This window comes from Mytilus edulis, chromosome 1, assembly GCF_963676685.1.
Source record: "Mytilus edulis chromosome 1, xbMytEdul2.2, whole genome shotgun sequence".
NCBI lineage: Eukaryota > Metazoa > Mollusca > Bivalvia > Mytilida > Mytilidae > Mytilus > Mytilus edulis.
In genome coordinates, this window is record NC_092344.1 from 46,583,197 (window position 1) to 46,708,558 (window position 125,362).

At 31.1% G+C, this 125,362-nt stretch overlaps 5 protein-coding genes and 1 long non-coding RNA gene across 7 annotated transcripts in view; 3 read left to right on the forward strand and 3 right to left on the reverse strand.

Annotated features, from left to right (window-relative positions):
* Positions 1–476: 476 nt before the first annotated feature.
* On the reverse strand, positions 477–33,020 carry LOC139513173 (enolase-phosphatase E1-like). Its single transcript, XM_071301456.1, has 5 exons — positions 32,937–33,020; positions 24,952–25,060; positions 19,649–19,723; positions 13,075–13,883; positions 477–3,677 (listed from the first exon to the last, which is right to left on the reverse strand). Exons 4-5 carry the CDS (start codon positions 13,625–13,627, stop codon positions 2,620–2,622), a joined length of 1,611 nt encoding a protein of 536 aa, XP_071157557.1. The 5' UTR covers positions 13,628–13,883; positions 19,649–19,723; positions 24,952–25,060; positions 32,937–33,020; the 3' UTR covers positions 477–2,619.
* A 9,719-nt stretch (positions 33,021–42,739) lies between these two features.
* Positions 42,740–58,141, reverse strand: LOC139513184 (ribonuclease P protein subunit p14-like). The gene is made up of 6 exons (XM_071301466.1): positions 58,035–58,141; positions 52,577–52,643; positions 52,270–52,360; positions 49,036–49,112; positions 48,105–48,183; positions 42,740–43,419 (listed from the first exon to the last, which is right to left on the reverse strand). Exons 2-6 carry the CDS (start codon positions 52,633–52,635, stop codon positions 43,363–43,365), a joined length of 363 nt encoding a protein of 120 aa, XP_071157567.1. The 5' UTR covers positions 52,636–52,643; positions 58,035–58,141; the 3' UTR covers positions 42,740–43,362.
* Positions 58,142–63,308: 5,167 nt separating this feature from the next.
* Positions 63,309–65,184, forward strand: LOC139483452 (uncharacterized). The gene is made up of 3 exons (XR_011655014.1): positions 63,309–63,443; positions 63,980–64,084; positions 64,829–65,184. It is a non-coding gene; the product is annotated as an uncharacterized lncRNA (long non-coding RNA).
* A 3,872-nt stretch (positions 65,185–69,056) lies between these two features.
* LOC139483461 (uncharacterized) lies at positions 69,057–83,802 on the reverse strand. Of its 2 annotated transcripts, none has more exons than XM_071267484.1 (7): positions 83,575–83,802; positions 77,605–78,613; positions 73,007–73,375; positions 72,302–72,711; positions 71,156–71,255; positions 70,409–70,494; positions 69,057–69,747 (listed from the first exon to the last, which is right to left on the reverse strand). In XM_071267484.1, the coding sequence occupies exons 2-7, from the start codon at positions 78,608–78,610 to the stop codon at positions 69,700–69,702; spliced, it is 2,019 nt and encodes a 672-aa protein (XP_071123585.1). In that variant the 5' UTR covers positions 78,611–78,613; positions 83,575–83,802; the 3' UTR covers positions 69,057–69,699. The 2 variants fall into 2 exon arrangements, with proteins under 2 accessions (XP_071123585.1, XP_071123591.1); XM_071267490.1 differs by lacking the exon at positions 83,575–83,802 and adding an exon at positions 81,852–81,909.
* Positions 83,803–90,934: 7,132 nt separating this feature from the next.
* LOC139483474 (uncharacterized) lies at positions 90,935–107,569 on the forward strand. Its single transcript, XM_071267499.1, has 5 exons — positions 90,935–91,540; positions 102,471–102,597; positions 103,728–103,827; positions 104,125–104,280; positions 105,721–107,569. The coding sequence occupies exons 1-5, from the start codon at positions 91,428–91,430 to the stop codon at positions 105,738–105,740; spliced, it is 516 nt and encodes a 171-aa protein (XP_071123600.1). The 5' UTR covers positions 90,935–91,427; the 3' UTR covers positions 105,741–107,569.
* Positions 107,570–109,710: 2,141 nt separating this feature from the next.
* The window catches only part of LOC139483483 (uncharacterized), a 47,313-nt gene continuing 31,661 nt past the window's right edge, over positions 109,711–125,362 (forward strand). Inside the window, exons 1-5 of the mRNA XM_071267506.1 lie at positions 109,711–110,149; positions 115,178–115,301; positions 115,579–115,630; positions 117,049–117,174; positions 122,325–123,972. Coding sequence (XP_071123607.1) covers positions 110,031–110,149; positions 115,178–115,301; positions 115,579–115,630; positions 117,049–117,174; positions 122,325–122,344 — 441 coding nt within the window. The 5' untranslated portion in view covers positions 109,711–110,030 and the 3' untranslated portion in view covers positions 122,345–123,972. The remainder of the gene's footprint in view (positions 110,150–115,177; positions 115,302–115,578; positions 115,631–117,048; positions 117,175–122,324; positions 123,973–125,362) is intronic.

Here is a 125,362-nt window from a genome sequence, read left to right on the forward strand (position 1 = left end):
GTGTTCAATTGGACCAAATGTAGCAATGCCCTGTAAACCCATTCCATTGACAGGAAATAATAGTAGTTTTTGAAAAAATGCGATTAAAATATTTGTTGGAGGAATCGACTGACAAACAAGGTGATGGCAATATGGCTGTCACTCCTCATCATTTACTTTTCCGTTCCACCTTGCTTTTTTATGTAATAAATTATATGGTAAGTTATAAAGCTATCTTCTCATATTTTGTTTCGAAATTCTTTCTCATAGATGTCTTTTAATTTTCAAAAAAGATTTTTTTCATGAACAACAAATACAAATTTGGGCAATATTGCATGACTTGGATCAATCAAAAATAGCCTGGTGACCCATGCTTTTTATCATATTTTTGAAAAAAGCATAGTAAAATCTTCATTTCAGCAAAGTATAAGAAAATTCTATCTGAGGAAATACACTTATGATCCACCGTAATCAGACCAGTAACAAGTCAAACAAAATGACAATAACAAGTTTTATAAAGCTACATGTACTTTGTAACAATTACAGATAAATCATTTATAAATTTCAAAACCTGAAACTTAATCTAGAAAAAATAGTTATATTCAACATACATATTATTGTTATAAATGTTGTTCTAATACTAATTTTGGCATTATGTGTAAATTATATTCAAATTTATTATAAATGATTTAAAACAAAAATGTCCTTGGACGGATTCATAAAATCATACTGATATATTGAGAAGAAAAATCTTCTTATGTTCTTTGGGTGGACAACACAGTAATAATCAAACTTTACAATATCATAAAAAATTAGACTAAAATAATTTATGTATCAAAATTTCTTGTGAAAGATTGAAAATAAGGTTATGGGAATTTAAATTATACATCACAATTTTCATTCCAAAAAAAGTACAGATGCATTATTTTGACTGTTTGACTAGAAAAAGAAAATGCTTTATGTATAAATATGAACATGTCAAAAGAACAAAAGGTGCATTTTTTCAAATAAAAAGTCTTATTTTTCATAATCAGCTAATTTAAAAGCTTTAGAGAGAACATTACTATTGATTATAAAAACATGATATGGTTCCCTAGAACTTTGACTCTCTTCTTTTGCTAAGATTTAATCTAAGAAATGCACATTACAATTCCTTCATATTTGGTCTTTTGGGCTTATCTTGCACCAAAAATAAATTCATGATTATTTAGAGTTATTCCCCTTCCCCTAATCTAAATTGCACATGATAAGTCAATAATAATTTATGCAGTACAAATAAACTACCTCTGTGACTAAATAGAATGTTATCAATAAATTACATAACAGTCAATAAATAGAACTAAAAAATTCAATCAGGACATTTAACTTTGGTATTGACTGAAAATCCTTAAAATAAATTATAAAGTTTGATATAAGATAAAATAATTTTTACACTTTCTTATCACGACTTTCATACATATAATCAAAGTAGATTAAAGGCTATCAGATTAATTAAATGTCCATTCTTATAAAGGTAAAAGTAAACTATTATAAACACTGGGTGCTTAGCAGCTACAAACAAACTTCTGGTATCATCCAGCAAGGGTCTCAACTACTGGGGTCATCAAAGTATGAATGATTCAAAAATGTGATTTTACTAACATCACTACATATTTTGCCTTAGTACAAATTCTATATTAGTGGAAAATATTTTTTTAGACCTTAAGTCTGATGAAAATTTCTAGTCAGGGTCTTAAAGGTACATACATTATACAAAAGTTCTTTATTAGTGGAAAATATTTTTTTAGACCTTAAGTCTAATGAGAATTTCTAGTCAGGGCCTTAAGGGTACATACATTATACAAAAGTTCTTGTACGAATCCCCCTTTTTCACCATATCCATATTTTACTTAAAATGTATAGTTCCATTTCCTCACTGATGAAATTGACCCTATCACAATTAACTTATTATAATAGGCTTAGATCCAGGAGTCAAATAATCTATTCTTTTCTGGACATTTATAATTGAATGTATTTAAAATATATGTTCTTTACTTAGTAAAGTTTATCAAGAGTAGCTGATATATAAGGGAAATATTCATACTAAGAGAAAACTGCTTTCTAAATCATATTCTAGTATAGACCCTCATATTCAATTAAATTGGTTAGTAAATGAATTTTAGAATTAATATGTATAAACATGTAAAGTCAAGATTTTTTTTTACAAATTAGGGGTAATTTACATATCTATACATAAATTAGTTTGGTTTATCAGTTTGATTGCACTTAAAAGGAATCTACATTCTTCTATAAAAATAAATAAAAATAATTTACATATTAAACAATTTCACAAATAAATCTCACAAAGTTTTTAGTACCCTTTACTTTTAAATCAAATAAATCATGAAAAATGAATAATAGATTTTATTGAAACTAAGTCTGAAAATAAATTCTTGTAAATTTAATCCATTTACAACGAAAATGGAAAAAAAATAAAATATTGAGAGTACAATAATTTAAATGGTAATTTACATTTATACAATATACACTTACTTTGAGATAAATATGCACCAAAGACTCAGTTGGTTTCACAAACTTAACCTATCACAGAATATGTTTCAGAAAATATCATTCATGGTTCTATTTATCCTAAATATGGATTTACAAAATAACACAAGATTTTGATTTGGGATTATCAGCTGCATTTCTATCATTAGAGTGTCCAGCACTTTTCTGACGTAATTCTACTTTAAGTTGATGAAGTTCTTTACTTAATTCTTGTATTTTCTTTTCCTTTTCTTCATCTTCATGAGCAATCTGTTTTAATTTCAATTGCAAGTCTCTTATTTGGGCATCATTATCTTCATTCTCTGTCGTACCTGGAGTTTGCTTTTTTAATTTCTCGAGTTCTTCATGTAAATTTTTCACTTGAACCTTATTTTCATCATTTTCTTTCCTTAATTCACTTAACTCCATCTCTACACCTTTGTGCTTCTCTGTGACTTGTTGAAGTTCCTCTTTAGCGGTCTTAGCATCATCAGCCAATCTTGTGTTGTCGTCAATCAATTGTTGCATGGCATCTTTAGATTCCTGCTGATTCAGTAATGCATTTTTCCTCTGCTCTTCCTCTTCAGCTTGTTTTCTTGCTTCCTCCTCAGCCTGAAGTTTTGCCTCCTCTTCTGCATGACGCTTTGTCTCCTCTTCTTCTTCAGCCTTCTTTTTAGAGGCTTCCTCCTCAGCCAATTTAGCATCTAAAAGACGCCTCTCTTCCTCCTCTGCTAATTTCTTTCTTTCCTCTTCTTTTTTCTCTTCTTCCAGTCTTTTTTGCTCCTCCTCAGCAGTTGTATCTTTTTCTGGTTCTTTTGTTTCTTCCTGCTTTGTTACTTCTTCCTCCTTCTGTCCATCATTTGTTACATTCTTTGTCTCATTTTCCTCTGTCTTTGGTTCTACATCATCTGTCTTTCGTTCTACATCATCTGTCTTTGGTTCTACATCATCTGTCTTCTGTGTTTCAGCGACAGTTTCAACAGGCTCAACAGTTTTCTCCTCTGAACTCATTTTGTTTGTTGGACTGGTTTCTTGTTTCTCTATAGTATCCTCCTGGTTTTCTTGGCTTTGCTCAACCTTTTGTTCTTCACTTATATTACCTAATCCCTGGTTGTTGTCTTGAGGACTACTAGTTGCTAACTGGTCATCACTTCCTTCAACAATCTGTTTACCTGTAAATAGTTTAATTTGCGTAATTGTATTAGTCCTGACAAGTGAACACTGAATATCTCTGCAATGTAAACTCAATGTGTCGTAAACAACTATTACACTCTGTTATAAACAATTTTATCTCTTTCATTATGCCAATAAAAGTAAATTAAAATGATAAGATTTTGATATTGAGGCTAAGAATAACAAAACATTTACATTTAGTTAAGTAAAGTATTACCTTTTTCTGATTTTTTTCATATAATATGTATATATCTATTGATGTTTTTCCTTACCTATCTTCAATGCTAAACATAAAATTTTATAATTAATTTTATTTAAAAATTTTGTTTTTTCTAATCAAATTAGTGTCATAACTATAAATCATGTGAAAACAAATAAAATCATGTGAAAACCAATAATTGAGCAACTCTAATTAAAAGATCTTTAAAATTCAAATTAATTGATGTATGAAATTAACAGTTTTATAGAACTTGCCTTGATCACTTGACACTCACTTTTAAGTCACAATAAAAATATGATGTATAACTACACAATCTGACTTTTAATACTCTAAATACAAGTATTTGCAAATATTTTGAACAAACCCCCAAATCTAACTAATTTAAGTTACAAGTTCAGGACACCATATGTACATAATGCATATTTGCTAGGTCAAATTTTAAATACAAAATTAAATAAAAATCTTCAAATTTGCATTGTAAACATTCTAGAATCATAGATACAGCTATGTATAGACATGATAGATATGTGTCAGGATTTCTGTCCTAGAGTAAGTCAAGTTGAAGAAGTGGAATAAAATGTATTACAAAGAAAATGTACAATGATTTTGACATTTGTAACCCTGAATCAGGGTTCACACAAAAAAACGCTCACCAGATTGATAAATTGGTATAAGATGGCTTTGTTGTAAAATTGATTATTTCTTCCCAACCTATAACTTTCAAATAATATAACTTTATTATAGAAAGGATTTTGTAGTTTTCGACACTTTAAAAGCCTAATCCAACCTTAGTTTATTTTACATTTATTATTATCATGAAAACATGCCTTGGGTAAATTGATGACCAGGGGCAGTTCAAAGTCACTTTAAATCAATTTAAGCTTTTATTTTATACCTGTATACACATAAAGAGTATAGACTCAAATTATTAATTTTAAAATAAATTTCAAGTGTTATAATATTGCTGCAATGTTGGGAAAACGTTATATTTTCTGGTTTTCATGCATCTTTCAATTTTTATTACAGGTAATGTATACTAAAATAAATTGATCCAAATTGAGTACTTTTCTCATGTATGCCTTTTCAAAAAGGCCAGTACATCATAATTTAAGAATTTACAAGACCTCATATATACTTTTGCCTTAGACCTCAGTAAAGAACAGGAGGTTTGACTTTTTGCCACATATTTACTCTGCAGTTTTTTTCTTCTTCAAATTACAGATTTACACTGTGGTTCATCTTTCTGACAGCAATGTCTCACACTGTATAGATAATGGTCCTAATATTAAGATTAACATGCTGCCAATAGTCCATTTGCTAATTACCTTTAAATACAAATTGCTTCTATTTGTCAATCATAGCTAGATTGGTTCTATAAAGGACAAAAAATTGTCTTTTAATCATGAAAAGTTGAAAGTAATATATCAGTTTTTTTAACCAATTTCTAGTGAAAATTAACTGCTGGTATGAATAGTTTATAGCTAAATGAACAAAAATATTAAATGTAATTTAAGGATCTGAAGGTTACACAAGAAAAATTTGCTCCTTACGCTATCTATTCGTTGTCAATGAAAATGTATGTCCCTATTATGGGAGACAACTGACGAATGAATCCTAAACTACAGATGATGAGGGAAGTTTGTAACGACCTTGACTGGCTATACAGCCTTTGCATGGTCCGTTACTTAACTAAAGTGTCAATTACTGACTATTGATGAAACAAGAGGCTCCTTAGAGCCTGAATTGGTCACCTATCAAATATAAATGTTTTGATCAACTGATTAGTTTTTCTGTTTACAGTTTCTACATATATCTATTATATTTTTTCAAAATATTAAACAAAACACACCAAAATTACGTCATTTTAGGGTAACAACTCCTATTTATAAGTTATCCTTTGGTTTCAGCCATTTATCATTTTAGTAGATCTAATATGTATTGCTGATATTTTTTGCTATTAGAGTCTCTACTTATTAATTTCAGTTTTTGAATAGCCCATTTTACCCTATGTTCTTCTTTATCATTGATGAGTAATTTTCTAAAAAAGTTATGACAATATTTGTTGATAGACATAATGGATGGCGATTAGCCCCATAGAGCCAGATGAGCTAAATAGAGTAATATCATTTACAGTCAATAATAGTCTTATTCTTTGAATAAACATCACATTGCTGTACTTTTATTACTTAATAATAAAAGTGCAAATTTCCATACACAATTAGTAAATTGGCTATAAGAAAATCATTATTTATTAATTTGCTTTGTAGTCCTACAACATTATTGCTTTTATTTATTTTCATATACAGTTATTTTAACATGTACTGACTGAAGTTATTCTAAAGAAACAGCAGTGATGTTTCAACAAATTGAGAAGTCAGGTTTAAAGAACAGTAGTTGATCATTAGATGATTACTGGAGAGATTGAAATAGTATTTCAAAGAATCTAAAATTTACACATGTATGAATAATACGTTTTTACCCTACCGCATAATCACCACTCAAGGTGTTGGTTCACTTATATTTTTACTATGTATGAATAAAAGTAGATTAAGGAAATACATCAATGAGACAACAACCAAATGACAAAATTTAAAAACTAGATGTGTCAAAGCGACACAAATGGCCCCGTCTCAAAAGGTTGAAAAATCTGCAATTTCAATAACACATGTGGATCACAAACATGATGGTAGTCTCACATTGATATGTTTATAATTATAAATTAACTGTTAACAAAACTCAGCTCAAAATGTGGAGGCCTATAGAAAAAAAGTCTGTATAACTGTGATTTTCAACAATTTTCAAAGTTGTAAACCCTTAATTATGGCAAAAATTAATGGAGAGGAACCAAACTTAAACTTGATCTGTAACTCATCATGAGTAACTAACATACCAAAAACCAGCCCAATATCTGAAAGTGTTTAAAAAAAAGTCTATATAACTGTTATTTTCAACAATTTATCAAAGTCCAAAGCCCGTAATTTCGGCAAAAATTAGCGAAGCGGAACAAAACTTAAACTAAACCTGTAATTCGTCATGGTTACCTCACATACCAAAAACCAGCCCAATATCTGAAAGCGTTTAGAAAAAAAGTCTGTATAACTGTTATTTTCAACAATTTATCAAAGTCCAAAGCCCGTAATTTTGGCAAAAATTAGCGAAGCGTAACAAAACTTAAACTCAACCTGTATCTCGTCATGGTTACCTCACATACCAAAAATCAGCCCAATATCTGAAAGCGTTTAGAAAAAAAGTCTGTATAACTGTTATTTTCAACAATTTATCAAAGTCCAAAGCTCGTAATTTCAGCAAAAATTAGAGGAGCGGAACAAAACTTAAACTCAACCTGTATCTCGTCATGGTTAACTCACACACCAAAAATCAGCCCAATATCTAAAGGGGTTTAGAAAAAAACTCCTTATAATGGTTTGTTGCAGAATGACGGAATGATGGAATTTCGGAATGACGGAATTTCGGAATTTGGGACAAGGGTACAACTATATGGCACCGACAACTTTGTTGCTAGGCCATAAAAAAATCATTGGACAGAAGTAAATGACTAGAAAATGCCAAGACTCTGACAACAAATCTAAGTCTAACTGGGTCTGCCATACTATGTATGTGACTGTTCCAAGTCAGGAACCTGTTATTCAGTTGTTGTCGTTTGTTACTGTTTATCATACTGTAAACAGGGAAATTTTCGCGCTGTCTTTATTTCGCGATTTATTAACACAATCTAAATTCGCGCCGTTTTGAATTCGCGATTTCTCTGTGACCTTTTATAAATAGAGTTTCCCTTAACCTTTCGCGGTCGTTTTATTTTCGCGTTTCACTCATAACCGCGAAAATAGCGAAAATAAAACTGCCGCGAACATTTCCCTGTTTACAGTATTTGTTTTTTGTTTGTTGTTTTGTACATAGATCAGGCCATTGGTCTAATTTAATTGTTTTTCTAGTTCTTATGTCAGGGTCATCAGACTCATCACTAGCTTGCTTGTTCATTGTTGAAGGCCATACACCACATATAGTTGCTAACAATTACATCATTTGGTCTCTGGGGGATAGTTTTCTCACTGGCAATCATACCAAATCTCCTTACTTTATAATGAAATGACTTAGAAACTTCTTAAAGAGAAAATAATTTCGCCAACATCTGAAATGAACCTTCAGGCATTTAGATCTTTCAAAATATTCATATCCAAATAGATGAGCTGAAGTTTATTTGATTAATGAAAAATAGTGCAAGATCCTTCAAGGGTTGCTGGTAAATTGGTTTTGCTGAAATCAATATTAATTAATTCAAGATTGCAATTTCTTAAGTTCACTCAGGTTCATATGCGTTCTGGATATTTTAATATGTCTATATGTGGAAACTATAAGAAGGAGTGGTCATATATATAACAAAAAAGAAAAGAATAACTAAGGACAGTTGAAAGTCCTGTGTTGAACTATGAAGATATTACACAGCAGAGAATATTTGGTATTGAGAGAACCTCTGGGGACATGTGGAATGAAGTCTTTAATTTTGATTGAATTTAAAATTCTGTTATTTAGTCTGCTAGCACTAAATCAAGACTGCATACTTATATTTCTAGTTATAAATGGAAAGCACTGCTGTATATCTTATATATAATACAAAGGGGAAAGTAGAAGATGCAGGCATTGTTATGCTTTCAGTGGTGGATCCAGAACTTTTTATAAGGGGGGGTGTGCTGACTGAACCTAGGGGGCCTGCTCCAGTCATTCACTGTATTACCAATCAAATTTTTCCCACAACAGGGGGGTCCAGGCCCGCCTGAAACCGCCTATAGCTTTAATATACCCCACTGCGTTAAAAGCATCATGTTCAATTGGTGTAATAAAAATCATAATATTGTCAAACCATCTGAAAGTCCCTTATACAGTATAACTCAACATAATAAAATTCCATAATGATAATATTTAACATATCAGACAGATGAACATGAAAGGGACAATGTGAGATGAAGACGGTATACTACCCACATTGTGAGTAAGTGGTCAAATAAATCTTTAATAAAACACTCCTAAAATTGATAACTTTGGCCAAGTTGAAATATGTTTCTTTAGAAAGCACTTATATAATAAAGACCTAGGAACATCTAAGCATACTTTATAAAACTTTGATTGCAAAATACATGTTGTAACTTTTTAAATAAACTGCACAAACTGAAAAGAAATCATTCATAAATAGTTACTGTTTTATATTTTTTCTTATGTCTATAAAAATTTAACAATGAAAAAAGTTCAATTTTTGTGTTGTTAAGAAAGCTGATAATAGAAGCATATCTGAACTGATTAAAAATCAAAATTATGTATGCCAAATATTATCATTTTTTAAGTACAGAAAGGAAAAATAAGTATATATATAGTATTTTAGTTGAATGAAAAACTAAGCAGGTAAAAATCAGAACATGTAGTAGAAATCATGCAGGACATAAAACGGACATTGAATAAAAACTAAGCAAAGGAAAATACACCATTAAATTAAAATTGAGCAGGGTTTATAATGCAGGAAGAGCAATTATTAGAGGATATGGCTTACAATAAAAAAAAAAATACCAACAAATCCTTTATAATTATCATTTAATTTACTAAAATAATTTACAGATATTTTCATTATAGCATTAAGAAAACAATTAAATCAATTAAATTAACTTTACCTTTATATTTGTAATAACTTGTAGTTGATCCAAGTGTAATATGTCTACTGAGTTTAAGTGACTTATGTGACCATAAAAAGATTTATCATCTATGGATTCCCTTTTGTAATATTTATCTATAAATTACGGAGATTTCATACAAATACCTGGATTTGTACCTGCACAGGTGATTAAAAGTAGAAATTAATTCTGTGTCTCTTATCAAATAGATAAGGCAGTAATTAAGCATTGATTATAAACGTATTGATTAACTAGTCAGTTTCCATATAACGGCAAATTAGTTTACATATAAAGCTCAATTAGGCCCCAGAAAACAATACCACAATACATTTCGTGACGCTGTGCGAATATTGACATTTCTTTTTACACAGATGCAAAAAAAGTTTAGTAAACATTCAAAAGTACAAATCTAGGTGTTCTATTGTGCTTTAATTCAGGGATGATAATATGAAGGAGTATGAACAATAAGACCCTGTAATGGACCAGAGTTATCAGTTTAATAACCCCAATGTCAGGAACATGCTTATCAATTATTGAACAACATTTTCCAAAAATAATTGTCTTCATTTTCTCTTCAAAGAATTAGTTAATGTGAAAACAGAAACAACCAATCTTCTACAACTTTTTTTACAGCCCATTATAAGATCATTATTTAATTTTTTTTTATGAATTATATCTTATCTAAACAATTGATATACATGTACCGATAAATGTTTATATATCTGACAGCAAGGCATTGGAAGGGAAAGTAAATAACAAGAGTACCGAACTCCTAAGAAAATTCTAAAGGGAAAAAATAATCAGAAATGTACAATATCAAGGTTTCGTTAAAATTATCGAGAATAACAGTGTCAATGGAGCCAAACAAATAACATAATGATAAATAGTATAAAAAAGAAGATGTGGCATGATTGCCAAGGAGACAACTCTCCACAAGATACTAAAATGACACAGAAAATAACAATAATAGGTCACCGTAAAGTTTATTATTTTTAACTTTCACAACAAACATTTGTATTAAATAGCCTGTAACAGCATTATTTGGTATCGGTCTTCACCGTGTATCATCGTACAGCGGATACAGGTACTAACCAAGCCGGGATGATCGATTTTGAACTGACACGGTAACGAAAATCTTTGTTTTGTTTTATCAACACTCAGTGTACATTTCTCAACATCTGAAATTCCTGCTCCAAAATAATTTTCGCATCGATTGTTTCCTATTTATAAGACAAATTTTATATTCTAATAAGAACAATTAACTTGTAAATGCGAAAATAGTTGTGAATGTCAACACTAACTTTCAATTTCGATACAATTGTTGAGACATTTACATGTTTTACCTGAAAGACAGCTAATACAGGGCAAAAGTAATAGTTACTAATCATAAACCTATCTGTGATTACTCATTTCTTGAAACTTTTTGGGTAATACACAGTATGAAAATTTAGTTTTTGTGTACGGTGTACAGCAACTTAACTATGCACCATACAGAAGGATTTATGTGGTCAGCTAAACACTGTACACAACACTTCTTTTCGGAATAAAGTATGGAAAAAAACATATGCATGAAAGATTTCAATGCCAATTATTGATACAACTATACTTATTACACACGCACAGTGGCCTTCTATCAGAAAAAGAGTTGCAATGAATATAGAATTATATCGGATGAGATGAGTGCTAACTTCTTTGACAAGTATTTGCACATGTTTTTAGTAATCGTTCATGTTTTGAGAAAATAATGAGACATCTCTCATCATCAACCTACGACCAAATCATTTCATTAAACCAAAAATTATGTTTAGATTGATGTACACATTGATATAATGTGAACAAAACAAAGATTTTCGTTACCGTGTGAGGTCAAAATCGATCACGGTCTCTTGGTTAGTACCTATATCCGCTGTACTGATGATACACAGTGGTCTTACTCTGATTCAAACAGACACAATAATGTATATATACTGATCTTGTAACATAGATTTGTATTTTTTGTACAATTATACAGAACCATGCTGCTAATGAATTAAAATGCCTACCTCTTTAATGCTGACATTGTCATATTATAACCAAGTTATGAACAAATGTGCAAATTACTTGAAAGAAATCTTTTTAAATCAGTTAAATACACAATGACAGCGTTTATCTTATATTATTGGACTTTTAAGAAAATATCATATTTAAACTTTAAATGGTCAATTATCTCAAGGCTTCTAGTGACGTCTCAATACATTTGTTTTGTAACATTTTACTGTGACGTCTAAATAAATTTGTTTAGTCACATTTTACTGATATTGATTATGGAAATTATATTACATGTACATGTATATATCTTAGATTTCATAGAGAGTTACTAATAAAAAACATTTATCAGTACATTTGTCAAAATTTATTAATGAACTTAAAGCATTGAATTGATTTATCAAATAACACTAAATTAAGAAGTCTAATTTAAATATCTTATTCATTCCTGGTCAGTTGTTTACCTGAATAGATAATGTACCTGTATTACAAATGTATTTAAATGTTATTGATTTTCAAATGTGACATGAAGACAATTGCAATCAAAACCAAGGAGTAAACAAAGACTCACAAAACCAAAGGACATTTACATCAACAGTTATAAATAATAAATAAAAAACAACACAAACTCCACTAAAAACCGGGAGTGAAATCAGGTGGTCCGGAAGGGTAAGCATTTCCTGCACCGTATACAGCACCCGTCCTGTTATTTCTTTGTTCAGTTCGGTAATGATGGAAAGTAATTATGATTGAGGAAGAATATCAGATATGATTTCTGACAAATTTTTGTCATAAGGCCAATCAGCTCATGATGGTGACCGTAAAATTTCTCGAGTGATGACCTTAATTTGATTGATTCATAATAGCTCTGTCTTTGCAACTTTTGAGAAAGCAGTATTCCTCGTTCAACAAAATCTACGTACTATGAGCTAGCTCTAGAGTAACGTATCAATTGAGACACATATACTCCATATGCTGGTGCTGCTGGGATGTTGCTACACAGAAATGGAAAGTTGACTAAAGGAATATTAAAATCATTGCGTTTGTCATAAATTTTGGTATTTAACCTACCATCAGTAGTCATTTTGAGAAAAGGATCTAAATATGAAGCAGATTTATCTGTGTCAGTAGTATCTTTAATTTCAAGAGTTGGATATATTAAATATAAGTGATCACTGAATCTATTATTATTAAGAGACAGTACATCATCAATATACCGAAAGGTGAAATTAAAAGAACTGGGCTAATTTCTTTTCTCCTTTCTGTACAAGCCCTTGGATAAATTCTGCTTCATAGGAATACAAAAACAAATCTGAAAGTAGAGGAGCGCAATTGGTATCCATGTGGATTCCAATAGTCTGATGAAATGTGATGTAATATTGATAAGAGTGTTTCCAATCAGATTAATGTACAAATTGAATTACTGAATTATATTTTCTTCCCCGACCTAGTCTATGTCACCTTTGATCTTACCTTCCTTAGTCTGAGCTTCTGATTCCTTGTCTGACTTGTTACTTGATGAGCTTGATATCCATGAACCTGTTTCTTCACTTGACGAGGAGTCTGGTCTATCAGGATCTTCAGATTTCGTGACAGGAGCAGGAACTTGGCTATCACTTCCTGACCTTGACCTCTGACCTGATATTTCATTGGTGTCATCTGCTGTGTTGGTTGGCCTTGTAACTTTTTCACTAGTAGTTGGTCTTACTGGATCTTCATCTGTTCCATTTGTATCCTTTGTTGTTTGGTCTTCAGATGGATCATTTTCTAACCTCTTATTATCTTCAACATCATTTGCATCTGTTGAAAACGAAGCATCAGCTGATTGTGGAGGAGTGTAGTCTGGGATGGAAACCATATCTTCCCCATTTATCTCCCCTTTTTTGTCATCATCTTCTTCAGCAGTATTTTGTCCATTTTTACCATCAGTTGCATCCCCTGTTTTAACACTGCCTTCATCAGACACTTTCAGGTTTTCAGTTTTATCATTATCTGGTGTCTGTTCGTCGTGGATACCATTTTCCATCTTGACAGAATATATTTCTGAATTCTCTGTATAACCTTTTTAAAGAATTTTATTTTCACCTTGCTTCTCTGTTGAAATATTGTTTGAGGTTGTATAATTCTACTGCATCTATAACTGATTTGCCTTCTTATTCTTTAAGATTTATTTCCTTTTAGGTTTGATCTCTTTTTTACTAGCTTCTTTGATTCTAATACTTTAGTTCCATTAGACATTAACAACAATATCCATTCTCAAGGCAATACTGTCAATACTGATCCTGAAAGACAATGTATTGTAGAGACATTAAACCGCTATCTTTAATCATTCTGTTTTCAATATATTTTTATTTGTGTTCTAATTTAAGAACAAATAAGTTTTTTTATGTTATTTATACTTATTTTTGTATGTAAAAGTTAATAGGAATTGTTTAATATAATATTGCAAACACCAGCAACTGAACAATCCACCACCTACCCGACAAGCAATAGAAAGAACCACATATACAAACAATAGACTAATATGGGCTAGTTATTTTGATTGATAATGTGGTTCATGAGTGTTTTTTCGTTTCTTGTTTTTTTTATATAGATTAGATTGTTGGTTTTCCCGTTTTAATGGTTTTACACTTGTCAAATGTACAGACCAAGACCAGTAACCATGATGCACCTGTTTTATTGTGGACAGGCAGAAAAGTGTGTGTTTTTGTACAATTGTAGTCATGTATTTAGTTATAAATAAGAATTGCACATAAGTCTTCTTTTATCTGTAGATGGGTTAAATGTGTCAAGGACATCTGAATATCCTTCACATTTTTTTTTTTTTTTTTGGATTTGTTTTCTAACCAGATATTTTTGTGCTTATAAATAAGTTGTACACTTCAAAACACTTAAATGCTTGGCAATATCATAATTTGTTTTTAAAACCACAGTGTCCAGAATTGGCATATCACTTAGCATTTCCAAAGTGCCAATATGCCTAAGAATCAGGTAGTACATGTAGTGAAAACATGACAAACAAAAACCCGCTAAAGTTTACATTAATTTATGTCCAAAATGTTCAATGGCGCATGAATACAACATTCGTTTCCTTTCCAGTTCTGAAATTTCCAAATTTAATTTGGTTGAGATGCACCAGAAATTCATTGAGGGGAACTAACTCTATTATTTGCAATCCTTCTAACCAAAATATATCTAGAGATTTCTTAAATTACCAGAAAATTAGAAATGAAAGACCTAACATTTTTAACTGAAGATGAGGAAACTTTAAAAGAGAATGGTTAGGGTGTGGATCATTTCCTGACATGTTTTAAAGTTCTTCTAAATTGCCATGATTCTGACAAAGAATGGCACTAGTCCCTAAGAATCATGCAAAAAAATCTACAAATTACTATTTTTAATATTCTATTTAGAATGCTAATTAAGTTCTATAAAAATTTCACTATAATTTTTACTTTAGTCTAACCTGTGTTCATAAGAAATATAAATTACCTGCAGTGCATTGTTTGGTATTTTTTTCCAGTATTTTTTTCGTCCATGCTAATTTTCCATTTCATAACTTGTTATAAATATTTTGTATAATCAAAGGTCATCAAATTAAAAAAAAATGTAGGATTTATTCATGTTAATCTCTTTTCTTGAAAGTTGCATCCTTTTTACATGGTCTGATACTTAAATTCATGGTTTTCCAATATCCTGGAATCTGTAACAGTTTATCCCATAAAAATAATAAGTATTAGTATGTTAATGTTACCTGGCGATTTTCCAATATGTGCATGTCTTCGGTAAAATAAAAGTTCAATTGACAGGGCTTTTATTTAGGGAGACACTAATATCAGAATGTGCAAAATATTGTAAAACTAGTGATTTCAGATTTTTCCCCATAAAAAAAATAATCTTAAATTAATTTTTTTTTTTTATTGGGGGCAGGTACTAACAAATCCATGCTTGTTATAACGATATAACATCTTTAAGAATCAATCATTATCTTATAACTGTTGATTAAGAAGACTTATAGCCAAATGGAGTAGGTATAATAGTCTGATTTTTTGCCCACTGACATTAATGCGGTATGGGCCTTGCTCATTGTTGAAGGTTGTACGGTGACCTATAGTTGTTATTTTCTGAGTCATTTTGGTCTCTTGTGGAGAGATGTCTCATTGGCAATCATACCACATCTTCTTTTTTATATTATATATATAAGTAGGAAAAAGATCATAATTCTCAGACTATTTCTGGCATCTTTGTAAAAATAAAGAGGTATGTGTACCGCCTTCAACAATGAAAAAAACCCATACCGAATAGTCATCTATATAAGCCAATAGGTCCTGACTTAAAAAATATGAATCAATTCAATAGAGAAAACTAACAGCCTAATTCATATAAAGAAAATAATTATCCAATATAACAAAAATGACAACATGAACAAATTACAACCACTGAACACCGGCTCTTGACTTGGGACAGACACAGAAAGAATGTGGCGGGGTTAAATATGTTTGAAGGCGTCATCCCTGCCCTTATCTGGAACAGTGGTATAACAATACAACATAAGAATAAACTACTAAAATCTTTGCACTTAATCTGTTGGTGACAGTTTCAGTAACTGTGAGTACTCTAGATCATTACTCTGTGTCCTTTGTCTTTAAGCAAGTGTTGTTTGTGCTTCTTTAGAATTGTTTGAGATTCTGTCATGTCAGGACCTTATGTATATAACTATACAGTATGGGTTATGCTCATGGTTGAAGGCTATAAATTGATGCCAGATGGTATACATTTCTACGTTATTTTGAAATTTAGGGGATAATTGTGCCATAGCAATGACACCAGATCTCATTATTTTTGTATTTTAGGTTAAATATGTTAATTTCAACATGTTTAAGACATAATAATGACATCATAAGTAGCCTTTTTCACTTTATTTTCATATCATTGAATTATTGAATAATTTTATAATTTCTTTTTCAATTTGAGGGGTCAAGGAAACAAAATTGGTTTACTAGTGTAATGACAATATTTGCTTTTCTAAAACTTTTTTGAAGATAACGTAAAGCATTTTTGAAAGGAAGTAGACAATCAGTCTAAACAGACCCAGTACTGAAACAAATAAATATCTGATAGTTAATCCCTGGAAATTAAAGATTCCTTATACATGTAGTAACAAAATCAATGAAATAGATAGGGAAGACAATATTGTTCAACCTTATCTGATGTTTGAGATAATCTGAATGGCCGTTCAGGGATAAAATCTTATTACAGACATGTCTTAACATTTGTTCTGTTTCAACGATTATCCAATAAAGATATGTGAATTGCTCCTTCATCAAATAGACAGCTTTTAATGAAGTAAATATATCTTTGCTCCTTCAGATGATTTCTGTACTAAGTCTTTAAGAAATGGCCTAATCCTTGACATTCTCACTACAATATAATTTACTACTGCTCTTAGACCTAAATGATCTTTGTATATTATGATTTACAGTTCAGCTCAGTTCCACAATCAATAAAGAATCAGAAGATATATATGTTTTGTTGCTGATTTTTAAGCATAAATTCTTAAAGATTTAATCAGAAAGCTAATGTCATTCCACATTTTTTATTATCTTTATACATATATGCTATAATGCTGATTTATATGCTATGTTTCTGAGTATTTAGCATAAATTTTTCAATCCAAACTGAAGATATATAATGTGCAATGTTTCTGTTTTTTTAGCATACTTTTTTTTATGCAATCAGTTGAAGGAAGAACACTTATAAATACATAAACAATATTGCAGGCAAGACAAAACAGAAGCTCCAAAGAGCATGTGTTGCTCACTGGATATTTTTATTTACAATTGATGCATGAAATAATACTTTAATTTGCTTTAGTTAAAAAAATATAAGCCAAAAATTTTATTTTACGCCTATATTCTATTTTTAGCCATGTCTGCCATGTTGGTTGGCAGGCAGGGTCATCAAACACATTTTTTTTTAAACAAGATACCCTAATGATGTTTGTGGCCATGTTTGGTAAAATTTGTCTCAGTTGTGTCAGGAGAAGACTTTAGTTAAAAATTACATAAATTTGTCAAAAATTGTTAAAAATTGACTTTAAAGGGCAATAACTGCTTATGGGGTCAATTGAACATTTTGCACATGTTGACTTATTTGTAGATCTGACTCTGCTGAACACTATTGCTGTTTACAGTTTATATCTATCTATAACAATATTCAAGATAATATTAAAAACTGCAAAATTTCCTTAAAATTACCAATTCAGGGGCAGCAACACAACAACAGCTCGTCGAATTCATCTGAAAATTTCAGGACAGAAAAATCTTAACCTGTTGAATATTTTTAACAATGGTCAAATTTGCTCTAAATGCTTTCGTTTCAGAGATATAAGCCAAATACTGCATTTTACCCTATGTTCTATTTTAGCCGTGTCAGCCATGATGGTTGGAAGGTAGGGTCATCAAATACATTTCTTAAACTAGATATCCTAATGATGATTGTGACTAAGTTTAGTTAAATTTGTTTCAGTAGTTTCAGAGAAGAAGACTTTTGTATGATTACAAAATTTAGGAAAATTTGTCAAAAATTTACTTTAAAGAACAATAACTCCTTAAGGGGTCAATTGAACATTTTAGTCATGCTGACTTATTTGTAGATTTTACTTTGATGAACATAATGGCTGCTTACAGTTTATCTCTATCTATAATAATATTCAAGACAATATCCAAAAACTGCAAAATTTCCTTAAAATTACCAATTCAGGGCCGCAACCCACCAAAAGGTTGTCAGATTTGTCTAAAAATTTCAGGGCAGATAGATCTTGACTGATAAACAATTTTTGTCAGATTTGCTTTATATGCTTTGGTTTCAACTATTCAATTTTTGGCCATGGTAGCCATCTTGTATGGTTGGCTGGGTGATCAGACACTTTAAAAAAATGAAATCCCCAAATGAAGATTGTGGCCAAGTTGGGCCAGGTGAGCTAAAAAAGAGTATCAGTATGGATATCACCATTAAACTTAAGTTTTCCATAATTTTACAATAAAATAAAAGTTTGTTAGGTATTTTATGTATAATCTTTATTAATTAATTCTACTTAAAACCTGCATCATTATATAAGAGCATGCATGGAATATTAATTGGTTCTTACAAAATATTATTGGAAAATCCTTAATCTCAAAGCCACAGATGCATTTAAGTACATGTTTGTTTTATTATTTCAATTAAATGTGGGGTAAACATCAATAAAACTAGAACCAAGCAACACCTTGATATCTTCAATCTTTTTTTTATCACAATATCCTACGGATGTTTAAGCTTGAAGTAAAATTCAGTTATTACTTTCTGAGCATTAGAATTTATATAGTAAGCTGTAGAAGATGGGGTACACATGCCCTAAGTTTGTTCAGTTTTTAAAAAGAAAAGAATGTCAACATTGAAAAGTGAGACAATGGAGCCCCCTTAAAAAACCCAAATTATAACAGATGTGCAAAAAATGTAATTACACAACTCCATGTGCTTCTTAGACATACATTTGTATTTATGTTTGAATTTGGTAGAATGACTATCAGCAGTCTTTGCTGATTTATTATATCAAGTCCATGCATAGCTAATTGTTTCTTATGACTTTTTGTTATTGGGATTTACATTTTAGAATCAAATATAACTTTAAAGCCAAATCAAATCAGTGATCATAAATTTGACAACAAATGCCCCTTTGATACACTCAATATAAAACTTAGAAGAAACACCCCCCCCCCCCCCCCCCCCCACCAACCCCCCAACAAAATAAATAATAAAATGTCAGACATTATTTTCAAAAATTACAACATATGAAATCCCATGATAATACATAATTTATGCAAGCTGACACTATAAATATATCAAAATAGTAATGAAAACAGTATTTTACAGTATGATTGTACACATTGATTTAATGATTTTTTTTCTTTTTTGAAAAAGTTAAGCTATTATTTACAGAATTAACAGCTCTGCATGTACAAACCCCCTCTGAATTAAAAAAAATAATGCTACATTATTAACTTACCCTCCATTTTTGGCATGTCTGTGTTCCATGACATTTCTCCTACATAACATGCTATAAACAGAAGTCTGCTTTTCACTGTGGAAAATAAAAGGTCAAATCTGATTAGTCCTAAATAGTACGTACATAATTAGATTTAGTTTTAATACCATTGTGCGACTAAATATTATATAGGGTTAAAAATTAAACGTAACATTTAATAAAGATTAAAATAAATGGGCCATTTTTATGCAATATTTCATAAAAAATGTCTACGAAATCAAGCAGGGAAATGATTTAAAATTTATAGACCTGAAATAAAGATCATGATAATTAGTTCAAAATTGTTAAAGAAGAAAATTTGTAATATAATAATTTACATTCATGTCTGCACTTACAAAATGAACTCAATATTATGTCCTCATTTACTACAAAGTTCATCAAATTCTGGCTGTTAGTCCAAGACCACAATTATTTCGTAGTGCATTTCTTTCAGAACATAAATGAAAATAAAAAAAATACCACCTGTGCTTTCTCAAAGAAACTTTTACAGTGTGTTGTACTACTTTTGGGACAAATTATATAAAAATTATAGAAAACTTCATCGGCTCAAATTTATATGAGCCTGCGCCTAAAAATTGAGGTTTTTCAATGAAGGGGGGCCTTACATGAAGATGTAATATTTTCCAGCAATTTTAAATTTGTGAAGCTTTTTGGTTATAAATAATCCTTACATATGTATTGAAAGTACTTTAAATGGAAAGAAAAGTTACAAATAACATATGATATTAGTTTAAAAGGGTCTTAGGCCAAGTAAGACTGGAAAAAATTTAGGGTCAATTTAGGCCGTGCCACATATTTACATTAAAAAATGCATATTGAGGCTATAAGAAATAAAAATTTGTGTCTTTTTTATCATTTCTATACTTATGTGATATGATACAAAAAATCTGAGCACAAAAAGACTCTTGCAATTAACTTTTCTTACAAACAGAATGGTCTGATACAAAGATTTTTGCCTTTTTAGGGAAAAACTTGCATGCAATTTATTCTCAACAGGCTTATATTTAAACCACTTGCTATCCTACAGAAGAAAAGAAAGATATTATGTGAAATGAAACAGGTACAATAGACATTGTAAAGTGCTTTTGATACAAATTTAGTGAGGTCTTTATTATGGACTTCAAATTTTATGTACCAAGCTCCCCACTTTTGACTTCACCCAAACAGGGCGTTAGACAATTAAGGGTCATTTATACAACACATTTTGCACATTTTGTCTGAGCTTCTTTTCTGTAGATTCTGAGTTCATAAATAAGTAAAAGAACTAGATAAAGGCATAGAAACACAAATATTGGCACATGAAAACCTGTCAGATAGAAAGTCAGGATGCCATTTATGCATCAATATTGAAAAAGCTATAAAATGCCTATTTTGATCATAAAATACCAAAATTGGTCATTTTTGCTGAAAATCTATAAAATAAAAATTTAAATCCTTTAGTTTCATGCTATTTGACAAATGGACACCATCAAATCATTTAGGGAAGTTGCCCAAGTACAGATTATATATTTACAGATTTCACCTCTTAGGTCCGAGACCACAATTATTTCGTAGTGCATTTCTTTTAAAACATAAATGAAAATAAAAAAAATACCACCTGCCCTTTCTCAAAGAAACTTTTACAGTGTGTTGTACTACTTTTGGGACAAATTATTTCAAAATTATAGAATACTTCATCGGCTCTAACTCAAAATATGGACAATTTTATGTTTAGGGCGTCTTGAAATCTTTTGACAGCTTCCGAAGTGCTAATTTTAAACCTTTTTCAGCTGGACCAAATCACTACTTTCCTTAAAAATTCTGGACCCAAATTTTTTTACAGCGTAAGTTCACCCCCTACTTGCAATTTGAAGCATTAAACATGGAGAAATAAATTTGGAAGGGGTATAAAAATTCATGGCAAGTAACCCACTGTCAACACTAGGGACTATATTTGTGAACATCGAAAATCAAGGGAAGACAATTGTGGTCTCGGACCTAATAGTGTAGTTTTGAGGAGTTACACTAACAAACTCTTGTTGTAGTAAAATATGGTCATAATTCTAAATTCAAAGGGTGATAACTTTTAGAACAAGAGTGCACACACTGGAATGTCTCGCCTTCTTTACTAATCATTGATATTATGTTGATAATCCTAAATACAAAGCTTTATTACAACAGTCACATAAACTTAACATGAACCATGAAAATGAGGTCAAGGTCAGTTGAACCATATGCCAGGCAGACATGTACAGCTAACAATGCTTCCATACAACAAATATAGTTGACCTATTGCTTATAGTTTAAGAAAATAGACCAAAACACAAAAACTTAACACTGAGCAATGAACCGTGAAAACCAGGTCAAGGTCAAATAAAACCTGCACGACTGACATATAGATCATAAAATATTTCCCTACACCAAATATAGTTGACCTATGACATATAGTATTAGATAAAAAGACCAAAACTCAAAAACTTAACTTTGACCACTGAACCATGAAAATGAGGTCAAGGTCAGAGGACATCTGCCCGCTAGACATGTACACCTTACAATCATTCCATACAACAAATATAGTAAACCTATTGCATAAAGTATGAGAAAAACAGACCAAAACACAAAAACTTAACTATAACCACTGAACCATGAAAATGAGGTCAAGGTCAGATGACACCTGCCAGTTGGACATGTACACCTTACAGTCCTTCCATACACCGAATATACTAGACCTATTGCTTATAGCATCTGAGATATGGACTTGACCACCAAAACTTAACCTTGTTCACTGATCCATGAAATGAGGTCGAGGTCAAGTGAAAACTGTCTGACGGGCATGAGGACCTTGCAAGGTACGCACATACTAAATATAGTTATCCTATTAATTACAGTAAGAGAGAATTTAACATTACAAAAAATCTGAACTTTTTTTTCAAGTGGTCACTGAACCATGAAAATCAGGTCAAGGACAATGGACATGTGACTGACGGAAACTTTGTAACATGAGGCATCTATATACAAAATATGAAGCATCCAGGTCTTCCACCTTCTAAAATATATCGCTTTTTTAAGAAGTGAGCTAACACCGCCACCGCCGCCGCCGCCGCCGGATCACTATCCCTATGTCGAGCTTTCTGCAACAAAAGTTGCAGGCTCGACAAAAAACAATAAATCATAATTTCCTGTCATTATGCACATCTACAAAGTATGTCCTTATAATCTAAGAAAATTTCATGAAACTCTGTGATGTTGTTTTTAGAAGAGTTGCAATGAAAAACTGTTGCAGCAGTATATTAAGACCAAAACTTCAAAGGGACATAACTCCTGGGAAAAAAATGAATGAAAATGAACATAACCAACAGATTGATAGACTGGTCAAAAACAGTATACTCTACCCATCTTTCTTAAATGGGTTATACTTATAAAGATATATCAATAGTACATCCAGAAAGAGTAATGATTAAAAATATCCCTAACTTTAATTGCCTTTAATTTTTTTTACATTAACGCTAGTCTTGCTTATACTCTTTTTATAGCTCTGAAATCAATTCTGAAAATGTGCGAAAGACCAAAACCCAGTGTCAAACAGAGGTTCATTTATCTAGAAAACTGGAAATTTATATGTTACAGAAACAACTAATTGGTTATTTACCTAATCTGATTAGAAAACATCAGGTGGCAAAAATAGTCATTAAATGAGCTTTATGAAACTTATGGCTATCTATATTCAGATACAATGCCAGTAGTTTAATTACATATCAGCAACAACAACAACTCCCCATTAGCCTTCTTGGCCATTGAAAAAAAGTACTGTTACATTGATTAATGGCGGCTTTTTCATCCTTCATACAAAATATGGCTATTTTATTATTAAATGTAATGTAGTTCTTTAGGTCCAGATATTACATTTTATCATTAGACAAGCAAATAGGGAAAAGGATTGGAAAAACAGAATAAATTATCCCTTTACTTAAATTTAGTTACTTGACAATGTATGATAATTGACTTGTGGAATAATGTCATTCAAAGGCCTTCAAACTGTCTTGACAGAGAACAAAGTGATTTGTATTGCAATTGACACTAAAAGTTATTCAACCTAACTGAATCCATATTCATGTGATCTGCAATTTAACCCCTTAGCTAGAGGAAGGTTACACATGTTACAAATGTGACATAAAAAATCATTCTTATACCATATATAAGAATATTGAAGTAAGAACATTACAATTATCTCCCTTTTAACATATTAGGCAGGCATTATATTCCTTTTAAATACACCTCTTCAGGTTGTGTTCTACAAGTGTATACAGTTTCATCATTAATGTTCAGCTGTTTTGGAGTTTTTGCATCTACATTAGACTTTTACCACATATTGAAGTATTGAGAATTATCTCCCCTTTAACAAGTAGGAGTGGGATTATATTCCTGTATGCTCATTGTTATTAAGTATTTTACAACTGTGTAAAGTGTCATCAGTATCCATCCTGACTGTCAGCAGTTGCCTTTACATTACAGATGGAAAGTAGACAGTCCGAAAACTTTATAACCCTCAAAAATTTGTATGGGTTCAGCGGAAGCTAGTGTCTCAGCTACAATTGCTGTGAGTCAACTAAAATGGGGAAAAAATTAATAAAAATTTTCACATCGTGATACTATCTTTTGATTGTTAGAAGCTTCTTTCCAAGTTTGGTAAAAATCCAGGATAGTTTAATGAATCTAATAAATGTTTTTAAAACTTTAACCACAGAGTGAATGTAATTTTAACTGGCAGAAAGTCCATTTATAAGTTTTAAATACAAATAAGCAGGATTTTTTTTTACGAAATTTACTTCTGGATACTTTTTTATGATCATAAACAAACTTCTGTCCAAGGTCCAAGTTTGGTAGAAATCCAAGATAGAATAAAAAAGTTATTAAAATTTCAAAAACTTTCACCACAGACTGAATATTTCAAGACACTGCAGTCGCCAGAAAGTAGATTGCTATGTCTTGCTATTGCGACAAAAGTTGCAGGCCCGTCAAAAATCACAAAAGTACCGTTTAACCAATATATAGTTTAAATAACTTCTATAATTCAGAAGAAAAGATCCCTGGTAGTGCTATACTCTCACAGTCTACCCTTAAAGTAGCAGCTATTCATATTATTTAGACAGGATTGCTAAATAGGTACTTTTCAGAATGAATGCATTGCATTAAAAGTCAATTTAATCCAACGTTTCAGATAAGTGATTTATTTTCAAATAAACAATAATGGAAGACAACCTTTGCCAAATTTGTGAGCTACTTACTTTGATCTTCTGTACAAAATCTTCATATTATGACCAAAATTTGGCATCTGCAAATCACCAAGAGCAGTCAATCTCCTTGGCATTATTGTCAGTCTTATTGAAACCACACCTGAAAGAGAAAACTTGTAAGTTATTTTAAACATTCTCTATAGAACATATGGCTACATGTACATTATGAAAAATGAAATTCATATGAATATAGTTTATTGCAAATTAATGCAGTCTTATATCAGATCCATAAATTCAATGTTCAAATGATGCCCCAGAAACAGAGTAGACTAAGATATATCATTGTTGAATAATTGTTTTGAGTAACCAAGTTCCATTTATCAGGGAACTCAATAAAGGTTGTTTTTAAACTTTCATTTTTTAGTTTTGATATTTACTCCATCTCTTAATACCCATCTTAATACCCCTCTTAATACCCCCAGTCTCTATATTTGTAGTATGATCGGATTTAAGTAGTAGAAAGGCATTTTGCATTTTGAAATTAATAAAACTATGTACTCTGATGAAGTTCAAAAAATTGAAATTACTATAACAATTGTTCAGGAATTAATTTAGATTATTCAATTTCAACATTCCAAACAAAATGATTAAAAAAAATCTCTAAATTCTAAATTAAGGCCATACCATACAGCAGCAGGGGCAGATAATACCATTTAAAAGATAAATGCTTTTTCCACACAAGGAGGCACATATATTTTTGTTTCAAAAACTAACTGAAATTGAATAATGAATCCTTGTTGCTGTGTAAAGAGGATTAATCAAGTATAGTGCTGACATATAGTTTCTTCCATAAAAATAAATAATAACTCCATTAACAAAGCATACATTAACATAGTTACTTTTGCTGTTTTGTGCTGGGGCAGTGTACAGTAGAGCAAGCACAAATTAATCAATCAAAAACACACACAGTTATTGTTTATTTCAGCAGGTATTTTTCTATCATCAAATCTAATTTATGACAGAGATTCTGATAAATTTCTGATGTATTGCTAGAATAGCTCAAGGAGGTTATATTAGATATTATATCTAATATAACCTCCTTGAATAGCTGCACATTGATGATAACACCTTAAAGAGGATGACGTCAGTATTTAAATCATTACATTTTTTATAATTCAGATATAGAATTTAAAAAGAAAAATCATAAAGTCATTTTTGTTTGCATACTAAATGTTATCCACTAAATCATGACTAACATTTGTTTGTAATTTAAGTGTAAATAAACAAAGGTGTGAGTGACAAGATATTAACATCCCTCTGTCATTAAATCATTCACATGCAAACAAAATGCCCACATAAAATATTCTTAATCTAATAAGTCAATAACAATGATGTTAGTTTATTCACTTCATGTTAAAGATAGAATCTAATACAAATAATGAATTATCTCCCTTTATATTAAACTTTTGTATTTAAAATTGTTGCACAATCACTTGTAGAAAAAGTTAAAACTGATATAAAAGTCTGACTGACTCCAAAAAAGAGCTAATTGACCAAAAGATTGACTCGGGTACCTCCAGTCCTCTAAAAAAGTTTGACATATGCCCTTAATCACACATAACTTTGTATTGATTGATTGATTGGTGTTAACTTAACTGTTTCCACATCTCAGCACAAAAAGGCTACATCATGGCAAAAGTAACTATGGAAAACAATTGTCTGATGTATGCTTTGTTAATGCAGCTATTATCTATTTCTATGGGAGAAAATACATGCCAGCACTTTTCTTAATTAATCCTCTTTACATAGCATCAATGTTTTATTATTCCATTTAAAACAACAACAAAAATAGTTTGCCTTCTTCCTCCCAGTCTAAGTAAAAAATAATTACTAAATCATATGGTCAATACAAATGTTGAAGGAATTATTTAAGAAATTTTTCTTTCATGTCATGCTCAAATGATGCTCTTTAATGCTAATTTAAACATGGGTAGGCATTAATTTGTCAACATTCTAAACCTCGCCTTTGTTTCAAAGCAAAAGATCGCCATATTAGAATATGCAAAATTACAAATGAAAATAAGGAAATGAGAAGGGGGGTGTGGGAAGAAGTCTTATACTCAGACTTCTCTTGAACTGAATTTTAATGTGCGTATTGTTATGCGTTTACTTTTCTACATTGGCTAGAGGTATAGGGGGAGGGTTGAGATCTCATAAACATGTTTAACCCCGCAGTATTTTTGCGCCTGTCCCAATTCAGGAGCCTCTGTTAGTCTTGTATTATTTTTAATTTTATTTTCTTGTGTACAATTTGGAGTTTGGTATGGCGTTCATTATCACTGAACTAGTATATATATTTGTTTAGGGGCCAGCTGAAGGATGCCTCCGGGTGCGGGAATTTATCGCTGTATTGAAGACCTGTTGGTGACATTCTGCTGTTGTCTGTTCTATGGTCGAGTTGTTGTCTCTTTGACTCATTCCCCATTTCCATTCTCAATTTTACATCAATGAGACAGCATCTGAAACGAGACATCTAGATATAAATACATAATTTTGAGCCAGCTGGAATTTTCTATCTATAATGGTTTTCAAAACTTGCATTTTACCCTTATGTTCTTTTTCTAGCATTGTCAGCCATGGATGTTGGAAGGTTGAATTATCAGATAATTTTTTTGAAACAAGATACCTCAAGGATGAATGTTGCCAAGTTTTATTGTAATTGGTCGAGTAGTTTAAAAGATTTTTGTAAAAGTGAATAGAGAAGACAGATGTCAATTGATGGCAATAGCTCACATCCTCAGGTCCTATGAGAAAAAAAGAAAACACAAAGTATTGAAATTTCTTCTTAATTTTCAATTTTAAGCAAAAGCGGTGTTTCAAGGTCATCAACCAAAAATTTAAGACGATCAATTATGTATTACACAATTTATGTTTGGTAGAGAAAAAAAATGATTTAAAGATGGACACTTGATGATGACGGACCACAGATGACAGTCATAAGTGGCTAACTGAGGGTTAAAATCAAACTTAGTAATTGGAATAGTGTGAGCCAAAAATAAAATGGTTCTGATTTAATACAACTACGTAATACATTGTCCAATGTCTGATTCTCACAACAAAATGTCAGCTCATTAGGAGCAAATCAATACGTATATTGGAAGGACTATAACATCAATAAAATGTCTTTTTACAATGCAAGAGAATTCTATAATATAGATCCATACATTGAAAACAAATAGCAGTCAAGTTGAAATGTAAAGCCATTCACATCAAGCATCAAATAGTAAAGTTTTCAAAATTTAAGGATGAATTAAAAAAAATCATTAAATCCAGATATATTTTCAATATATTTGAAAGATTACAAACCATACAAAGACATATGAACAAGATAAATATTTTTATCATAGATATTTGAATTCAACCATTCAATGAACAAATACAACTGACGCAACTGAAATTTCAATATTAAATTTCTATGCAGAAGTACGTTTTCCATTTAAATCCTTGGTGATGTCTCACGTTGAATCTCTGGAGAAATAAATTCAATTAATGTTTTGTCAGCCTTGAGTAGGCTTAGCTACGTCACATTAATTGACATGCTGATGATCTGGCTTCGTACAATTTCATAACAACCACTATAAACGTTAGAAAGAAATAAAGTTGACGGAATAATTCAGGACCGAAACAATACGTAATGATTTTGCTGAGGGTCTACCGATCATGAATCAATACTATGGTATCAGTATTCATTGCAGATTCTTCAGATTAGCATTCACCTCAGACTCACAGATGCAATATTTCTGTTGCATGACGTTAAAATTGATGACAGTCAAATCAACGATTATGGATATATTAACAAGTATTCTTTGTGCTGTGATAAAGTCAGAAATATTTGTATAATGTTTGTCACTATGGAATTATTGTAATATCTGTCAATATGGCAATCGTAAATTAAATGCTGATATTAACAATGGGATGCAGACCTGGTAGACATTCTCAATCAAAGTTTAGGATTTTTCCGAGGAAATTTTACAAATCTAAGAAAACATTTTCTGACATTTCTCTGTTAAATAAAGGATTTCAAAAAGAAGAGATGGAATTTAATAAATTTTCAACAACATCTAAAATATATAATCATGGACATCACCATGAAATGATTACACTTAGGCTTTCGACTGATGGATCCATGCTTCAGATTGAGAAAAATGATGCAGATAGTTCGTCAAATTGTACCAGTAAAAATGACATAATAGATGAAAGTTTTGAACAAGAAACTGAAAGTTTAGATTCATATTCTTCAAAATGTAAAAGTGAACCATTGCTAAGTCATAAAAAGAAGACTCGTCATAGAAAACATGTTTGGAGTGATTACGACATAACCCAACATAGTTGTGCAGGACAATCATCAGATGATGAATGTGAATGGTTTACTGCCGAGGTTTATGATGACAGCGAAGATTCTTCAACCGCTACAGCTACTATTCATCATGATGGAGGGCAAAGGAAACATTCAAGTATGCCAGAAGAAAAGTTCAATGATGTAACACTCACACCAAATTTGTCTAAACTGTCAGCAGAATATATTACTCATTTATCTGAACAAATTTTAGCTACTGCCTCAAATCAGTTTGCATTACAGAATAATGGATTGTCTAAATATAAAAAGTTGACTCCTCCAGGATCCCCAAAGAAAATAAGAAAACTTGCAAATCAGCGTTTACAGATTCCAACTACACGGAAATTTTTTGCACGTTTTAGTGCATCTGGAGATATATCTTTTTTATCATCAGACGATTTATCTAACGAATATCAAAACACAGTTAAACTGTAATGTGCATTATCATTTCTCACATATTGAAAAAGGAATTAGTTAAATATTGATTTAAAACCAACCTTAAAATATTAAAGAAAATTTACGCCTACAGTTGCAGAATAATTGTGAGAAGTGGAAATTCTAACACCAGGAAATTGTTGTAACTTTAATCAGATTCCAATCTTAGATGTGATCAAAAGCTTTCTGTAATATTCTGTTAGAAAACGAAGGAAACTATTACCATGGAAACCCTAGCTATTCAACAACTCTTACAAGTATTTCAGGAAAATATCAAGTATTCTGTATAATTCCCATATCAAGTATTCTGTATAATTCCCATAGCTATTTAAATGCCAAAAAAGATTTAACCAAAAACACGAACTTGATGTTTATCTTGTATGGTGATTGTTATTTTACCAATATTTTTGTTATGTTATGACGATGGCATATTTGATTTCTCAATAGATTTCTCAGTAATCAGGAATGTCTGCTACAAACAATTCTTCAATTTAGACTCTATTTCCTGACTTTCAATCTGATCTCAGTTGCAACAAACCCTATCTACATGTTGAGGAACATTAATTATTTTTCTGAAAATAGAAATTTTTTAGATGATTTTCTTAATTCTTAGATAAGGAATGGTTGTCAATTGATTGGATATTTTCTTCATCCTTAATACTGATAGTACGGCAAAATATTTAAATGCTTTTGAGTTTATCTACATGATCTTTCACCAATGAAGGAATAATAATGGGTAAACCCTCTTTGTTATTATTATTAAGTAGCCTTCTTGTTAGCGTAAAAGTAACAACTAAAAAATTTCATATCATTGAGACCAAAAGAGATCTCAATCGGTATCCTGCCTACAAATGACCATCTTGAAACAAAAACCATGGCAGATGTTTTGTTAATTTTTATATGACAGAAAAATATGCATGGTAAATCATTCTATATTTTAAGACTAAAAGATAACTATGAAGCAGTAATTTATATAACTTTAAATAGCATCCTAAAAACACTGGGACAGTAGAATTATACTCAATTAGCAAAATAGAATGCAGTTGAAGTCATTACACTAAGTTTCAAGTATATATTGACAACATTGTTAAGCAATAAAGCAATAGGGATATTTCCCCACCTTTTTGTAAATGGGATATAAAAATGTTTGTATAATATAGAGTTGTACAACAGGAACATAGGTTACATAAATATAGTTTTTTAGAGCTTTTGTTTTTGTTTTTGTTGTTGTTATTTAACAGACACAACCTAAAATTGGTCCAATTTCTCAAATAAAAAAGGTGGAATCTAAAAGAAATTACAACAGTGTCAACTACATTTGATGGGAAACAATCCTAGTTAGTATTAGAGCTTTTTGTCAAAAGTTTCAATGAAGTTGTGTATCATAGCCCCAAAGGTTCAAATCCCATAACACCTGCTATTAAAATGGCAAATCAAAATTGACAGTATCATATGGTCAACAACACAAGAATATAAGGTTATTATAACACAATCTCAGAATATGATAAGAGGGTGTCATTGTTACAATAACTCTAGTGAAAAAGCTTAATTTAAACTGACAATATTATAGAGTAGTGATTTTCCTAGTTTTTAGGGGAAGGGGCCCATTGGGCTCATGCAATTGGGAATAAAAGTTTCGTCAAAGGAGTAGGTTCAGTAAGACCCCTTTTTGGCCCCAAAATATAGCAGTTTTTCAAAATTGTTAAAATGTAAACTTTTAGTTATTTATTGGACAGTAGAATGCTTCTGCTACATAAATATGGGCTGTTTTTGACAATACAATGTACATATATCGGGTACTAGCACCATTAAGTCATGCTAAATAAGTCATGCTAAATTACTGAAATCTTCACAATTCTAGCATTTTAGTTACATTTTAGACAGTTTTGTGTGAAACGAAAGTGGCCGCATTCGTGTTCATCCTTAATATTGAAATGTAAGTTGTATTTTATGATAATACATAACATATATAAAGGTTGCGGATGAACACGGATGCGGCCACTTTCATTTTTGACAAAAATCATCTGAAAAGTGACATTTTCTGCATATTTGGTAGATTTTTCATATTAGAGCTTGAATCGGGTTGTTTTTAATGACTATATCAGTTAAAATCTTTCACATAAATTAATTGATTCAAATGAAATAGACACTTAAGTGTTTAAAAAGTGGTCAAAATCTTTCATAAGATAAACTCGAAATTTGAGGCCAAAATCGGTCCTTACCGGACCTACTCCTTTTGGCTTCGGGGAAGATATATTAGTGTGATTATACAGAGGGCAAATGGCAAATGCTGTGTACAACAATATTCAAGAGATTTGTGAACAAAAAAACATATATTTCAGAGCATATTTCTCTTTGGGTCTGTACAAAATTTGCCCAAATTCTGACCAAAATGAGGGTTGAAAAATCCATGAAGTATGATCAAGAGAATCAGACTACAAATAATCCATCCATGCATGCAAGCTTCTGAGTCTCTGAGTATTGATGTGTTTTGAGGGACAGATTGATGGAGACCATTACATTATCCCCTGTGGCACAAGCCTTGCAGTGAACAAAACATTCAAACAGAGTTCAGATGAATTGATCTTGATCATGAATATTTAGTTTTGGACATATGGGTTGAATCCACTTGATGATCAATATTAATGCATTTTACCAATAATAATGATCTATTAAATAATGGAATCTATTTCAGTAGGTTGTCAAAGCAATTATGATGTAATTTGGAAATTAAAACCAGCGTAGGATAATCGTTGCAAAATTTGGCTCCTAAAAAATATCACAACACCTTTAAATCTATAGGAATTTAAATCTATTTTCTACAATTATGGTATGTAGCGGTCAATTATTAGGGTAATCAAAATGAATTATCTATTACTGTGACTTGATTGTAAGTGTTGCTTTCCTTCTTTCAAATACTGACTGTCACCAAATTGTAATGGTTAGAAATTATAACCAATTGATGCAAAACACAATTATCAATTCATCATAGTGCAAGGTTATGAAAATGATGGTGAAAATTTTTATACACATCATTGTTATTTTTTAAAAAGAGTATTGGAATTTGTCTGTTTAATTTATTTACATTTTTTTTTTAGACTTTGGACTATTTAGAGCTTTCAAAATCTTTATTAAATCAATATTAAGATTTTGTTTTTATTTTGCAATTAAAGATTGCACATTATATTCAAGAACATGGGATTACCATTATATTGATGTTGAAATAACATCTTCTGTTCTTGATCTCAAGTCTTTAGTCTCCAAACAATAGTCCAAAAATATTGTCTGCACATGGCATTTCTTTGATTCATATCTAAAAAAAAATATAAGATATAAAAAATGTGTGTGATGTATTATCTGTTTATACAAATTGCAAAATCAATAATTTTTTAACAGCTTATCAAAACTTTTCAAATTCTATGCCCATTTATCTTTTTCCTGCCAGTTGATTTTATTTTAAACCAACGTGTGGTTGTTTTGATCTCAGTTATTCATTGGTAAAGGTATTATTATGACCAGCTTTCCTCTGAATTTCTTCTGATTGTGAAGTAATGAAAAATGCAACCATGCCTGATTACATCTCACAGAAATAGCACACCTTTTTGCTGAAAACTGACAAAAACAAATAAAAGTCAACTAAAAATCATTACAACATGTATTACTGTGGATTTGATTATTAGGTTCAGCCTTTTTTTCTTCAGAAGTGTCTTAACCATGAAAATGGGGTCAACTGTTAATAATATGGAAGCAGAGGCAGAATTAAGGGGGGAGGTTGTGGTGAAGTTGTGGACCGTAACCCATCCCCTCTAAAACTTGAGGAGTTGGTTGACCGTATGTAATTAATATCTGTTCCACTGATAACAAACAATATTTTCCAACTGTCATAACCACAATCTTGTCCTCTCTCACTGGAATGTGACTTACCCAATCAGACTTATCATCAGACTTATACTTACATGAGCAATAAGATGGGTGCCACAAGTGGGGCAGTATCTACTTACCCTTCCTGTCAACCTAATATTACTCAGATTTTTGGTGGGGTTCATTTTGAAGCCGGAGTGCCAGAAGTAACCACTGACCTTGATAGGAAAACTGACAACCCTAGTCAAATAAGATTGGAGTAAAGTGCACCTGCACAAGTGGGGTTCAAACACACAACCTCAGTGTTGACTGGCCAGTGATTACAGTAGTAATTTTTTAGACCACTTGTGAGGCCCCTTTAACCATTTGTGTGTAAGTGATAAATAACTGTCACAAATTGAGTTCACAATATTGTTGACAGAAAATTAAATATATAATGCTTTCTGTAATCCTAATTATAACAGAGTTCAAATTAACATTCTGTTCATCACTGAAATTCAGCAATTGTTCAATCCATCAATTAGACATGTACAATGTAAAGTGGAATTGCCACTAAGGCATTTCAGTTGATTAGATAGCTAGTTGGCTTTAAATGCATCTAGGAAAGCAATACAGAAAGGATTTATCGTATATGTGTGTACTGTATTTGAATATCTTTGAAAGTTGCAAATTGAAGATATTAGAAAAAATATTGATATAAATTTATTTAAAAAAGGATGCAATAAATTTGGTTTATAAATAAAATTTGTGGTCAATGCCTCAGTGGTGAAATCATTAGTTTGATTGTGACCCACATTCCAAGGAAGACAGCAGGCCTTCAACCTTTTTTATGTCTTTGAATTCTAGAATTCAGCTTCACCAGACAATGAAGTTCATATGTGCAAGTATATCAACCTACACAAATAATATCTGCTAAAGGTAACAGACATTCACAGAAACATTGGTCGTTGTTGTTTCACCACCAGACGACAATGAACTACTAAGAACAATACATCCTTCATCTCATTCAAACAATACCACTGATCTAAACAAACTTGGAACTGGTATTGACACATTAAAAGGTTTTCAACCAGTCATAGTCTCCCATAATTCAATGAAACTGTTGGAAAATCAATTCATTTACGTTTATTTATAAAGAAATTTGTCTGAATTAGTTTCTGCACTGTCTTTCTATAAAAATATAACTATATAGCTAATCAAAGATGAGTAAATACTTGGCTAATACCATAATTCAGATACCAAAAGATTTACTTTCAAACATTTAATTTTTATGTGACATTTTATGTTACTGAATTTTTTACAACTGAATGGGATGATTTTCAAAACTATGATATAAGCTTCTACAAGGCTGCTCATATAAAGGAGTAGGTTCAGTAAGACCCCTTTTTGGCCCCAAAATATAGCAGTTTTACAAAATTGTGAAAATGTTATCTTTTAGCTATGTATTGGAAAGTAGAATGCTTCTGCTACACTCATATGGGCTATATTTGACAATACAATGCACATATATCGGGTACTAACATCATAAAGTCATGCTAAATTACTTAAATCTTCACAATTTTAGCATTTTAGTTAAATTCTAGACAGTTTCCGTCTTAAATGAAAGTGGCCGCATTCGTGTTCATTCATAATATTGAAATGTAAGTTGTATTTGATGATAATAGATAACATATATAAAGGTTGAGGATGATCACGGATGCGGCCACTTTCATTTTTGACAAAAACCATCTGAAAAGTGACGTTTTTTGGCATATTTGATAGATTTTTCATATTTAAGCTAGAATTGGAGCGATTTTAATGACTAAATCAGTTAAAATCGTCCACATAAACTGATTGAATCAATTAAAATAGACACTTAAGTGTTTAAAAAGTGTCCCAAATATTTCGTTAGATGAACCTGAAATTTGAGGCCAAAATCAGCCCTTACCGGACCTACTCCTTTGAAAATACAAATGTCATGCTGTTGTTTTCTTAGTTTTAAAATAATTATATGAACCATTTTCTATTATTTATAAAATTATAATCATCTCTTGGTCTTACTCAGCCTTCAGTAAAATGTTTGCCAAACTGATGCATCCTGGCTGTGATGGAAGTCTAAATAAGCAGAAACATCCAGTTTAAAATACATCTGTCCCTCTCCAACATACCCTCATGTTCAAGTGACAATCCAAATTTGACTACCTTCGTCCAAGTCAACACCCCACCCCTCCCTATCTTTTAGAACCTACCCATTGTATTCAGTGTTAATTTGTTCTTTTTTTTAACATTCATGAAATATTTAAAATTAAAGAACCTTAGTTAGCATGCTCACATATCCACGTCCCCACATTGTCACTGGAGAAATAAAATAACTGTAAGAAAAAAAAATGTATAAGAAGATAATTGAATCATAATTTCCTGTCGATATGCACATCTACATAGTATGTCCTTATCATCTTTAAAGTTTCATGAAATTTTGTTGTGTGGAATCAGAGGAGTTGCAATGACAAACTGTTGCAGAGGTATATTGAAGCAAATAAGTTCAAAAGGGCATAACTCCTAGATAAAAAATTGAATCATAATTTCCTGTTGATATGCACATCTATGTAGTATGTCCTTATTATCTACAAAGTTTCATGAAATTCTGTTGTGGGGTTTGAGAGGAGTTCGATGACAAGAAACAGGACTGACGGAGGGACATACAGACAGACGGGTCAAAAACATTATTTCGTTGCGTGGGGTATAATTAAGCAAACAACAATCATTGAACAATTTGGAACCAAAATTTGTTTAAATATCTTGTATTGATTAGTAAGAAATTTTATGCCAGTATCTGATTATTCATCAAATTATTTGAAAAATCATAAGGAAATGATCAAAACCACAGCTGTAGCGATGTTACATTCATTGTTATAATTCAAGTTAGAATTATTAGTGTTACAGCAAATCCTGTTCAAGCCTGACAGATCTGCCCTACTTGGTAAGTCTTAAAACTGGTAGAACTCTTCTTATTCTTATTGGATTCCTGTCCATATCAAGATATGAATGTCAAATATACCTTCCTAATAAAATAGATTGATGTATTGGTCTAGAAGCATCTCCTATCTCAATACAATGTACAAAGTTAGGAAATACTTAAAAGAAAATTCCTTCTCTCTAAAATAATATTAAATGGTAATTGATTAAACGATTGACTGATGGCTGCTTGATGTCCAGTCACAAATATATCATGCGTATTCAGCATATTACACATGTTATTGAATATACCCTACTTTTGACCAGAAAACCCTGACAAGTTAGTTCACATGATAAAAGTTCCCATATATAAAATTGAGAATGGAAATGGGGAATGTGTCAAAGAGACAACAACCCGACCAAATAAAAAACAACAGCAGAGGGTCACCAACAGGTCTTCAATGTAGCGAGAAATTCCCGCACCCGGAGGCGTCCCTCAGCTGACCCATAAACAAATATATACTAGTCCAGTGATAATGAACGCCATACTAATTTCCAAATTGTACACAAGAAACTAAAATTAAAATAATACAAGACTAACAAAGGCCAGAGGCTCCTGACTTGGGACAGGCGCATAAATGCGGCGGGGTTAAACATGTTTGTGAGATCTCAACCCTCCCCCTATACCTCTAACCAATGTAGTAAAGTAAACGCATAACAAAACGCACATTAAAATTCAGTTCAAGAGAAATCCGAGTCTGATGTCAGAAGATGTAACCAAAGAAAATAAACAAAATGACAATAATACATAAATAACAACAGACTACTAGCAGTTAACTGACATGCCAGCTCCAGACTTCAATTAAACTGACTGAAAGATTATGATTTCATCATATGAACATCAGGCACAATCCTTCCCGTTAGGGGTTTAGTATCATACCATCATAACATATATGAAAAGAACATAACCCGTGTCATAATAGGTCAGTTTAATATGATGTCAACTTGTATCAAACAAAATCAATCTCACTATACAATACATCATTGTACAGAAAATAAACAAGATATGTACCAATTATGAATTTCATAACATGAATCAAGACTGAAAATAATTGCAAGAACTTTCATACTCATTAGTTTTAACACATCTTAATTTTACCATTCCTATAATTGGTTGAGAGTCCTCTCATTTTCCTTTCTTCTTTAAATGCAGTAGTATTTTTTTACAAAGGATGTAGGATTTGTATAACCATATCTGGACTCAAATGAGAGCTCATTATTAGATTTATTAACATAACATAGATTGATTGAATACAAATGCTGATAAAGACATAAAATGTATGATTGGTATGAAATGAGTATTTAGATCATTAGGTCCAAGACCACAATTGTCGTCCCTTGATTTTCGTTGTTCGATTTTCGTTGTTCACGAATATAGTCCCTAGTGTTGACAGTGGATTACTTGCCATTAATTTTTATACCCCTTCCAAATTTATTTCTCTGTTTAATACCTGAAATTGCAAGTAGGGGGGTGAACTTACACTGTAAAAAAAGTTTGGGTCCAGACTTTTAAAGGAAAGTAGTGATTTGGTCCAGCTGAAAAAGGTTAAAAATTAGCACTTCGGAAGCTGTCAAAAGATTTCAAGACGCCCTAAACATAAAATTGTCCATATTTTGAGTTAGAGCCGATGAAGTTTTCTATAATTTTGATATAATTTGTCCCAAAAGTAGAACAACACACTGTAAAAATTTCATTGAGAAAGTGCAGGTGGGATTTTTTAAATTTTCATTTATGTTCTAAAAGAAATGCACTACGAAATAATTGTGGTCTCGGACCATTAGCTTAGTGTAGAACACTAATAAAATGAATGGAACACCAGTAATATATTAAAAGTTCCAATTGTGGATTGGAGTTTTAAGTTACAAATGCAGTTACAATGCCAACTCAGAACAGGGCCAGTGAAACAGATATTTGCAACTTTCAAATTCTTTAGGATCATTCTCATTTTAATTCAATATGTATTATGTTCAAATCAAAACTTTTGAAATGTCTCAGATAGCCTAACTGTCATTGCACAGGGTTTTTGTCAAAGACTGATGGAATTCTGTAGAATTGATAGCAGATGTCATCCAATTAAAAGTGGCATTGCACATCACATTGATCAGAATCAAATAATGGTTGAACTGCATTGTGTATTGTCTTGGGATTTTTCACTGATTAATTGATCACCAAATTAAATTGAAGTCCCCATATGATTCGTTAGTGTCTACTTTGAGTAATGTATTGCAGGGAAAAACTATTAAAACATAATTGACAGGTTAAAACTCAAATTATTTATTAAATTACTATTAGAACCATAGTGGAACCATTCTGATATTTCAGATGCTTTCAAAATTATATGACTGCATGATTAATGTGCTATCGCACTTTCAAAAAAATAATCTAGATCAAGGTCTTACTACATGATTATATGGAGGTAAAATTTTCGTTCGGGTTTTAATTTCGTTAATATATTCTTTTAGAAATAAACAAAATTAAATCCTCCACGAAAATTTCTGCTTTTACAGTATTCATATAGGAAACTTTAACTCAATAAAATGAGGTCAAGGTCAACAGAATCATGTCTGATGGCCATATACACATTCTAAACAGATACTTTTTTGAAGTATAAGTTGCAAACATTTGGATATACTGATCAATATATATCCTATATGTCTTTCATTGAGAATCATATGTACAAAATGTATTAAGGATGTTCTTAGCAAGTCAGGGATGTCTGCATCAATGTCTCATGGCTAAGTCTATTATTTATATTAATATTTGATAAGATAATTCAAAAAACTACATATACATGGTCTTGAATACAAAGTAAGTCTATCTACTATCTATTTAAATTACTTACATCCTAGGGTCATTTAAGGAAATACAATATACCAGATCTTTATTCTTTTTATTCATATCATTTATAAATGAACAACCAATTTTTTTTCTTTCTTTGTATAATTTCATAGTATTTCATTAAATTTCAAAATTGTAAAACTAGAAAATTACAATGAAAAAAAAACAGAGTTCCTTTTCAATGCCCATAAGACATATATATTTGAATAAATATTTGATAGATTGCTTACTTTATATTCAAGATCATTTATCAGATTAAGTCAAATACCAGATAATGAAATTAGCAATAAAGATGCAGGCAGCTTAATCATATATCCTTTTATTGTAAATCTTTTCATTTAATGGCTGAAGGTTACAGTTTCGTAATTTTTTGTTAGAAAAAGATGTTTGAGCACTATATGGCCAGTGTAGGTTACTTTGATTTAAATTCATAATCCTTGTCAATTAAGTTTGGAGTTAAGCATACCTTGCCACAAGTAGGATTCAAACTCAGGACCTCAGTGAAGATAGACTAGTTATCAACCTAGGTGAAGTACTAAGACTACTCTGCGAGTACCAAGGCCTTCTAAAATATTAAGAACATAAAAACCCAAAGGAAGCCTTAACAAGCTTATTCTGTCAGTGCATTCTAAAATAAATTGCTTCGCCAAGCTCAGCTTGATACGACCACAGAGGTCCAACCCTGAACAGTTGGGGCAAAAATGAACACAATATTGGCGCTTGATACAGGTCTGAATTTTGATTGTTATTAAATATTTGACACATAATAGGTTTCTGACACAGAATAACTGTAGTCAAAGAACTTAGAATTGCTTATATGATTTGAATTTATAAACTTTTTGCTTTTGTGCAATTCACTATGCTGTTGTGAATTGAACCCCCCAAACCACCACCACCACCAGAAAAGAAAGTTAACCACCCCTTCATACTCTTAAACACAAGTTATTATCTGGAAACTACAAAAATGCTAATTTTGGCCCCTAATTCCTTAACTGTTGGGACCATAACCCCCACAATCAATCCCAACCTTCCTTTAGTGGTATTAAACCTTTAGGTAAAAAATTATAGAGATCCTATCACTTAATCTTAAGTTATTGTCCGGACACTAAATGTGTCTTAGGACGACGACGCAGACGACAACATGATAGCATTATACGACGCCAAATTTTTTTTGTGGTCATATAAAAAATGTCTGGTATTGACTTTTTACTGTTCTGAAGGTCTAATATAAAACAGGCTTAATTCTATTACTTATGACTTATTTAGTACAATTATACTAATACATTTTGTCTTTTGGGAATTACTGCCCTTGATTGTTAGTTATTTCTTTTTAAGTAATTGAATACAAAAATGTTGATTCATTGGTTATGGTGAGACTACTTAAATCTCATTAACAGATATTACAAAAATATTATTTGTAGAATAGACTATGTTGAAATATGGATTTGTGACTCAGAATTTAAAAAATAAATCAACTGATAATCAAACACAATGAAACTCCAATAAAATTGAGAAAGGAAATGGGGAATGTGTCAAAGAGACAACAACCCGACCATAGAGCAGACAACAGCAGAAGGTCACCAACAGGTCTTCAATGCAGCGAGAAATTCCCGCACCCGGAAGCGTCATTCAGCTTTTCTTGGATAGAAATATGAACAATTAAAAAATCATTTCCATTAGTTATCTGTTTTAAGGGGCATTCCCCACAACATTAAAAATATATTTAACAAACATATTCTATAAAGTTATTCTGTCAATACAGTAACCCCAAGTTCAACTTGATTTTTAGTTTAGACAGGTTGTAGGAATATATTTTTCAATATCTGTGTTGATACTATTTTGAATTTCCTTCTTTATCTGATGTGACAACTTCTTGGTAAATTATTGTATACAAAACTTTGACTTACCCTAAACCTATCATTTTATCTAATTAAATTGTAAACCAGGAAATCTGTGGAGAACCCTTTATTTATCAGGAAACAGTCAAAACCCCTAATCTGACATAAAGTTCCCTCCATACTGAACACATGTGCTGAGAATGAAGCTGATATTACTTCTTTTCTGCTTTTTATTGATCTGATGAGTTAAGCCCTTTTCATCTGATTTTTAGTTTGTAATATGTAATACAGTCACACCAATGTCCTAGGTTAGGGGAGGGTTGGGCTCCAACAAATATGTTAAATACTGCTATATTCTTTAAGAGCCTGTCTCAACCCAGGAGCCTGTTATTCAGCGGTTGTTGTTTGTTGCTGTATATCTTATTTGTTTTCCATTCATTGTTTTGCACAAAATTCAGGGCATCAGTTTTCTTGTTTAACATTTAATAGCCTTTTGTAGCAGACTATGCAGTATGGGTTTTGCTTGTTGTTGAAGGCCTCACAGTGACCTTTAGTTGTAAATATTTTACATCATTTTGTGTCTCTGGTGGAGTTGTCTCATTGTCAATCATACCACATCTTCTTTTTTATATTGAGGGATATTATAATGAATTTTCCATTTCACAATTATTTCTAAGGATACTATTTTCACACAAAAATAGTTGATTGGCACCACTTTTAAACTTATTTGAGAGACATTTCATAAATATTTTGCAAAAACTTGCAAAAATTGAGAGTGGTAATAACAGCAGAACAGAAGCACAATATTTCTGTATGTCCCTCAAAGAATCAATCTTAAGACGACAAACTCTGTTCCTTTGGTACTGAGGATTCCTTATTATTCATGGGATACCAATTCTTGTGGATTTATGGATGTAGGTAAACCACAAAGTTAAATGTTCAACAAAGTTCTAATTTTCTATTGGTTTGTATGCATATTTTGGCATAATCAAGAAATAAAATATCCAAACTACAATTGTTCCTCAATTCATGATAATTGGTAACTAAGAAAATATATGAATCCATAGCATACTTACTGGCAGGCCTGGGGTAATGGTAATTTGTAATTGTAATGCATTGTAATATTACATTTTTTGGATGTAATGCAAAGTGATTTGTAATGCACATTTTCTGCATTACAATTACATGTAATGTAATGATTACTTTAGTTAAAAATTGATGTAATGCCTCATTCTTAGTTTTTGTAGAATTTTGTCTCTTGTTCTTCAATCATATTATTTTCTTTTCCTAGTTATTTTCATAAGTGTGTGATTATAAAATGTTTTGTTCTTCAAAGCATGAAAAATCCAATAAGATAATTATTGGAAGAATTAACATAACAGTTTTCTCAATGCAGATGAAACACTGGGAAAAGATCTTAACAATTCTGATTAATGATCAAACAACTTCATATTGGCATAAGAAATATTCTTGCACTATTAACATTAAATGTTTTATTAAACCATTTCATGTAAATAACAAATAACTTCATTTGATAATTGTAACTACAAACAATATTAGTTAAAAAAAAATTAACAAGATTAATAACTAACAAATTAAAACCATGCATGGTATAGAAAATGCATTCAACAGAGTAATAATGTCTTCATGCGATGTTATAATATCTTTTTGTCTTTTTGCTGATGTGTAATTTGTTTGAATATATCTAAACAATATCAAATTTCTAGATGTAAAGGTGAAAGTTATTAAAAAAATCTATATAAAAATAGTTAACTAAAAAATTTCAATAATGTTTATCATTTCTTTAAAAAAGGAAGACATTGCAGGCGATATAATCCATGTCCTGCAACATGAAATTCATCAAAATCACCAATTAAGTTTCTGTACTACATGTAATTACATCTTCTCCACCAATTTAATTTGAATTTCAACTATTACCCCTTATTTGCATGAATGCTTTTCTCTTTTGCTTTATATCTTGTGTCTTTCTTTACACTTTAAACCATTGCATCAATGTTTCTCTGCGTTACAATTCCTTACTGGTCAACATATTCCATTCATGCCACTGCATAACCAGGATGTTCACTCATTAATGTCACTCAAGAAACACTTAGTTCCCTACTGTTTGAAGATAAAGCCATTAAATGAGATGATACCTAAGAAACAAAATTGAAAAATATTTAAATACATTGTAATCTGATTTACAAAGATGCAACATATGCCTAATTTTTTTTTGTAAATTACTATTTTTCTGAAACTCAACTGACAGAAACCTGGATCATGTGATACTACCATATATGGACACAAACAAAACTGAATGTACACAATCAAAAAACATCTTGTCACTTAAATTTAGAATCTTTCCTATTGCAGCATGCTCACAAAGGATAATTAGTTATAACAAGAGTGCACACACTGAAATGTCTCGCCTTCTTTACTAATCATTGATATTATGTTGATAGGCCTAAGTATAAAGCGTTATTACAACTGTCACATAAACTTAACATTAAACAAGATAGTTAAACAAAGACCAATGAACCATGAAAATGAGGTCAAGGTCAGATGAACCATGCCAGGCAGACATGTACAGCTAACAATGCTTCCATACAACAAATATAGTTGACCTATTACTTATAGTTTAAGAAAAATAGACCAAAACACAAAAACTTAACACTGTCCAATGAACCGTGCAATTGAGGTCATGGTCAAATAAAACCTGCGGGACTGACATATAGATCATAATATATTTCCATACACCAAATATAGTTGACCTTTGGCATATAATATTAGATAAAAAGATCAAAACCTAAAAACTTAACTTTGACCACTGAACCATGAAAATGAGGTCAAGGTCAGATGACATCTGCTGGCTAGACATGTACACCTTACAATCATTCCATACAACAAATATAGTAGACCTATTGCATAAAGTATGAGAAAAACAGACCAAAACACAAAAACTTAACTATAACCACTGAACCATGAAAATGAGGTCAAGGTCAGATGACACCTGCCAGTTGGACATGTACACCTTCCAGTCCTTCCATACACCAAATATACTAGCCCTATTGCTTATAGTATCTGAGATATGGACTTGACCACCAAAACTTAACCTTGTTCACTGATCCATGAAATGAGGTCGAGGTCAAGTGAAAACTGTCTGACGGGAATGAGGACCTTGCAAGGTACGCACATACCAAATATAGTTATCCTATTACTTATAATAAGAGAGAATTCAACGTTACAAAAATTCTGAACTTTTTTTTCAAGTGGTCACTGAACCATGAAAATGAGGTCAAGGACATTGGACATGTGGCTGACGGAAACTTCGTAACATGAGGCATCTATATACAAAATATGAAGCATCCAGGTCTTCCACCTTCTACCGGTAAAATATATAGCTTTTAAGAAGTGAGCTAACACCGCCGCCGCCGCCGTAGCCGCCGCCGGATCACTATCCCTATGTCGAGCTTTCTGCAACAAAAGTTGCAGGCTCGACAATAAATCAGAGGCAATCTGTTCAGTAATTGTCTTAAAGATATAACAAACAAAATTTTGAAATACCTTATAGTAAGTACCATATCAACAAGATTAAGCCATTTAAGTAGTGTTCTCAAATCGTACACTATTGCCTAACCGGTTACTCTGATAATCGTTCGACCGATTAACCGGTTAACCGGTAGTTTAAGTTGGTGTTTGAAAGTCTTATATCTTTAGTACCCTACACATAGCTATAAGATGTGGTATGAGTGTCAATGTGACAACCTTCCATCCAAGTCATAAATTTATGCTTTTTGAATTGAAGTTTGTCCTTAAGCATTATAAGGCTTGTCTGTGAGGATTCCTTGCGAAGTTTGACTTTTAATATTCAGATACACGGTATAAACTATGGCTTTTGTATCAACTTCAGATTGAAAAATAAAAAAAAACAAGAATGTGTCCATAGTACACGGATGCCCCACTCGCACTATCATTTTCTATGTTCAGTGGACCGTGAAACTGGGGTAAAAATTATAATTTGGAATTATAATTTCGAAAGATCATATCATAGGGAACATGTGTACTAAGTTTCAAGTTGATGTAACTTTAACTTCATCAAAAACTACCTTGACCAAAAACTTTAACCTGAACTTCGCACTATCATTTTCTATGTTCAGTGGACCATGAAATTGGGATCAAAACTATAATTTGGCATTAAAATTAGAAAGATCATATCATGGGGAACATGTGTACTAAGTTTCAAGTTGATTGGACTTCAACTTCTTCAAAAACTCCCTTGACCAAAAACTTTAACCTGAAGCGAACGGACGAACTGACGCACAGACGGACGGAGGCACAGACCAGAAAACATAATGCCCCTCTACTATTGTAGGTGGGGCATAAAAACTTCTAGTTCTCGTAGAAGCGAATATGTCTGAAACCGATTATTTTTTCCGTTTCTCTCGTCTCCGAAATTAATGTGGAGTGTTTCAATTTGAAATGATTAAGCATGTTACTTGTACTATCACGTATACATTTAGTACATTCACATGGGTCTGCATTTCACAATATTTAAGTTAACATTTCGTCTACAGTATATCAAAGCCTTACACGACAGAGGTTGCACACTTAGCAATCTAGTTAAAAACCGATCTCTCATCCCATGTGAGTGACCTCGTAGGTGTGTCTTTTTCGACTAATGAAAATGAGTCTTCGACGATCTTGAAAGTTTATCATAAGGTAAACATGGTAAAGGGATGTAAATCATTTTATTTACGAAGAAATCGTCAGTCCAAAGAATTCATAAACTTTTTTGATTGGCTTATTGATAGGTCATCAACTCATTTGCATATCATTATAAATTCATAACTTCTAGTTCACTCACATGTGACCTCAAAGTGGGTTTCGTTAGATCTCCCAAGCAACATATTAGAAAACGGGAGTGATGACAGATCTGTTTTTAATTAGATTGAACATTTAGAAGTAGGTCTACACTCTATTGGATCAAAAATAAAATAATGAAGTAAATCGTATAATTTAATTGTATTACTGATTTAAAGTTACTGTTAAAATAACATGTATACTAATTATTTTTCATTAAGATCTTGCCCCAAGATGAGCGACAAGTTCTAATTAATTTTATGATTTTCGGATTAACAATAGCAATCAATAGACTGGACAATTGATCTGTCAAATTAATTACAGTGACGACAATTTTTAAATAAAACATAACTATTTAATGATTTCGACACAAATTTATATCAAATCTATTAAAATTGAATAAAATGTCCGGTTAACCGGTTAGTGTTTTTGGCATTCGGTCGTTAGAATGGTTAACCAGTTCACTGTTGACAACACTACATTTAAGCCTCTGATGTCATAATTTAGCACTTTGATAATGTAATAATAATTCAACCTTTTTTGCAATGAAAACACTCTCTACACAATTTACTGTAGATTTGGTTTATTATACCAAATCTATTTTCGTTAACTAAAGAAAAAGTCATTCAGTAAATAATCTTAATATGTGGATTGCAACTTCAAAATTATTTCAAATTGATTGACTGGTTGATGTCTGTTTAATGCCAATGGCAAATGTACGCATAATCAGGATGATAACATACATGTAAAAGAGATTTTTAAAATATAGGATGCAATGTACTTGATCATCCCAAGAATCAGATTATTAATGTGCTAATGCACAAGACAATAATTCGTACAAAAACATATCCCAAACATAAGAGATATCATTCTGACAAGTCTTTTTTCCACTGACACTGGAAAACAACCAATCAATCAATTACAGAAAATTTCACAAATTTGAATTCCTTATTATCGTAATGAAAATATATATAAGATACATCAATGTTTATCAATTTTTGAATTTTACTTTTCATCACACTCCATCACAATACAGAGATCAGTAAATGGTGATATTTAGTATTAGATTGGTCAAAGGGAGACAACTATAGTATGTTCAGCACTACTTAAGATATAGTGATAGTGTCTCTTTGGATTTATTTTGTTACTTACATGGTATAGAAATTACAAAATCATTGGCAATCAAAATATATGATTTTTTTCCCTGACTGCTAAGATAGCAAACAAGTAGTGAGGGGGATATTGGAATGTGGGATATAGGGGGTAAAATAAACTGGAGATGTATGTGCATAGAAGTAGCAAATATCAGTTTGAAAGTCTTTGGTTTTACCTGGCCGGTGTTTGAACTCACAACCTTCCTCACTCAAGACAAGTACACTACCACAAGACCATTGATGCAGTTAAGAAGCACTCATTTGACCCTGTTGTATTCCTGCCAACATCAGAAACCTTCAAAGAGGGAGATTTACCCTCAGCTATGACAGCTGAGTGGGAGATTTTGAGCGAACGACATTTTCAAGTGAAATATATGACCTGTTTATTTATTCATCTACAAAACACATATAAGAGTTAATAGATATACTTTATTTCTTTGAATATGGTTATATCCAATACAAGGTGTGTTGTTTGTTAAATCTTTACTTTTTCATCATCTTTGATATTTGCATCCCATCAGGACATATCTCTATTTCAAGTGTTCAACCATATTGTAGTGTATTATAGGTTGTCTCCTGCTCAAAACAGGAGGGTTGGCAGATATGGCTGTTGATTTTATGATAAAGGGCCAGAAATTGGAAGCTTAAAATTACCATGTATGTAATGAAGACTATGCATAAAGTGATTTACTGATGTTCCTTTCTTTTTAAACAGTTTTTATGGGTAGCTGCCTAATACTCAAATACTCAAATTTCTTACTTTAAAAAAAATTAAATATTACCATAAAAGTTTAATTCTTCATAATCTTATAAAAACATTGTCATACCTGTAGAACTCTAAATGCACAGACTTGGCCCTTATAGTTTCCAACTAAGGTCAGAGAACTCCATAATTTGGACAGAAAACTGAAACAGAGAAAAAATATTTTTAATTTTGAATAAATTGTGCATGATATTTAATATTCTAATATGACGTGCTTCTTTCGCTTTGTATATCTATACTTAGCGCAGACTCAGAGATAAACATAATAATGGCTGTTACAATATACTTCCCACGTAAATCTACATGTATTGGAACCTATTTGCAGACCCTTTGTCGACTTTATTGTTTTTAAAAGTGCAATTAAAAAAAGACAAAATAACTGTTATTCTTATTCGAATGCATAATAAAAAGAAGTAATGCACAAGAGTTGGTAATATCAACAAAATAAAAATAAAATAAAATTCCGCGAAAGTCTATTAATTTTTTTGGTGCATTTAAGTAATTTCAAAACATGACGTCATACAAATGAAACCGCTAAAGTTGAAAGTTTTCTGTTACGTGAATTCGTTAATTTTATCCCTCGCTAACGCTCAGGATAAAATTCGAATATCATGGCCCAGGCCATGTGTAAATTTCCAACAATCTATGGCTTCCATGAATTATTTCTTAAACTACACAAATATTTAAAAATTGTTTCTCATACTATTAATTGCAACTAATGTGTAAAATATTGTGTATCTTCATTTGTGCATGGTTACTTTTCAATACATGTATTCCCTTCATCTGCAGAAAAAAACTAAATGGATTATAACAATTTGAAATAACAAGAGTTGACACTAAAATGTTTCAATGCTCTTGTAAAGCTTAAATTTATATTCAGAGTTTTTGACTCAAATTCTTTAAAGCATTTTAATAGCAGGTATATAACTTATAAAAAAGTCAAATGACAAATGACACTTGCTGATCTATTTGACAACAATAAACCATACATGTACCTGCAAGATACTCTAAGGATAGCTTCTAAATGCCTCTTTCTAAATTTTAGCACATCTACACTGTGACTTGCTCCGATCTGAGAAACAAAAATTATACAAAGTATCTGAATTTAATATAGTTACAAAGCATCACATAAAACTAAAATAAATGATTAAAAAATTAAAGAAACCTAAATTGTTTATGCTTCATTTACTGTGAGCTACCATATGTTCATCACAATTATAAAACTGCAAGAGGAAGGATCATCCAATCTCTGCTCACTTAATTGTTAATAATCAAAGTTTCTGGCAATTCACATACAGGAAATGGCATAAAGCAAAAAATCTGTTCATTTAGATAGTTTATAAGCTGGATGTAATTACAGGAAAAGTCAACAATGCAAAGCTCACTTTTATACACTTTAAACACAAACCAGATGCTCCGCAGGGTGCAGCTTTATACGACCGTAGAGGTTGAACCCTGAACGGTTGGGGCAATTATGGACACAACATTCAAGCTAGCTACAGCTTTGAATTTGGATTGTGATTAAATAGTTGACACAGCATAGGTTTCTGACACAGAATGAATGTGGTCTAATGAACTTAAAATATTTTTTTGCTTTTGAGCAATTTACTTGAATATTAATCCTCTCAAAGAAAAAAATATTTGAAGAAATTTTCTTTTTAAATTCTGAAATCTGAAATGAGAAAAAAAATTTACCCCCACCCCAATATTTTTTTCACTTCCCCCTTTCCCTTATTCCAAAAATGATCTCAATTCAAATTTCTAATGGAGTTTGCAACAATAACTACTCATTTAAATACATCATAAAATATTAATATAAAATGTCATACAGTCAGGGGCGTAGCTAGAAAGAAACGATGTGGAAGCAACTACCGCCGAGCGTAGCGAGGCGAAAAAATTTTGGGACCCTGTTATGCAGAATTGTTATTTTTTCGGTTTTCGGTCATAGGACGGTTAAAAGAGGAGCTATATGTAGATAAAAATTTATGAATGTAAAACTATTAATAAATCTTCTGAATATAGTAATACATAAACAACAAATATTTGTGATACAGAATTTACTCAAAATTGTCCAAAATCTGCTCTTCGGGTCTGGGCAGAAACAAACTTCTCTATTACTTTGTCAACATTCACACTGAAATGCCGATGAACATGCAGTAATCATGGTAATGCTATGTAACTTTCGTTGTTCATTGTTGATCGTATATTTGTACATTTGATCTCAGGGCCATCATGGCATGGTAGCACTCGCGAGATGTTATAAACCAGCGTACGTGTTCGGCATCGAGCGACCTCCCAATTGAATTCGTCAAAATTACATGCTAGGTCAGTTTCGTATGTTTCAGACAATATTGATCAATATTGAGATTTGTTCGTTTGTGATATTTCCTACAACACGATGAAGCCGTGAGATACAGCACAAAGAAACGATTTTCTGATAACTTGACGCGACTCCACTCTCCAGTTGCCATATCATATGGTCTATGAACGCAAAAAATAATGACTTTCCAATACTGTTTTGGCGTGGTTGCAGGGTGATTGGCTCGGCCTATTTTCAACGATATCGAAGGGATCTGATAATTCTAATGCCGATTGGTACATCTCATTCCAAACTGATAAACTGTACACTGTAAAATGTGCTCCAAAACTACATATCTTAGAATAGACTGAGTATTACAAATTCAAAAGTAAAAATCTTGTAAAAGATACAAGTAACCTTCCGATTTTGTCATAATCTCCACAAAAAAAAATATTTTGAAACCAAATGTCGTTATCTAATGATATTTCATCAATTAAAAAAAGTGACAACATAGGTGTTTCCTTTAACATTCAATTTATAATTTTTTATTTTGCCATTTCTTTTTTTGCATGCCGAATCAATGTGCACGCAACTTCGGAGCTACGATCTTTTTCTGAATAAACAGCTTCATCAACACTTGTAACTAGGTTGTCAAACTAATATCCGGGATAGACGGAAAAGACACCAACAGTCTCCGATTCCGATTGACAAACTCATCTCTCTCTCTTCTGCTTTTTTTTTTCTTTCGTTCTTTCTTTCTTTTTTCTTTCTTTTTTTTTTTTTTTTTTTGTTGTGAAAACGACGTGGATGCACGTGCTGTCGTGCCTCCGGGTAGCTACGCCCCTGACAGTCATGGTTAAAATTAATATTAAATAATAGTAACTTCTTAAAAAATAAATGGGGAATGTGTCCAAACAGACACAGATGATGCCCCCGCTAGCATATAACGTTATAAAGGGACATAACTCAAGAACTGTAAAAGTGAAGCTGCCTAAAATTGAACTAAAACTGAGTTTAGAGGTAATAAGCATTATATACACAGTTCATTAAATTTAGTTGAGACAAACTTAAGTTAAGAGAACAGAAACTAAAAAATTCTTCAGTTTTTCCACTTGTAAAGGGGCATAACCCTAGAATGGTAATCAAAGTGCTTGTAATCAAAGAATGGTAAAGATTTAATTTATCAGTTGGTAATAAAGTGAATATTGCATTGTATATTATTGTATATAGCATTGATTTAAGCTGATTCAACTTTTATTCTGGACAAAGAAAGATAACTCCAATTTTCAAAGAAGATTACATAAAGCATTCAACAACCAATCTGGACAAAAAAAGATAACTCCAATTTATTGACTTGAAACTACAAAATTGCTTGTTTTTGGCCCCTTATTCCCATATCCCTTAAAATATATTTTAACCTTCTACTTATGGTATTAAACATTGTGGTACAATTTCAGAACAATTGAAATACTTATACACAACTTATTGTTCTGACACTAGATAAATGCTATATTTGGACCCTTTGGGCCCCTAATTCCTAAACCTTAGGGACCTTAACCCCCAAAATCAATCCCAAGCTTCCTTTTGTGGTTATCAACATTGTGGTAAAATTTTATTGATTTCTGTTTACTTATACTAAAGTTATCATCCAAAAATTATCTGTCTTTGGACGACGCTTACAACCGCAAATTTTTTTGCAGTCGTATAAAAACAGCTCAATATCTTCATGTATATTGCAAATGTCCAGACAACTGCTAAATTTGAGAATGACAACAGAACTGTATCATGGAATGATACAAATTTTATTAATGTGAAAACATTACATGTATATTTTGCCATACATGTAAATCAATTGGTTAGAACTTTCTATAAATTCCATGTTCAAAGGAATCAATTGTTATGTTTATAATATAAACCCCATTTTCCTTACCTCACCATGCAGTGACTGAATAGCCTGTGTAATAAAATACTTAAACATGGCTGCTTCTATTTCTGGCTCTCTTGCTTCATCTTCAAATTCTCTACAATAAAAGTCAATATCAAACAGAATACATGTACAGCCATTCTAAAGATATTTAAGAAAGTTTATATAATAAAATTATTTTAAACAATGGTCAGCCAGTTTTATTGTAAAATACGCACATTTTTTCACTTCACTATACTGAAAATCAGAAACTTTGCATTGATTTTTTTCAAAACTGGATAGATTTTGTAAAAAAAAAAACTTTTGTACTTACAATTTTATTTTCAGGTAGGCATATGGTAGATGACCTTTACCCACAATCCTTTTGTACATTTCACTTTCTAAAAGAAGACCAGATTAAAAGCTATAAGATAAGATAAGATAAGAATTTTTTATTTTTTTTTATAGTTCCAAAATTTTTGATAGTTTTTTGATATGGGATACAAGTCAAAATATACAAAATATATAAGATATCTACTTTAGTTGTATATAGTGCTTTCTTTTTCATGTTAAATTCTTAATAGTGCTTATTAATACCAGAGGTAAGAGACAGTGAAATTTTCATTGCAGAGGTTGAAGAAGTCATATCACATAACTTTTTCTTGATATCAGCAAAGTTTTTCTCACAGGTGAATTAAGAAATGAAATGATCAAAACAGATTTTAACTTAAAATAAAACATTTATCAAAGCACTCTTATTTTTTCTATTAAAAAAAAATCACATGCATGTACATGTATACATGGGGAAGATTAGTAGCATTATAACCCTGAGGAACATATATGAGGGTTTGGATGGGGTTAAATGATTTAAGAATAATGCCCTTAAAAATGAAGATTAGAGAATAACGGGCAAAAAAAATGAAGATTAGAGAAAAAAGGGGTTAATTTTTTGAAGATTAGAGAAAAAAGGGGTTAATTATTTGAAGATTAGAAAAAAGGGATCTCCATGGCCTGTTTAACGATGGCGGGGCGCCCCGCCATCGTTCAAATGTCTTGCGCCATCGTCAAATGACTCGCCCCATCGTTAAATTGTCTTGCGCCATTGTTAAATTGTCTTCCGCCATCGTTCAAAACTTCATCTTTTTTTTGTAGCCCGACGCTATTTTTTTTTATCAATTATAATCAAATGCATGTAATTGCATAACCCTTAGGCTTTTTATGTTATAATCCAACACAGTTCTAACGCCTGAGGGATATCCGGATTAAGATCGCTAATCACTTGTACCTGAGCTTGTACAGGTAGATCAACAAATCAGACAGGAGAATACTATCTGAGGATAGACGATCCATTTGTCGAATTAATCAACTAAGTTTCAGCAAATGATTATGATAATTTAGATTAAATAAATTAATTAATAATCCAGTTACAAAGAAAACAGTTTAACAAGTCTAACACGTGCTTTATTTTGACTTACGCAATCAGTAATACAGTGGGAAATCTGGTGACAAAATATTACCTCCCCCTGTTAACACTGAGAACATGATATTCTCAATGTTTGCCTTGTTTTAGGACAATGTAGGAAGGAAACATTCAATTATAAATTCATGAGAAAAATTTCTAGTAAATAGTAAAATAAACATATCACAACTATATAAGTTGCAATAAAATCAAAATTTCCATTTCATGGTATTATTCCCCTCATTAAATAGGAAACAACTAGTACAGCAGGTCATTGGAGCTTGGTGTAAAATTGATTTAAAATGTTGCTACATGTATGTGAAAAAAAATACAGGAGTAGATATTATAAGATACTCTTAGTTAATTTTTCCTACTGGCTCAATAATGAATACCTTTCTGGAAGGCAGTGTCTGCGCGTACCCGCATGTGAGTACGAATAGCCAAATTGCCTTCTAGGCTGCACGTACCCACATCCGGTTTTATAATAAAATGTCGTCGGATCGGGAATGAAACGTGAAATATATACGGAATTTGTTGCAATTAGTGAATAAATTGATTAAAACTACTCAGAATTTTTATAAATATACACACATATATATAGGCAAGTGAACAGTTTTTTCTCAGTTGGTAAATATTCTTAAAATGGAAGAGAGTGATATTATAACTGTAGGGAAGACATTTCAGACTTATAATGAATTAGAAATATTTGTACAGAACTATCAGGCGTTAAATTTCAAACAATTGATGAAAACGTAAACCTCCAGCGCATTGAAAAATATTTTACCACTGAAGCTTTGAAACAACTAAAAGTTAAGATCACGGAAAGAAGGGAAACATGCGACTGGATATGTATAAAGTGTAAAAAAAAAAAAAAACCTACACGATCAGGACTCGTTGGCATGTGATTGCTGTTTAGACTGGCAACGTTTGAAATGTGCAGGGTTGAAATCTGTGCCAAAACAATCATATTGGATACGTAAAATTTGTTCGAAATCTTAACTAGTCAGTTACATGAATCTTTTATAATTGGTTTAAATTGATTTATCACTTGCTTCTTTAATTTTTATAAACTCAAGCTTTAATTTTAGTAGTTTTATATATTTTAAAATTTCAGTTTCTGTTTTACATTTTACTAAAAGATTGTTTTAAAATATCATATGGGTATATTTTTAAATTATTAAAATGTTATTCTTTAAATTTTCATTTAAATTTTATAATCGTATTAATTTCTATCATGTTTTTCTTTTACAGGGACTGTACAGTTTCATTTTACATCATTGTGTTTTTAATTTTGCAATGTTTATTATGTATCATTATTTAATAAATACAATTTGAAAATATTATTTTTCATACTATTCACTCTTTCTACACGAAATCCCAATATTATCGATAATTTCCGTATATATTTCACGTTTCATTCTCGATCCGATGGCATTTTAATAGAAAACCGGATGTGGGTACGTGCAGCCTAGAACGGCAATTTGACTATTCGTACCCACATGCGGTTACGCGCAGACACTGCCTTTCTGGAACATGCTGATTATTCATATACAATGTATGTATGCAGATATATCAAAAGAAATTCAAGGGAAAATATTACAAAGGAATCTATTGATATGTAGCAAAGATTAACAATTTTGAAATTAAGTTACTATGCAAATCAAAGGGACCTTACTCCGATATAAACATAGAATGAGAATAGATTGAGTAGATCCAGAAGCGGTCATATTTGCCAGTCTTGTCCTAAACTGAAAGTGTTTGTCCTAAACATGGAATTGGGATTTAGGACAAATTTTATTTTTTAACAGAAATAATTTCTGTCATTGAGTTGAGATTGAGTTTCTAAATTGCCATTTTGAACTTGTTTTTGTTTTATTATCCCTTTCCGGTAATAAACTGCCCCTCCAGGAAGTACACCACTAATTCATGGTCCCATTGCTTTCTATGTTAAATTCCTCCGTTTCAAGCAGGCACACCTCTTTTGTTTTAAGTTCAAATAAAGTGGCAATCATTGCATTGCAAAGCAACACTTTATGGTGTACGTCTTGTACTGAAAAAATCAACATACCTTTAATTGCAAATAAGAAAGAACTGGTTCCCAGATCTTCGGATGTACCCAAACAGGTACATCAGATCTGACAAACAGACAAAATGTACCCTCTTTTTAAAATTTGATGCAGTTTTTTTAATATTCAAAATTGTCCAAAAGTGTTCTACAATGATCACCAGTCCTTCAGCTTTTATTTGATACCAAAAATACCTAAATATTCTACATATTTTGAAAGTTACACTCATGCGTAGGAACTATTTTGTGTTAAATATGCACTACTTTCTGGTATGTGTTTACTGGCCGGGCCCGAATTAGTGGTGTTACACCTCCAGTATAGTGTTTTAATCCTGAATGCCCTCCTAATAACTATATAAATGCCTGGGGGAAGTATTGGCTTATGATCACTAATCTCTTCACCAAGGATCCGGAAATTTTTTCACCTAATTTCGGTCATTTTGGGATAACTTAAAAGTTGGTGCCCTTTTTCAAACAAAGATTGTGTGTATGCTCATACAGTCATACTCGTAGCATTAACAAACTTGTTTAACTGTTGCATCGCATTTATTTCAGAAATTTCCCTACCATTTTCCTTAAAATCGATCTTGAGCAATAAAAGGAAGGCAACAGTTTAAAAATGAAATGATTTTAATGACTCAAAACGATAAATTTCTCAAACTTCGCTTACGTTTCTTTCGATTTTGAAGCCAAAATTATAACTGGATGTTTTACGACAATAGTAAAACGACCAATTCCGGACTCATTTCCGGGATTAGTTTTGTTAATCAAATTCACAGGAAATCGTCGGCTTTTTAACTGTTTTACCTTTAATAGTGTTTGAATATTAATTATAATAGTTGGACTTGTTTAATTTAGCATGAAATCATTTTGAATTTACGATTTAGTGTCTAATTTGCGGAATAGAATTTCAAGCATGCGTATTAGTAAACAAAGCATGTGTGTTTGTAGTGAAACAACATTTTGTTCTACGTAAATTAATTTAATTTTAATTTAATTTTAAATCAGAATTGACAATTGTCTAAGCTGAGAAAAGTAATAAAATAATGCAGACAGTTGTTATGAACTTTTAATTTCTTTAAAATATTAGTTCTGAGCTCGTGATCAATAAAAAAAATTAATTAAAAACGTACACAGTTAAAGAGATTAGCGATCATTAGCCAATATTTCCCAGAGGCATTACTATAGTTATTAGGAGGGCCCTCAGGATTATAACACTTTACTGGAGTGGCAGTTTTATTACAGGAAAAGGATAACAAACAAAAAATAAGTTCAAAATGGCGATTTAGACAATGTTAGAAACTCAATCTCAACAAAAAGACATTGGATGACCGAAATTATTTCTGTAAAAAAATAAAATTTGTCCTAAATCCCAGTTACTCATTTAGGACAAAATACTTTCAGTTTAGGTCAAGACTGGCATATATGACCGTTTCCGGACCCTTGCTCTTCACCTATATTTTTAATTCAAACCTGGCTATTGATCACAAGCCTAGAACTAAATTGAAAATAAATTAAAATTCCATAACAACTGTCTTTCAGCTAATTGTCAAATATGATTTTAAAATTAGATCAAAACTTGATTTAATTTCTGAACAAAAAAGTCACTACTAACACATATGCTTTGTTTATTATGTAATATGCATGTCAAAATCCTCTTCCCTAGATCAAGGATAAATTTGTATAGTGACACTATACAAATCCTTGCGCAGATTAGACACTAAATCGTAAATTCAAAATGATTTCATGCTAAATAAAGCAAGTGCACTTACTACAATTTGTATTCAAACACTATCAAAGGTACAAAAATTAAATATGCCGATGATTTCCTGTGAATTTGATAAAAAAAAGACTAAACCTGGAAATGAGTGCCGAATTGCTCTTTATATAAAATTTTGCAGAACATCCAGTTTCAAATTTTGTCTTCAAAACAGATGACTACACGATACGCATATTATGTGTTTACATAAATTCCAAGAATATATATCATATTAATATCTGAATAAGTTTATCAAATTTGATGCCCTAACTATTCAAATCCTTGCCTTTACTATGTTCATTGATAGTTCTTTTTTAAAAGTAGGGCGAACGAACTTAGGGCGAACAGAGCCAGGGCGAACATGTTATTAGGGCGAACGGACCCGATACCCCGAAACGGTGACCGCCAATTCTGTTTTAGATTACGATATCTCCACCTAATTCCGTCCCTATCAAAATAACTGAGTTATATATTTTCAATCACTCCAGAATCTGTAGAATGTCACGAACCTGTTGTGTTTGTCTTTACTCGTCAATATTTATCTGATCATTTTTCATTTCACGTGTCGTCCTATTTATTCCATTCGGAACAATCCTTAGATTGATTCCGAAAGGTAAAATATTTTTGGCGTTGCTAGTAAAGAACACAGTACCCATATATATATTTAAGCGAACGGTTAATACCCGGTCATTACAAGATAAAACGAGTTTTGTCTGTTAACATCTCAAAGTTAAAGGAGGGTTGTATGGGGTTTACAAAATAGAAGACCACATGTATGCAATTTTATCTCAGAATCTCCCCCCCCCCCCCTAAATATCTAATATAACATTATATAATGTAATATTAAGGTATTTAGTAGGAATATTTTTTTCTGAGATCTGAGTGCCTGTGTAGGGGGTTAAAGAATATACGCGACAAAAAATAGGAATAGCGGCAAAGAATCAATAAGCAACAACAAAGGAATAAACAAAAATGCTTATAAATCTTGACCTAATCAAGGATTTGTATACTATACAAATCCTTGACCTAATAAACAATTTTATCCTCGTCAGATTTGCTCTAAATGTTTTGGTTTCAGAGATATTAACCCATATTATCCCAGTGACTGACTATATAATATAGTTCTTATTTTCTGTGTCATGTTGGTCTCTTGTGGACAGCTGTCTCATTGGCAATCATATCACATCTTCTTTTTATATATATATAATACACGGATATATGTTTATATTAACGGATGTTGACCATCATGGCATACCGTGAGCACCTACCCTGGTTAAAATGGGGTAGACCATTTTCAGTTAGCTTCTTCAATCGTGTTGCTCAGTCTTTAGTATGAATTTTGTATACTGTAACGTTGTCTTTTGGTTGTTTCTCTTGCCATGGTGTTGTCTTCTGCTCTTGAATGTCCAAGTTTGCCACAGTATCTTTCGTCTCCATTTAAACAACAAATGTCACGCATTTCATATACTTTTAAAGAAACTCTTTAATTCTGAACATATATATATCTGTTAATATTGACTTTAAACTAGCAATTACTCTGAGAGCAATTAATTTATAAGATATTACAAGAGACATGTAAGACGATTTATCCGGACTTATAATATTGTAGTATTTTGAATGCGTCTTTGATTGATTATATCGTAACAAGTTCATTTTACTCAGGGCAGTGAGTTTTCTGGTTTTGTGTGTACATATACCCTTTTATAAACTCGTTTTTTCATGCAGCTAGCTTCTTCAATGGTGTTACTAGTTCATTAATCGTTGCCTTTTGGTTTATTGTTACTTCGGCAGTTTTTAAATATAAGGATTCTTACATAGTTACTCGTGGATTATCGGATTTATCCAATCTTGATAGTTAAATTATCAATTTAACAGTCCGAGCCTCGGCGAGGACTTAAAATTGATAATTTAACTATCAAGATGGGATAAATCCGATAATCCACGAGTAACTATGTAATAATCTGTTTCTCTAATTATTAAAAAAATACATTTTCTTTTTTGTTAACCGAAAATCCCCTTCGACATTTCACATTGCACGAAGTTGTCAATTTTACTAACACCTGTCTGATTCATCCAGTTAGCTAAAAAGGTCACGACCCTCATCCTCCCACGTAAATCCACATGTATTTGAATCTACTTTGCAAACGCTTTGCCAATTTTGTTGTATTAGAAATTGTAATAAAACAAAAGACAAAAGAACTTTTATTCTTATTCGGATGCATAATAAAAAGAATTAATATAATGCAACTAGTTTTGTTTATTTCCTAAATATAGTAACACAGCTATGTTGTGCAATGTCAATTTCATCATGGAACACTTTCTCTACAATCAGGGGTTCATTAAGGGATGAAAATAAGCTTGATATTTATGTTACGATTTTAAAAGCTATTAATATACTAATTTAAGTTGCAGTATAAAAACAATATTTAGACAATGTCACAAAAATATTATTTTTTTTGTAACCATCGAAGTTCGTATAATATTGTATTAAAATGGAATTCTGAGGTAGGTTTTGTTTTCTTTTCTTTGATTTCATCGAGTCAACATGGCAGCTCTTTCGTTACAAAATGTCAATTTTGGATTTGACGGTAGCTAGCTTACGAGAAAATATGTAAATTAAAAATCGGAAATATTGGGTTTGAGAATTAAACATATTTTTTCCAGCGATATTAACGAAATAATCAATGCAAGCTAAATATTTATGAGAATATTTGAGCTTTATCTAACAAGGAGTAAAAAAGAACAGCTTCACACACGGCATTACCACTCTCGCTTCAGTATTTGAATGAACTTATTTGTCCTATTAGAATCGAAATAATTCATGGAAGCCATAGATTTGTTGTAAATTTACACATGGCCTGGACCGTGATATTCGTTAATTTTTTCCCTCGCTAACGCTCAGGATAAAATTCGAATATCACGGCCCAGGCCATGTGTAAATTTCCAACAAATCTATGGCTTCCATGAATTATTTCTTAAATCACTGTCGACTGAGATTAAAGATTCTTACAACATTCAATCAAAATAGATATTAATATATGAACACATAGGTTATTTCTAGCATAACATCTTTTGCGCTACTACATCTGTTGTTCAACGTTCAAACAATTCACAAATCCCGGCCACCAATTTTTGGCCCCTATTATACTTCGTATCTCTTGAATCATTTGATTCCACCTGGCCACCAATTTTTGACCCTCATAACAAAATCCCGGTCACATTTTTTTTTTTTTTTTTTTTTTTGACTACAAATTTTGAAGTTATTTAATTTAACACATAGAATTATTATTTTATGAGAACTTATGATTTTTTTTTCAAGTTTTAAATGTGTGTATATTAAAGTACAATTAGTATTTTCTTAGAGATTGTTTCAATTTTTTTTTAATTTTTATTATTATTATTCATAATTTTTATATAAATAGATTTCATTTACCAGTAAGAAATTTTTAGAAATTTCTAATTTGTGGGCGGGGGATGTTATGTTTATCTTTTTACAGTGAGTTGACTGTTAGTGTTGCTCTCCACCAATTGCAACTCATTCACAATTTTGACCAAATTGCAATTTGTTTTTTAAATTCAAATTGTTCAACTGGTCAGAAATTTGAACCAACTGCTGTAGAAAACCACAGCCAAGTGATGAAAGTGCAAGGTGATAAAATAAAACATACTTATAATCCTATAAGACTTTAACTCCACTTTAATGATGTGGTGACAAAATTAGTTTATCAGTTTGTATAGTTATATTATATTCATTTCCATGCTGAAGGGGAACTGTTTATTTTGAATTGCTATTAAATTGTCCAAACTAAGCTTTCATATAGTTTTTCTTTCTAAAAGTCTTCTATATTTATAAGAATCAGATATCATTTTAAATAAAACATCATATATTCAGTAAAATATGTGTGAAATAACAATATGCTATTGATAAATTTTCAGGGGAGATAACCTAATAATATTATTCTTTTGAATAAAGACTTTTTGAAAGAAAAGTTATTATCTCCCCCATGAAAACTTCCTACAAACATATATTGCAATTTTACACATATTTTACTAAATATGAAATGTTTTAATTCACATAATGTCTGATTCTTATAAATACTAGAACACACCCGTGATATCGCAGGTCCGTGACTGAATTAAAGTATATAACTATGCGCAAGCCTTATTTTAGTATTAGTATTGTCATTTGATAAAGTCATGCCGATTATAAGATACACAGTTTTCTCCGCTTTCAAATCTTTCTGTTTGAACCCGTCGAACTGGAACTTATCAATTATTGATAATATTAATTATTTGGAAAACAAAAGGTCCTGGAATGGAGTACTTTTTAATCAACAGCATTGTCCTATATTAGTCATAAATAAAGTTGAATTTTTTTATTCGTCGTTTTTACGTGATGACGGCTGACAAATTGGACCTCGTAATTTTAGTATTATAGATAGAATACTTTTAGAAAGAAAAACTATATGAAAGCTTAGTTTGGACAATTTAATAGCAATTCAAAAAAGTATTCTATATTTATAAGAATCAGACATTATGTGAATTAAAACATTTCATATTCAGTAAAATATGTGTAAAATTGCAATATATGTTTGTAGGAAGTTTCCATGGGGGAGATAATAACTTTTCTTTCAAAAAGTCTTTATTCAAAAGAATAATATTTTAGGTTATCTCCCCTGAAAATTTATCAATAGCATATTGTTATTTCACACATATTTTACTGAATATATGATGTTTTATTTAAAATGATATCTGATTCTTATAAATATAGAAGACTTTTAGAAAGAAAAACTATATGAAAGCTTAGTTTGAACAATTTAATAGCAATTCAAAATAAACAGTTCCCCTTCAGCATGGAAATGAATATAATATAACTATACAAACTGATAAACTAATTTTTGTCACAACATCATGAAAGTGGAGTTAAAGTCTTATAGGATTGTAAGTATATTTTATTTTATCACCTTGCACTTTCACATTTTGACTGAACAATTTGTTCATTTTTCTGACCAGTTGAACAATTTGCTTTAATAAAACAAATTGCAATTTGGTCAAAATTTTGAATGAGTTGCAATTGGTGGAGAGCAACACTAACAGTCAACTCACTGTAATACTGGTTAATGAAATCATTACAGTGTGTTCTGGCTGGTCATTATCGCGTATGATACGATTTTGACACGCCTACATAGCTAATGAATATGCATGACTATAGATAAGATCAGCACGTGTAGCCATAAACTGAGGGACTTGTAGATTTGTAGCATAACTGTACATGTGTAGTTTTGAAAATAGGAAATAGTTACAAAAACATAGTTATTATTATTAGTATCCGAGGAAGTAAAACACGGATCTATCATATGTATTCATTTTCTGTCATCACGTGCAATATGATGGTTATTTTATAGCTTGCTATATTGTATGGTCTTTGCTCGCCGGGTGAAGGCTGATCAGTGCATGATCCAGATTTACCTCATACCTTATAGCTGGAACTTCCCAGCTTATAGCGTTAAATTAAAAAAAAAAACATATTTTGATTGATAAGCGTCGAAATCATGATTTTCTGACTCAGACAAAAAACCCTAATTAACACCCACTTTTTTCTTTTGAAGTTAAATGGTTAATCTCTCACGTTAAAAAAAAAAGCTTTACTTAAACATTCTAAATTAAGCTGGTAAGCGTAAGAAATATTCGGTTTACATAAAAGTTTTTAAAAGAAAATCGTTAGTTCTGTAAATGGACTAATAATCGAGGACACACAATGTCAAAAACATTTTTACTGTTTACATAATTATCGAGCTTGTAGTAGTAAACAAAACAAACAGACACCCCATATCAAGCATTTTTAAATTGTAGTGATTGTACTTCTTTCGGTTAATCAAAATCACACGACCGAAATATGGTTTGAATGATAATAAATCGTAAGTGATATTTTATCAAATTGATAATTAACTTGTATGAAAAAAACTTCGCATATTTCATTAAATATTCTGAATTTTTCACGGGTCACTGATCATGACTTGCAATTTTTTTAATTTTTACAGTGATCAAGGATCTGTAAAGGAATATCCTTGTGATTGAATAATGCATGTACTTTCTATACATGTATTACTGTAAAAGTATAGAAATTCCCCGAATAATGTCACATGATTTTAAAATAAGTTTTCTAATCGATTATTTAGTTCATTTTTCAATAAAGATAGACGCAATATTTATGCACTATTTTACGAAAACATGTCAGATTCTCAATATTAATTTATATAAGAACTAACCAACAGCATTATGATCCATTATGCAGGACTAAACACCGTAACATTTCAAAGGGCGATTTGAGTAAAAAAAATACTTGGAAAGTTGAAGCGTTTTTAACATGTTTAATCATGATCACTAAATTTTTTCAATCAGAAGTAAAAATATGTTAAAACTAAAACAATTTATTAATGTTTTTTTATTGAAGTCTGCAGTTATCTGAAGGAGAAACTCACCGGAAAGTCGAAGGACAAACGTGATGTTACCCTGATAACTGAAGAGAAACCTAAATCTACCTCAACATATGGACAAGGTAAGCTTGTGTTACAGTAGCTGCCAGTGCACCATAATCAGAAGTATTATGTGGATGCATAAAAAGAGGAATCATTAAACATATGTTATGATCAAATTGCATTGATCTTTTGATACATGTAGGACTGTCTCAGTGGTCTTGTAGTAGCATTCTTGCATCACATGCAGTTGAGTGTTGATTCAATCCTCAGCTGTGTCAAACAAAGGACTACTAAATAGATATTAACTTCAAATACATTTTTTTTTATGTGTCAGATATTTGATTACAATCCAAAATTCAGACCTGTATCAAGCGTGAATATTGTGTTCATTTTTGCCCCAACTGTTCTGGGTTGGACCTCTGCTGGCTTTTCCAGCTGCGCCCAGCGAACCAATGTATATTGATTTGCTATGACAATGTATGAAGGCTCTTTACTTGGGTATGTCAATCAGTGTTTGCACTCACAATCTCCATTTGACCAGGAGCAAACAGGTAAAGAATTACTCTCATATTGTAGGGAATGTTCTCATTAACAGAATTAAAAGGGACTAATTGAGTATTATCAAAATTACAAGTTCTGTCTATTGTTTCTAGATCTTTACTATCATGATAATGGATATCATATTAGTACTATGTTTGCAACTACTTGAGTTATCTTTTTAACTTAAAACATGTAATTTACAACCTGTCCATATCCACATATTGTAGTCTTATAACTTGTATGCTTTACTCCTCTGTAAAGTTTATATTGTTTTTATATTATAGGCCATGTCAACTACAGGGAAAGTCAATATAGGCAAGATCAAAATGGAACAAGAAAGACCAGTGGAGGAATGCCAACAATACCTAATGGATAAATATAGAAACATTTGAACAAATTTCAGATTGAACCTATTATGTAGAGTTTTATTTATTTGAAATACATTCAATGAAGGATTTACCTTAAACTTGAACAAAGAATGGTATAACTGGATGTATTCATTGTATATTCAAATAAATATGACTGCTTCATTATTTTGTATGATTAATCCATATCTATTAAGTCTTTTACAAACATTTGATACTATTTTGTCATTTTGTTCACAGTTGAACTAGTTACTATTAAATTTGATGAATGTTTAGTGTTTTTTTCTCTTATAGATATTGCATTTCACAAAATGGATTCATGCACTTGAAGTTGTCACATCCAAAATCAAAGAATAGAACTTTTATTGCTGAACTCATCTCAAAGTCACAATAAGTCCCTTTAGAACAGAGTAAAATCCCACACCTCACTGTTATTCCAACAGTCTCTATCACAGGCAGATTTCTTCGTTAGATGTGGAAAACGACACATGTGACAAATAAAGCACAGTTTAAAAATCTTTTAACATGAAATCCCAAAAATCCATTTCCTTTCATGCCTATGCTTATAAGTGACAGTTCTAAAATATTAAAATGTAGATTTAGGCTTATTTTATTAGCTCATTCGAGATTTCACAAAGAGCATGATTGTATCCTAGATATCCAATATAAAATTTTCTTCCAGCTAGTCTGGCTCTATGTCACCACTCTGTATTTTATTTTAAGTGATAATTTAGAATTATATAAAAGCAAAGATAGAGACTAAGAAACACGAACCCCACCAACACTGGGGGTGATCCCAGGTGCTCCTGAAGGGTAAGCAGAGCCTGCTCTACATGTGGCAACCGTCGTGTTGCTCATGTTATTACAAACCCAGTAATAAGTCTAATTTAGTAGGTCACATACTTGAAAAGTGAAGGGGATTGTGGGTACGACAGAAGGAACATAACTATCTGCTATTATCTGTGAAACAGATATTCCATAACGGTCAACCAACTCGTGATGGCATCATGATAGGAAATACAAGCCCGGGAATATCGTATCAATTGGGTGATATATACTCCATATGCAGGCACTGCTGGAATATTGCTACACAGAAAGTTTATAATTTGGAAGCTGAACATCTCTAAACATTTTGTTTCCAAGACAATTTCAAAGTCAGAGAATTTTTTGTTGGAATCAGAGTGATTTTTTACAAAGTAGAATTTATCCCTCCCTTAGACAAAATACTTTTATCTACGTTGGTCATTTTTTTTTAAAAACAAATCATAATAATGTTGAAGCCCGACTTTGATTGCTGATGAAATTGACGTTAATAATTTAGAAAGAGGTTTCGTGGATACTTGGAAGACCAAGCAATAAACCATTGTTTGTAGGGACACTAATGTAGTTTAGATATCCAATACAGTGACATAAGACCCAGTTCTTCATCTTTGATTGAAATTCCAAAGGAACATAGAACAGACCTGTGATTATCCAGGATTTCCTCTTTAGTTTATGTCATGGGGTATATGTTGAGTTTCCAAGTGAATTGTCGATACCTAATTCATTTATCAAGCAATTTATGCAATGTGATTTACACGCAAAAACGATGTAGTATGGGGCTTTATCTGCGGGGACAACAACATATGTGTCGTGGAGGTAGGACAAGTGTTTTGCAACATTTGGGTCTTTAAAGATGGACGAAGCATGTGTATTGATAAACCCATTCAGTTGTTTCTTAATTCTGATTTATACAATAACATGATGTAGGACAGTACCCTGACATATTGACTGGCATTTATATAAAGCCAAAATATTTCACCAGGTCAAAGTCACTACGGACACATTACATTGCTTTTAAGAAAAATACAGTATGTCATTTGCTTCACAAAATTAATTTTTATTTTCCAAAAATAAATAGTAAGTGTGCGCAATTTTCTAGGTAACACATATGACAATGAAGTTTAAATGTTAGTTTTATACCAAATAAGTGGTTTTGTCGTATACCCTTGTGTAAGTCAGATCGTTTTAAGATTTCTCATGTATAGCTGAAAGTCACTAGGGTATAGAATTGTACAATGTACACTTTTCGAGATGATCAGATGAACATAATTCAATATGAGACAAACAGGAAATAAGACCGTATTTTTTATATTCTGATTATCCAGTGTATTGTGTGTTGTAGAATAGGAACAATTCCAATAGGCTGAAACAAAATCCTGTCCTCCTTTTTCCCCAAATGTGACCAACCGAATTAGACTTGTGACCGGGTTTATACTTACATCAGCAACACGGGTGAACATGTGGAGAAGGGTCTACTAAATCTTCCAGAGCTCCTGATATCACCCCCGATTTCTGGTGGAGTTCGTGTTGATCACTCTTTTGTTTTCTATGTTGTGTTTGGAATACTGTTGTTGGTCTTTATTTTCTTTGCCATCGCGTTGTCAGTTTATTTTTTACATGTGCCAGTTTGACTGTCCCTTTGCATGGTATCTTTCGCTTTTATTACACAACACTGACAGGTTTCATGAAGTCATAAACATGAATTGAAATCGGCAGTATTTATGCGAGTCCAGTAAGTATAGTACGAAGTTATCAGACATTCGAAAGAACGATCAATTTAAACAAATCAGTATGTAAGCCCTAAGCGCTTTTTCTTCAAAGATGTAGAAATTTCCTCTCAGTTCAGATACGTCATCATTTTTTTTTCATGTTAGGTTTGTTTACAACATTACATAAGAACTGATATTTTTTTAAATATTAAAAAGTCTGTGGTATCTATAACTAGATGGCAAAGTTACTAATGTGAATAACGCCTGCTTCATTTGAACAGATACATTTAATATGAGTTGAACGATATTCAACAAACCAAGGATTTGCAAATCCTTGAACAAACCGTACAAGATGAAGTTGTGTAATGTATAAACAGGATAAGAATGCAACAAAAAGAAAGTCGACATCTAAAAAAAAAGGAGTTGGCAAATCGTCTCTTAGCTTCATTTTTCCCCATTTTGTACCAATACAGTTATGTCTTAAAATGAACAATGGCGACTTTTATTATCAAAATTGACAGAATGTGTATACACGTTTAGCTATACATTTCTCGTTTTCTTTGCTACATTTAGAAGTAATTAGGCAATTAATCTTCATTAACATGGTTGTAATGTTAAAACGTTTTTCAAGCATTATATTCCCTTTTTAATTCGGCCAGTATAATTACTTTTAATATCATTGTTTTTAATGTATCTTTTGATATGTAAACACAATTAGAATATAGATCATAAAATACATGCTCTGACAAAGTTCTTCCTAAATATGAACGAATTATAAGAGTGGAATCGTTTTAACAATCAACACTATTAATTTAACAAAGAGTCTCCCACCTGGTATGATTTCCAATGAGACAACTACCCCATAATACAAATGTCGTAGATGCTAGAAACTAGATATCATCATTCGTTTTTAGTTTTTAAACAGTTATCAATATATATTTTTTTAATTTAACACTATAAGTTATGGGGGGAAATCTTGGTTCACGCAATATTTTTCTGTCATCTGCTTGACCACAATATTTTTTCCCTTAAATTGGGGATCAGAGTATTTTTTATATGTAAAATCCGTATCCCATCCTTCGCTTTTGAAGTTGAATGGTCGTTCCCTCATGTCTGTTTGTTTTGTTCACACATTGTTGTCCTTATAATAGAATTTTTAAAAACTGTCATACTAGTAAGTGGTTTAGCTAGCTATAAACCAATTTTTAATTCATCATTTTCTTCGTTAGAAAATGCCTATACCAAGTCAGGAATATGACAGTTGTTATCCATTTGTTTAATGTGTTTTGAGCTATTAATTTTTCAATTTGATTATGGATTTTCCGTTTTAAATTTCCTTGGAGTTCGTTACTTTTGTTATTTTACTTTTTTCAACATACTACTCCACCATTTCTCTTCTTCAATTGACGATTAAACCGTTTGAAAAGTTTTATGATTTTTTTAAACGATATCAAACAATTTAGATATAAAATTATTATTTAAAATGCAATTACTCTTTTTCTCTCAATGGCTTCATGCCGATAAATGTGATTCTCTTGATTGTCCATGTGCTGTTCCTTTCGGATGAAGATCTCTAAAATTGTAAAGTTGCATCACAACAACACAAGTAGACAATATTGAAGTAAAATGATTTATTGGATTTCGCTTTATATTATATTACACAGTCAAGTAACATATAGATGTGAATCGTACAACCCGTGAAATTCATAAAATGACAAATAAATGCCAACAACAGTTTTATACTTAAAACACATATTTTGTTAATGTTCTAAATGGGAAGTATACATTTGTATATAACGGTATGTGCTTAAGCATTACAACTCCACACAGACATTGATTTCCATACACATAATTTCGTGAACAGTCTTTGAGTGTATAGGCTGAACTAAATCTTTGTGAGGATAGTAAAATAACGGATAGTCGAGTTGATTTCGGAAATTTGGGTGAATTGTAGTGATGTTTTTTTAAGAAATTATGTGATCCAAGCTAAGTGTCTATAATAGGAAAAAAGATGGGATATTGGGTTACCATCCATGTCACAATATCAGTTCATTCACAGCAAAATCACAAAAGACAAAGATACAAAATTATAAGATGGAAACATATGTGCGTGTGAAAATGTAAACTCTTATCTGTTGACATATTGTTGTCATTTTTGCGTATTTTGATGGGAAATGGAGTTTTAACAAACACCAATTATGTTTCGAACTATAGAACTTTTTCAACAAATATGATATTTGGAAGTCAGTATAAGTTTTCTCATGATGCTGTATCTGGCTCATATTTACACTGTTTCACAATCTGTAGCTGAAAAAAAAGAAACGTTAAAAAGTTGCAATATAGATTCCACCACAAAACGGTAATAAAATTTAACCACACAAGAAAGTTATCTTTTCAAATGGCTTGCCACCCACAAGATAAATCAATTAGTCTTAACGATAGAAATAACGTAAACTTCCTTTACTCGAGACGTGTAATTGAACTAAATAATTTCTTGTTCGTGTGTTGGTCTTTTTACTACCATTCCTATTTGTATTTGCTTAATGAATATTTAAACAAATCAGTGCTACTTAAATATCTTTTGTTTTATTAATGAGATAAATGGAATCAACATTAACATAATAGAAGACACAGTTACAGCAGATTTCAGTCAGTATGTAGCTAATGGTAATATCTTTAGTTAGCTTGCTTGTTAGCTGAACCGTGAAGTCATTGTTAGGTAAGGTAAACTTCCCTCCTTTAATAGTAGACTAGCCCAACAGATAAAAAATCTATCTCTCTGTAGGACTAAGCTACTTTAAAAGGAGGGTAGTATACCTTACCTAACAATGACTTCACGGTTCAGCTAACAAGCAAGCTAACCAAAGATATTACCATTAGCTACATACTGACTGAAATCTGCTGTAATAAAAAAAGTAGTAATTCGTTGTTAAATAATGTTAATTATGGGAAAATACAAATAACTTACTTCATCAAGATATCCATCGAAATGTTCTTGTGGATTTGTAGGTGACCCTGCCACCGTTAACGGACAATCCGTCGATTTAACTCGTCCTGGAATAAACAAGTTCAATATAAGAATCAAACTTACAACAAAGAACTCTGATGAAATGGAAAAACAAAGAAATATCATCACTGACAATTTCTATTTATCTGAGATTCATTTGATCCAACTTCATATGAAGCAAATATTAACCCCCCTGTCCGGCCCGTTAAAAAACAATCAACATAATAATAAATGAAAGACCCATCTCTTCAACAAACCACAACACAATTCACTTTAATGCAATATTCTTTGGACGCACTAATTAATAAAGTGTTATCTTTATGGTGTCAGTCCAACAATTCAAAATCCCTTTATATTCAAAAAAGTTTTTAAATATTCACTGCAATCTAAATATTTTTTTTTCATCCTCAATTTAATTTTATGAAAACCTTATATATCCGGAATTATACATATATCAACTTTCTACATCATGCTAATTTTTAGCCAATTTCAAAAGTCTTGAAGTAACACGATTTGTATCATGTATTTTTTTTTTTAGATTTTCTCCTTGAAAATTATTAAAAAAACAAAATAAGGTTACAAAATTGCCGTGAATGGGTTTGCATATTATTGTAAGATCCCTTTTGGTCATTTATCTCCTAAAGTTTACATCAAGGTTTGTAAATTAAAGGAAACTGATAATTTCATGATGGTTTATGAAAGACTAACCTGACATTCCGTTTGTCGAATAAGCATTTTTACCATTTACTTTCAAACTCAGCACCCTGTCTTGTAAATATAAAACACATTGGTACCATCCATTTGCGTCCTAAAAGTAAAGCAACAAAAACATGGTTTACAATGTCTGATAAATGAGATGTGTTACTTTAAGAATATTCACTGAACTCAAAGATTTAGTTGTTCCTGTTTGTATTTTTGTCCCCGATATGCTTCATAACCCATTTGAATGAGAATCTATAACGTCAAAATGACAGCTTTGGCTGCTTTATCATAACTCTGATTTAAATTAACATGTAGGCTTTATATGTATTTGGTTTCCCTACGTTTAAGGTTTCGAGAATACCCTATAGTCTTGATTAGAAACCATATATCTTATGCACCGACACTGACATCATATGTGTTTGTTCTTTTATAAACAGAGGTGTTTTATCGCAATGAATAGATCATGGAACTGTTTCACGCTTGAATGTGTAAACACTATTTCGTTTGTCTACAAAAAGGGCGTAGAGGTACAGGACATACAAATCAAAACAGTATATATGTGTTTATATTTCGTCTGTTTATGAATGTACACAATGAAGGTACTTATGTGCTTAGGTGCTGTAGATACCAACAAAGACAATATGAATGTGTATATATTTCGTCTGTTCTACAAAAAACCCAACAATTTATGTATAGAAGTGCAAAAGATACCAATCGAAACACTATCCAATGGATGTGCTTATATTTTGTCTGTTCTACAATGTACACCATGAAGGTGTAGAGGCGCAGGAGATATCAATGAAGACATATTTCATGTGTTCTTCAATGTACACAATGAAGTTTAGAGGTGCAGAAGATACACATCAACACAATATCTATGTGTATATATTTTGCTTACATGGTCTTATCATGAAAATGTACTAAACTAAGGAAAGAACAATTGGGATTTTCATATGTGTTACCCCTATTGGTTTTTTTTTACAATTAAGTTTAATAATGATTCTTTTTACAATTAAGTTTAATAATGATTCTTTTTACAATTAAGTTTAATAATGATTCAGAATATCAAATTATGCACCTGCCGGTCTCGAAACGCTTCCATTTTGTTTGCAGTTTTGTTTTGTTACTAACCAGTTAATAAAAAAAGTATACCTTAGCAACGTCCATTAACTCAACAACTGTTTTTCCACTCGTTGAAAACTGTACTTCAAACGTTTCATTAAAAGGATAGAAAGAAACTTCTAATGATGGCTGAATAACTTTACGCTGCCAACGCCTTTTACATCCATTTGACAAAATTATCATCTTTTGACGTCTGCGCACTTGATCTGGATGAACTTTAAAACTGAATTTGAAGTACACAGTAGATTGTAAATCATTTCCATTAAAAATTCCTAGTTTAAATGGAGCACGACGAATTTCTACTGATTTTCCAATAGCTCCTTTTTCGTCTACAACTCTGATTCTCTGACGACCAAATAGTGGAGTAAGATCGCGACCGTCTGCATCTCTTAATCCCTCATCTAAGGTCATATTCACCAGATTTACGCATTTTGTCATTACTGAAATAAATCATACGTTGTAGATCACACGGAATTCAGAAATTGACAACAGGAATATATTTGAAAAAAAATATGTAAGCAAAAATGTTAAAGTATCATTTGAACAGATTTAAAAAAAGATAATTTAAAAAACGTCCATAAATACGTTTCCAACTTTGGCAATAACCCGCATAAAAATTAAAGCATGTTTTTTTTTTTTAAAGTTATGCAGGAATGCCAACTAGACATTATAAAAGAAAAACAAATCTTACTGTTTAAAAATAGCTGATTATAAAAAAATAGTGGAGGTACTAACATTTAGGTAAGACGGCTCCTCTGAAAACAGGCACTTTATGAGATTGTGGTTTATTTGGGTTCCACACACACGTGCAGTTGTCATTATTCCATACTTGGCTATCAGTATAAGTGCTACAAGTCTCTTCTTGCCATTGTCCATTTACCAAGCGTTGGTACATTTGTGGATTCGTATGTGCTTTCAGACCTTGACTACAGCATTTGCATGATTCTATAAGTTCAGGTTCTGCCCATCCACATCTGCACTGATCTTGTCTCCATACTAATGGTACTGGGCAACTCTGATATATATTTTCAAAAATATTTTCATTAAAAGCTGTTTCAAATTTTGTCTTATCCAACGGATGCGCTTGGAATCGAGAGCTACAGGCTGTAAAAAAAAAATAATATATAAGTCCTAAAATATAACAGGTTTAATGAACTGTGTATCAAAAATTATAAGAGTTTAATTTAAAGAAACAGTAATATACCGCTGTTCAAAAGTCATAAATCGATTTCAAAGAGAAAACACATCTGGATTATGAACTTAAACATATGAAACCTCATCATCTATAAGAGGGAAACAACGGAACAACAGAAACATCGAAACTGCAACAAAAAAAACCAAACAAACAAACAAACACCAACGCACATAGAAACTGTCATAATTCTGACTTGGTAGAGGACAATTAAGAAAAAATGGTGGGTTGACACAATTTAAAAATAAGTAAGTAAGTAATTATTTTATTACAGTGTCACAATCTAACATTATACATAATATATTATACATCAGATAAAATCAGCATAAAAATGTACCGGTATTAGATTCCTGCCTTAAAAGACATATGAGACACTTTTACATCATGCTCCTTAACAAATTAAATCCATACACAATTTAAAACATTTTTCAAAATCAAAATGAATATTTAAAAATACAAAACAATTATTTCTTAGATCAACACCTTTTCACTTAAAAGAAGAAGAAAAAAGAAAGTAGAATTGATTTAAAGAATATGCTAATAAAAAATAAGATGTGGTACATTTGCCAATGAGACAAATGTCCATCTGAGACAAACTGTCTTTAAAGTTAGAAACTATAGGATACTGTACGAACTTCAAAAGTGAGCAAAAAGCAATGCATCGCACCCGACATAGCAGAACGTAAAACAACTCAAATATGAAAACTCACGACCTAATTCATGTACAAAGCATTAAACAAAATACAGATACGACAAATAGAAACAAAAGTTAAACATCGATAAACTGGCTCCCCACCTATAGTATAGGCTAAAGAAAAATGTTGCGGGGTTAACATATTTGTGGTCACCTTACACCCCACCAGAACAGGTTTAGTAGCGTTACAGCCCAACGTAAGAACAAATTATAAAATCAGTCGAAATAAGATAGGTTCGTTAGATCGATACATAGCACAAAAACAAGTCACAAAAAGATTTAACAAACAGTACTGATCCGACAGTACTTGCAGTAACTGAAATTAGTTCAAAACCAATAAGAACTAACAATTAAAGCATGTATCAAATTATGAATAAGTCTTTATCAAATAGATGTAGTGTCGGGACGTCATAAACAGTCTTGACAACATGACCTTGTGCAATGCCTAAATATAAGTGTCGACAGGAAGTAGAACCACAAGTGTTGATACTAATAACAGTTTAGTAATACATATAGTTAGTTATGTTAATGTATTGATCAATGTCAGTACCGATGAAACAATATTCACTATCTTATAAACTCATCATAGATACCAGGATTAAAATTTCATATATACGCCAGACGCGCGTTTCGTCTACAAAATACTCATCAGTGACGCTCGAATCAAAAAATGTTCAAAAGGCCAAATCAAGTACGAAGTTGAAGAACATTGAGGACAAAAAATTCCTAAAAGTTTTGCCAAATACAGTGTTGAATTGATAAATGGTGCACCAACAAGGTTATGTTATGCACGTATCGCCTATGCGAGTAACTCTCAATTTATCACAACAATATGTTCACATGTAAACAAAAAGCCATCTATAGCTTAGGATGAAATAGGAATACATTAATTGCAAAAGTATTTGTAAAACTATCAATCTTACATTGTTGAATAATTTGATTGCTTCATTCAAACTTTGACTATATCTCTAATGTGGTTAAATACATATATTAAAAAGATGTTGAAATGAAATGTGTGCGTTTCTCGTTTTTTTTTATTGACAACTGTATGACGTGTTCCCGAAAAAAAGAAACAATTTGCCATCAAATTTTGATAACTAAATTTGTAATGAGGGATCTAATTCTACTACGAAACAAATTGAAAGATACTGAGTACTTTTCGACACGTAGCGAGTTTTGTTGTCGTAGATACCTCATTACTTTTACGTGTTAATATTGAAGAGTAAAAACAAGGAGACAACAGTAGCATACCATGTTAAAACGTGAATCATTTTTAAAACAAATAAACATAAAAAAACTGAAGATATCTCAAACTCCAAACGAAGCGAGTGCGTGTGTGTCGAAGGACCGAACGTTTCATTGTATGTACTATGTATGCATAACGCGTCAAATGTCACCTAAATCAGAAAGTCATAATACGTTAACGATCACAATCGGTAAATTTACAGATCAGAAGAATATTCTTGTATTTTAAGACATAATATCGGGGAAACATACATGTCTCCCATGAGTTGAGACAAAGATGCGTTGTATCGGTCAACCAATTTTTGATGATAACCCTACAAAGAACTTTTTGTTTTGTCGATATCAGTATTCCATAACTCATGAATCAAGTACAGGAGTTTTGTGCTTGGGTTAAAAGTTTGTTATCTCAATTTGTTCAGCCGATTTATTTGAGCTTTTTTAAAACCCTACTTGGCATTTAGACCAACATCCATACCTCAAGAAAAACAATTTTGTGTTTATCTAATTTTATTTAGTTCTTTTCGTTATTGGAAGTATCTTTGTTTTGTATTTTAATATATTCAACTTCATTTGGTCTTTGTTCCGTTTCACATGTTCAATTTTTTATTACTTTAAGCACATTAAATACAAATAAATTTTATAACATAATATAACATAATACATCAGAGAAGCAAATACATTTCAACAATTGACCACTAACAGTTCAGTCCTATGATTACGTGCATTAAATGTGTTGTGAGCCTTCGCCGATTTTGACTATTTAAATCCAAACATATGTCACACATTTTAAATGAATGAAATATATGCTCCATACATGTACTTGATAAAACAAAATCATCGTGATTTTGAAAGACACATTAGTCTTTGTAGTTTTAATCTTTGAAATGCTAAAAGATCAATCTACATGATTGATGAAAAAGAATTGCATATTCTACAATGATTAAAAACAGAAAAGTCTTGGGACATTTAACACCTGTTTCATTTGTCAGTTTGATTTTTTTATGTCTTTGGTAAAACGTTTCAAGAAGAAAACAACGCAATAAAAACCACGAAAATTGATAAATTGTAATTTACAAATACTTCATGATTTGCGGAAAAGGTTTGTTCTTTAACATATTTTCTCCGTTAAATGTAACAAATCAGCTGTTAGTCCCGTTCGCTCTTTTAGAACATTCTTTAATTGTGGGATAAAAATCAAAGCATAGTCCTGCAATAACTGTTATCATAGATAAACGATCGAAGACATTTTTGTTGCAGTCCACCAAAAAATGGAAAAGTCCCTTTTGCCCCACTTGCATAAAATCGACGACATCAACATTAAAACTCGGTGCTTCTCTGATCAACATGTGGTATTGAGGAGTGATTAAACAATAGGATTTTAAATAAGCCTGAAATGGCGTGAAACATATTTTCACTGCCTCTCATCTGTTGATATAAAATACTTATACCATTTATAGTAATACTACATATCAGGGTTCTTGCTTATTATTGATATAGACAGGTTTAAGTTTTGCAAATGGTTTGAAAAATAACCCTTTACACGTTAAACAAAGGTTAAAAGTCTTGGTTTAAGATGAAGGTATGGCAAGGCATTTTCTTGGCGCATGGAATTTGAAAATTAACAGTAATAAATCTACTAAAACACAATCGCTAACATGTTTTAAAAAAGACAGAAGCATGTCGATATCAGTATTTATAATTTTGAATTTGCGGAAAAATTGGCTTAAAGGCGTCTTAACTGTAAAAGAAAACCGGCCATCATGGCATCATTTTGTGATTTTTTTTGCTCTAATATTGAACATGTTTTAGAAAGACTTACATAAAAATATATGTTTTATATAAAAATTTTGATTTGGGAAAACTAACTTTTTGGGAGGAACATTGGCTTATATCTTTATATAATAATACCAAAACGATGTGTAAAAATTTGAATCAAATATGTCAATAACACCTAGCCATCTCTGATGTCATATTCAGTACGAGATTTATTCCCAACTTGAACAATAATTCCGAACATGAAATAATGTACAGACACCTATCTTGTGTCATGTTGAAGACAGTATGTTAACCTCCTTTAATTCATATTATTCAATTCTAAGCACAACAGAACTTATTATATAATCCCTATGAATGGTTTTTACTGAATCATATTACTATGAAGTATTCGAATGAAGAGGTATTAAGAATAAGAGTAAAACTTACGTAACCCATCCCATGTTGTAGCCGTCTCCATTGTATCAGTAGCTGTTGCTTGTGTGGTTGTAGATGTTGTAAGAACATTTCTTCGGACATTTGATGTTCTTTCATTTTTCACATTATCTTCTTTTTGTTCAATTGGTTTTGATGTCCCACTTTCCTGATCATTGCTGTTGATATTCGTTTTAGGAAAAGTCATTCTTGAATCTTTTGTAGAAGGACTGGGTGTTTTGTCAACTAAATTTTGTTTGCTTTCAATATCTTTTGTAGTTTTGTTCTCAGGGGATACAGTATTCTTCTTTGCAGATACATCTGTCTTTAATTCTTTCAAATTTGCTGTTTTAACATTTTTAGTTTTCTGTTCTGGATTCAAAGTATTTACACTGTTCTCTTTTTGCGTGGGTTTAGCATCATTGCTTTTTTCATCTGCTTTTATTATTGTTTTAACAATGTTTGTTGAAACTGTCTGATCTGCATTATCCTTTGTTGTAGAATGTTTTGATTTTGAAGAATCTATTGCGTTGGTGACTTTCGTGTCACTAACTGTCTTGGTTTGTTTATTTATTTCTTTGGTTTTGCTATTGACATCGTTTTGTTGCCCTAGCTTTATTTCAGAACTACCCTTTGCGTCGATCACTTTGGAAGTCGTCGATGAATTCGCACTATCATAAGCTTCAATATCCACTTGATTTGAACTCAACTTAGATTGGGTTTCTAATTTAGAAGTGTTACTAGACATAATTGCTTTGGGGTTTTCGCTTTTGATATCTATTTTGTTTTGTCCTGTCGTCGTAGACGTGTTTTTGGTTGTTTTTGTTTCTACGGATTTTGTACTGTTAGTCTTTATCATCTGTTTGTTATCTGTCTTTAGTTTATTTTCTGGCTTCTTTGTTGTGTTTTTCGTTGTGGTATTTGCCTTCGTCGTTGGTGGTGTCGTTGGTGCCGAAAAAGCTTCATTGATAACAATTGCTACTAGAAAAAATACTGAAAGATATGTCCGCTGTAATTTCATAATCTAAAAAGAAAATTATATTTTAATAAGTCCCATTTTATCATTATTCTAGTTATCCAAAGATACTTTTATAATCATAACACATGATAATTAACAAAAATTAATAATCGTGTAACAGTTCTAGGAAGTCATATAAAGAACAACAAAACTTAATAAAATCACATTAAGAAACTTACTGAACAATTAAAGAAAAAGTTAAAAATTTCTTCAATATTTCAAATAAATTTTAAAGCATTTTGCTTTAAAAAGTTCTGATAAACACATCTAATATATTGTCGTTTTGTCTACATTAGACTCATGAGGTCCAAGGACACAGTTATCGTCATTTGGTTTTCGATGTCTACGAATATAGTCTCTAGTGTGAACAGTGTATAACTTGCATTTTGTTTAGATACACTTTCCCAATTCATTTCTTGATAATTAATGCATGAAATCTTAAGAAGGGGGTGAAATTACATGTTAAAAAAAATTGGGTACTGAATCTGTATTCTAAGTAGTGATTTGGTCCAGTTAAAAAAGTCAAAAATTAGAACGTCTGAAGCTGTCGAACTGAATTCTAGACCACTTTCACGCAGAATTGTCAATATCTTGAGTGCTGGTAGAAGTTTCTATAATTTTGATAGTATTTGTCCCAATAGTAGTACACTACACTGCAAAATCTTTTTGCGATAGAGCAGGTGCGATTTTTTAAAATTTGAATTTATTGTCTAAAAGAAATGCACTGCAAAATAACTGTGTTCTCGGGTCATGAATGGCGCTCAAATTAAAATAGCAGAAATTTTAATTGCGCATATAGTGCAGTAAGAATAATAAAGTTAACTTTATTCTGACACTTTGAATGTTTAATTTAGTTTGGTGTCCAAATATTTGGCCTCAAACATTACTGAATACACCCTTACTGTCAAAATGCACACCTTGTTCAGTAAAATTGATACCGTAGATGTTATAAAACGTGTTTTTGACAGTAAATTTACATTATTCACATTATCAAAGATATTTTATGTAAGCACATGATGGTTGACTAATGTGCTGATGATTAAGTCTTCGACGAAAGTATCTCAACAGAGACATTGACCAAGAAACAATGCCTAAATTTATTGAGCCAAACGGCCATTTGCTTACATACAACGTATTAGTGGCGTGTATGTCAATATAGAAATCCAATCAATGCCATAATTGATGTGCAACTAAAACCAAATATTCCAAAAAGTGGTGTCAAATGATTGCAAATAGAAAACTAAAAAAACTAGTCAAACAATGAGATTTTTATAGATTATTATGAAACAACTGAGTAGATTTGAGGGGGAGCATTAGGAAAATCTAAATAAAGGCAACAATAGTATACCGGTGTTCAAAGTCATGAATCGATTGAGAGAAAACAAATCCAGAAAACCAAGTGAAACACATCAACTATTAAAGTAAAACAAGGGAACAACAGGAACACCGAAGTGTAACAATAACAAACACCAACAAACATAGAAACGAATTATTTGACAACTGCCATAAGTCTGACTTGGTACAGAACATTTTACAAAAACAAAAATGGTAGGTTAAACCTGGCATGCCAAACCTCCCGCTTAAGACAATGTTTAAAATATCGTTAAAACACTACGTGACAAAAATACAGAACAAACACAAGCAAGAAATCCATAACAGAGAATCACAAGCAAATAATATAATAGTCGACACAACATGCAAACCAGAGAACAATAACTAACATTATCCATCAACGACAAACATTACATGATATAAAAAAAACAGTGACGCGTTAGCGTAACTAACATGCAATTCCGCACTTTATACAATTATTTTCACAATATTCGTCCAAACAAAATTCATGACAATAATAGCATGGAAAGGCCATTTTTTAAATTATTTGGACTACAAACGATATGACATAATAGAGTATCTAACCGAAACCATAACAGAAACATCCAAAGTAATTTATTATAAGCACATAATTAATTATAGAAGAAATGCACCAATGTTAACCCCAAAATAAAAAGACCATAAACAAGTAAATTATGAATACTCAGCATACAAAAAGTGATATCAGATTATTTCACACAATGAAAACATGAAATATCTGTCACGTTTTTACAAAAACATTTGTATGATTTATGCATATGGCATCAAAATTCATAAACGAATTGAGTGAGATTAATAGAGAAATCCGAAAAATAAATCAAAGAAATTATAAGATAAGAAAAATATCTCTGGACGACAGATACATGAATGTACGACAATTTTACAAGTTTTACTGGATTATGACATCTTTTGTTTAAAGAAATATAAATCAATCAAATATATAAAAATGAACAAAAAGTATATAGAGGTGATGTAAAAATTAAGTTACATCTATTGATAATATTTATTTATCTAAGAACTATAACTTTGCAATCTTATCGATTGCTTTGTTTATATCTATAAAAGTATAAATTTTGGTCACCAAATTTGTTTCTGATGTTTACATATTTCTATATTTAGTTTGAAGTGTAAAAGTTGAAAGACAAAATGATGGGGTCACTTCAAATAACAAAGTTACGTTTATTAAGGAGTTTCCTTATATTTATTGCCTCAGATGTCTGCCTAAACTTATCTACATAAGAACATCTACGTCATTTAATAAATACGATGACGATAATCACTGTGACGTTGAAAAAAATATATACTACGTGTAACCATTAATATCACACCATCGCAACACACAATCACTATGGACCACGATTACATCCGGAAAACAAGCTGTTACAAATACATTTTTGAGTACAACATAATGAATAGAAAATTGAAACTCGAAACTTGAAAGTCCTGATATTTCTCTTCAAAGTTAAAAAGACAACTTTAAAAATATATCAACTAAAATTTGTATTTTTTGCTTAAGATTTATTTTTAGGAGAAAACAGTAAATATTTATTTCGCCGAACAGAGTAAATGGAAGAAAAAACCAGTGAATTTCGTATGTGTATGGTGCCTTAAGAAAATACAAACAAGCTTTTAATTCTTTGTTTTTCTGTATACAAAGATTAAAAAGAAAGTACACGGTGTATCAATTAACGAAACAAAATCACTACACGCTAAAAAAAATACAAAAGTAAAGTTAACTGGGATTGTAAATTTTGTGATTCTGTTTCCTTTATTCAATAAATACTCAAATTGATAAATAATGACATTGACCTAATATGTATTTCCTTACATTCATACGTACAATAAGGAAATAATTACATAAACATATACTTACGCTTACAAAGATGGTCACCAAATGTGTCAATTCTGTCAATCAGTTTTATAATTATCGTACAGTGTATGTAGGTGTAGTGACAAATGTTATATACGGACAAAAACTGCAAGAACATGAATTTCTGACAGGTTGTTAAGAGGGCTACTTTTGTCATATTATAGGACCATTATTTCATCTCCCCGTGTCATTTCAGACTTCAATATCCTCAAAAAATCAATTTATTGACTCACTGTCTATTCTATTTTGTTGATTGATACCAATATGTCAACCCTGTAGACCACTTTACCACCAACACTGACGCCAAATGTTAAAAATTACAATGTTAAGACAAAGTACGTATCCTTGACACAGATGTTAATCAGTATTTTACTTGCAAACTACAAACAGGTATTGGTACAATACTAACCTTCATACGCAATTTAGTTAATATAATTTCATCTATAACCACACAACGGCATGCACCGAAAAATTTATGTAGGGTCAATCATCAAATGCCCTAAACTTCATTCGTTTCTGTCTTATAATGATATATATTAATCTAAATAGTCTTATTAAACAAAAACGAAAATACAAATCTCGTAAGTACAAAATAAGAAATTATGTATTCATGTATAAGCAATTAGTGCTACGACGTCATAACGGATCGTTTAGGTGATGAAAATCAGTAAATTTACTATTTAGAATTAATACTTTAGAACAAAATGGACCTTTAAGGAGTGAAAACGAAATCTTGTCAATATGTCGAAAAAAGTATTACACTTTTTTAAAGACACATGAGTGCTCACTTTTGCAAAAAAAACCTCATAGATATTGTTTTCGATGCTCTTTAATTTTGTTTTTCTAATTGATTTGGTTTTGTAGCTGTTTCGATTTATGTACAACTGACGAGTCCGTTACAGTCGAAGAGAACATTGGCGTACTCAATTATAAACCTTGTATCTTTCATGTGTTTAAGTCCGGTTTATTTTTTTCAAAATGGAAGTACGTTAGAATGCGTATCAGCTTGAATATGACATCATTTTGTCCAAAAGAGAATGTGTAAAATTATTATTTTAGATTTCAACATGTTTATGCTATCACAGTGACATCACATATGACGTATCTGCACTACAGTGTTTGGATTGTATTAACCTACTGATTTATAATTACAATTCACATTATTTGAAAGGTTTTTTTTACCTTTTTTGCAATATTTAGGGGCAACACAATGGCTCTTATCATACCTCATCTTTAAGAAAAATATCACTTGGGAGTATTTGAATTAGTATGTAGTTTTTAACATCATGAACTTTCAACAGAGCTTAAGTGTTTAACCATTGTTCATTGCCATTTTCATAACTGATAAAAACTATATGTAGTGAACTTTTGATTGTTGATTGCTCTGTCTATTTGCAGCTCATACTTATACGCCAATTATCTTTGATGGGTTTTTTTTCAAATATCACATCTCCTATGAATTATATCCACATTTTCTGAATTTGGTAAGTTTCACATATACATATCTTTAATGGTACCTAAAAATCGCTGTTCGATACTCTGACAATTGCTTTGGTATCGAAATGATGGAGATTTGAAGACAATCTCCTATTTGTTAGGTATAAAGGTATATAACAATGATATCATTTTTTCCGTTTGTATTACAATAACAAATTTTTTTTTTATACTTGTCTTACATTATATTTCTCTTTTCCCTTCACAATTCTAATGAAATAAATTTACTTACTTCAAGGTTAAAATATTCCGTATTCTCCAAAATAGTAATGTTTTACAAACAAAAGACAATCTATGATGGAATCACTATTCCTGCATTACGGTAAATGGGTGTTACTCATTAGTACGTTGTTAAGAGGTGTGATATTTTTGTCACGAACATTAAATGCTATATAAATGACAAAGACGATCCATCACACGACTGGAGTATTCCCTGGCATGTAATAGATACAAAAATACCTTAAGAAGACAAAATACAAGTCATGTTTTAATTAGATACTACCTTTTTATGTAATTTAATATTACATTTGACAGATAACATATGATAAATTATCACAGAGATAAAAATAAAATAAATAAATAAATAAAAATATAAATGAATTAATTAATTAATGAGAATATCAGAAGTACAACACGATAAACTGCATCTATTTTAGAAATGTTAATCTGATTAGAATATAAATATAATAGCCTATTTAAAATGATTATTTTCTATTTTGTAAAAACAATATCCAGCATTTTCGAATTAAATATGCAGCGATATAATAATTCGCTATATTCCTAAAACATAATTCACTTTACGGAACAACTACTGAATTATATGTGCAAATAAAATGAAAATAACTTCAACAAATACTACCATGTATATAATCTTAACAAGTAAACAAAGTAACAACCAGATTACTCATTTTCTCCTAAGACCTAATGTGACCTGAAATTACTCCTCAAATTGATGCTGTAAACTTACAGATATAATCAAGTACAGGGTTATTCAATACGAGGTCCATGTTTTATTTATTGTCGGTTGATTTATAGAAATAGAAATTTGAAATGGTTTTTTTAGGAGGGGGGTTTGTATGGAATTTTAACAGTGGAAACCTTTCCAGAAGATCAACATGAAAACCGCTTATTTTCTGATATAACTCAGATGATGCCAGTGTTTTTTGTCACTGATAATTTCAATAAATTAAATACTGACAATCCTCTCCTCCATAGAAATATCTTGAAAATTTATCAAAACACTAAAAACTAATAGAATATAGATTGATGACCAAATGTCAAAATCAAATGATCAAACACATCAAATGAACGGAAAACAACTGAAGATATCAAACTCATATATCGAAAATAAAGTGACAACGACATGGCTAAAAAAGAAAAACAGACAAGCAGACTTATAATAGATAACAAGACACAACATAGAAAACTAAAGACTAAGCAACACGAACCCGACCAAAACCTGGGGGTCATCTCAGGTGCTCGCTCCGGAAAGGTAAGCAGATTCTGTTTCACATGTGGCACCCGTCGTGTTGATCATGTTATTACAAACCCGGTATATAGTCTTATACGGTGTGACAATTGCATGAAGTTACATTATAATTATAACAATGTGTGAACAAAACAAACAGACAAGTATATAAAGTCAATATTGCAGGTGTAATCCTTGGATAAGTAAAATTAAAGCACTAATTTAAGGGTTTCTCTCGATGTGATGATGAAGACTAAAAAAAGTACTTGATAACTAGCTATAAAACCAAGTTCAACCTTCATTTTTTCGGTAAATACACCTAAATGTAAATGCATAAAATAATTCATAGGACAGTTCTTTTCCACTCATTCCGTTTGTTGATAAGTCTAAAGTGCAATTTTGTCAGTTTTTTTTATAAACTTTTTAAATATACCTTGAAGTTTGGGGGTTTTGAAATGCTTTCCTAATTTATTAGAAAGAGTAAATATTATAGGCGAAGTTTGACCTCTGAATCTACAGAGACGGGGAGTTAGTGTTATAGTGCTGTCTAAAACAGATGTTCAGAATGTTTCATCATAATCAGGTTGAAATACCTTTCATCATGTTATTATTGAGCTAATATTTCAGCCATTACAAAGTACTTGTATCGTTTGTGAATAATTGTAAACATGCATACACTTTATTCATTTATGAAAATTAAATTTTGAATTCATGGTAAACAACTCATCAAGGCACCAGGCAAATATTGATTGAAGGATCGCCAGTACATTGTTATTAATAAAGGTTCTTAAATTTTAATTAAATTAATTTACACCATTACTAACACAATTAAATATTAATATTTTTGTAATTGTTATAGAATACATCAAATAACACCATTTAAAACTACAATCGCAATTTTATAATAATTTTTTCGAAATTTTCATTTGACGTCACTTTATGTGGCGTTGATACATTCGAGTGATGCACAGTACATTATTTATTTTGCTGTATTTATGTACTGTCGTAAATAAATTTTAGGTATTCGTTGTTATTCAGTGGTTTATATGTCGATATGTACTATTGTATTAACTAGTTATGTATTTCTCTTGTCCAGAGTGTTCTTGAATTTATTTGTACTGTATTCCTGCCACGTAAATGTTGTCATTTTAACAGTATTTTTTTTTACATTTTCATATAAGCAGGAGGTTTAGCTAGAAACAAAACCAGCTTCAACCCACCAATATTTCTTAAAATGTCCTGTACCAAGTCTGGAATATGTCAGTTGTTATTAAATAGTTCGTTTCTATGGTTGTTGCATTGGTGCTTGTTTTTGTTGCACCTCAGTGATTCTGTTCTGCCGTTGTTTTCTTCTTATAGATGATTTGTTTCCCACCCCTCCGGTTGTAGTTTGTAACCGGGATTTGAGTTTTTTTCAATCGATTTGTGTCTTTTAAACAACGGTATCCTCCTATTGCCTTTATTTACAGTAACTTAACTTCATTTGTTGTATTATGAGGTTGTGTTGTATTGGTCTGTGTATTATTTGACTAACGTTGATATTGAAAGAAAATACAAGCAATTGAAAACATTTTCTCTATTTTATTCTGATTCTTCTGAATAGTCTTGAAATATAAACGTTTTATATTGAAACAGTTACTATAAATGGAGAATAAATAATTTGCCTGACCGCTTAACGCATGGTCGCAATGCAATAGTTGTCAATCTGATGTCTTTCTGCTTCCGGTAATATAATTGTTACCTTTATAAGACAATAGAGACTGTTTGGTTTGGTTTGTTTCAATTCAATTTAGTATTCTTATTTATCATCTTTCTTCAAGCTACTGATGTCATGTCTACTCCACCTAAAAATTAAAAGATGTAAAGATTTTTTTAATACAGTTTGAGCAATTTAGTTTTTTTTTTTTATCAATTTCCTTTTGCTTCATTTTTAGAGTCTTTCTTAATATTCAAGACAACAACAAAACAATAAAACTATCAAATCTATTAAATTCATAGACTTTAAATTAATGTTGTACTTTAAAGAGAGGTGTGTATCTTCATTAAAGGCACACCTTAATGTTATGATAATATAATAACAGTTGGTTAAGTACCTTTACTGTTTTACATTTTTTTTACCTATGAGTCACTTATCTATAGGATTTTTTTCTTCTTCATTTTTAAATGGTTATCCAGTAAAAAGCGACATAAAACATAAAGGTCAGAATCAAAGTGTCCACCAATAATTGGAATGACAAAGGATCAGTTACATATGTGTATACATTAATAATGACAGTTATTGGTGGAAGACAATAATCATATGTTAATTCAATATCAATATTATTGTTAAAACAATTTACCATTGTTGGCCAAATACATGAGGTGATTTTGTAAAAAGAAAAAAAAAACCAAACAAATCAGCATCTTTTAATATATCAAATACATTGTAGTAACAATTTAACAAACAGCAGAACATTCGAGATAGCTAGGTACTTAGCTTTGTTGCCTGATTATTATTATATGTATATTCTTTACTCTAAAAGCAATACAGTTTATAGTTATCAAGTACAATAAATATTCCATTAAATGTAGTAAGCAACGGATATTACAATAAATTAATTCATCAATATACAATTCATACAATTGAAAACAAATGTAGGAGCATGATATTAATAACCATAATTTAAAAATGTTAATTAAAGTATGAGATACAATTCAATAATTACATAAGTATTTCCCCAAATCATTAAGTTCTTTCATATTACAAACAGAATGAGATAACAATTGTGTAAGTTTAAATACTGATGGTATCCATTAATAAGGTTTAATATTTTTCATACGAATATCTTTGTATCCAATACATTCCATAATATGCATCTTTACCAGAATTACAGTTGCACACATTACATATTCTATCGTTTCTGTTTATATTTAGAAACCTTCCAGTTTCAATGTTCAAGTTATGTGCATGTATACGGTACTTGCTTATTAATGGTTTATATCTAAGATTAACAGGTCTTCTAAGATAAAATTGCAAACCATGACTGTCATATATGTATTTGTAAAACTGATATTTAGAAGACTCCTCAAAAAATGATATTGCTTCAAATAGTAACCTATCAGGAACACATTGTTTGAAAGCAGCTATAAAACATTTGCATTTAAAACATGTTGTGTCAACCAGACAAATTTAAACATTGTTATGCTCCCGAAAATTTTGTAATTATTTGCCTTCAGCCAATGGGAATCATACATTTGTGTCAACCAAAAATAATTCATGCCCGATTCGGTCAGCATTCACCATATAACTGATGCAATAGTCGTTTATTGTACGATTAAATTCGTTTTAAATGCAAGAATATCACTGACTTACATTGACGTATAAGTTTTTCAGCGCTCTTCTATTTTGAGTTTTTTTTTAATTATTATTATGCAATACATTTACTTTAATTTCCTCGTTGTAATCTTTCCAATTGTATGTGGCAGCCCTGTTTTTGGAGAATATGTGTGTCAATTCAATGTCTAAGGCGTGAATTTACTTAAACGAGATCCTTAATTTTTGCTTACAAGAAAGCTTTTAGAACCAAAGTTCAGGTCATACTTTCGAACGTTTTAAAGACGTCATTGATATGTTCCAGGTGTTCAATTTTACACAATTCATTAAACATTTCTTCTTTCGTGTCATCATCAGATAGTTTTTATAATGCGCAATACTACTGGTACTACCACCGGAACAGAAACTATTTACCCTTCAAGAACACTTGTTGTATTTTGATTGTCGTCACTTTTTTACAAGAACTTTAATGTTGAATACGCAGTACATAAACTATCATTCTGCTGTACAGTACTGTAAGTTATTTATGACTCATTATATTACTGAAGCTTTGTTGAACATTCCCTGGTCTGTTAAATAAAGGCAACAGTAGTATACCGCTGTGCAAAACTCATAAATCCATGGACAAAAAACAAAATGGGGGTAACAAACTAAAACTGAGGGAACGCATTAAATATAAGAGGAGAACAAAGATACAACATTAAAACGTAACACACACAGAAACGGACTAAGCATTAAATAAAATCCTATAAGAATAACAAATATAACATCAAAACCAAATACATGAATTTGGGATAGATAAGTACCGTCACACGTCTGTTAAACTTTGTTATATGTTTCCGATCTGCGGGTTTAAACAAATCGTTTTCAACAGACAACAGAAGCTTGTTTTTTTTCTTAGAATTAAATTAATCATTGCAAATAGAAATCCTCGCATACTTTTGCCTACTACCACAGATGGTGGACTATGATTAGAATAATATATTTCGTCTGTAAATATCCAGTTCATAAAATTATATAATTTGAAAAAAAACTAATAACTATTTTTAAATCCTTCGGCCAAAATCAGAAGGTCCATGAAATAACAAATAATATACATTTTAAACTTTCCCCTGCAAAAATATGAAATTATAAGAAACTACCAAGGCATAGTTGAACTCAGCCGGTCTTGACTATTCATTTTTTGGTCTTGTATGGTCAGGTGGCTCGTCAAGTATTCATATATCACTTCATATGAAAGTACGAAAATGGTTGCTCTTTGTTCTAAGCATTGCTGATGCAGTCAATGATACTTTTTTTGTTTAGTGTTTAACACTGATGTGGAATATTTAAATGCTGAAAGATACAGATGAAGATACAGTTAATACAGGTTTAAACAGAAGTTCTGGAAATTAGAATATATCGGCATAATCGCATGATATAGCAGGGAGGAAAATACATTACAATACTTGTTAACGAAAGTTTGGTTTTTGATTGTTTCGTTTATTGGATTTTCAGTGAAGGAATGTGTATTTCTTTTTATCTTATCTTTTTTCTTATCTCTTTTCTTGATAGTTATTGGTTTATCATTTATGATTTTTTTTTCATTCTTTAAGGTTGTACTCGGGTAAGGTTTAGAATTTGTGTCAGATGCTCGAACTTCTTGTCCCCCTCCCCCTTACGATACACGGGTAAAATATTTTGCCTCATATCCCTAATTTTCCCTCTCATAGATAAGCTCATCATGACTAAATTTTGTATATACGCCAGACGCGCGTTTCTTCTACAAAAGACTCATCAGTGACGCTCGAATCCAAAAAAGTTAAAAAGGTCAAATAAAGTACGAAGTTGAAGAGCATTGAGGACCAAAATTCCTAAAAGTTTTGCCAAATACAGCTAAGGTAATATATGTCTGAAGTAGAAAAGCCTTAGTTTTTCAAAAATACAAAATTTTGTATACAGTTAATTTATAAATATAACCATATCAATGATAATTCATAACCAGCAGTGGTATCGACCCAGTGTTTGTAAATAAACTCATCATAGATACCAGGGATACATTTTGTATATACAAAGACAATAAAAGGTCATTACCAAAATTTATGCAGATTATGTTTTTGCCTAAAGATTTTAAAACCAAATAATGCCATTGCTTAAGTATAAGGCAAAAGTCCAAGTCATCATATTCCCGTCATTAAAAAAAAATATCGCACAAAAGAGTTCCACAAATTTTTTTTAATTTCAACTAACTACATTCTTAATGGATTTTCTTTTTTTATATAGCGTTTGTATCAACTTCGCCGTGCCGAAAAAAAGTTCATTGTTTTAAGTATAATGGATTTTGAGATTATATATTGATGCTTATTTGGTAAAAATATATACTAAACTAGCAGCCAACGTACAATAATCATTTTCCCCTTTTTATGCAGCTTGTTACAAGGTGTGGTCAATATAAATCTCAAACGATCAGTAAACAATAAGAATGGAAACCAATTTTCTCGCTCAATTTATTTTATTATTATTGTCATTACATTTTTAAGCATTCGCTTTACAATATAAATTCACTCTTCTATGTTCCTTTTTCTTCAAGATAATTACATTTACAGTAATTGTGGAATACCTGTCAAAAGTGTACTTGGATTTTTTCCAAGATGACGAACTCGAGATAATACAATATATTGCACAAATCTAAAAATAAAAGCAAGGTTATATCATAAATAAAATCATGCAATCGATACATGTTAATATAATAAAGGTTGTTAAATCATTTAAAACAAAATGGTTTATTCCTTCCTCAATGAATACATATTTTAGTCGTAATCTGTTTTACCTGTCTGTGGTTAAAATTACTAGGACCTAAATATAACTTTCTCATTCTCGGAACGTTTCGTTTTTCGTATATACATGTATTTATAGACATATTTTTTTTTAGTATTTTGTCATTCCAGGTTAATACTCTCAACGAACATTTAGCTACACAAGTTAACGAAAAAGGAGACTATTAATCCTCGTTTTTAAAAATTGTAACTATTTTCAGTGGTAGCAAATCACATCACAAGTAAAAAACGATCATATGACAATCATACGGTGAATCGTCATTTACAACCGAACAACCGAAGTGGATTTGAACATTCGATTGTAACAAATTTTAATCTGAAATAATTTACAAATGGAAGTTAATCTTGGCAAAAATCAAACCGAAATGTGTTCTTATAGTAAATGTGTTAGTTCAGACATTGGATTAGACAAGTACTTTTGTTTTTTTATGCATTTTGAATACATTTGGTTTAATATTTTTTGGCATTTTTAATCAAATAAAACAATAATGGATGAACTGACTCCATTTTATGGAAAATGCAACAAGGAGAGGTTGCCTATGGTGACACTGTTCATCGTTATTGTCGATGCCGTACTGCTGGTAACACTAGGGTTAAAGAGGTTGGTAATTATGTTAAAAAAAAAAGTACGAATTTTGGTATTTTTTAATATTTATTATTTTTTTGTATTTCTGTCTTTCTTCCTTTCATTCTACTTATCACATAATTCATTAATTAGCTGATCATTTATTTATGACTATTATATTGAATACTTTGATCAGAATTGATGTATAGTTTATTTGCGCGTTCATTTTTGATACGAGAAACAAGAAAAACGTCATCTATAACTTGTATTTGGCAGTTGTGTTACACCAATTGAATCTTGCATTATTTAATTTGATTCTTTAAAAAAAGCTGCAAGTGAAAAGTACTCATTGATATAAACCAAAATTAAAAAAGCAATGACAGAAATAATTTCAAACAAGAAACTAAACTGAAAACTAATTATATATGAATGACTAATTTAGATAAAATATTTGTGACCCTAAGTCCACTCATTTGGAAGACCTTATTGTTATTTTTTGGTTTATGTAAATGAAAATCAGAATAAGTCAGGTAAACATTTTACCACGAGTTTCAGAATTCTTCATATTTGTCTGTAAACCTCCATCGTTATGGAGAAATGTTGCGTCATATTTATTGTTTATCAAAAGTTTCAGGACTATCCTCTCATACGACCATCTGAACAAATCATGACATGTCCTAGTCCTAAGACAGCAAGGACATGCCATTTGCTTTGATCATGATGCTAGACTGTTGCATTTTCTTATTTTATTTGTTTTGATGATAGAGGGCGCATTGTATTAGTAAATACTACCAACATAGGACAAACAGTTTCTTTTACATGTACTTCGATACAATAAACTTTAGTAAAGATTGAAAGTTGTTTTGGATTCCTTCTGGTTTGAAAAAAAAAATCGAAAAACATTAACCCTACCTCTTTGAATTACAATGTTAAATATCATTTTTTTTCTTTTGAATGTGGTAGTTTTGTTGTCAACGTATATTTGTTCCGCCTAACAGAAGTTCCAATGGAAACTTTGTTATAAACATTGTCATAATATCTATTCCTGTTGGAACAAATATTCTATACCATTTATTCCGTTAGGAACATATACTGTAATATTTATTCCTGTGGAAATAATATTCCAGAATATATTTTCCTTTTGGAACTTATATTATGAAGGAACTTCTATTCCGCGACAGTATTGCCGTAAGAAAATAAACATCAAGACGGGTTTTGTTTTCTATTGAATTCATACTTTTTCACTTTAATTATTCAACAATATTTTCTATTGTTCATATGTTATAAATGAAGAAGTAAGTGAAAAATAAATAGTGTTTACATTTAAGAGGCAATTACATGATTTTTTTTGTTGATCTAAAACAATGCTCATTAACGAAGAACGTTTTCTAAAATAAAAGTCTCAAAATATGTTGATACTTCGAGACAGTAAAAGACACCATAGCAATGTTAAACCCGCTCCTTGAGACGAAATTCAAAAGTATTTGTAAATAATATTTCTTAAATGAATTTCTATCAATAAAGTAAAGGAAATTTCTATTTCATTCATTTTCGATAAAGTTCCACTATCTCGATCTATTTCTTTATACTTTTGACTTAATCTTTTCTAAATATAAGTTGACGTATAACAGAATTCACATTAAATTCACAGAAAGTTTTAAATGATAAATTTAATAAGCTGTCAATTATTTGCTCTACATATTTTATGAGCAGATCAGATGGTTTTAAAAAAACATGGTATATCGATAATGTCTGCGTCCAGTCTTATAATTTCTTGCTATACATCCGGAGACCACCTTTTAATATTTTTCCTAAACATTGTTATCTACAAAAAGGTTAGATAACAAAAATATCTAACTAAAAGCATGACAAGAAGCAGATTATTTGAGAAAAGTACATGTTTAAAAACATTCTGCATTCCGAAACGACTAACAGTGTAGTACATATACATTCTTTTTTTCTCGATCTTTGAATATACTGATAGGAAAACCAAAGTCAGGAGCCCGTAACTCAGTGGTTGTCATTTGTTGATGTGGTACATATTTGCTTCTCGTTCATTTTTTTTTGTACATAAATAAGGCCGTTAGTTTTCTCGTTTGAATTGTTTTACATTTGTCATTTTGAGGCATTTTAAATCTGATTATGCGGTTTTGGTTTTCCTCATTATTGAAGGCCGTGCGGTGACCTATAGTTGTAAAGTTCTGTGTCATTTGGTCTCTTGTGGAGAGTTGTCTCATTGGCAATCATCACACATCTTCTTTTTTTATATCACCAGCTTGACAGGAAGGGCAAAAATAACATAACAAACAGACAACACACAGAGTACTTGCAGTTACTGAAAGCTAGTTCGAAGCCATATTCTAAGTATAAAGTTCGGAATAATATGGATCAAACAAATGTCATATCGCATAATGTCATTTTTGTTTGCCTTTCTTTGTTTTTTTATAACTTTTTGGCTCAAACAGTTCTACGAATATCTTGCCTATCTTGAAATTTGGTTAGTCATTTGAATGGTTTGATTATAATTATGATACTTGAAAAGAATCGAAATTATTAAAGATATTTCCTCGAAATTTTATACGTAACTTAATAATAAAAATAAATTTGCATTTGTATGCTAATTTTTTTTAAACAATCTATACGATCCCAATTTGAAATGAAAGATAGCGACCATAATTATCGCCTCATTGGTCCAATAATATTTGAAGAATGACTTTTGAAGGATACCAAAAAACTATTACTGACAAATATATTCATGGCATTTAGAAAAAAAGAAAGCAAATGGGAGGTTGACGATAAGCTCTGCTTTAAAAAAATATCAGGGTCGGTGATGAAGCGGAATCAACCACAAAGTCATGATTGTGGATACAAAAAAAACCCCACCAAAACACCAATAAATACTCTGTTCAGTAAGAATCGGTCAATTTGAGCCTCATTACAACATTGTTGAAGATCATTGAGATACGGCAAAATATCACTTGAAAATTGAACAATCAAATTAGCAGGGCCGTTTGACCTTATTCATTTTCAGAAAAATATTAGGAATGATGTTTTATTATTTTACACGATAGCGCTATAAAATCTACACACTTTGGTCTATGCATGATTTTGTGTATTAGTTGTTATAGGCTTTGAGCTTACTGTCAGTAACTGCGGGCACTCTCTGTGAGATATGTACTGAGTGACTTTTTTGCTGTGGGGATGTATAAATACCTTCCACGGCTGGTCTCTGTTTTTGTTTTTAAAAAGATCTGCTTTGTAAGGATCTGAATTAAGCCCTTTGCAATTAAATTTTTATCGTGTGTTCTTATGTTTAACTGTGACATAGTTAGATATCCGGCCCCAAAATCGATACCACACAATTGCATGGTTGTCATTTTAAGATTCATTTCCTCATACTAAGGCAATGGTCTTCTTTAAATATTAAGTTAACATCTTTAAATATTAAGTAAACATCATAATTCTTATCAATGTGACAAAACAGCAAGATTTTCGGTTTATATGTTCCCAAAATTCCTTCCACAAAGATTAACAAGCACTTCAAGATACTGATATCGGTTAACGGAAAGTTTGTGACTTAAATAGATCAATGTAAACAATAATACTTTAAAATTTACCTAGTAAATTATACTTACATGAAAAATGTGAGATATTAGACTTGGTGGCAGATTTTCTGAAATCGTTTTATTATCAAACATTGGTTCGTCATACATAATATTACATGTGATGATGGCAATTTGCCATTCAATGACAATATTACTTTTAAATCAATATTTTTGGCAATATTTCGTCAGCTGTTGTAGGTTTCGTCAGTTGTCGTATAGAATCGTTCTCCATTGAAATGATTTGTCCATGGAATAGTACTTCAATGCTCTATATGAAAGAAGAGAGGATAATAGTTCATTACTCGAAAGGGGAGTTATATAACGTCGAAGTTTACTTTTTGTCTCATAAACTCACTTCGCATAAAATATAGGGTCAGTGCAAAGTTGTTATTCTTAACATGAACAGATTTAATTCCGAAGATCGAAAAGAGGTAGCCTAAGGGTTCTGCTCCCGGAGAAGACCCTATCACATAATGTGCAGCTCTTGGAATAATTTGATGTTGACTTCAGAATTTTGAAAGTTTCAATTAAAATGAAAATTGATAAGTTTTCTTTTTTTACTTTTCTGCATATTTTCATATGCTTGCATTTCCTATCATGATTTTCTTGATAGAGGTTTGCTGCTCACAAGGAAGCTATTAAACCAAGAGTTCCAAATGGTGAAGTTGAAATCATCCCTTCGTAAATTTTACGGACGCCATCACGAGTTGGTTGACCGTTATGGAATAACCGTTTCACAAATGATATCGGATATGTTCCTTACGTCGTAACTACAATCCCCTTCCCTTTCATGAATATGACCTACCGAATTAGACTATTTACCGGATTTGTAATCACTTAAGCAACACGACGGGTGCCACATGTGGAGCAGGATCTGCTTACCCTTCCGGAGCACCTGAGATCACCCCTAGTTTTTGTTGGGGTTCGTGTTGTTTATTCTTTAGTTTTTTATGTTGTGTCGTGTGTACTATTGTTTTTCTGTTTGTCTTTTTTTATTTTTAGCCATGGCGTTGTCAGTTTGTTTTAGATTTATGAGTTTGACTGTCCCTTTGGTATCTTTCGTCCCTCTTCAAAGATAAAACAAAATTATTGCTAAAAACAATTATTGAGTTAAGTACATCCTGGTTTGTTTTAGACGGACATATTTTTCACATGATTGTGAATTAACTTTCATTATGGTAACAAACAGTGGAAAAAGTTAGAACGAAATGTGTAGTCCTCAAAATGGCGCGGATTCAAAATTTGGACAATAATTCACTTGGATTTTTTGGTTTAATATTTTTTTTTTTAAATGAATTCGAATTCATGGAGGTATTAACGTCATATCATGGAAGCTACAAGGAAAATCTTCTTTTGGCAACTTTGATCATCCTCATAGTAGATGTAGTTCTTATTGTTGCTCATGAAGTTAAGAGGTTTCAAGATTCAACGCTCAGACACATAAATGTGTAACATGAGGTCAAAGTATAATACATAAACAATTGAATGACGAAATGAGCATGCAGTACTATCTAAACACATAGAAATACAATTGTAGATATTTTAGAATAAATAAGCAATTTTCTTAATAAAAAATGACAATCGTTTGTAGACTTCCATATTACATATGGACAATAATCCTTCCATTTTAATATATTGCGGATTAATAGTATAATATTTAGGTAAGTATTTGTTTCTATAATTAACAATAGAATCATGTTGACATACAAATAAAACATGAAATTCATCACCAATAAATTTATTACATAAAGTACATATTCTCTCTGGTCTAGGTATATTTTGCCAACGGCCTGTCTCGATTGGAATACGTAAGTTCGATGTCCTTAATTTAGTTATTCACCCCCTATTCTGTTCAGATAGTCTGATTAGATATTTTTCTAGTCCGAAGTCCTTTTTAAATGTCCCATAAAATTGTCCCCGGGATGAATTTTCTATATCGCCAAACCATGAGGTAATAAACTAATCACTCAATATACGATCGAGATAATTTTTATCACAAAAGCCAATTTGGTTCATGAAAATATATCCTAGACCAGTGTTGTTAAATATTGATTCGACAGAATCAATCCATTTGAAAACATAATGACCATGATTCTTCAATGATAACATCAGCCTGTACAAAGAACTTCTGAGTTTACTACTATTGTTTACAACTTTACACCAATACGAAATCATTCTACATTTAACTCGAATGTGTAGAGGAAATCTTCCCAATTCTCCATACACCATAAAATTGGGTGTAGTATTTCGAACTATTAAAATTCTTTTGCAAAATTTCAAATGTATCTGTTCAATAATTTTCAAATTCTCAAAACCCCAAACTTCAGAACCATATAAAAGAATGGGTTCTATCATGGAATCAAATAATTTCAGTTGCAAATCTATAGAAATGTTTTCGTTTTTTACGATTCTATGTATAAATGCATCTATTTATGTGCTTGATCAATAAGTTCCTTTTTGGTATCTGAAAAACTACCGTTATATTTAAAGATAACACCTGAATAAGAAAAAAATTTGACAATCTCAAGTTCTTTGTCTTGTAATAAAAATTTAAATTTCTTTTTACTTTTTCTCTTTCTAAAAATCATCACCTTTGTTTTATTTAAATTGACTTCTAGTTTCCACTTTTCACAATATGATTGAAAAATATTTAATGATCTCTGCATACCTTCTTCTGTTTCAGATAAAATTACAGTATCATCTGCATATAATATAACAAGTAATTCAAAAAATATGTGCAATTAACTTTGAAACTTCTCTTTAACAGTTTCTGGTGGAATCCCATCTAGTTTTTAAAGTAGTCTTCTGGGTCATTAAGAAAAATTGAAAACAAAAACGGCGATAAATTCTCCCCCTGTCTTACACCTGCTAAACAGGGGAAAAAAATCTGACTGACATCCATTATATTTTACACATGATTTAATTCCTTGTTACATATTAAAAACAACTTTAAAGCACTTCCCTTTAATATTACTCAATTGAAGTTTTTCCCATAAACCAGATCTTGATACAGTATCGAATGCTTTCCGAAAGTCTACAAAAGTACAAAAAAGTTTTTTTCCAAATGAGGAATACAGCTCTATGAGTGCATGAAGCACAAACATATTGTCTACAGTTGAATACCCCTTTCTAAAACCAGCCTGATTTTCATGTATAAGTGAAATTTCATTTGCAAAAAAATTCTATCGAGTATTGATTATGGAAATAAATAATTTCCCTATACAACTAATTAATGTTATAGCTCTATAGTTATCTGGATCCTGTGAACAACCCTTATTTTTAAAAACTGGTATAATTATTCCTGCTGTCCAAGTTTCAGGAACAATACCTGTATCCAATATCACATTAAATAGTTTAGTGTAAATACAAATAAAAAATGGTGGAGAGTTTTTCAAAAACTCATTCAGTATCTTGTCAGTACCAGAGGCTTTACCATGTTTCAAGTTCTTAACGGCATCCACAACCTCTTGTTCTGTAATGACTCCATTTAAAATTTCATTATATTCATTTTAAATGGAGTCACTACACAACGCATTGATGTCGATGCCGTCAAGATCTTCTTCGTCATTTGCATTCATAATTTTAAAATATTCATGAAATGCTTCAATACTGATAGAGGGGTTGTCTTTTTTGTAGCCAGGTAAGTATAGATCGGATATTAGAAGTGAAATTAATCACGGTTTTTGGTACTAGATTTGGTCGTATATCAACTTAATGGTTTATCTAATTACACGAGATTGCCAACAGTGGTTCTCCTAAAGAACACAAAAATTACAGTAAATATGGATGACAAGAACACATGACCAGTATTTCAAAAAAGATTTGTTTAAAAGAAAAATGACGGTTAATATTGGCAATGGTCTAGATTTCATATATTTCAAAAAATTAAATTTCGGTTAAAATGAAAACAAAACAGGCAGAACAAAAATGAAATCATTAGGGGATACAAATTTGCTATTTTGAGCTCATCTAAAATAATGCGGAGATATATCTTGTGTACACATGATGTAAATAACTCTGTCTCCTGAAGAGATCAAATGTTAGCCATTGTCGAAGAGTTGATTATACTGCTAATAGCCTATGTTTTTAAAAGGAAAAGCGTTAAGTTGAGAAAAAAACCAATGACGTCGGACCTTTTGCTGCATTTGTTTTTAATCGAAGAATGTCACAAGAAAGCCAATATCAAAATAATTTAAACAAGACTTGCTTTCATCGTAATTTAGGTTTTGGTTTTCAACGTTTTCTTCTATTTTTTTCGGCTATTACTCAAACATTTCCGACCGCCTCGGTGTTACGGTGAATTCGTACTCCCCTTAAGTGCGGGAAATCGCGAGTTAGATTTCTGGTGGGGTAAAACAAAAGAAAAAACAAACAAAAAGTGACATTAGGTAATGAGATCGGCTCGGGGTTAAAATAATGTGTCTGGGTGTGGTGGCATGTCTTTCTGCGAAATGTAACTTGGCAAATATCACTTATTTACGGCCCAGCGTGTAATGTAGGGATACATTCATATCGCAAATTATAAAAATAACGTTAACATAATTAATCCGTTGGATGGGTACTGATTGATACTTTCGTCAGAAAGACATGATCTATTTATTAGCTGTTATCGGTTTTGAACTAGCTTTCAAGAGTTCTTATTCATGTGCTTTTGCTTTGTCTTTATGTTAGTTTTTTTGTTGGTATTTAACCCCGCCACATTCTTTATGTGCCTATCAAAAGTCAGGAATCAGTAATTTAGTGGCTGTCGTGGTTCATATCTATTTAGTTTGCTCGTTTGAATTGTTTCCCATTTTTCATGTCGGAACATTTTAAAGCAGTTTGAAGATCATACGGTGACCTATCATTGCTGTCATCATCATTTGAAGACTGGCGGATAATTATCTAATCGGCAATCATACCACATCTCCTTATTTTTATACAGAAGGAACTTATCAAAAACTGGTCAAAATATTTCTAAATTTGGTAAAAAAAAATATTTGAATCATTGTAGCTGGATGCTCGTTAATTCGCAGTTTTAAATTAAATACACAGGCACTTGTCTCAGAAAAGAAAATTCATATATACCTTATTATAACACGTGTATGAAAGCTTGATTGGGTCTATAGGAATTTTTTTTCTGAGACAAGTGCCTATGTTTAAATACCTAAAATTTCTAAACGTTATCGTGTTCATTTTATAATACGAGTTGCTTGTACTTGTATTCTTAAATTATAGTTTTCCAAGTTTAAAGCTCTCGTCTTTCTTGTTTAATTTGATTTTAACCGCTTATCTTTAATCGTATTCAAACAATTTTACTTTAGTCAAATGAGGAAAGAAAAAAACTTTCTCAAAACATTTTTAACGAAAAAAAAAAACACAAAAAAACAAATTCAATCTGCAATCTTCGGAAGATTTCGCTACCCTACAAATTGACAGATCTGCCAAGGTGTGTTGAATGAACAGAAATGCGCAAAAAAGAGAAAAAAAAAAGAAAAAATGTTTTTGTGAATAGATAGTTACGTCATGAACACATGATTGTGTATGTTTTCCCCATATTTATTTGTTCCTTGATACGACATATCAGCCACAAGCACTTGTCTATCCCTGCATACCATAATATAACATTAAGGTATATCGGATATTTTGTTTCAGAGACAAACAAGCGCCTGTGATTTCAACTGACATTGCTGCATGTTAGTCAAGCGATTGAACATTTTGTTTTGCGTTTGCTGATTTATTGGCTAACTAAAGATTATGTAAGCTGTTTGTTATTACAACACAAACCCTTTTATATTTAGCTAGACTATATAATAATAATATTTATCCATTGTTAAAGGAAGCTTTTTCTCTAGCACAGTCTCTAGATTTGACAGGAACTTACTCATGGTATACATATGCTAAAAATATTGTTAAAGAGACTAACGTTGACCTTAATATTCTTTCTACTTGTAAGGACATAAAAGATGTAAATAAAATAAAAAACGATATAAAGTTAAAAATGAAAAATAGATATGAAGATTTAATTCAAAATAAATTTCAAAACATCGATGATAAAAGTAAATTTTTTCTCTATAAAAAACTTAAAAAAGATTACAAACTAGAATATTATCTAAATACATCTAATTTTCAGATAGGAGATTAATCAATAAATTTAGAATAAGTGATCACTCCCTCTTGATTGAAAAGGGGAGATATTTTAAAATCCCAAGAGAGGAACGTCTTTGCCATAAATGTAAAATACTAGAGGATGAGAAACATTTTTTACTATATTGTGAGTATAATAAAACTCTAAGAAATGACTTTTTTCATCACATATGTACAGAAAATAATAACTTTAATAATTTAAATGAAGAAGAAAAAAATCATTATTTACTAAATCCATCATCGCCTTTACAAACAAATAAGTTGGGATCCTTCTTGAAAAAGTCATTAGAACTGAGGGCAGGGGACTCTTAACAACTTGTTTGTTGTTATAAATTTTAATGCTGTTGATATTTTGTATGTTTAATATGTATGTATATATGTTTATTGTGTTTATTGTATTAATATATGTTGGTCACAAACTGTAAAGTTTATATGACAATAAAATATTTGATTTGTTATTATTAATCATTTTTGGGAAAGATAATACTGCACTAAATTAACAATGTAATATCTGATACTACAATGTGTTCAATTTTGTAATGCGTCAGTTTATCTATTGACTAAGACTATTCAAGCATTTTTTTAATTGATCATTTTCGGAAATAGATACACTGTAACAGCAATAGAGATTTGATAATCTGATGAAACATTTGTTTAAAAAAAATCCATTGTTCAAATTGTTCAAATGTGAATGGAATTAAAAATCAAAATAATTCTTTGAAAGAAGACAGAGATCTGAACAAAGGTTGTATATACAATCAGTATTTCGCATCTTCAGAATTTTGCGCTCCTTGATATGTAAAAATCTAAAAATGCCAAAAGCAGGACTTAATTTTGATGGTATTCAGTAGATAAAATAATACAAGTACACATTTTGTTTAGGGGCCAGCTGAAGTCCGCCTCCGGGTGCGAGATTTTCTTGCTGTGTTGAATACCCATTGGTGGCCTTCGGCTGCTTTCTGCCCTTTAATTGGGTTGTTGTCTCTTTTGACACATTCACAATTTCTATTCTCAATTTTATTGTATGATTTTAGCTAACGTATTGCAACATTTACATATGAGATATATGTGTATATTATATTATTGTATTTTCACTTCACTTGTCATTCCTTTGTCTCAGTTTCTTTTCTTTTGTTAATACTTTAGGCACCTATCAATGTTTTGTTGAAAGATTCAAAGACCACTGTCATGCAAACATGTATACATAACTAATATCCTTTATTTTTTATTTACAGTGATGGCTGGTCGAAAGTTACCGAGGGAGACATCATAGTTATCGTGGTGGTTTTAGTGTTTACCGTGTGTATTCTGATAGCAGATATTACCTACGTGGTGGCAAGAGTTCTGTTTTCACAGAAAATGGTACATGATCAGTTTCTATTTATAATAACCAAGGCTAATCAATCGTACAAAGTTTCATTCACTACGGAACTCCAATATTGACTCTGCAATTGTCCGCTTAAAACAACAATTTTTAAACGAAAATCCATTACCTTGTTTAGATATTTTCTCAATAAGTTACAGTCTAACTCAACAAGTTTATTAATTTGTTCAACAATGATTGGTTGGTTATTTGGTTGATTGTTGCTTATTTACTGTCCAGTGGCAAATATTTCATTCAATTTTTAACTTAAAGAACTAAAACAATAGTTAAGTTCTGCAAAATGGGCCCAGCGGGATGGGGTACTGGAAACAAGGCTTTGTTGGATAGGAACAGAAATGTCGCCCTGCAACAGGGGACATATGGAACTTTGAAGTAGTGTTTGTTTTTAAGTTTGTTGTGTTGCATTTTATATCTGGTGTCTGTACCTTTGATAATTTCTTTTACTTTTAAATCATGCACGCATCGATCTGTCACTGAAATAGACTATTATCTGATTGTACATGTGCTCAATATCCATGCTTTTTTGTTGATTGTTTACTATAAGGTGACAATCGGTAAACTTCGGCTTCAACCACGACAAGTAATGAGCAGCCATATTTTCACATCATAACAAACAGAGAGAAAAGTCACTCGTTTCATATGACTTTAAGAAGGATATAATATTTTACAAAACACCTGATATAATTCTAGATTGTGATGGTAATTTGTTTTTCCAAAGATTTAATTGTTCGTATTTTCTTGTTCGTCCAGAAACATTTTCTATTTTATTTTAATTTTTCTCATTCGTGCATTGTCGCCTTTTTTCTATATTTTACATACCCGTCTATCCATAGTTGGTTTGTTCTCTTTCGTGTGTTATTTACTGATTGGGTTCATATTTAAGTTGAAATTTCAACGATGAAATTCATGCAATAACTTATTCCATGTACTAGTAATCTGACATCCCTTTCGTAACTTTTTCTATTAAGAAACCAATAAAGAGTTATTTACACATTGATAAAAATACTTAAAAATTAAAACTGATTTTTTAAACTATTTCATGTAATGACTGCACACTTGCAGCGATTTAATTTCAAAGTATAATCTAATTCTTATCCTTTTGTTATAGGGTGCATTCATTGAAAAGTCCGAATTGACAGAAGATTTTGAGTGCGTTATATGTTTGGATGATACCAATGATCATATAGGAAAGTTGAAATGTGGTCATAGTAAGTATTTACCGTTGCAAGTTTTCAGCAGGTGTATGCATATAAGTATTAAGGTAGAGGATAAGCAAGAAGCCAAGATATTGAACGCCAATTACAAAATACCTTTTACTAATTAATGAGTTATAATGCTGTTGATATGAATGTCTATATTATGACGAATGGAAACAGAACACAAAACTTATTTTTTTTAACCATATACATGTATACATAGCAGATGAGAAAATCCTGTGTACAATAGATAGATAACTTGACATAATAATCTACCATTATACTATCCAGTCTTCTTTCTGATTACAGCTTTCCATCATGAGTGTATATATGACTTTATTACAAGAGAAGCATTGAATGATGCTGTACCCAGCTGTCCTCTATGTCGCAGAACAATGGAACGGTTTGGTGATTGGATTTGGATCCTTAATTGGAAACCTTGGAGAAATCAAAGCGACATGAAAGGTAAAGATAAACGTTTTGAAGGAAAAAAAACCTAATGTTAAAATTTGATAATAAACTGAAATATTGGTATGGTTGTTTTAGACAGTTTACTGTTGACTAGAAATAAAACAGACTCAATAGAAAATAACAAAAGTAATTATTCTTTTTTTCATTGTTTCCATGGTAACAAGACCTATTTTGGAAATTCCAACTCCAATGTTGCTCATCATTACTGTGAAGTTTCATGAAGTTTTGAGCATTTTGAGAATTTTGAAAATTTTGGTGTAGTTTCCATGGCAACATAGTAGTTCCAATGATCGCCAAAATCATCCAACACCTGTATATAGTGGGCACCTACATTGTTTTAAAATATGATGATTCTGAGTTGAAGCATATCCAAACAGTTCACCAAAAACCAAAAGCTCATTTTTTTCACAATTGTGCCGTTTCCATGGTAACGGCAGCCATATTAAACTATTCCATGCCATAATTAAAAAGGGGGAAGGATATTAAAAATCAAATAAGTAACGAATAGGTAACGAATAGGGAATAGGGAATAGGTAACGAATAGGTAACGAATAGGGAATAGGGAATAGGTAACGAATAGGCAACGAATAGGGAATAGGGAATAGGTAACGAATAGGTAACGAATAGGGAATAGGGAATAGGTGACGAATAGGTAACGAATAGGGAATAGGGAATAGGTAACGAATAGGCAACGAATAGGGAATAGGGAATAGGTAACGAATAGGGAATAGGGAATAGGTAACCAACTTGACGCCCATTATTCAAAGAAAAGGAAAAAAACAACACCATTGCCCTAACGAAAAAAAAAGACGAACAACAGTCTATTCAATCACTTCACAAAAATCTAAAGACTGTTCCAACTTGGACCAATCCAGAAAATCAGATGTTATCTTATGTGCTCTAGAAGGGTATGTAGATCCTGCACTACTAGTGACACTCGTCGTTTTGCTCATGGCTAGCAAACTGTAGAGCTTACTTTCATTGCTTTAACATAACATTTTGATTTTGGTCTAGTATATTGTTATACCTATCTGAACTGAGATATTTCTGAATGTGTCCATTAGCTTGTATATTTTGTTATCTGTTGTTTCATTTTTGGTTTCTTGTTCGTTATATATTTATTGAAACTAGATAGTAGCTAGACGGTTTTAAAAAAAAGGATATTAATGATACTTCGTAATCGACATTAAAAAGTGAAAAATAATCAGAAGAAAAACTTCATGACTCGTATTGCTTTTAAACAACAGCAATATTAACCACTTATGCCTTTTCCCGTCATCGCTTATTTACCTTGGGATAACTTTTTTTTTATCTTTCTCACAGCACTTTGAAATATTTAGTATTAATTTATCTAAGATTTTATATACATTATTTACATTCTAAAGAAGGAATGCCATGTCTGTTTTATATAATTATAATATTTGTTCTTTTCAGGGCTAGTAAGCACTGTCTGAAGAAGACTAAACGACGAGTTTTGTAATTTCAATTTTGAATAGACAGCAGTTGAAAATGGATAACAATTCATAAACAATTAGCATGATAACATATGTGTTGCTTTATTATTTTCTTATTTCTTTCTTATTTTCTTATTTCTTTGTTCAACTTATTTTCATTCATATTTTTGAAATGCAAATACATCATTGGAATCTCCTTTATTAACCTTAATCAATGTTGCTTATAGCTTTAATATATAAGGTATGAACATTTTCATTTACATCAGTTATGTGTTATGGAATATGGTAATAGCTCTAAAAAAAAGTTTGATTGAAAAAAGATTGAAGACAAACTAAGAAATTATCTTCATGAAATTAGAAAACAGAAAACTGGTCGGTTATAAGCTTTCCTCTAAGTCTTGCAGCCTTGATATATGATGTGCTTTGTCATACATAGAAGGGACCTTATTTTTGCAGATCAAATACACAGCCTTAGCTGTGGCTTTCCGTAATAGACAAGTAAATACAAACACATTTTCAGTACATGTTAAGTGCATTCTTTAGCGTGTTTTGTGTTAATTAGAACAAATAGAAAACAATATAATAGAACATTGTTCGTCACAGTATAGTGACTTAGTTTGCATCATCTTATAAAATTAGGGCTTATTCGGCCTTGTTTCAGCATACCAAAAGCATTTTTTTTTCATCAAAAGCTATTACCTTTAAGATGCAGTATGAATGAATGAATAAATAATTTATTTAAGGAATGACTGTAATATTTTTATCTGTCTATGAAAAAATAACATAAAAAATGTGGTGCACACTGAAAAACGCGCGTAGCGGGTTATTAAACAGTGTGCACCACATTTTTTTTTAATGTTATTTCGAATAGGCTGACAAAATATTACTGTTATTTCTTATAATTTAATTCTAAATTTCATTTTAAACCGGCGTAAATCATGAAAAAACGTTGATGGCGACATGTTCATGACAAAATTGTGTCTTTGATATGATAAACAAAATGACGTCAGTCAATCAGGAGACGTGTTACATCCACAGTTAAATTATTAGTGCAACCTGAATTGCCATAATATAATACATATGTTATGAACATTGTTATATTCAGCCAGCCATATAGGCTTACGAATCATTGCCATTTTAAAACATTATTATTTGTACATTTGATTGTATGCATTAAGTAAAATCATTTCAAGATATCCACGTATTTTATCTACCATCTCTTACCATAAATTCGGTTCTATTAAAATATACAGAACTAGATTCACTATAAATGAGATTTCCGTCATCCATAGCATGCAGCGTTCTTCACCTAGATACTGTGGATTTATTATTATTCGTTGGATACCAATTTTCATGGGTTTCGTTGGTACAGGTGAACCACGAATTAAAATGTTCAACGAATAACATTTTAGAAATAGGCTTTGTATACAGAGCTTGCCAAACCACGAAATCAAATATCCACGAATATGCTTTATTTTAACTGTCAAATCAACCATGACGTTTATTTGTCGATATATTATTTTCAATAATTTGACGTCAGTGCTGCTGATAAAATATATTCCATTCACTATCAGCAATAATGAAGGTACTAGTACCTGATTTTGTTCAACAAATCACCACAGCAATCCTTATGAAAGTCTTTCCCGAATATTCCCTAGTGTTTTCAACCAATTGTCAATTATGACATTGTAAAGGTCCAGTGATTGACAAATTGTAGCGCTACATTATGTACATTTGTGTATATGTAAAATGAAATAATGAAAAGTGTTCGTAATTGAACAATGTAAACATTGTCAATGTGACGTAATAAAATAACCTCATATTTGAAATCTAGACTTGTTTTGGGATATAATTATACTTAATGAGTAAAAGATGAGTCCGACAATAAAACATGCTACATCAATGAACAAGGGATCAGAATGTTCGAGTTACTGATTGACAACAGATTTGCTTGATTTGGAGGTAGAATTTTCCAGCAAGTTACCGGTATTACTATGGAAAAGTGTGCAATTCTCCGGGACAACCTTTTCTTATTACCCTATGAGTCGGTGTTCCTTCTAAACACAAGAACATGAAAGAAGCTATCCTTTTTAATTTCACATATATAGGTATATTGATGACGTTCTTTCCATATACTATTCAAGTTTTTTTTTTTTTTATTTGGTTTCATATTCTTTTGTAGTAAAGATGAAAGAAAGCAGCTATACAGCTTACTTCGCAAATTTTCTAGACATTAACCGCAAATTTTGAAAACAACAGTCATCTCAGTACCAGAATCTATGATGAACGAGACGATTCAAATTTGAAATTACATATTTTCATCACCTTAGCAACATTATACTAACTTTTCCCGTGTATGTGTATGGAGTATACTTTTCTCAACTCATATTCAATATTCAAGAGCTTACAGCTGCTACTCAGACTTTGTAAACGTCATCAGTTGAGTTAAAAAATAATGAGCCAGTGTTTTGTCAAAGATCGTCTCGTCTTTTTTCAAAAGTAATTAATCGGAAAATAAGATCGACACTAGCTAGATAAATATTCAGTGTCCACTTCACAAATAATATGAGATGGTCTTGAGTTATGGAAAATTGGTAATAACAAACAAGTAAACTTCGATGATTAGTTTAATTTGTTAAAATAATGAACAGTGGCGAATAAAAATTGATCATATAAATAGTTCACTGTGATGCAGTTAATCGATGACGGTTAATAGATGTCATGATGGCACCCATAAAGCTTTCAAACTATCTATGAAATACAAATATTACACCACTGTCCAAGATTATGAGGAGGGTTGAACGCTCTTAAACATGTTCAAAATCTCACCATTTTTAATGTGTCTGTCAATTTTCAGAAGCCTATAACTCAGTGAGATTCGCTGGTTTCCCTCTCTCTTTTCTGTTAATCGTTTGAAGTTGTCATGACAATTCAGACTGAAGCACATTTAAGAGTCTATACAACATACGTTTGATTGTTTTTTAAGGTTGTACAATGCTCTATGTTTGATTACATGTTCGTTATTGGGTTTCCAGTTAATAGTTGGCTCATTGGTAATAATTACAAAATCTCCTTATTTTATATTGTTTGAGTAGCTTCTTTGAATGCAGCAACCATCTATCAAGATAGTTATGTGAGCAAACACAAGTCAAATAAAATCATAAATGAGGTTTGCTTGTTTTTTATAACCACTTTACATACATACAAATTGTGCACTGCATATGTTGAGCCCAAGAACAGTTTTTAACTAAGTGATGCTAATGAGCTGAGTGGCACCACATCAATAATCAAATGGAGCATATTAAAACGGAAAAAACGGAGATTGTCAAACCAGTTGCAGCATAAATTTTACCAAATGAATGAAAGATTACAACATCATTATCGGGCGAAAATGTTTTCAAAATTCGATCTAATGTGTTTGGAAAATTCAATTATGTCATTTAAACATGGACATAGATATAAAAATGATATACCGATGTTCAAATACATGTCTGATAAGTTTATGCAAAAAGCAGACAAAATATATATAACTTTATTTGGAGTTACTCAAGATTGGTCGACAGAGTAGAAAGTGAAATCACAAATATACTGAACTCCGAGGAAAATTAAAAAATGGTTAAACCAAGAGCTCAAAAGACGAATGAACAACAACTGTCACACTTTAATTTACCTTTTTCTTGTGAAATACATATGTTTTGTTAAATAATGAAAAAGTCAAATTATTTTTTTGTTTAATAGTTAACTACGTATACATAATGGAATATGTTATTTTTATAAAAAGATATAGATTGTTGCGTTCCTTATATTTCCAGTGTTAATCAAACCGTAAGAGTATTCAACAAAGTATTTGGATGTAACCTTTAAATTACACAGATCTATAAATAAATTGGATTTTACAAAAGTTATTTTTGTTTTATTATCAAATTGTATACATGTATTTTAAATTTCAATGTTTCCGACTAAACTTCTTATTCAAAATCTTACCATGCATAAATAATGACTCTTTTCAAAGTAGAAATGACTGCAACAATTGTAAAATAATAATGAATATAGGAATTTAGTTAGCTTCGATGTAACAGTGTTATATAATATACAGTATTTTAAATATATACAAAAATAATAGCTTAAACAATTATAGATGGAAACAAACAGTTTACACAGTTCAAATAAAATGAACGGTGACAAAAAGTGTATTTTTCAAAGACATCTCATTGCAAATATTTTTGTGTTTTTTGTAAATTTTAATTTTGTTAATTGTTTTATGTTCTGTCATTTTTGAAAATTACAATTATGGAAGTAATACCAACGTTGTATGGAAATTGCAAGTTTGACAACTTGCCACTTATTGTCGCGACTGCATTTACATTGGTCATTGATGTAATTCTACTGTCAAAACTGTTACTAAAAAGGTAAGAAGATTTATGTTTATGCTGTTCCTAGTTTTCTCTATACTGTTGCTAAGACAAAAACGAGATGGACCCACGGAACATTGAATTGATGCCGATAGATTTTGCCGTACCAAAAAAATAGAAATTTTATCCCATAATATTTTTAACACTTACATGATTTCGTGTTTTTTTCAGTCAAATATTGTATGTTTTTTTTTTATTAAAGAAAGCAAAAAACAAACCCCAAACAAACTAGAATTGATCATTTAGACAAAGATATAAATGCAGAAATCTCCAACTCGGATGTTTAGAAATTGGACCCAGTTTATTCGTTTGAGGGTACAACTCTCCAGCAAGGAGCTTCTTTTTTTCTGTATTGGATGTAAACTTAAAAATGAAATAACAAGAAAACCGAACTGCAGGAGAAATCCAAAACGGAAAGTCCTTAATACAATTTCAAAACGAAATACTCAAACACTTCTAACGAATGGAAAACGACTGTCAAATTCCTGACTTTTCACATGTATTTCTTTAATTTGAAAATGGTGGATTCGACCGGGGTTAATAGCTAGCTAAACCTCTCACTTGTATGACAGTCGCAATAAAATCCATTAAATTTACAACAATATGTGAGCAAAATAAACAGATTAATAAGGTAAAAACGTCAAAAATTGGGATACAGCAGTCAACATTGTAACATAATCTTAATCACTATAAAAACGAATAACTGTACATAAAAAAAAATGAGAGACTATACTTCAAAACTGATCATAGCACATAAGACAGTGTCGGGATGTATAAGTACCGATCACATCTCAGGTCACGGCCGACACTCGGCTAACCGAGAGTTTGGTCGGTTAATCTATATTGAGTATGCGGCTATACCGGCGGTTGGTCTGTTAATCGGGTTGGCTAAAGTCTGTTAATCAGGTGTTATCGAGAAAATCATTGCAAGATCAGTATGTTTCATTGTATAACTTTTTAACTATATTTATATCATAAAAACTATTTATGTCTGACAAAACGATTTGGAGGACTGAATCCAGTGGTGTAATTAATTTTTTTTTCTAGCTTCAATAAACGATCTATAAAATGAAAAGGCGAGTTACTCATCAGTAAATTTATACACATTTTACACACACAAAATGTACACAAAAATGACAAGTTGGTTGAGTTTACTTGCATGCAATATTTTGAACATCGATAAAAGACAGGCATTATGTTTGTTTACCATAATAACATGAATATGTGAAAAATCTACACGAAAAACTGTATTTTGGTGACATAAATCAATTTTTGATAAAAATGTGGTCTGTTAATGGGTCGGATGTATAAAACTCGGTCTGTTAATTGGTCTGTTAAGAGTTATGAATGACACTACAAGCATAATTTAATTGCTATATGGGGTGTTATCTGAATAAAGTGATAGACTCAGGATTAGTGGCTAGAATATATGGAAACAACACATGAACAATGAAACATAAGTTTAGACAATGGAATCTGAAAATTGATAGAAATGGTTCCAAAAAGTGTAATATCAAAGTAATATTAATTTCAAAAGACAATACATACCGGAAATAAACTCCTCATAGATACCAGGATTGAAATTTTATATTTACGCCTTATATTTACGTAAGACAGGCGTTTCGTCTACGAAAAACTCATCAGTGACAAAAAAAATGTTTAAAAGGCCAAATAAAATACGAAGTTGAAAAGCATTGAGGAAACACAACTAATACCGGCGTCACACATCAGTGTATAGCACTGGCGTGTTCAAAATCATTTACGCTGCCAATACGCTAGTAATTTTGGATGCATTTAACCTGTCAATCATATTTGTAACGTGTGCAAAACGAGCTTTAAGCGTGTATTGGACGTACTAGAAACGTATGTTGGCGTATGTTGTATGTTTTTTTATGCTGCATACAAATTTCCTGGAATTGTAGCGTTCATCAAGCGTATTTACTTTCCTTCATTGGCTAGAGGAATAGGGGGAGGGTTGATATCTCATAAACATGTTTATCCCCGCCGCAATTTTGCGCCTGTCCCAAGTCAGGAGCCTCTGGCCTTTGTTAGTCTTGTGTGATCTAGTATACATATTTTTTAAGGGGCCAGCTGAAGGACGCCTACGGGTGCGGGAGTTTCTCTCTACATTGAAGACCCATTGGTGGCATTGGCCTGCTCTATGGTCGGGTTGTTGTCGCTTTGACACATTCCCCATTTCCTTTCTCAATTTTACCTTTGTATTTCGACGTACTACAAACTTATGCAACGCGCTTGCATGGAACGATTGCTAAGCGTTCCTACGGCATGCAACTAACGTATACCGACTTTGTCAATTTTCTCTGTACGTTTGGTGCACGCCGGTCTATACGCCAATGTGTGACGCCGGCCTAAGATAATCTATTCCTGAGGTAGAAAAGCCTTAGTATTTCAAAGAAAACGCATGGAATTTAACCATCTGCATTTCAACACATGACAGATTCATAGATGTTACAGACTTTGAACAGTCAAAAAAAAATAAGGCTGATTGATAACTTGGCGTAAATAATAAATTCGTGCGAATTCGAGCGGCCAATCAGTCCATATAACGCTATATTGAAGTGACGCACCCTTCAATGAAATGCAAAGAAATAAAATTAAAATAAAAGTTCTCTTTCTATAAGGATACTGTTGCATAGTATTGTAATTTTTTCGTCACAAGTACATCTCATTTTTTTCAATGTGAAAATATAAACTAAAGGTAGTAAGACTATTGTCGTGGCTAAATAACTCTTAACTGACACGATTTAAATTGTCCAACCCATTAACAGACTGTATTCCCCTAATATTCATTAAAATGTGGTATTACTTGAAACTTATATAACAATTATGAAATATTTATCAATGACAATTATTTTTTTAGAACCAAAGTACTATTTTGTGTCCTTTAAATCATATATAAAAATGTTTTTTAGCCTTTTATCCAAAATATTGCTATGCGTACAAGCATAAAAACCACATACTTGCGAGACGCCTTTTCGTTTTACTTAAAACTGCGCAGGCTATGCATTTTTTCCTGGTGGAAAATGTTCTATGATAGATATCATTTTGTCAGACACTTTTCTTTTTTTTGATGTGGTTCTCATAATATGGAAAAAAACTGTATATTTAACAGAGTTTAACATTAAATTGTGAGTTTTACTCTTAACAGACGTATAACCAACCCGATTAACAGACCAACCGCCGATATAGCCGCATACTCAATATAGATTAACCGACCAAACTCTCGGTTAGCCGAGTGTCGGCCGTGCAGGTATATAATCAAAAGAAGGAATAAACAATTTTGCTGAACCAGATGTACACCAATGTCCGGTCGGAATGTGTTAAGATTGTCAGTGGGATGACTATCCACCAAACACCAAAGACTGAAGTAGACAATAGGTAATCAGCGTATTGCTACAACAAGAAGTACTCATACTGATTTTTAATAACATTAAACAGCACAAAGTTTGCTGTAGCAGATACCGATTTCAACAAGTAATGTCTCTTCAGTGACGCTTGAGGCCAAAATATTTGTTAATCTTTAATTTATTCATTGTATGAAGGCCTGGTATAAACATATACGACCAAAAATATCGTCCATCCAGAAAAAGGTGAAATCAGAGCTGTATATATAATTATATAATATATAAGAACAAACCGATAAATAATCCGACAGAAAAGCAACAGAATTGCTACACAAAAAGGTACTTATCATCAGAAAAAATTAGCCATGATTGTAATGATATGAAAGTTAACAACTCCAGCATTGGAAAAATGTCTTCGACCTCAATACAGGGATAGGAAAGGGATATGGTTTCCAATTAGGAGCACTTGAGATCAACCTCGGCATTGATTTTGTTCGTTTGTCTTTTGGTCTGTTTTTAATGAGCCAAATCACGTTGTCAGTTTAGGTTTTGACTTGTGAGTTTGAAATGTACCTGTGGTATCTTTCGCCTTTCTTTTGTTCCAATTGCAAATACTAAATGCCTACTTGTCTGCTTGAATATTGTTGTTTGTATGAATCCGAGCATTATAGAAACTGAACACTCAAGGGAAGGGGCACCTACTATATAATGAATGGTAGGGATGAACCCCTGGATAATGTCACTATTTTCAAGTGTAGATGCGTATAACTACGTTTAAAAAAACCTGATTCCAATTATAGAATATTACTGCCACTGTTGACAAGGAAACAATATTTAGATTGCGTCCTATCTGACATGTTTAGTGTTTTAATGAGATACATATAGGCAAATATATACTTAGTATTCTAAACACATTAACAATTAATTTATTCTAAATATGAATTATGTAATGTATTATATATTGATTTTAGGTAAACACAACCCTACAGTTCCAGGTATTTTAAAATGAAAGTAAAACCTTCGAATTGAATATTTACCATGAATTTTGATCACACAGAAAACGTAGCAAATTCTCATTTAAATGCAAGTTTAAAGCTTTGATTATTACATCATATGATGTATATATGAAGTTATGTATAAATAGAATACATGCAAAAATGTCTTATGGTGCCAATAGAAGATAAAAGACTACAGCATGTCACGATCGACCTTATTAACTCTTATGGTTGAAGGGAATGTAGAATCGAAAGAAGGGTTTGAATAATAGAAATGGCAATGTGCCTTAAGTTTTTGTTTAGATAATTCAATGGCACAAAAAGGTTTTACACGATCACCAATCGTATAACTGTTAAATATAGGTACATGTTCATGGGGAATGGGTGCTGCGTGATCTTTCAAAACAAAATAAGCATTCTAAATGTATTTTTTTGGATTACACTCAACGATTTGTCAAACGTTTTAAATACGACAGTCGCATAAAAGTCTTAAAAAGTTTCATATTTTTATTTTGTTCTTATATAAGAGAAACTCTTTTAGAATTAAAGGGCTGTTTTCCATAACTTGAAAAATTCGTTTACATGAATTTTTAACTGCCTTTGTATTGTAAGGTGATTCCTGAACAATTTTCAAGTCTTTTATTCGTATGTTATTACAATTTTAGAGAAGGATCAGACATAACAGACGGAGATATTATCGCTATAGTTGTGATGCTGACATTTACAGCAGGTATCCTGATTTTGGACGCGTATTTCATTTTTGAAAACGGACAGCATTCAAGAAAATTTGTACGTTGATCAGTGTTTTGAAAACATAAATTTGAAAATAATAATTATTTGATATAATAATATCGTCAACAAATTACAATCGATAAAGACTTAGAAAAATACTAGTAACCACTTTCATATCAAAAACTTTTCTTATTTTTCTGCCTGTCCAGTACGTTATACTCTCTTTTATTTTTTAATGATGTACAAAGGCAGGTTTTATTTTTCTTTCATTGTCCTTTTTATTCATTATTTTTTAATAACTATGTATAGAAAAGTGCAAATTTATTTTTTGTAGAATGCAAAGCATGAATATACAGTCAAGAAAGAAGACGTTGTTTTGGTTAAAAGTATGGACAACAAATAAATAATGTTGCCTTAAACTGAACACGAAACTTATATATCAAAAACATGTATCTTGCTCACGTATTCTGCAAAAAAGAAGATTTAGATACATTCAAAAGTAAAAGGATATGATATAAATACAGTTGCACTCCTTAGACATCAAAATGTAAAGAATGAATAAAACCATAAGAAACTGTCAATGAGACGGAAATCCTTCCACATCCCAAAAAAAATAAAATAGAGTAAAATAATATATTAAAAACAGATAACAAGGTTAATGTCAGTATTAGTCTTTAACAATATAATAGTTTCCATCTAATTTGTCGAGCTTTTAATCGCCTTATATAGTCTCTATATAAGTTGTGACTCCTTTTTTTCTTCTTCTGTGATATGACATATGATAAAGATAGGAGAAACGAAAGAAACAATACAAATACACTAACAACAAAAAACTGACACGATCACAACCATAACCTTAACAATCAAGATTTAGCCTCGTGTCTTTGTGAAAGAAAAATTACAGGAATGTACCCCGACTCTGACATCCTTCGCATATCCAAAGATGGTTGTAAAATATGTTTTGTACTACATTGGTAACTTTAATGTATCAAATGTTTTCTTTATGTGATTGTATTCTTGTGATGATTTTTTTTTTGATTTTTTTTGTTGCTGTTATTCCTAACATTTATTTTTTTACATGTGGAGCAGGATCTACGTACCATTCCGGAGCACGTGATATCACCCCCAGTTTTTGGTTGGGTTCGTGTTGCTTAATCACTATGTTGCGTCATGTGTACTATTAATTATCTGTCTGACTTTTTCTTTGTAAGCCATGGCGTTGTCAGTTTATTTCGATCTATGAGATTGACTGTCCCTCTGGTATTTTTTACCTCTCTTTCAGCTTTTTATTGGATGAATTATTTCATTGAAAATTCTAAAGTCTTGTAGAACGACTTTTAAACAAACATTTGAACTATATTTGAACACGGTATGATTTAAGGTTTAATTCCATAGCAGTGTATATCTATATCATCGTTTTACTAAGCCAGGAATCTGTCGGTCTCTGTCGTGTGGATTATTCCTAAATTGAGACAGCAATGATAAAAAAAAAAAACGACCGCCAGGTTAGGGAGCTAATTGTGCTCTCACAAACATGTTTTACCATATTTATTCTTTATAGCCAGCAACACAGTCTCTAAATTGCTAGGAATCAAGAAAAGAATTTATGATTTTACAGAACTCACCGTCAAATATATGCCACAACACATAAGTTCCGAAAGAAAAATACATTTAAAACATAACACACACATATGAAATTAGAACTAGTGTTCCAGGTTGTCTCGATTTGAACAGATTTTGGTGAGTTTGTTTTTGTCTAGTGTGTTGCAAATGTTATCATTACACTAAAATTTACTCTTTGCAGTTTTTGACAAAAGTATATGTGAATACACAAAAGGCATAGAACCTAAAGCTCTTGTTTCAACGTGTATGAAAACTAAACAGTGGATTGATTGGAAGCATATTCTTCCTCAAAGTAATCTGGACACAGGTATAATGACTTTCTCATTTTATTTTGTTTGTAAGCCAAAATGCACTATTTGTATTGTTATGTTACATACTTCAAATGGAAAATTCTGATAAAGTTTATATATGTATATGTTAGCGGCAATAAGTGAAATTAGGCATTAAGCTTAAATCCTAGGCAATAAGCTAACGCCTAGGCATTAAGTTATTGCCTGAAATTTTCAGGCATTAAGCTTATTTCCTGAAATTTGATGATGATTATTCATCCTATTGCCGAACATAATTTTAGGCAATAAGTAAACTCTGGAATTTATACATATTTGGTGATTTATTCTTGATATAAAGTCGTTTCTTAATTATATTTCTAATAATACATGCACACATTCATTTGACAGATCTTCAAAAGTAAGTTTAATTAGTAATTTTAACAGTTAAAAAACAGAATTAACTCAAAGTTTTTTCATGTTTTTGTGGTATTACAAAATATTAAAAAGATTTAGAATTAAAAAAAAGAGATTGCATCCAATACAAAAGGGGGCAATTCTATAGAATAATTATAATATCTATTTGAACATTTGTACACTTCACTAGTCGAGCTGGTTTGAACTGCTCAAAAGTAGACAAAATTAAGATATGATTTTTTGCACACACCATTTTCCATTTTTTTTTTATTTGATAAGTAAATTTTCTTTGTTATTAAACAGTTCCACAACTTGTGATAACACAATGATTTCAACATAAATTCCTATCACGTTTTCATATTTTTAAACTATTATTTGATGCGTTTTAATATAAATAACATATTTTATTAGTGATTTTATTTCCGGTATCTTGTGAACAGTTGTCTCATTGGCAATCATTCCACATCTTCTTTTTTTTATATTAAGGATGAAACTGGGCCCTGAAGTTTTGCATCAGAAAAATCATACTTTTGAAGTAATAGAATAAAATATTTGAAGTACTCAGGATGCATATGAAAGATGTACGTTTAGACGTTACGCACGGTAATGCGTTCGGATTAAAATTACGTTAGTATATGATTTAAGAACAGCAACCATTTGCCTATACAAAATAAAATCACCAACATCCATATATCTACAGAAAGTCCCGGACATGTTTTTCTTCTTTTAAGTTAATTCTATAAATTTTTGCACCATAAATTTATTTTATTGAACACACAAATCTTACTTTTACGTTAAAAATTGCATGTCCGGCGTAACATTACAAATTAAATAAAATGCATTTTACTATGTTCCGTTGTAATTTTGCACATAAAATCTGCGAAATTTAGAATATCAGCTTCCTATTAGATTTATATCATAACATCATACCCGTTTTTTGGTATTGGCTAAAACTTGAAGCGAGCCTTCAACGAAATATTCAGCAGAGGAACCTGTCTTAATGTGTTATGAGGAAAGTTTATCAACATTTCAGTTTTATTATTATCCCTATAAAGTAATAAAATCATATTAAAACTATACTCAATAGAAAGTTCTGAAAAAGATAAACATTTCCAAAGTTTCAAATGTAAAAAAAACCTTTTTCTTGAAGCAGAATTTTAAAAAATCGAATGTCTAGCCACTATGTCCAAACGTAATTTTTGTCCATTCCTTAGGTGAAACATGTTGTATAAATACAAAATGTGCATTTATAATACAAAACTAACATATTTATAAGATACAAACTATAAGTTCATACAAAGGGCTAAATGAGTCGGGTGTTTTCACAAACATGATGACTTTACACTTTTTTTCGGAAAGCATTCCCTATGTCTAGCCATTATGTCCAAGGGCGTCATTTTGACGTTTCTTCAAAGTGACGTCTTTTATACAAATACACACTATTTACGAACTGTTTAGGCAATTAAAATGATGCCGGAAATGTTCATTCCAAAATGGTCTGCTGAATCAAAATAACACTCAGATTAGAAAAACACACAAACATAAGGAATAAACCCTTTATAGACAAAGGGGGATGGGCCGAGGGATAATTTCTTATGGACAAAAGTTTTCACGCAAATCTAAAACACCTTTATAGATTAGAAACCGATTAGTATCCGAGGTACAATGGTCTTATAATTTTTAAAGAATTAAATAAATACGTATTTGTAAAATAAAACCATCAGTGATAAAAAGATAGAGAAATAGTTTGAAAACTCGCACAGACACATACAAATATTGGACAAAAGTAAGTTCAATCTAAAAAAAAAAAGGTTCATTCTCATTTATCCAACTTTTTAAAATTATAGGTAGTACAGGTAAAAAAAAAGTTGGATAGATGAGATCAAAGGTAATCAAGAACAAAGGGGTTTTCAATTAGATTTTTGTTTGAATGACAGGTGAAAAATAAGACTGAAAATTATACCCGGATTAAATTTTCTGTAGTATTATTTAGCATAGCATGTTAAAATGTGCAACTGATATTTAGTTAATGTAATGTAAATCATTTGAAAGTATTTTTAAGTTTTTTAACCCTCAATTAAAATGTGAATTGGATAGAAAAATATCAGTTGCACTTTTATTCATGAAGAGATTTGTCAATGAGATGGAGCTTTTTTTTGGGTAATAGATCCTCTTCGTTCATTTTTTTCTGATCTTCTGACCAAATGATCCAAATAAGACAAAATATAAGATGAATGTAACGGTTCCTGACTTGGAGCATGTATATTTTATAGTTAAAGTGTCAGGTTTTAAATTTTTTTTATGCCGAACTCTCTCCATTAATTGTCTATGGTATGTTAAAATGATTGGATGGATCTTAACAGCAGAAGACCAATAACGAGAAAATCCAAATCATACAGTATAAGGCGAAACTAAACATTTCAATAGTCCTAGGCCAGGATTTCATGAACGAAAGGCGTAATTACGGTTGCCCTGGTAGAGGGTCCATGGGGAAGCTCAGAAGCTCCTGGGTTTCAACAATTTAGCATCAAATTATGAAGAAGCCAGACTACTAAATATCTCTCTATTTTAGATCAGATTCTGGTTTCTTTAAACAACACAATTCAATTCAATTCAATGTTTTATAAAAGTCTCATGATAAAAGACAAACAAACACTGAAGTATAAATTTAAAGTTCGTTCGTTTTAAATATTGTAGGCTTTAATGTGGAATACATGATTGAATATGGAAAATTGACTTTATTGTACAAGTGCTAAATTAAAGCAATCATGTCACTGTCTAGTTCCGATAGGTGTTGTAGGTGGTATATGAATAAATATGGTGATTGAACTTGATGGCAAAATGTAGGTCTGATGATGTAACTTAGTTATTAACTAATGGATATTGAAACAATATGATACTACCAAAAGCTATCTAGATTGGGAAGTAAAAATACTATACCACATACATGTTACTAGTATAAATGCAAATTAACGCCAAACCTCAAATGAACAAATATTACTGATTTGTGGGTTTCTTCTATATAAATGATGAAACATTTATTTATTATTTAAAATATACAAAATTTGATTTAAAAATAAAATGTAACAAGTTTAATATCGCCTATTTTATATACATCTTTTTAAAACAATATGAAAACATACAGGAACAAATTTACTGTCAAATTTTAGAAAGACACCTTATTATTACTAAACAAACAACCCAATAAGTAACAAAAATAAAAAGTTGGCTAAATGAGAATACCTTATTTTAAAAAGTTGGATAAATGAGAAGACACCAAAAAAAATACATTTCAACTAAAATCCTTATAAAAAGAAATATTGCTGAATTATTATATGACCGATTTTTATGAAATAAATACCATAAGTGTTAATTTTCAATTTGTCAAAAAAATGTTCAGCTATATTTTTTTTTCATGTGTTCCTCCGGGAGCAAGATTTTTTTAAAGGTTGCTATGTATCCTATCCAAAATAAAATTGGAAACATTTGCATTTGTTTTCATCTCATTAATGTTACAGATCAGAAAATAAAAACGATTCTTACTTAATTGCCTTATACATGATAAATTTTGAAACATTTCTTCAGCTTATTGTATTTATTTGATAAAAGTCGATTGAGTAGGTTCTCCTCTCTTGATAACAAAATGTCAAAGTTAGTATACATGGCGTCACATTTGTCAATTATACATGTTACGTCTTGCGACGCAATACCGTGCGTAACGTCTATATATTTAATTCTAACTTTTTACAATAAAATTCTAATATAAAACGTATTTATATTTTTGTACTTACATTTTTTGTTTCAAAGAGTTTAAATGTACAATTATAATATCAAACTTATTTATTACCATTAAATTTAAAAAAAAAAGTATTTTCTAATATTGAATCGTTTTTTTTTTATTAAAGTTGTTGTTTTAATTTTTTTACGCCAATATTCCGGACAGCGGTTAAAACATCCTAGCAAAGATAATCCTCAAAGATAAAGCTCAGATAGCTTCGATGTGCATGCTGAGACATGTCGTAAGTCGGTCCTTACATTATCATAATTTCTGTCCTAAGAATGTAATCTTATAGGACCATTCTTTGAACAATTTTATTTACTCGCATTTATATTTTAGGCATTAAGCTTAATGCCTGCACACACTTTTCAGGATTTAAGCTTAAATCCTAGGATTTAAGACTAATGCCTAACATCATTTAGGCATTAGACATACTGCCTAGGCGTTAGCTTATTGCCTAGGATTTAAGCTTAATGCCTAATTTCACTTAATGCCGCTAACATATATAAACAGAATAACAAAATAAGTATTACAAAAAATGTTGATCAATAACATGCAGAGCAAGTCACACCGCATCTTCTTAAATCTGTTAAATGAAATTGTATAATGTATTTCAAAACTATAATAAAAGTATATTTTTAACACAAACTTTACAAAACCTCTCAAAATATTAATATTTTCAAAACTATGTGAAAATAATTTTTAAGTACAAGTACTTCATATTTACTCATGGGTATAAATATAGCAATTTAAAAGAACACACAACACTCCTCTCCAGATGTGAATTATGTCTTAAAATTTCTAGAGTAAAACGGACGAAGAAAACTAACAAATACGGTAACAATTTGCATTGCAAAACAATATGGATACCCATGAATATGAGGGATTTATTGATCTTAATCAAAATTTGATTGAAAGTCGTTTGTATGTAACTAGCCATTCTTACATTGTGCTATGTTGACTGAAATCTTATTCATACTTCATTTTCTATTTTAGGGCCGATAAGCCAGTTTTAACGTGAGATATACGATTGAGGAAATCAATGTAAATTTTTAAAAACTATCTTTAACTTACATGTTGAATTTTATTGTGAAAATTTTAATTTAAAACTTATTGTGTACATTTTTATTTTTCCCGTAATATGTACAGATGCTTGTCAATCGATCATTGAAACTCGTAGAACTGTAAAGTGTTATCAGTTTATTATCACATACACCCCTTTACAAAAGTCAAATATGTGAGAACATATGAATCCTCTCTTATATAGAGGTATAGCCCTTGTTACTGCATTTTATAAGTTGCATTGTAATTATCGACTACAGGAATGATGATGATTTGTTGGTAGATAAACTGTTTGAGATTCCTTAAGTGTAAACACGCCATTGTCCAATATGCAGTTGAAGTATGTAAAAAATTAAAGTGGTCAATCAATTTTGCTCTCATCGACTTTGATAAGGCATGCGACACTTTATATATATTTTATCTGTGGCACACACTTGTTGTTTTGCCCTCATCGACTTTGATAAGGCATGCAACACTTTATATATATTTTAGCTGCGGCACACACTTGTTTCATTAGGCTTAACAGAAAAAATGTATTCTGCACTAAAGTTTATCTATAATGATGTTCTGTGTTCTGTTGGAGTGAATGGGACACACACGGACTAGACTATATTTTATCGCGGTATCAAACAAGGGCGTTCATTATCACATATATTATCTAACCTTTATATAAACGATTGAGCATTGCATCTCACATGTTTTAAAGTTTTTTCGTTGTTTTCCTCTTATAGTTGATGTGTTTCGCTCGATTTTAATTTGTAACCCGGCTGTGTGTTCTCGCAATCGATTTATGAATGTCTTTTGTTAATAGGTTTTGTTTATATGTTTTACAGAAAAATGTTCTGAGTTGAAAGTCCTAATTGAAACTTGGTATTCCAAGAATAATATAGTAATTATATAATATATTTGTTGTTTGATTCCCAATTCAAGACAGAACGCTTTTGCTAAACTGTGATGACATTATGTTACCGCAGTACTTTCTCTTAACAATTCAGAGATTGGTCCGATTACTTTCAATGTAATTGATTAAATTACAATTACTTTGTCATTTGTACGATTAAATTAAATTAATGATTACATCATTTCTGAAAGTATCTGATTAAATTAATGATTACATCTGATTACAATGAATTTAAAAACAAAACATTTTGAATGATGTGAATGAATAAACGTTCAATATAACTATAGCATTTTTGAGAAAGTATTTTATTTGGTTCAATTATAAAATGATAACTTCAAATAAAACTTCATCTATTTAAATAAACACCAAATTTCACTACATTATATACATTACACTTTATCTTCAATGATCTCTGAATTATTTTGAATTAAATTTAATAAAGATATATCATAATCGAGAGTTTTTTTTGTTTGTCTTCTGACCTCTTTCATAATTTATATGTATTCCAAGTTGGAGTTTATGGAAGTTTAAATATGGATGAAATAAAGTTACCAGTTAAAACTATGTTAAATTTTAATAGAAATGTTTAATCAAATTGTAAACAATATGTAAGTACTAAACATCATTGCATTTTACATGTCCAGTCCAAATACGTTTTTTTAAATTTTAAACAACATATTTGTCCAGCTTTTAAGGGAAAACGGTAGTATTTAATTTTCCCAGCATTAGGTTGGCCTTTTGTGTACCCAAGGCAGGTGAAGGAAGTCAAATTAGGAGCGCTGTGATTGGATGTAAGGGTACAATATATTTTTTATTTATCTATGAATAACTGCAGTGTGTATATTTACAATATAAATTTTAAAACCTATTGAAATATTTTCTAGAGAATTATTCGAAAAGACTTGCAAAATTTCATAAATTTGGTGCAAAATGACGGTGGGCATGGATAACATAAACAAGATCCGTTGGAAGTTGGTCATGATCCTATTTGGCTTTAATTTTTAAAACAGAGTAATAAAGTACTAACACAACATATAACTGTTTTATCCAGGTTTTTATCTTAAAAAGTGGTAAATTTAGAAAATGTTAACATTGTCGCCTATGGCAGAATAAATAGTACCGTTTTCCCTATACTGAAGATAGCAAGGGAAATCAAAGTCACTCAAACTTCAATTCTTTTATACCATTTTGAAGCTTTTGATTAGTACATTTGATTTTTATCACAAAGAATAGAAATTTTTTACTGAGAACAATACTGTGTTGAGAAAAGTGCTGAGTCATCATGATAGGTCAAATTGATTGGTAATGATATAAAACTTTATTCTAGGATGTCAATATTAACTATATTGTGTAAAATGCACCATATAATAGTTCTTTTGTATTTGATTTCACCTTTCGCAATGATTTTTTCAATTGGAAACACCAGAATTCAAGTCGCGACAAATATTTTTTACTCAAATGTTTGCCTTTTTTGCTGCGTAATTCCCTAAATGTATAACTTGGGTATTTCTGTAAACATAATCTATTAAAATGGGAAATTGTCTGGTTTAGTTTGTACTGTTTATGGAATTAGGCAATATTTGGTCACATTGAAAGCATTTTCAGTATTAGAATTGTTCATCTAAGAAAAAAAGAGGCCCACTTGAGGCTAAATTTACATAGAATTTATACTCTCCTGTGTAAAGAATTGTTCACATTCTTGATAATGCATGCAGCAAATATTTCAAAAGTGCTTCATTTTGTAGTTTCTTTCTTTTATTATATCAGACATAAATAATTTTTCATTTCCTACTGTTTGAAAGGACTTTTGTTGGAAATTAATACTCCCAAGGGACATAATTCAGCTTTTTCATTGATTAATACAGGCAACAAAGGCAACTTTACAGCTGAGTAGTTTGCATATTTAATGTTAAAAGTGTCTAATATCTTTGTTTTCATCATCTCAAGACAGAATAATAGATTTTATAACAAGCTCTAAAATTTTTAACCACAATATGGCATATACTAAAGCATGGAATGGAGATTAGTATGAAAAATCTTGAATTTGTGCATTTCTTGTAAATTTTTGATA

Excerpts from the sequence above, each read along its gene's own strand:
- LOC139513173 (XM_071301456.1), bottom strand. The coding sequence starts at position 13,627 with ATGGAAAATGGTATCCACGACGAACAGACACCAGATAATGATAAAACT. Across the intron at positions 3,678-13,074 it reads AGAAGCTCAGACTAAGGAAG|GTAAACAGATTGTTGAAGGA; the intron begins GTAAGATCAAAG and ends AACTATTTACAG.
- LOC139513184 (XM_071301466.1), bottom strand. The coding sequence starts at position 52,635 with ATGTACAAAAGGATTGTGGGTAAAGGTCATCTACCATATGCCTACCTG. Across the intron at positions 49,113-52,269 it reads TTCAGTCACTGCATGGTGAG|ATCGGAGCAAGTCACAGTGT; the intron begins GTAAGGAAAATG and ends TTTGTTTCTCAG. Across the intron at positions 48,184-49,035 it reads ATCCTTAGAGTATCTTGCAG|TTTTCTGTCCAAATTATGGA; the intron begins GTACATGTATGG and ends TCTCTGTTTCAG.
- LOC139483461 (XM_071267484.1), bottom strand. The coding sequence starts at position 78,610 with ATGAAATTACAGCGGACATATCTTTCAGTATTTTTTCTAGTAGCAATT. Across the intron at positions 71,256-72,301 it reads AGTTAATGGACGTTGCTAAG|GACGCAAATGGATGGTACCA; the intron begins GTATACTTTTTT and ends CTTTACTTTTAG. Across the intron at positions 70,495-71,155 it reads TTCGACAAACGGAATGTCAG|GACGAGTTAAATCGACGGAT; the intron begins GTTAGTCTTTCA and ends TGTTTATTCCAG.
- LOC139483474 (XM_071267499.1), top strand. The coding sequence starts at position 91,428 with ATGGATGAACTGACTCCATTTTATGGAAAATGCAACAAGGAGAGGTTG. Across the intron at positions 91,541-102,470 it reads GTAACACTAGGGTTAAAGAG|TGATGGCTGGTCGAAAGTTA; the intron begins GTTGGTAATTAT and ends TTTTATTTACAG. Across the intron at positions 104,281-105,720 it reads AAATCAAAGCGACATGAAAG|GGCTAGTAAGCACTGTCTGA; the intron begins GTAAAGATAAAC and ends TGTTCTTTTCAG.